Source organism: Lontra canadensis, unplaced genomic scaffold (genome assembly GCF_010015895.1).
Source record: "Lontra canadensis isolate GAN:19392208 unplaced genomic scaffold, GSC_riverotter_1.0 scaffold2, whole genome shotgun sequence".
Taxonomy (NCBI): domain Eukaryota; kingdom Metazoa; phylum Chordata; class Mammalia; order Carnivora; family Mustelidae; genus Lontra; species Lontra canadensis.
In genome coordinates, this window is record NW_022630996.1 from 41,328,839 (window position 1) to 41,467,737 (window position 138,899).

The following is a 138,899-nucleotide window of genomic DNA, read 5'->3' on the forward strand; positions in this document are numbered from 1 at the left end:
ACATTCTGGAGGGCCCAAGGAGAAGGCTGTGAGGTGTCTATGAACTCCTTGAAAATGATGGGTCAAATTGTGGGAATGCCCAGATGTGCATTTTTCACAGGGTAAGAATCAGAGCTTGGCCTTAGCTTTTCCAAGTGGGGCCTTAACTTTCAAAAAGAAAGATAGGTTTAGATCACTAACTTTCATTTTATTTTCTTAGCCTCTAGCATCTCAAGCATTCTCTCCTATGGCCACTGTCCCTTCCTCTCCCAACCTACAGCCTTGGGAAGCCGTTTCTGTTTTTAGTGTGGAGAGAAACCAAATCCTGTCTCAAAGGGTCTGCCGGGTCATTCTTCTCAAGGACCCCTCTCCCGTTTTAGGGACTTACTTCACCCTCTACAGAGCTTTGATGATTGGCACGGACAAGTGCTTTGGGGCAAAGCCCCCTTCTCAGGCAGCCCTCGGTTCTGTGGCATTTCCCAGTAGCACTGTTGAGTTCAACAGTCCCAGTGCGTTTCACCCTCCCGGAGAGCTGGACAAGGACCAAGTCCATCCAGACAGGGGTCCTAGGTTTCCCTGCTCTGAAGCTTTTGCTTATTCAAGTTTGTTGGCCTCTGGGCCTAGCCAGGTTAAAATTTGCCATGGCCTTGTTCGCTAGAAGGAGGTGGGGATTGAAGGACTGTTTTGCATCTCTCCGCACAGACTTGATTTGGCTGCCGCTGCTTCTGCGGCCTCAAGATCTTGTTGAATTGGAGAGAACTGGTTCTCAGAGTCTCTGCCCTTCTCTCCCCCCTTTTTTTCCTCTCCCTCAGCCCTTCTCTCCTTCTGTCTCTCTCCATCTCCCTCCTCTCTACCTCGATGCCCCGTCCCTTCCCGCGGAGCCTGTCTCAGTGAGGCACAGACCAGCTGGGTGGAAGTGGGGGGAGTGCAGCGCAAGCCTTGCCGCGGGGCGCCAGGACGAGCAGCCACAGCAGGCAGAGACCGCAACCGCTTGCATCTTCAGAAGCCAGCGTCAGGGCTCTTCCGCCAGCTCTCCCGAGTACTCTCTCTGGGTCTTCTCAGGCTCGGCTTCCTTCTCAGACTGGGTTCACCATGGGAGGAACAAGACCAGGTGCCCGGCAAATCACCCGGGATGCGAGGGTCTTTCCCTGCTGTATGCAGAGGCCTGAGCAGTCTGCTTCCTGGGATCCCGGCGTTCAGCAGCCCCAGTCAAGGCCTCTGCGGGGGCTGGAGCTGGTGCGGCGGTGGGCAGGCCTGGGGCATCCTGAAGAGCTGTGGCCCACAGCCCTAGGGCACGGCGGCGACCTCCTGGGCTCCACTGGATCCGGCCGGAAAAGGTCGCATTTCCTGAGATAGGTCTGAGGCCCACATGGGGGCTAGCGCCCTGGGCCAGCAGTTTCCAGTTGACTAAGAGCGCGTTCCTACAGCCAGGGAAGAAGGAGGCTCTGGTGTCTGCTGCGCAAAGGGCCTGGCCTCCGAACGCTGCTATAACTGGGCCACGAGCCCAGCCCGGCCTTGCCCGGAATGGATTTCCTCACCGCGGGCCTCGTTAAAATGCGCACACCGCGGGAGAGAGGGCTGCCCCAGCCACGGGTTTGGAGGGGAGGGGGAAGAGAGGAGGGGACCGAGAGGCAGGAGTGTGGTGACGCTGGTTCTTGTCATAACCTCCTAGTGCATGCGAATGCCAAGGTTAAAGGGAGAGCTTGAGGCAGAGGTGTCCATCCATGGCCCCCTCCTCCAAGTTTCCCCCTCCAGGTCTTCGGGTCTCTGGTCAAACCAAAGACCCTGAAGAGCGATGTTTCCTTCACTTCCCTGAAACGGGGTATGAGCTTGGAAGATACCCAGGGGGATGGGGCTGTGGGGTGTCTGGATCTGGCTCTGACCTCTGAATAGGGGTGGGGGGAGTCTTTAGCCAAGGTTACCGGTTGCTTCTACCATCACCCCCCAACTCCTTTCAGCTCACCAGGGTCCACCGACAGGAGCTGCAGAGAAAGCAAGCCAGGTGAGCACACCAGAAGCCAAGATCCTAACTGGATCAACGACTGGCTGAGGAAGAGTGTAGAGGGCTGAGAAGCCAGGGCATTACATTTTGGGGAAAATTCTATGTGGGGTGCAAGAAAGAAGTGGCAATAGCCAGCTTCCACTGCGCGCTGGATCTCGGACACTCTAAAAGGTCTTGGTGGCCTTAGGGCCTGGTCTGTCACTTTTGGGAGACAGTTCCAGGTCCCGAGCTGAAAGGGAAGAGCCTGAGTTCCCAGCAGGTCCTCTTAGTGGTTAGAGTGCCCGGGGGGCTAGTGGCTGATTCTGAAACAAGAATGGGGAGCACCCAAGGCAGGCCGGGGTGCACACCATAAACACCCCACTTGTTAACTGCGCGGGGCCCTAGGGCCCTTCAAACAGACCCCGCAGGAGAGCTCACGTCCAAGCGTGGGCGGGGCTAGCCCAGGGGCCAGGCCCCCACTAGCCACGTTGGGGCAGCCCCCACAGCTCCTGGCCTTTGGGCCGAGGTATCGGGTGTGCGTCTCCCGGCCCATCAATACAGATTACATATTTATATCAATCGTGGGCTCAGAGGGCGCCCTCGGAGAGCGGCCCCGCGACTACGAAACCAAACTGGGAGTGGTCGCGCGGAAACTCTGGCTCAGGATTGGCTGTGGGCACCCGCCGCGGTGCGGGGGGATTGCTAATCGTATTCAGCATGTTTTGCACAAGAAATGTCAGCCAGAAAGGGCTATCTGCTCCCTTCGCCAAATTATCCCACAACAATGTCATGCTCGGAGAGCCCCGCCGCGAACTCTTTTTTGGTCGACTCGCTCATCAGCTCGGGCAGAGGCGAGGCTGGCGGTGGTGGCAGCGGCGCGGGGGGCGGTGGCGGCGGCGGCTACTACGCCCACGGCGGGGTCTACCTGCCGCCGGCCACCGACCTGCCCTACGGGCTGCAGAGCTGCGGGCTCTTCCCGGCTCTGGGAGGCAAGCGCAATGAGGCGGCGTCGCCGGGCGGCGGCGGCGGTAGCGGGGGCCTGGGTCCCGGGGCACACGGCTACGCGCCCGCGCCTATAGACCTGTGGCTGGACGCGCCCCGGTCGTGCCGGATGGAGCCACCCGAGGGGCCGCCGCCACCGCCACCACCTCCCCAGCAGCAGCCACCGCCTCCGCCGCAACCACCCCAACCCCCGCCGCAGGCCACCTCGTGCTCTTTCGCGCAGAACATCAAAGAGGAGAGCTCCTACTGCCTCTACGACTCGGCGGACAAATGCCCCAAAGGCTCCACCGCCACAGCCGAGCTGGCCCCCTTCCCGCGGGGCCCGCCGCCCGACGGCTGCTCCCTGAGCACCTCCAGCGGGGTGCCAGTGCCCGGCTACTTCCGCCTCTCCCAGGCCTATGGCACGGCCAAGGGTTACGGCAGCAGCGGCGGCGCGCAACAGCTCGGCGCCGGCCCGTTCCCCGCTCAACCCCCCGGGCGCGGCTTCGACCCGCCACCCGCGCTCGCCTCCGGCTCAGCGGATGCAGCCCGGAAAGAGCGAGCCCTCGATTCGCCGCCGCCCCCTACGCTGACTTGCGGCGGCGGCGGCGGGGGCTCACAAGGCGACGAGGAGGCGCACGCGTCGTCCTCGGCCGCAGAGGAGTTCTCCCCAGCCCCTTCCGAGAGCAGCAAAGCCTCGCCCGAGAAGGACTCCCTGGGTAAGCAGGGCGCGCCGAAGGGCCGCAGTCAGGCGGGCAGACAGGCAGACCCAGAGAAGGGAAAGAGCAGAGAGCCAGGAGTCCGCGCAGCGCCGGCCGGCCGGCCTTGGCCCAAGCTGCAGGCAGGCTGACCTTGTGAACTTGCTTTTTAATATTTGGGCGTGGGGACGCAGTAAAATTCATGTCCGGCTTAGCGCCCCACACCAAGACGTCTGCCACTCTGGCCTCAGCTCACTCCCATTGGGGGCGAGGGCATGGACGAGCAGCCCCTCTCTTGCGCTTGCCCTTCTCCGTGGCCCAGAGCACCCTAAGCCGTGGTCTGGGCCCAGCCTGCGAGGCGCGGCCCACGCGGGGGGAGGAGGAGGGAGGAAAGTGGCTCGCCCGCAGATAGCGCGGATGTTTGTAAGGCATCCAAAATAAGCAGCCGCCAGCATCAATAAATAAGCCCATTAACCGGCGAAGTTCGAGTTTACGATCCCCCAAGCTTTTTTCAAAGTTGCTGGAGGGGCGGGAATCCTCCTTGCGGGGAGAAGAAAAGGCAAATCCGGCACGGTCGCCGGGGCCCTGAGCTTAGAGTCAGAGAGGGGCCATTTCGCTTCCCCTGGAACTCCAAATCGCCCAGACTGCACGTCTCTGACTCCTGGAAAGACGTGACGGACGGCCCTTGACCTCGAATCAGTTTTTCGTCCCTTCCCCATGTCCCAACTATGTCCTTGTTCCTCTCTTCATTGGGCCTTCGGCAATCAGGGTACGGGAATGGGACAGCGCCACGCTGCCCGCCTCCCTTCCAAGTAAGCACCCATGCCCCCAGCCTGGGGGCTGCAGGAAATGCTTGTCTGCCTTGGGGCGAGAAGCACAGAAAGGCGTTAAGTTCAAGATATACAGCCTGCTCTCCCAGGCCGTTCAGTCTGCGAGCACCGGATAGCTTTGTGCTAAAACAGGTGTTTGGGGAAAAGTGGAAGAAAATGTAAACTGGGAGGGTAGGTACAGATTGGAGGCCCTCTCCATTTTGCACACACCCTTTGGAAGCACTGCTCTTCCTGAGCAAGCTAAAAGAGGTGTGTGTGTGTGTGTGTGTGTGTGTGCAAAACTCTCTCTGTGTGACTTAGGGCATCCCTCTTATCACAGAGAAGTCCCAGATTCACCCCTGCGCACAGCCTGGCCAGACCCTGATGTAACCTTCCCTTCGTTATTCTTTTAAACGCTAGGCAATTCCAAAGGCGAAAACGCAGCCAACTGGCTTACGGCAAAGAGCGGCAGGAAGAAACGCTGCCCCTACACCAAGCACCAGACGCTGGAGCTGGAGAAGGAGTTTCTGTTCAACATGTACCTTACTCGAGAGCGGCGCCTAGAGATCAGCCGCAGCGTCCACCTCACGGACAGACAAGTTAAAATCTGGTTTCAGAATCGCAGGATGAAACTGAAGAAAATGAACCGAGAAAACCGGATCCGGGAGCTCACAGCCAATTTTAATTTTTCCTGATGAAGCTCCAGGCAACGCCGATTTTTCCCGCTGCCAGAGAGCCGTTCTCCTCCCTCTGTCTTCGGCCTCTGCCCAGGAACTCGCACCTGTGCCGGAGTCCCACTCCTCCCTCCCACACTCGCCATCTCGCTGGCCGTCACATCTGTGCAGGGCTGGTTTGTTCTGACTTTTTGTTTCTTTGTCTGTTTGCTTGGTGCTGGTTTACTTGTTTTCTGGGGGAAAAAGCCATATCGTGCTGCATTTCTATAGAGAGAAATATTATCCTCAAGTGTTGAGTGGTGACTGGGCTGGTTTGCTGTCTCGGGGTTCCTCTGCTGGAAATGGCTCCTGTCCTCCCGGTGGAGCTGGTTTCCTGCGGGGGCGGGCAAACCTAGCCGGAAGGCCGAGGTCCCATTGAAGGCGCTGAGGTGTCTGGCCTGAGGTCAATGGTGCAAGGAGCCGCCACCGGGCTCGCCTGCCTGGAGTGCTGGGCTGTGTTTAATCAGGGGACATAGGCCCCTGGGTTTCTTTTTTCTTTCTTTCTTTCTTTCTTCCTTGGCAAAAAGAAGGGCTTGCAAGCATGGACATGCAGGCTGGCAAAAGGGCTTGGCTTTGGCTGATTAGAAAATTGAGAGTCATAACGAGTAATCTTTCCTTCCTCTGTAAGATATCCCAGCTTTAAAAGGGAGGGGAAAAAAAGAAAGAATGACCAAGAGAAGGAAACTTCTCTTCCAGTTTGTGTAGGGTCTTGCATTGTGGGACTAAATTATTTCACTTACCTCTGAATTTTCATATCCTTCTAGCTGTAGATAAATAACCTAATATAGTTTTGTTTATGCGTGCAGATTTAGTGGGGTTTTTTTGGTCATTAAATAATTGTTACCACTGGTAACACGACAAGCACACCACAATTCTCCCTATCTTGTGGAGAGTTTTCTTTCTCATTTTCTTTTTTCTTCTTCCTCTTTTATATTTTCCTTCCTAAAATTCACAGAATCCGAGGAGGGCTGGGCAAGCGGAATAGACTAGAGAAGGGAGACATTGTTTGGGTTTCCTTTATACTGTGAAGTTACATGCATAAAAGGGTCAAACCTGTAGGTGCAGAAAAAGAAAAATTATAAATACAAATCTGTATAAATGTCTATTATTATGAAAAATTGCCAATCTTGTTTTATGCAAATGCATTCTATCGTTATTATAAATGTTAGTTCTAGCTCTATTTACGTCTAATCTTAAATCAGAATAAATTAATATTGTAATGCTGCTGTGCGTGGAAAAAAGACGATGTTTATGTTCTTATAGAAGAATAAAAGCTGTGGAATGAAGCTTTTTAAATTTTACCTCTTTTTTTTACTTCTTATCTTCACCTTCCACTTTATCCCGTTCACCACTTTTACAACAGGAGGACTAGCCCGCGCCCCCTGCAATTACTTTAGGCATCTATTTAAATATTACCTAGACGGTCGTAATTTGTCTGGGCCCTATAGCCCTGGTGCCGTAAGGTTTGTCGGCTTTTGTTCAGTTTTATGACTTGCTAGTATATCTGGATTGTGGCTGTCTTGGACCAGTGGTTTCAGTTGAGAGGGGAGCTGCATAGACAGAGGAAGCCAAACAGGATTTCTTTCGGGAGCCCCAGGGAGGCTCGCAGACGCCGGTTGTTTTGCGGGTCCCCTGGTCTTAGATGACCCCCAGCCTAGGAATCCGGGGAGCAGGCTGGGCCCAGAGAGCGTCAATAGCGTCCGCGGCAGCGGTTAGGTAGACTGCTGCGGGCTGCAAGCCCCCCTCCCCCAGCACGGCCTCCCCCACCTGGTCGCCCTCCGCGGGGCCACGCGTTTCCTGCTCGCGGGAGGTGGGGGGGAGGGCGACGGCAGGGGGAGGGGGCGCGGGAGCGCGCGCCCCGGCTGGCTGGCTGGCTGGGAGGGAGAGAGGGGGAGAGCGAGCCGCGGGGAGCGAGCGCCGGAGGCCGAGACCAGACTGGGAGCCGGGCTCGGGGCCGTCCCTGGCGCTTTCGAGTCACTCAGGGTCGCCGCCGCTTGGCGCCGGCTCGCCGAGAAGCGGGATTTGGGAAACCAGCACGCACACCGCTCGCTCTCCTTTCTTCTCGCTTTTCCCTCTCCTTCCATTTTCCTCTCTCTCCTTTGCCTTCTTTCCCCCTCTCTCCCAGGTTTACCTTACCGGGGTCCGGTGGCTTCTCCCGCCGCGATGCCTTAGCGGCAGCGGGGAACACACAGTGGCAGCGCGGGCGCAGGTTGGCAAGGGGCCGGGCCGGGCGCGATCGCAGGGTTCTCCCTTGGCTGCGGCGGTGGCGGCGGCGGTGGCGGCGGCGGCGGCGGCGGCGGGCGAGGCAGCCCCGCGCTGGCAGCACGAGAACTGGTCGGTGATTTAGGTAGTTTCCTGTTGTTGGGATCCACCTTTCTCTCGACAGCACGACACTGCCTTCATTACTTCAGTTGAAATCGTCTCCAGGTACCTGTGCGCGCGGGGGCCGGGCCGGGCGGGGCATCCGGGCCCTGGTCGTGCCAGGCCTGCGGTGGCAACCTCGGCTTTTCCCGCGCAGGAGCCTCGTCCCTGCCTCCTTCTCAGCGCTTTGCCAAGCTGTTGGCCGCAATCCCCATCCCCACCTGGCCTCGAGCAGGTATGATCAGGTTAGCTGCTCCCCGGCGGACGCCAGGGGCGTGGTAGGAATTCTGGGCCCGAGCCATTCAAGGTCAGGGGCACACGCTCCCATTCTGGGCCTTCCCCGACTCCAGGCCATTCTCCTGCAAGGCTGGGACACAACCAGCCCTAATCCAGGGTAGAAGATCAGGAAAGATCCCCTTGAGAGACTCAGACTAAACTAGGAGGGACAGGCTGCAAAGGCGCTGGGATACTGGCCTTGTCACTTACCCTTCTCTCTGTAAGCCGCCCTCTGCTCCCAGGAGTCGCTTTTGACTCTTTGCTTCCTTCTTTTCTTCCCTCCGTTCTTCCTCTTTCTTCCTTTTCTTTATCCTTACCTTTACGTCTTCCTTCTTTCTTTCCTTCCGTTCATTTGTCTTTCATCTTGGGTCTCTCTGTGCCCAGTTTTCTATCTCCACTTCCTGTCCTCCCATCTCTTCCTCCGAGAGGGACCCAGGGCTGGCTGGGGAGAGTCTGGGACGGGGGTCTTACTTATTTATTTTTTTTCTGCGTGCTCAAGTTGTGGCCGGAATCTGCCAAGGAAGGGCTCGAGTGGGACAGCTGTCGGGGGCTGTGGATCTGGGCCTTGTGTGCCGCTGCAGAGACAAGGCCTCGGTTATGATCACGACCGGATGGCGGCGGCCTTGCGTTCTTACTCCGCGGGTCGGCAGCCACAGCTTATGAGATCTGATTAGGGGGCATTCGCGCCGTTTTTGTGTGCCCACACAGAGGGCAAGGAGGCCTTTGCTGGCCTCACTGGGCACCTGAGGCTAGGGCCTCGGTTGAGGCCCAGCCAGGTTCTATAGAGCCTGGCCACGCAGGGAATCCCGCCTGGAAGCTACCTCCGCTTTCCTCCAGCCTGCCGGTCCCAACTCTGGCTTTAACCGCGCGGCAGGGGAGCAGCGCTAGGGCAAAGAACGGTTGCTTGTTTGCCTGTAGCCTCTATCAGGTTCAGAGTCTGTTAGAAATGGCATCCTTGTGCCGGTGGGTACTGGAGAAAGGGACCCTTCCAGCTCCAGTCTGTTTCAAATATAATAGGGGAAAGAAATCTTAAATTCCACAACCATTGTATTACAAACTTGAGCCCTCATTCCAAGTTGTAGTCCACCGTTGGAAGCCAGATGAACCATTCTTGCTACCAAACTGAAAACAACTTTCATCCCTCCCTGTCTCCCAAACACGCACACACGCACACGCTGACTTCAGACTCATGCCCACCAAGCTGGGCTTCCCTTCCCAGCTCTGTCTCCAGCCCTGGAACTGTTTCCATCGCTCTGTTATCTGAAAGGCCAGCACACGGCTCTCCCCTAAACTCCTCTGTGCCATTTTCCAGACCAGAGAATTGGATTTATTTTGGAGGCCAAGGTTTTAGAACTCTCAGGCGAAAAGAGGCAGTTTTTGTAATTACATCTATTTATTTTTTAAAATATACACACACAGTCCCTTTCATTTCCAAAATAAAATCTGACTCAAAAGCTTGACTCCTTTCTCCCCAAATCTTTGGGCAGAAGATGGGTCCAATTAGGTTTTTCTGATTTTTCTCCCCTCTTAGGCACCAGTAAGGCCTGCTTAACATTCAGGGCCTGCTAATTATGTGGTGACTGTCCTATTCTGGGGGGCTAAGGTTATTTAAACAGACTTTTCATTAAAAAAATACTAATACTAATTTAAGGCTTCTCTGAGCAAAAAAGTTGAATTGCAAATAGGTCAGTCCAGCCTGTTCTCAGACAATTACAATGAGGAGCGAGGTCTCCTCCTGAGTTAGTACTTCTTAATGAAAATCTCAGAGGCACCGCGAACTGCCCAATATTTGGGACAGGCCGGGATGCGATGGGGGTGGGGATAAGGCAGAGGAATTTACTGGGAAAGGAAAATATTATGGGGGAGGAGGCTAAGGCCACCAGGACCAGCCACGTCGTCGGGAGTTCACTGTGTCGGCCACTTCCCTCTTCCGGCGAGAGCGGATAAAGGGGAACCCGGCTGGTCTCCGCCAGGCTTCGCAGCCTCGCTCTCGGGGAGAGCCCGGCATTTGAGGGTCCCCGTCCGGGATAGGGATGTATCAGGGTTTGGGGGAGGATTACTGGAACTGCTGGGTAGGATGAAGCCAGAAAAAGAGATGGAAGCGCCCTCGTCGCCCGCCCTCGCCGCCAGGGGAGTGGGCTAATGAGAAACACACTCTTGCAGGAACAGTGTTCACACGTGAATTTAATTACCCCGTTTTTAGGAGTCGCTGCTTTCCGTTCGGATTTGGGGTAGGTTTTTTCTTCCAACTAACAGAGGCCGCGAGGCCTTTTCATTTAACCCAGAAAGACTCGAAAATGGGTAAGAAATACCTTCCCCCATGTGGCCAAGCCAAGGAATGGGATTAAAGTCAAAGCCCCCGTGCCCTGTGCCCCTCCCCGTTTTAATTTCTAGCCCTGGACTTGAGCGGCGGTCGCCTAGCTTTGGGCCTTGTAACCTTGTTGAGCCGTCCGGCCTGGTGAAAACCGAGGCGGGGCCCGGGGCGGTGGCCGGAAAGAAAGGAAGGAAGGAGCCCTGAAGAACTCATACTGGGCCCCGAGGCCAGCGGCTCTTGCGCGGGCCTCCGAGCTCCTGGAGCCGCGCGGTCTCTTGGGCGGGACTGTTCTCGCGAGCCGATCTCGTCTTCCACGGAGGCCGCCTCGTGTTTTTTTCGCAGCTCTGGTTTGGGGAGTGCGACAAAGCTCGCAGAGCTCAGCGTGAGGGCCTCCGAGGTCGGGGCACGGTGCTGGGTGGCCCGCTGCGTTCGCCTGGGTGTCGTGATTCCTAGCTGAGGCCCGTAGGGTTGTAGGGCTCGGGGTTGGGGGGGGCGCGTGTGCGCGGGGTCGGAAGCGAACCCGCAGCACAACCAGGACCTCAAGCCGTTCGGCTCAGGGACAGCCGGCTGCTCCCCGGTGGGGCGCTCGCTGGAGGTTCAGCGGCGACGCTGGGAGCTAGCTTCCCGGGCGCCCTGGAATCCAAAGGGGGCAGATCTCGGGCCCCACAATAGGCGGTGCCCTCTGGGAATCCTGTCCGTGCCCAGCGCGCTCGGACAGGGGCGGGTGGTGGCTCCCTTTGGGAAGGATGCTGCGTTGAATTTGACTTTTCGCGGCCGGCCCGGGGTAAACTCTCATCTCCGGGGACGGCAGGAATTATTTACAGGGAGCTCGCCAACCGAACACAACAGTCTAATTTAACCTTTCCAAGTCCTCGTAAATTTTTACAGCCGGGAACCACGGCGAAGCAAACGAATCTGTTGGTCGTTCCCGACTTCCCACCAGCCCGTGTGGCTTCTGAAACAATAACTCCTTATGAAATATCATAAATATAGATTTAAGTACAGTAGAGCGAGAATGCGATTTGGCTGCTTTTTTATGGCTTCAATTATTGTCTAATTTTATGTGAGGGGCTCCACCGGCCGCACTCGCACGCGGGACCCGCGCCTCGCTGATGGCGTGATTAATTGTGATATAAAATAGTCCGCTTAAGAAGTGTGTGTCTGGTGGCGGCGGTGGGAGGGGAGGGAGTACAGAGGCAAGGCCAGATTTGATCTTTTAATCTTCGTTGGCCACAATTAAAACAAACCCGATCGTGGAGCGCCGCGATCCCTTTGCATAAAAACATATGGCTTTTGCTATAAAAATTATGACTGCAAAACACCGGGCCATTAATAGCGTGCGGAGTGATTTACGCGTTATTGTTCTGCCGGGCGGGCACGTGACGCGCGCGGCCAATGGGGGCGCGGGCGCCGGCAACTTATTAGGAGACTGTACTTCTCCCCCCCCCTGGTGCCACCAAGTTGTTACATGAAATCTGCAGTTTCATAATTTCCGCGGGTCGGGCCGACCGGCCAGGCACGGGGCACAGCGATGGCCACCACCGGGGCCTTGGGCAACTACTACGTGGACTCGTTCCTGCTGGGCGCCGAGGCCGCGGACGAGCTGGGCGCGAGCCGCTACGCGCCGGGGGCCCTGGGTCAGCCTCCGCGGCAGGCCACAGCGCTGGCGGAACACCCCGACTTCAGCCCGTGCAGCTTCCAGTCCAAGGCGGCGGTGTTCGGCGCCTCATGGAACCCGGTGCACGCGGCGGGCGCCAATGCGGTGCCCGCCGCGGTGTATCACCACCATCACCACCCTTACGTTCACCCCCAGGCGCCCGTGGCGGCGGCGGCCCCGGACGGCAGGTACATGCGCTCCTGGCTGGAGCCCACGCCCGGCGCGCTCTCCTTCGCGGGCTTGCCCTCCAGCCGGCCTTATGGCATTAAACCTGAACCACTGTCCGCCAGAAGGGGTGACTGTCCCACGCTTGACACTCACACTTTGTCCCTGACTGACTATGCTTGTGGTTCTCCTCCAGTTGATAGAGAAAAACAGCCCAGTGAAGGCGCCTTCTCCGAAAACAATGCTGAGAATGAGAGCGGCGGAGACAAGCCCCCCATCGATCCCAGTAAGTGTCTCCTCCCTTCAGACCGGCCGCCGCCTCCACGCCGGCCACCAGGATCTGCCAGCCCTTCAGCTTTCTCTTGAACCTGCTTCGCCTGCGCTGCGAGCCTCTTGAGCAGGGGCCGGGAACCAGAAGTTGCTGTTTAGGATGCCTCGGATGGGGCCCCAACTCCAGAGAGCAGTGACAAGCTGGCTGCCGGGTTCAGGGGGAGGGGAGGTGGCTGCAGCCGGGAGAGAGGGGGCGGGGCGGGCGCTGCCGGCCAAGCCAAGACCAGCCGCCCCTCTCCCTGGCTGTCCGGTACCAGGACAGCAGTACTTTGGACCGTTCTTCGAAAGCAGCTCGGCAGAGAGAATCTTTTGTGCGGCTAGACTGTCCTGGAGCCTGGAGCGGTGGCAGCAACTGCAGCCTAGACACTGAAGAAGACAGCGATCCCCTCCACTTCTTGCCTTCAGCCAGTGGCGGCGTATGTCCTGCCCAAGATGAGGCTGTAGGCGACCGGGCCACGGCGGTCCCCATGCCAGATTATTCACATAAACTGGAGAAGTGATCAACATCCTTGGGGCGCCTAGGGGCGCCATCCAGGGAGTCAAAGAAGGAAAGGGGAAAGTAGAAGGAAAGGTGGGAAAGGGAGGATACAGAGAGAGAATGTGTGTTAGTGCGGGGGAGAAGAGAATATTAATGTTACAGGAACACAGGGCAGCGTGCTGTCCCCCTGCCTGGCAAGAAGAGGATCTATTTCTAAATTTCCATCCTTGTACAGTGTACAGAGAGTGGAAAGAAGGAGAGGAAAAGGACAGGAGGACAGAGGAGAGAGGAGGGTCTCGTAAGGGAGGGGGAAGCCAAGATTTTACTGCGTGCAATTGTGAGTGACCGTTCCTCCGTCTGTCTGCCACGATTCCATTGTGTACGGGTTCTGCAGCCTTTCCCTCACCGATTCAGCAGCGTCCCATACTTTGGCCGAAGACCCTAGGAGGTTCCCCCGCCCCCAGTGGAGGGGGGACGTAGGTGCTTCTCCTCTTTCTAAATCCCCTGTCTGTCTCCTTCGCAGGCAACCCGGCAGCCAACTGGCTCCACGCACGCTCCACGAGGAAGAAGCGCTGTCCCTACACCAAGCATCAAACCCTGGAGCTGGAGAAGGAGTTTCTGTTCAACATGTACCTCACCAGGGACCGCAGGTACGAGGTGGCCCGGCTGCTCAACCTCACCGAGCGGCAGGTCAAGATCTGGTTCCAGAACCGCAGGATGAAAATGAAGAAAATCAACAAGGACCGGGCAAAAGACGAGTGATTCAACTGAGTTCATTTAGAAAAGAGAGAGTGAGCCAGGGAGAAAGAGAAAGGACTGCCCGATCCCTCTCCCGCCCTTATTCAACCCCAGCGTCCACCACCCCGACCATCCGGCACAAAGCAGCTCTAAACTCCAGGCCTCATCTCCCCCTCGAAAGCTGGGCTAAGGCTGGCTTCCCCCTGCCCCCCAGCCTGCTGCTTTGATGGAGGAGGTATTGTAAGCTTTCCATTTTCTATAAGACGGAAACAAACAAACAAACAAACAAACAAAAAATGGTGGGGGGGGGATATTTTCGCTGATGCCTGTGTGTGCTAGCTTGTATATATTTAAAAAAAAAATCTACCTGTTCCTGACTTCAAAGAAATAAACAACAACAACAACAAAAAAATACTACCTTTTTCTAATGCACAACTGTTGATGGCGGGCTGTATAGTTTTTAGACTGTGTAGTTAATTTAATTTGCTCTTTGTGCGGCAGAGCGATCTGCCCAGATACTTGAACACTGTGTTTTATTGTGGTAATTATGTTTTGTGACTCAAACTTCTGTGCTGGGTGACACACCCGTTGTGATTGTGAGCGCTTAGAATTCAATTTCAACTCAGGTTGTTGCTAGGGGAGAAAAATAGTTGCGTAGAGTATAGCTCTGTATGGAACATGTCTTCTGTATGACTAGGCTGTTCACCTTGGATTGTAAACGAGCTGTAAGGATTTCCCAGTGAAATAAAATTTTAAAAGAAAGAAAGTGTTCTCCAGGATGCATAAATTCATGGTTTCCTCCTCTTTGGAAATGTGGGCATTTTCGTCTCTACCCGTTCTATAGACCTGTCTTGTTCATTGTATATATAATCCATATATTAAAGAAAAAAGTTATCAGACAAGCTTGAATATTGTTTTTGCACCGGATGAACATTGAGGAAATTTGGAGCTATACATATGTGCAGAAGGTTACTACCTATGGTTTACATTTAATTTTAATCGGGGGAAAAATGAATGCTTATTGTAATGGAGTTAATTTTATTGATAATAAATTATACACTATGAAACCGCCACTGGGCTACTGTAGATTTGTATCCTTGATGAATCTGGGGTTTCCATCCGGCTGGACATACACTGTATATTTTGCAATAGTTACCTCAAGGCCTACTGACCAAATGTTGTGTTGAGATGATATTTAACTTTTTGGCAAATAAAATATATTGATTCTTTTCTATTTATTGCGGGTCAGCTCTTTGCACCTTTTTCTCTGGGATAGGGGAGCTTGGGTAGTGTCTCTGGGTGGGGGCCGGGCCTGGGGGGAGGAGGCAGAATCTCGATTTTTCCGTTTCACCGCCGGCGGGCTCTCGGATCGGGAACCTGCCGCAGCCAGCCGCGCTCCCACTCCCGCCGGCTGCCTGGCGGCGCAAGCAACGGAGCCAGCCTGGGCAACGAGGGGCGGCGAGGCCTAGCTCCCGGCTTTGACCTGTCCCATTTGCGGGGAGGCCGAGAGGCCTTCGAGGAGCCGCGCTGGGGTCTCCGGTCCCGTTGGCCAGTAGCAGCGAAAGGCCACCCTTTCATCTTGGCGCCCAGAGATATTTCCCGAAGCCCGGTCCACTGAGATCCCCGAGGCCTTCCCCTGGCATGGGGCGGGGAGTGTGAGGGCAGGAGCGACGGGGAGTTGAAGGACCAGCCTCCCGAAGAGCCTCCAAGGAGGGAAACGAGCCCTGCTGCCCCGACGCGGCCGCCAGGAAGGACATCTGGGGACTCTCAGGGACTGAAGTCTTGCACCCCCGCACCTCAGCGTCCTGTCGGGACCCAGGAGATTCTGGGTTCTGTACCGCACTCCCCTCCCGAGCACCCCTCCTGGCAGAGGCAGGGCCTAGGCAGCCGGCGACCTGGAAGCGCCATAAAAGCAAATGAGGGCTGTTGCCGTTTATGGGGTGTAAAGGGCTGCGGGGGGAACGGCCACAACTTCGGAGGCCCAAGCGCCTTATAGATGTGGCCAGAGGGTTCAGCCTAATCTCCCCCCTTTTCTTTTCTCCCTCGCCACGCCCTCTCCCCACCACCCCGAGACTGCTGGAAAGTTATCTGAGTTCCGATGTCTAAAGGGGGAACCAGGACGCCCGGGGATGGGTCTTTCCCTTACCCCTACCCCCACCCCGCCGTCAGGTTGGGACGCCCTCTGTTGTTGCAGACAGAAGGAACTTCAAAGAATGGGCAGTAAGGGTGTGCCATAAAGGCCGGGTCTGCGAACTGTCTGGAATTCGGCCCTTAATGAGTTTACAACTGTCCAGCCCCAATTAAGATTTTCCACCAAAGCCCTTTCATTTGTTTGCTCTGTCTGCACCGATAAAGCGGCTGCGGAAACAACTCTTTTATGGGCACTGCGCTCTCGGCAGCGTAGATTCCGGGCTCCACGCACACCCGCCCCCAGGGACGCGGCTCTGGCCCAGCTTTGGGAGTGGGGCGCGGGGCCCGCCCGGGCGGCTGACGAAGTTCAGGCCGGGGAGCGGGGGCCGCAGTGCAGAGATTCGGCCAGCAGATGGCAGTATGGCTCCACGCAAGTGGCGCCCGGGCCGCCATCTCCCGCCGCCGCTACCCTGGGAAGTTCCTAAGATGTCGACTTGACGCTAGCCTTTCTCGAATGGGAGCCCCAGATTTGAATGAACTGCGGTCGTATATTTTCTTTGCTGCTCAGGCCGGGCCGGAAACCTCGCTGGGAAACAAGCAAGCGGTGTTGCTCGCCCGACCTGCACCGCTCCCACCCCCTTTCCTCTCCCGGGTTCCGGAGGCCTAGCGCGGCGTGGCTGCAGCCGTCCGGCGGCTGCGGGGCTGTAGCTCCAGGCGCGGGCGTGACTCTAGGGTCACCGTTCCCAGGCCGGGACAAGCCTTGGGGCAGCGCGACGCTCGGAGAACTCGGCTGACCAGCGGACAAACAAGGACTAAGGCCTAGAGCCCCGGGACTTGGTGACCCCCCGGAGGGGGTGCAGAGGGCGCCTACGTTGGTCAAGGGTCCTGCGGCAGGCGGGGGAGGGCGTGCTCCCTAACGCTGCGCCCCGGTACGAGGCCCGGTGAGCCAGCACCCGCAGAGGAGCCAGGACCCCAGGACCCGGCCGCCTCGAATAAGCGGCAGTAAAACGAGGTGGTGGAAAATCGGGGGCAAAGGCATTCTTGGTGACTTTCTAGTGTGGGTTTGGCGGCTGAATTGCCCGGGATGGGGAAATCCCTGGGAGCTCACCAGGGGCTGCTTTGATTGTTCTAAAATAAATACAACGTTTAAAATAATTATGATAACATCCTAGCTCCAGGACAGGAATTCGCTTTCCTTGCTTTCTCTCGCCACCGAATTTCCTTGGCAGTGGAGCTGCTCAGGCTGCTCTGGTTTCCCGTGTTCAGGAGGCCAGGAGGAGGGAGGGGACCCCAATTTAGGCCCAGCCTATCCTGGACCCTAAGCGGGGAACACGCCCCGGAACCTTCCAGGAGGCGGCCACGAGTGCGGGTGCGAGGATCAACCCCTGGTGCAAAATGGTTTCAGAGGGAAAACGCAAAGCAAACAGAACCTATGGAAGCACCCCGGAGCCCTGTGAACACGCCATGCGGTGTATTTATTTGGGTTGTAATAGTCTCTGCCAAGCCCACAAAATGTTTACAACCTGCGTCTCCACGCTGTAAACGCTGTAAAACTGGGGACTGGATTTTGGTTGACAGATCTCCTGAGTGTTTTCCCCTCTTGCTCTCTCTCTCTCTTCCTCCCTCCCTCCCTTTCCTTCCCTTTCCTCCCTCTTTCTCCGTTTATATACACAGGTTGGTATTGCAGACACACGTCTTCATTATATATCCCTATATAACACAATATTTCACAGCGTCTGATTGTAAGGGTTTTAGAGCTTCCCCTAGAGCCGCCCTGGTCATGCATCCAAGCTGCAGATAAAAAGCTCAATTTATGTAACTATGAGTAAATGGCGAAGGAGCAGATCGGTGGCGGCCGCTTCTCTCCACCGATTTCGGAGGCTTCAGGTAGGTGCCGGCCGGCTGGGATCTCAGAGGCTTCATGGACTGCCACGCCGGGCCTCCCTTGCCCTTGGCCGGCCGATCGCTGGGGAGGTGGTTCTCCTGACTCGGCTGCCTGGGAAGCGCTTCCCCATTAGCTGCGCAGACAACCCCCGCCCCGCCTTAGCCCCAGCTCCTTTGCACTCGTCGGGCATGGATGTGTTCCCGCGTCGCGACGGGGGACCGCACAGTGACTGAAGAACCGTGCGCCACCCGTGCGAGGGGCGCGGCTGGAAACGTTTAGAGAAGCAAATCGCCAGCGGCCAGACTGGAAACAGGCTCCCTTCGCTTTCCCGGGGCTGGGCTTGTATTCTTATCTGAGTTTAAATATTGAGCACTATTTGGTAACAAGAAGCAAGGGAAACACATTGTGCTTGGTAGGTAGGAAACCCGCTCTGGGAGAGCGGTGAGAAAGATGTCTTTATGTAAAGATAGCTCGGCTGGTTAGAAACCCGGCCGCACGTGCCTGCTCCAGGCTGATCATCAACGAGCATTTCTATGAATATTATCACATATAACCCAGTGCATTTGTGTCTTTTCAGCCAAATAGGTAGGAAACCAATGGCTCGAGAACACGCGATTAAGGAGGCCTTACTGAAAGCCTGGCTCTGTCTGGCCTTTTCGTTTTAAAACCCCGCCAGGAAGGCAGGAGGAAACACAGAAGCCCAGAAACGAACGAAAGGATTCGGCACCCGCGGGACTCGGCCCAGTTGTCTGACTTGGGCATAGAAAGGCTGAGGCCTTGCCGGCAGTATCCGGACTCTCTTTGGCCCAAGCGAAGGGGCAGCGCGCCCCGCTAGAACCGTTTGGACCTGCACCGGACAAAACCCAAGCAGGGATGAGCCTGTGGCTTGGGGTCCCAGCCGCAGTGTTCCTTCCCGCGCTCCCAGAACCCTGTCTCCCACTTGGTCTGGGTCATCTCACTTCGGGACAGGTTTTACTTAAAACGCCATCGCTGTCGGCCGCTCTAGCCGCCGGAGTCTAGACAGACGGCGGCGGCGGCGGCGGCAGGGCCGCGTCTTTCTCTTTGCATCTTGCTCTGTGTCACCCGGGGAACAATTTATTGGTCTAAAGCTAATTCCGCCTCTTTGATCTCCTGGCTTTCTTGCTTGCTTCGTCTTCCTTTAACTTTTTTAGGTTTTTATTTCCTGCCCGAAAGCGATGCTATTTGGAATATTTAGTTTTTCTTCCCTACCCGTGTTACAGCCTCCATTCCCCAACTGAGACATGCTATCATCTTGATCCTCCATAAAGAGCATCCCAGGTTATTGTCCCCCCCCCACACACCTACAGCCCCTGTGTCCCCAGGGGAAACCAGCAGGCTCCCACCTGCCCGGACAGCCCCCCCATCTCTCCACCCACGCCCATGGGCAGTCCACTAGGCAGGAACTGGGGCTCTGTTGCATCAGGGTCTGAACCCTCTTGCTGCCTTTTGTGCTCCTGGGACCCCCTGAGAGGGTGCAGTGAACAGGGGGCGGCCTGGACTTTCTGAAAGTGATGGGAAGTGCTTTGTACACAAGGAACCAAACTCTATAATTTAGAGGAGAATTTCCGGGGCAATTCCATTGTGAGGTCGGGTTTATGGTGTGCAATCGAGCTGAGCAGTAAAAGGCATACTGACCTGGCGGATGGGCTTCCAGCGAGGCCTGAGCAGTTTATGAGGCCTTTAGGGGAAGGGTTCGCCCCACCACACTCCAACAAGCGGTGGGCAGCATGGGCTCCGGCTGGTCCAACCCTGCGCAGGGGTTGGAGGCTTGGAAAGGTAAGCTCCAGGCGCTGGGGGCCTAAATGGGAAGGAGGGAAATTATTGTGTGTTCTGCTCTCTGTGAGCCAGTCTTAGAAATGTGAAGCCGCCAGAACTGGGTGGTCTTACTAGAGGGGGTCCCCCCTATTTGTTTTGGGGATCTCCAAAAAGAAATGGAGATTCATAGTGGGCTGAAGCCGCCAGGCACCTGGGGCTTCTCTCCTCTCAAACTGCCTCTACCATATGTAGTGCTTGCTCCCAAGCACTCAAGACCATGAGGAGCTGACAGAGGCCCATGGGTGGCCCCGGTAAAGGCTTCCAGAAAAGTCCCGGCACTAGGGGTACCTGGAAGGGTGTAGGGCCTGAGGTTCCTCCAGCCTTGGAGGAAAGAGACTTGGTTCCCCTTGAGCGAGGGGAAACCAGAGGTTGCCGGGAGGACAAAAGAGTGTCCAGCTATTTCTTAGGCTGCCAGAGGCCAGCCAGGTGCCCAGGAGCGAATGCACAGAGCCTGCCAGGACAGCGGTGTCCAGGAGGCAGGAGGGGAACCCCACGTTAATAAATCTGTTGGCAAATGAGGCTCATTAATAGATAAATATTTCACTGCTTCCTTTAAGGCGGATAAACAGTGTGCCTCCGATTAAGGAAAGGAAGCTGGGAGACGTTGACTTTATTCGAACCACATGGTTCCAGTTTGCGGTGGCATTCTCGCTGCAGCTGGAAGTGACGCTGCGCCGGCCCCATCTGGATCATAGTCCAACTGGGCCTATTGCCCAGTGGACGTGGCGGAGGGTGGGGAGTGCGGGGGGTACAAGCGGGCAAAGAACCGATTTGCCCGAAGCTGAGACTTGCCCATGGACTGCCGTGGGTCGGGCGGGTGCGCAGAGTGTAGAGACCCTCCCTAGGCTGGGTCAGTAGACAGGACAGGGGTCGGGAGGCCTGCAGGCTTGGTCCAGAGTTCGGTAATAGGCTAAAGGAGGCTGTGCCCGGCCGCCCCGCGCGGCCTCTGCAGGCCAGGCGTCCACGCTGCGGTGAGCTGAGCGCTCGCGCGGAGCCTCGGAGTCCTTTTCCCGCGGGACGCGCCAGGCCAGCCCCGCGCGGGCAGAATCGTTGGCCACATATTTGAGCCTCTTCCCCTTCCATTCTAGGCTGCCGCGGGCCCCGCGGAGCAAGACCACCTGTGAGGGCTGCTGAGATTGGCGGAGGCGGTCATGTGGGCGGTCACGTGCTGCGGCGAGCTCCGTCCAAAAGAAAATGGGGTTTGGTGTAAATCTGGGGGTGTAATGTTATCATATATCACGCTACCTCGTAAAACCGACACTGAAAGCTGCCGGACAACAAATCACAGGTCAAAATTATGAGTTCTTCGTATTATGTGAATGCGCTTTTTAGCAAATATACGGCGGGGGCTTCTCTGTTCCAAAATGCCGAGCCGACTTCTTGCTCCTTTGCGCCCAACTCGCAGAGAAGCGGCTACGGGGCGGGCGCCGGCGCCTTCGCTTCCACCGTACCGGGCTTGTACAATGTCAACAGCCCCCTCTATCAGAGCCCCTTCGCGTCCGGGTACGGCCTGGGTGCCGACGCCTACGGCAACCTGCCCTGCGCCTCCTACGACCAAAACATCCCCGGGCTCTGCGGTGACCTCGCCAAAGGCGCTTGCGACAAGGCGGACGAAGGCGCGCTGCACGGCCCGGCCGAAGCCAATTTCCGCATCTACCCCTGGATGCGGTCTTCAGGTAGGCGAGGCAGCTAGGCTGGCCGGGTGGGTGGGCGAGCGGGCGGACGGGCAGCGGGGAGCGCCCGGCTGGGGAGCGCCGAGCGCGGAGAGAGGCGACTGCGAGCCGACGGCCCCGTGACTCCTGGCGGCGCTGCCTTTCTGGTTTTAATTAGAGTCAAGGCGCCATAGCGTGGAGAGCCCGTAGCATTGTATGTAAATGAGGCTCATAAAACTTTTTATGACCCAATTAATGGGTTCGATCCTCGTAAATTTATTTAACTCCATTTGCCTTGGAATTTTAACATTTTGTTCGCTATTCTGTCTTTCTCCCTCTTTCTCTCTCCCTTTCTTCTCTCCCTCCCTCCTCCTTTTCCTTTCGGCCTGGCTTTTCTTTTTCAAAAGCAAGAAGAGCCAAACCCTTCATCAGGGCCCCTCTTACGCCCCTGTGCCAGGGGCCAGTTAAAGGAGGGGTGGGGAACGAGAGCGGGGACAGGGGGTCGGAGTGCCCAAGGAAGATCCCGCTATGGGGGCGCGGTCTTCTAGGGAGGAAAGGCGCCCCTGGAGTGCGGACCGCCCGAGGGTCACCCACTTGCCTAGCAAGGGGCGGGGGAAGCGACCCAGCTCGCCTTTGAATGGTAAAAGCGCAGCGTCTCCCACTTGCCCACACTCTATATTTACAATTTCCCTTTGTCAGGGGGAAGCAGGACATTGTGGAAGCCTAGCCGGCTGGAAAGGACGGTTGTAAAGTTGGGATTCTGCGCCTTTCCTCCTCACAGAGCTGCCTGCGCGTCTGGCACCGCAGTTGGGGTCTTCCGCTAACACTCCCGCTCCTCCCCCAGCTGCTTTCGGGAGGCGCGGGTGGAGGGGGGACGCGCGCCCGGGTCAGCGCTGGGAGAAAGGTGCGGTCTCTGGGACGGCGGCCTGGCTAATGCACTGTCCTGTCTGTGTCTCTCCTTTGGTTTATCTGTCCATTTGTCCATGTGTCCTGTCTGCTCCCAGGGCCCGACAGGAAGCGGGGCCGCCAGACCTATACGCGCTACCAGACGCTGGAGCTGGAGAAGGAGTTCCACTTCAACCGCTACCTGACGCGGCGCCGCCGCATCGAGATCGCCCACGCGCTCTGCCTCACCGAGCGCCAGATCAAGATCTGGTTCCAGAACCGCCGCATGAAATGGAAGAAAGAGCATAAGGATGAGGGTCCGGCCACCGCAGCCCCCGAGGGCGCCGTGCCCGCCGCTGCCGCCACCGTCGCCGCCGCTGCCGCCACCGACAAGGCCGACGATGAGGAGGAAGACGAAGAAGATGAAGACGAAGAGGAGGAGGAATAAGAGGCCAAGTCGGGGCCGTGGCTGCACCAGACAGTCGGGAAAAGCGTCTTTAGAGACTCATTGATTTTATTTACAAAAGTGGAAAAAATAAAAAGAAAACGTAAAAAAATAAACAAAAACAAAAAACAGTCCCCAACCTGCACCCCTCTGCCCCACGACCCACTCCAGCTCCCATCTTTTCTGGACCGAGCAGCCGCCTAGACTGGGTCCCCTTGGGGCTCTCTCTGCCCCCAAGGATCCCCAGCAGACACCCTCCCTAACCCCAGTCCGACCAGCTCTGCGCTGGAACGGCTAAAATACTACCTAGCACAGGCCTCGGCCAGAGGCACCCCAAACTACCTATGGGCCCATCCCCAGTAGGCCTCCACTCCCAGGAAGCCCAGACATGTCCCAACACTGGCAGACACCCAGCACCTCCCCCATACCGGAAAGGACCTGATTCTCTCAGTACTACCTACTCTCCCAAACTACCTATTTTGTGCTTACTGGCTCGCCTGCTACCTAGTCCCGGCCCCTTCCTCCGCCAGGCCCCTCCTGCTTCTGCCTGGCAGCCTTTGGGGTCCCTGAGGCTGCGTGGAGAAGGGCTGGGGTCCGGGGACCAGGGTATTGGCTTCTATTTAAATTGAAAGATAATATATTTATTCCAAAGCATTCTAAGTGCTGCAACCTAGAATCCCTCCTTCTCTGGCCTGGGCACCCCAAGTTCAGGCCCATTACCCCCACTTCTGGAGGGGAGCATTCCCAAGCTAGCTGCAGATCTCTGGGTTAGCTTCTGCTTAGTAGGACTACAGAGATGCTCCCAGCCTTCCTGCACCTTCCCTGGTCCCTGTGTCCTACTGTCCAGCCATGTTGAATATGTACACCCTGACTTTTCCTACAATAGCAAATATTGTATATTTGAACAAGATTTTTTTTTTGTCATTTATATAGTCTTGGAGCTCCTTTGTAAGGCAATGTCTTGACTTGGGAAGGATGTGTTAATGGGGTGACTTTGTAGCATGGTGTGTTGTCTTGAGCTAACTTTATAGCTGGTGGGGAGGGCTGATGCCCCTCCCAATGCCCTTCATCTCTTGTGTTGTCCTGCGTCCCCCTTGTCCCTGTAGGCTCTAGCTTGGGGTTCCAGGAATGGGCAGGCACACTTCCTGTCTTGCCCAGCTAACCGTGTTTTATGTAACAGAAAAATAAAGATGCTTGGTGACAAAAAAATGTGGACTGCTTTATACAGGGTGCGGATGGGTGGGTGGGGAAGCTGGGAAAGAGAGGTAAGCCTGGCTGGGGTTAGCCTAGCCAGGGTTTGCTATGTCTGGAAGCCCACAGGGGTTTGGGGGAAGCAAAACTGGAAGGACAAATAGGGCCCAAGTGTTGAGTGTCCATATATTGGTGTAAATGTGTGTCAAGTCCCTTTTTGTTTGGATTCTAAAGTGTGGATTTGTATGGTATGTGTGTACCTCTTTTTTAATATGTGTATTTTATGTATGTGTGTATTACTGCACAAGTCAGTGATTTTATGTAATTCTGTGTCCAAAATTGAGTGCATGTGTTTCTGGTGTAAATAGATACACTCATTTGTGCCCATAATTGGGTGTGTGCATTTCTGTGTGTCCATGATTGCATATGTGCATTTCTCAGGACATTTTCATCTTGGTTTTGTGTGTGTGTGTGTGTGTGTGTGTGTGTGTGCAAAACATCTTCCAGATCTCTTGAAAACGGAATCTTCAATGGATACATTATATTCCATGAATCTCGCTTAAAAAAACAAAACAAAACAAAACCCCCCAAAACAAAACACCTCCACAAATTCCATGAGCGAATCCAAAATCCACCCTTCCCTCTAAGGCTGTGGGGTGGGCTTGGAAAGGGGTATTACCCTTGCCAGTGATCCCGAATTTTCCATGAGTCCTGAAAACGGCCCCATGCTAGGAGGGGGGATTCAGGGCCTCTGACGCAGCCCCCCTCCCACCCGCATTCAGGCAAAGCGAGGGCCTCCGTGCGCAGCACTGCAGCTGAGGGGTATGGGAAGGGCAGGGGTCCGCACACGCGGGCTGCCGAGCCTTGGCGGGGGGTGTCCGGGTGCGGGGAAGGTGGAGGGTCTGGGTAGGGGCGAGGGACGATAGCGACAGCGCAGAGTAGTCTGAGCTCTGCAGGCGAAGACCTGGACTCCCCTCTCCTGCCTAGGTTGGGTCCGCTTCTTATTGCTCTTTTAATAAAACCTGGCCCAACTGGGTTTGTAAAACCTTGCGGCCCCAAGTCCGGGCGGCCTCGGTGGTAAGATGGCGCCGGTGTAAGAGCTGCCTCCTCTTAGTGATGGGGAAAGGGTCATAAATCCGTTGTTGTTTATGAAAATTTACAACTTTGCAATACAACTTTATGAGTTGTTCGGCCCTTCCATTGGCCGCTGTCGGTCATGTGGATGGGAACCGTGAACATGAACTTTTTTATAATTTCCCTTGCGAGAATAGAGCCGCATTCTTTTGCTCCGCTCCGTCCTGCCTGCTTCGGAGCTCTGCCTTCCAGCCGGGCTTGGCTGCGCTTTGTCCGGCGATGGCGAGCGAGACGAGGCCCTGGCCCGGCCCGGCCCGGCCGCTCCCGCTGGAGGTGGGGCGCGTCCAGTTCCCCGCGCCGCCGCGGCCGCTTTGCAACTCGCAACCTGGCTAATTTCCTGCGTCCTCTGGCACCAGGAAGGAGGACGATTCGTCTCCCCGGCTGCCCAAGCGACAGCTGTCAGAGGGGTAGGAGCTTCTGGGAGCCGCCATCTGAAGGTGAGACATGTGGGGAGACAGGAGCAAAGGTGGTGAGATGGCAGCCGGCGCCGGCGGCGGTGGATGAGGGCACCCAGGGCGGCTTTGAAGACCCTCGCCCACACTCACCGTTCACACTTGCCCCCTCCATCACGCGCGCATGCATACACACACGCGCGCGCGCGCGCACACACACACACACACACACACACACACTCCCTTTCTCCTCTCCCTGGTTCACCATGGCAGTAAATGCCAGCCTTCCTTCCGTGGCACAGCGTCCTGGCATGGGGCGGGAGCACTGTGGTCTCCCTCTCCTCTTCCCCAGCGACCTTGCCTAGCCCCCAAAAGAAGTGGCCCTGCACTCGGCGTTCCCTACCAGCTTCTCTGGATTGGATTTTTTTTTTTTTTTTAAATTCATGACCCAGTTGGCTCGACTGAATTCCCCAACAACTGGAGACAGCTCCCGATCTGGGGAGGTGGGAAGAGGTGAGGGCAAAGTGAATTAATTAATTGACATGCGTTTTACTGGTATCAACACAACACCTTCTGTTCCAAGGGAATCGGTTTCTGGAGAGAAAGAATGAGGAAAAAAAAGCAAACAAAAACTTACTAATTCAGCCAGGTTCCTCTGCTGATTATCTGCTTGCCTTCACGAGGTATTCCGATGACAGGGGTGTCTGAAGCGCGGGGATAGGGACTAGGTGCGTGGGTGGAACTCTGTGTTGGAGGAGAGGATGGGGTTAATTGGCTGGGTGTTGCTTGGCGGGAAGTTTCGGTGCAGAGAACGTAGTGGTGTTGTTGAGTGTGGCAGGGGCCGCAGCTAAGGTTGAAGGAAGGACGCAAACCTAGTCTGGGCGATAGGGGGACCCCCCACCCACCTCGGCGCAGCCGGCTGGCGACCGCAAGCCCCACTTTCCGTGAGCGGGAAGAGGGACAGTGGAGCCGCCAGGGAGGAGGCACGGAGGGTGCCGTGGGCGTTGGCCTTCTCTGGCGCGGTGGCACAGATCGCAGGTTGGCCTGGGTGCCCCTCGGCCAGATTTGCCCCAGGAGCTTTCCGGGACTGCGACCAGAAACCATCCAGAGGCTCTGGGCTCGAGTTCTTTTTGTTTGTTTTGTGGCTTCGGTTGTTGTTTTCTCACCTTAAGAGAGTACCTTGGTATGCATTAGAAAATTCAGAAGGGGCTGTGGACGTTTGGGACGGCCCCGCGCGCTGTGGGTGCGCTCGGGGCGGATAAAGCGGCGCATTTGCGTCGCAGGGCCGCGGGCTGCCTGACTGCAGCTGCCGCGGGCAGATTATTTATTGCGCCCGCGCCGGGCGCTCGCTGCTGCCACGCTGTGGCCGTCGCCGGGACCGACGCCAGCCGCAGCCCCGCGTCGTGCAGCCTGGCGCGACTGCTGCGCGGGCCCCTCGGAGATTCCCAAGCAGGCGGAGGAGAGGGGGGGCAAGGGAGGACCCGAGGGGCGGCCTCCCAGGGCCTGTCGGGAACCTCCCCCGCCTTGGCCACCTCTGACAAGAGCTGGACGCCCGACTAGACTCGGGTCCTCCCCCACCCCCAGCGCCGTGGAGACTGGTTGCACAGGCGGCCTGGCACGTCATGGCTGCTTCTGTCCAAACTGCGCGTCCCAAAGCGCCCCCCGGGGCGCACGCTGGTGCGGGGAAGGCGCCCGCTTCGGGATTTTTGAAATCGGAGAGACCACTCCTGGTCCTGAGGCCTGCAGGCCTGGCTGGCCCTGAGGAGGACTGACTCTGGCAAGAAAGGCGGGCTTTGGCGTCAGGCAAGGGCCTGTGACAGGCAGAGGCCGCACCTGTGCGCTATGGGCTCTGTCCTGGGCTACAGATCCAGGTGGCCCGGGTGGCCCTCAAGGTCCCCCCCACACACGGGCAGGCCGCCCCCCAGGCTGGCGGAGGTCGAGTGGGCAGCCCAGGGAAAGGGCAGACTGTGGGGCCCTGCACGCCATCCAGTCCCCTTTGAAGAGCAGCTGAAAGGTAAGTGGACTTTCTCTGTGGCTTTGACCTAGAAGAGAGAGTCCTAGTAGCCATTCTCACTATCCCAGGAGAGGCTCCCTCCAGCGTCTGGGGCTCCTATTCTTGCCTGAGTGTGTCTATGTCTCTCGCTCGCTCTGTTTCTCTCTCTCTCTCTCTCTCTCTCTATATATATATATAAGCACCTAATGCTGGTTGGAAAAATAAATTGGGTCATCGCCAACATAAGATGTACCAGCCTTGGCTAACACGTAGAGATTTCTATTTATTTTTTTCTATCTCAGTGCCTGTAGAAGCTAGAAATATAATGTTTTTTGGCTCTTAGCTGAGAAATCAAATTCTGTCATTGTCTGGGGTAATTATTAGATCAAAAATCCAAGTCAAACCATAACAAATAATAACCGTGGTATATGGAATAAACTGCCATCAGTCCCAATACTGTGTGAGACCTGGAGGTATGACACAGAAATTATAAATGTAAGCATTTATCAACATCTCCAAACAGTTATTTTTGTCTAGAACAACAATCATTTGTTTGAAATCACTGTCATCTAATGGTCTTGTTTAAGAAACAATAACTCAAACATGATTTTCTTTGAACATAGCTTTTAAAAAATAGTTCCCTTTAGAATTTTAAACTTGAGTTTTTTATTTTCAGCTATCCTGTCCATTCTCTGAGGAAATTCCAGGAAAATGTTACATTCTATCCTTTCCTGCCAGGCCCTTCTTTATATATATATGCAAAGGGGAAACTTCCCTAGCTTGGATTGGTTGGGGCACAGGCAGAAGGCTTCTGGGTCCAGCCCCCATCGGGTGGGCAGAAGCCATTTTCAGGGGTGCTCGCTAGGTTCTGTGGAAGCCACCAGTAACCCAGTCCTTTCCCAGTTTTCTCCCTTTGAGGAAAGTGAGGGCAGGGGAAAAAATCAAAAAGCAGGGAAGAGATTAAGGAAGTCGTTGGCAGATTCCTAGGAGGGCATTGCTACCCCCCAAGTCCTGAACCCCATGAGCCTGCATTCACCAGAGTTTTACAGATCTTACAAACATCCTCTGGAAATTCAACCAAATTGTATAAATAGTCTTTCTTCAGCCTCCACAGAATTGAGGATTTTAAAGCTAATTCAAGGGTTTTACCAGCCCAACAAATACAGTTGTAAAAATGCCATTGGAAAGATACCACATTTTACAAAATGAGATTGATCAATGTGCTGTAAAAGTCAACTATCTCGAAGGCACACCTATCAAGCAAGGGAAAGCAACCCAGGACAAGCTTTTCACGTCCTGTCTGGGGAAGGCCAGGCCTGGGACCACGGTAAAAAGCAATGCAGGCGGTTCCTGGAGCCGTTGAAACAGCTATTCCTGGTATTAGAGCAACTGCAGGCGGCAGGCCCCCAACAGTCCCAGGAAAGGCATGGTAAAGGGTACACTCCAGCAAAGTGCGGGCTGTGGGGAGGCCCTCGGAACCAAGCACGTCAGTGATCTCACAGCCTTGGGACATCCCAGGTGCCCTCTATGCCTGGCTGGGCAGGGACCTTGGGTCGCTGTGCCTCTGAAATGAGGACAGAGATTCCACATCTGCATCTGTCTCAGCTCTGAGCAGTCCAGGTGTCAGGAGGGAGAGTCCCAAGTGCTGGGAGAGGGGAGCAGGTCCCATGGCTGGCTTCGGAGCTCAGTCTCAAGGTCACTCCTCTGTAGGTCCCTTTCTTGTTGAAACCAGTGGTTTCTGGCCTCTCAGTTCCTGGGTTCAAAGATGGGACCCGGAGGCACAGCTTGTGGGGTGCTTTGAGGCCACGCAATCGCTGGCCATTGGAGGGGAGCCCGTCGGAACTCAAAGGAGACGTGTTGTCTGTGGGAGGATGGGGCCAGTGGGGAAAGACGTTTGGCCCATCCTGGTCAGCTCGAGGTGAGCCTTCCGCACCGGCGGCAGCAAGGCCCAGGCCCTTGGTGGGTGTGGGGAAGGAGAGCAAGAAGGGATGCACCGATTCCTAAGGTGCAGGAGTGAGGAGCAGGGCTTGATGGCCTGGTTTCTCAGACCCCCTTCTCCAACTCCGGATCCCGCACCCACCGGTAGGGGGGTGCAGAGCGAAGGGCAAACTCAGGGCCCTGGCGCGAGGGCAGGGCGACGGGGACCAAAGCCTTCGTTGTCACCGCCCCTCCCGGCGCGGGGCTGTCAGGTTTCCTGTTTGGAAAGAGAAACCGGCAAAATCGGACCAGGCAAGAAGGGGAGGAGGAAGGAGCGCGCCTGGCGGGGGCCTTTCGGCGGCCCGGACTCCCGTGCCCCTACCCCGGCCTGATTCGCACGCCCCTATCCGGGCTGTGCCCGCCGCTGGCCTTCGGGAGGAGAGCCGGGCCGGCTGGCTGTGCGCGCCCATTAATCTGCCGGGCGGGCGGCGGGCGGCGGGCGGGCGGGCTGGGGGCTGTTTGTAACTTTGCTGCCTCGGTCGCCGCGGTCCCCGGGGAGCGGGCTCCTGCGCTCGCTCCCATTGGCCGCCGCCGCGTCAGCTGGTGCGATTTGCTTCTGTCGCTTTTGGCGTTCGGCCATCCAGAAACAAACCAGTTCGATGACTACTAATAGTTATAGCCAGATGTACTAATACACAACAAATCACAGTCCTGCAGAGGGGCGCGCAAATGAGTTCCTATTTTGTGAATCCCACTTTCCCCGGGAGCCTGCCCAGCGGCCAGGACTCCTTTTTGGGCCAGCTGCCCCTCTACCCGGCCGGCTATGACGCGCTGAGGCCCTTCCCGGCCTCGTACGGGGCGTCGAGCCTCCCGGACAAGACGTACACCTCACCTTGTTTCTACCAACAGTCCAACTCGGTCCTGGCCTGCAACCGGGCGTCCTACGAGTACGGGGCCTCGTGCTTCTATTCTGATAAGGACCTCAGTGGCGCCTCGCCCTCGGGCAGTGGCAAGCAGAGGGGCCCCGGGGACTACCTGCACTTTTCTCCCGAGCAGCAGTACAAACCCGACAGCAGCAACGTGCCGGGCAAAGCCCTCCATGACGAAGGCACCGACCGGAAGTACACGAGTCCTGTTTACCCCTGGATGCAGCGGATGAACTCCTGCGCGGGTAAGGCATTTCCCTGCAGCCCCCCCCAAGAGCGTGGAGGCAGAGGGGGAAAGGGGCAGGGAAAGGAGGAAGGAAGGAGGAGACAGGGAAAGGAGGAAGGAAGGAGGAGACAGGGAAAGCAGAAAGAGGAAATAGAAGGAAAGGAGGAAAGGGTGAACTAAGTTTCCTGGCTTTTTAAAAAAGAGATTAAAACAACAACAACAACAACAACAACAACAACAAAAAACCCAACCCATTTCCAGGGAGGCAGTCAAGCTGTGGCAGAGTGAAGGCACTGCACTAGTAGCCATGTAAGGTGACACCTTAGGGGATGGAGAGGGGTCACTGCCATTCTAGGTGAGACTCTGTGACAGGGGCAACCTGAACAGAGAGCTAGGCTGGATGGGATGGAGTGCCTGTCCACACTTCCCCCTGGTAACACCCTGCTCAGATCCCCAAGCAGAGATGGCCTTCTGCACCCAGCACTAATAACTCCCCTTCACCCCCCAACCCTTCTCCTTTCTGACTTTCAGAAACCCATATAGATAGAGGCTCTCACTTGGCTTCTTCTAGTGTCTCCCTAAAGCCTTGGAGGGCCACATCCCCAGCCTCAGGATTTTTTCTTTCTCCTCCCTCCCCTCCTCCCCCTTCCACTCAACTGCTCACTCTTTGCCAACTTCTGCCTCCTTTTGAGGGCCTGCCTGAGTCTCATACACCCAGCTTGGGGGGAGCCCCCCACCCATGGGCTCCTTTGGCTTCAGAACAGATAGCCCATCACAGTCCTACATTTCCAGAAACCCCAGATGGCCCATAGCTCCATCCTTTTGCCTCTGTTTTCCAAAAATTCGACAGAGAATCCTTGGAGCAGGGCAGAACCTAATGCAGAATTTTAAACTGATAGTGTTTTGCTTTAAGATCCACTTGTTTTTTATTGGTGTTGTTGTTTTTCCAAGGGAGCTCTGCATTTCTCAGAAGGGCCATACAATTTGGGGGGAGTTTGCAAAGATTTGAGAGGGCTGACCATTTTTCATCTTAAAAAAAAAACAAAAAAACAAAAATACAAAACAAAAAACCCCCAAGTTGAGTCCTGACACATCTGGCCACAGTAACACTTTCACAGGGATCAGTGTGTGAATTCCGAGTGTCCATCCTATTCACAGGGTTCCACACCCATCACTTCCAGACACAAACCCTACACTCCCACAAAAACACGACTCAGGTACCCTGAATTAAGAATGCTCATTCTGTTCTTCTGCTTGTAATGATTTTCTTACAGAGCAGATTTTCCCCAAAACAATAACTTCTCACTCCAGACTGTTTTAGGTGGAAAACATCTCGCTTGGAATGAAATAATCTTCTCCCATCCTACCGGCTTTTGGCCTTAGACATAGCGAAAAGAGGCTGGAGGGGAGGCGGGTGGTTTCCAGTTTAGAGACCGGGGGCGCGGGGCGCGGGTCTGCTTGGTTCGGCTGGGATCCTGGCTTACCGGCGCCTGGCCTTTTCTGCCCGCAGGTGCTGTGTATGGGAGTCACGGGCGCCGAGGCCGCCAGACCTATACGCGCTACCAGACGCTGGAGCTGGAGAAGGAGTTCCACTTCAACCGCTACCTGACGCGGCGCCGCCGCATCGAGATCGCCAACGCGCTCTGCCTCACCGAGCGCCAGATCAAGATCTGGTTCCAGAACCGCCGCATGAAGTGGAAAAAGGAAAATAAACTCATCAATTCCACACAGCCCAGCGGGGAGGACGCTGAGGCAAAGGCGGGCGAGTAAACGCCTGGGCAGGGACCAGGCCAGCGCCGCAACCTCCCTCGGCTTTGCCCCTTTGCCTTCGCCTGCTCCCCAACTTTTCTCCCCCGCCTGCTCCCATCCGGGGGGCTTCTGCAGCTTCAGGGAAGAGGGAGCTTTGCAAACGCCTGAGCATTTATTTCTTACAAAAAAAAAAAAAAAAATCTACGCACAGCCAATCCCAGCGGTGGAGCGGGGCGCACTGCACATACAGCCCCGCTCTCCAAGGCTGCCCTAGTCGGCTCCGGGTCCCATGGCGCACCCCGAATTCGTCCCCGGCTCTTGTGCCAGCGCCTTTGCGTGCCCCTGAGCTCGCGACGAGGGGTTGCTGGAGAGGAAAGAACCTGGGCCGAGCCTCTTTTGGTGTCTGGGCGTTTCCGCCTCGGTCCCTCGCCACCGAGTCGCGGAGGTCACCACCGAATCGACTCAGCCCACTGGGAAGAGGGCGCCTAAAGGCTGGGGCCCCAGCACTGCGGTGGCATCCCAGGCCGCTCCTAGACAGGAAGAAGCGTGAGGAACAAAGGGGACCCTGAGACAGCCTAGTCTCTCGGCACCGCGCGCAACCGTCCGTGGAAGAGAAGCAGCCTCAGTCGAGCCGGCCTAACCTGGGCGCGAGCGGAACTTTACAGCCCCCGGAGAGACTGGGCTCCCGAAGGCTCCAGCTCCGGAGCCAGCTCCGGATCCCCGCCTCCGATAGTGCCTGCGCTTCTATCGCAATGGCTTTCAGGACCTAAGGAGGCGGCTCAGGACCCTGGGAACAGCAAGAGTCCTGGTTTCCAAATGTGCCAAGGGTGCCTGCGACGCTCAGCCTCCAGCGGGAAGTACTCCCCAGGCTTTTCGGCTGTGTTTGTGATTTACTTTCGTCTTTCAGGACCCAGGAAAATATCTACGAAGATACTAGGCACTGCCACGAAATGTTTCCATTAGCATCCTCATCTTACTCCTGGAGGTGTAAGCCAGACCCTAATAATTCGGCCCAAGGATCCCCAGCCTCCCAGCAGCTCCTGTGGCTGCGGGGAGTCCGGGCCCACTCGGCGGGTTCAGCGAGAACCCTCCGACTTGGGGCCCGGCTGCCTGGAGGAAAGGGACCTGGTGGGGAAGATTCTCCAGATTGGATACTTAAAGCAAATCAAATAGCGAACTAATGACACGAAAACCGTATTTACACGAAAGAAAAATCGACTCCGGTTATAAAAGTGTATGGAATTTGACCTCGCCTCGGAGAAACACTACACAAAAGCTATCTTTAATAGACGCCTGTCATTTAAGAGCGGCAGGGACGCTGTCCCTCATGCACTCACAGAAAAACAGAGCCGTAATTGTAGCTGCTGCTGCGGGCAGGATTTATTTCTCCAATTGGCTAAATGGCCTCCCCCCTTCCCCGAAGGTGATATCTGTATTTTCAAATTTCAGAGCTGCCGGCACGACGGGCAGAACCGACCCCAACCTCGACACAAAAATAAGAGGGGCTGCACAGCGGGGAAATAAAGTTGTTGTAAATAAAATACAAGTCACCATCTCCCCCCCCCCATCCTCTGCATCCTCGCCGGGCGCGCGATCGGCAGCTGACGGCCTCACAATTGGTACATCCTAATGGAACTGCGAGGGAAATGCAATAATTTTGCCATAATGGGCTGTAACCTCAATTCGACCCCGGCCCTTGCAGCCCTGGGTCGGAAGCGGAGCGATGCGCCCTGCCTCCAGCGGGTGGCGCTCGAGTCCGACTGAACGGCGGCGGCGGGTGGCGGGCACGCGCCTGGGGCGCGCGCGCCACCCCTCTCGCCTCCACCCAACTCCCCCATTAGTGCACGAGTTTACCTCTAGAGGTCATCAGGCAGGATTTACGACTGGACAACAAAAGCACGTGATTCGAAGTCGTACCCCATATTTGGGTGCCTACGTAGGAGGGAACCAAGTACATGTCCCAGTCATTTCCATAATTCATCATAAATTGTGCAAGGGTGCTATAGACGCACAAACGACCGCGAGCCACAAATCAAGCACACATATCAAAAAACAAATGAGCTCTTATTTTGTAAACTCATTTTGCGGTCGCTATCCAAATGGCCCGGACTACCAGTTGCATAATTATGGAGATCATAGTTCCGTGAGCGAGCAATTCAGGGACTCGGCGAGCATGCACTCCGGCAGGTACGGCTACGGCTACAATGGCATGGATCTCAGCGTCGGCCGCTCAGGCTCCGGCCACTTTGGCTCCGGGGAGCGCGCCCGCAGCTACGCGGCCGGCGCCAGCGCGGCGCCAGCCGAGCCCAGGTACAGCCAGCCGGCCACGTCCACGCACTCGCCTCCGCCCGACCCGCTGCCCTGCTCCGCCGTGGCCCCCTCGCCCGGCAGCGACAGCCACCACGGCGGGAAAAACTCCCTGGGCAACTCCAGCGGCGCCTCGGCCAACGCCGGCAGCACCCACATCAGCAGCAGAGAGGGGGTTGGCACGGCGTCCGGAGCCGAGGAGGACGCCCCAGCCAGCAGCGAGCAGGCTGGCGCGCAGAGCGAGCCGAGCCCGGCGCCGCCCGCCCAACCCCAGATCTACCCCTGGATGCGCAAGCTGCACATAAGTCATGGTAAAGCCAGCCTTTTTCTAAATCCACGCGGCCGCGGGGGCGCGGCTCTCGGTCCCCCTTCTCTCCTTTACCGCCTTCTCTCCCCATCTCTCTCCTGATCTTGCCTCTCCCAGCCCTGTGGAGTCTCTCCCCGCCGTTCTCCTTCCTCTGCCTTCCTCCTTCCACCTTCTCTTCTCTGCAGTGCCCAACGCTCGCAAGCGGGGCCGGGGGGGGGGGGGGGGGGGGAGAAGGGCCGTTGGCCAGGCAAGTCTAGATGTTGAAACCGGGGGGAAAGGAAAAATCCCATATCGAACCCCAGCGCCTTGGAACGCGCTCCCGGGTCAGGCCAGCCGAGCAGGGCGCAGAGAGGTAGAGGATGGCAGTAGGAGCCGTGAATCAGGCTTGTCAGGGTGGATAATTTATGAGGAGGGCTACGCTGGGGAAACAGCGTTACTAATTAGAGTCCCCGAAAAGGGGCTTGGGGGGGTGAATAATCGAGGCGAGAGCCGGCGGGATTCTGAAGTTTGGGAGCAGAAGGGACAGCAGGAAAGGGGAAGAAAAAGAAAGACGCGCCCCAAGCGTGCAGGCTGGAACAGAAGGTGGCTCGCGGGGCTGGAACTTTAAGGAAGGGTGACCTGGAGGCCACTTGGGCGCTCAGGGAAGGGCCTTGCTTCCGTGGGTTCTGAGAGGTGGGCTGCCTGGGAGGGCTGTGCCCCGCCTTGGGACTCCAGGGGCAGGGCCAGAGGGCAGGAGAGGGGTGAAGGAAAGCCGGGCGATCCTCCGGGACGCGGCTCCAGCCTCAGATGGGCCGATTGTTCCCAGAGTCCAAATTGTATTGTTTTCTCTCTAGAAAGGAAGAGGGAAGGAAATTCGGGAGGGGTGGGCGGGCGAGGAGAGAGGACTTGTTGAGCTTTCCCCCCTGTTCCTGCTCAGGACCCTGGCTCGACTTGGGTAACCGGGGGCTGAGGAGTTCGTGGCTAAATCGCTGACTTTTCTGTTGCAGACAACATAGGCGGCCCGGAAGGCAAAAGGGCCCGGACGGCCTACACGCGCTACCAGACCCTGGAGCTGGAGAAGGAGTTCCATTTCAACCGCTACCTGACCCGCCGAAGAAGGATTGAAATAGCACATGCTCTTTGCCTCTCTGAGAGACAAATTAAAATCTGGTTCCAAAACCGGAGAATGAAGTGGAAAAAAGATAATAAGCTGAAAAGCATGAGCATGGCGGCGGCGGGAGGGGCCTTCCGCCCCTGAGTATTTGAGCGTTTAAAGTACTGAGCAGTATTAGCGGATCCCGCGTAGTGTCAGTACTAAGGTGACTTTCTGAAACTCCCTTGTGTTCCTTCTGTGAAGAAGCCCTGTTCTCGTTGCCCTAATTCATCTTTTAATCATGAGCCTGTTTATTGCCATTATAGCGCTTGTATAAGTAGATCTGCTTTCTGTTCATCTCTTTGTCCTGAATGGCTTTGTCTTGAAAAAAAAAATAGATGTTTTAACTTATTTATATGAAGCAAGCTGTGTTACTTGAAGTAACTATAACAAAAAAGATAAAAAAAACACACAAAAAAGTCCCCCTTCAACCTCGTTTAGTGCCAATGTTGTGTGTTGCACTCCAGTTGTTTAACTGTGCATGTGAGTGGAAGTGTTCCTGTCTCAACAGCTCCAAGCTGTTAAAGATATTTTTATTCAAACTACCTATATTCCTTGTGTAATTAATGCTGTTGTAGAGGTGACTTGATGAGACACAACTTAACTTGTTTGACGTGTAGTGACTAGTGGCTCTGTGACGAAAACTGTGACTCCGAGCGGTGTGTCCCTGCGTGCCTTTGTAGGACCCTTTGCACGAACTCTGGAAGTGGCTCTCATAAGCGCAGCTTCAGTGATGTATGTTTTTTGTGAACAAAGTTACAAATATTGTCCGAGTCTGGCTGTTTAAGCAAACTGTGATCAGCTTTTTTTTTTTTTTGTATTTGTTTTTAAGGAAAAAATACTGACTGGAAACAAAAAAAAAAATAAACTTTCTATTGTAAGTTCTCTTGGTCTGGTTTGTGCCAAAACAGCAAGCGGCTCTTTCTGCTCTTGTGTTTGTCCAGTGCTGGAAGGCACTGAGTCTGAGGCTACCTGAGCAGCCTGCCTGTGCAAGGAGACCTCAGACCAACACCCTGACCCGCGACCTTACTAACTCTGACCCATCAGAGTTCAGGGCAGAAGGTGGAAAAGCTGTAGGGGGTTCCAAAGCCTGAGTCCAACCTACCCATCTCTGAGGAAACCAAGCTAACTTGCTGGGTACCAGGAAAAAAAAAAAGAAAGAAAGAGAAGAAAAAGAAAGAAAGAAAGAAAGAAAGAAAGAAAGAAAGAAAGAAAGAAAGAAAGAAAGAAAAAGAAAGGAAAGAAAAAGGAAAGAAAAGAGGAAGAGAGAGAAAGGAGCACAAGCACAGGGCTTTGTTAGCTGCCCTCAGGGCCCACACAGAGGCTGACTCTTTCCTAAGGTCATCCTAGGCCTCCACTTGCTGAAGAGGCTGCTGCGCCGGACTGTGGCTCCCAGACCCTCTGCCCCTAACCCACCCAGGCACCCCTTCCCCTTCCTCACCCTGAGCCCAGTTGGCTTCTTTGCTACAATTAATTTGCTACAAATGGAAGGTACTTACCCCATCCTAGCTCGATTGGGAAACTCCTCAGAGCAGCTAAAGTGCAACTAGAGATTTGCACATTTACCGACTGCTTACACTGATGCCGTCTTTCCTTTTAAAAGTTATAAAACAGTAAACTTTATAAGCCCCAGTTCCGGCTATATGACATTTGGGTGCCAAATGAATAGGGTTTTGTCTATGAATTAGATCGTAAAATCATCCATAGCACAGACAGATCGGCTCACTGGCTATAAAACGTCACGTGGGGCCATTAAAGTAAGTTTTATGGTTTTGGGGAGTTGACATCCAACATTATATACCACATAACATATAATCTCACTGACGCTGGACTCCATTTGACTCTTTTGCAGGCTACGTGTGCCGCCTGGTCATTCAAATTGTCAATTTTAGGTCCAGAAGTGTCCAAACCACAAGTTCTCAAAACTCTCTGAAAAATGACTCCCTCCGAGTTAAGGTAAGCTCGCCTCCTGAGCGCTTTCAAGTTTATTTGTACTCTGAAAACTTTCTTCCTCGATCTCTCTCTCTCTCTCTCTCTGGTTCAGTAACTCTGAGGTTGCCTCTGAATTCAAAAGGGCAGAGCCCACTTCTCCTCTGCCCACATTAGCAGCGCCGGGAGCCAGCTCTGCGGAGGCACCCCGGTGAAAAGCGCCTGTGGCCGCCGCGTCCCCAGGCCTAACTTTAATTGCTGCACAACCGCGAATGTTAATGACTTCCGCTGCTCTCGCCGGCGTGCAAAAGATGATTTTTGTGTGCGAATGGGCCTGTGTGCGGAGCCTTGGCAAGGCCAAGCCCCCCATCCCGGGGGCTGGCGGGGCTGGCTCGTCGGGGGGCAGCGGGGCCCTAGGGTGGGGGCTGGGAGACAGTGGGGCGCCGGCCACGGGCGCCGAGGGCCGCGCTGCGCTGAGGAGTGCTCGGAGTTTGAAAGAAAGGCCTAGGCAGGGCTGAGGCGGACTCTGGCGGGATTCCTTACGGGGCTGTGGCAATATGTCTTCGCGGGCCGGGGTCATTTGGCAGCCCTGAATTGAGGCGGCTGCCTTCGGGGCCGAGTTTCACGCCGGCTCTTAGAGAGCGGGAGGGTGGCAGAGGCCGGCGAGGCGCGGGCCGCGCCTCCAGGCTGGGCCCCTGGGTGGCCAGGCCGAGCCCAGGACTGTGGGGAGTGCGGGTCCCCACCTGGGGGGGGAGGGGGAGAGCTCACGAACCCCTCCCCGCCCCCGCCCCCCCAACCCGGGACCAGGCCCTGAACCTTGTTTGCCTGCACGTTCTTTTTATTTCGGTGGGACTGTTCTCACCCGCCTGTGAGTCTGAAGCAATAAACTTTATGGCCGGATTTAACTTTAGTCTTTGAATCCCCAGGCTAAATGAAAGGAGTTAAAGCTCTTTCTTTTCTTCCGCCTTCCCTTTCTTCTCCCTCTCTTCTTTCCTTTTCCTCTCCTCCTTTGTAGAATTAAGACCTTCAGGCACAGGGTGCTCAAAAGGCAACTTAGGCGTCCCCCTAGGTAACACTAAAGATTAGAGAAATTTACTTCCCCTCAACATACAGACAAATTCTGTCTTCCAAACTGCGCCCTAAAGTTTGGGGGGAAGTCTAGGTGTCTTCAATGCCCAACTTAAAAGTCCCCAGAGCCATTAGGTTGTTTTTCCTGACACCTCATAAAGGATAGTTTAGGGAAGAAATTGGTCGTTTGTCAGTAGGAGATTTCCGCCTTTCTTTTGTTAGCTGCTCTTTCTGTTTGATCCCAGGAAATTTACATAATCTATGATTTCCAAAACAGTTCCCAATATTGCACCAACAGTGAAGTAAGGTGAAATAAATTTTTCCTGGGTACAATTCCAACTTGGCCTCAGCCACCACCCCCTCTGGCCCAAACTCTCACATTCTTCAGTGGCAAAGTGACTGGGGATGCTGTGGCCTGTGCAGGGGTCTTTCTCTGGATGGGTACCCACCAGAGACCTAGCAGATTCCCCCCACTCAGTCTGAAGAAATAAGCCAAATTCTCCAGCTCAGAAGTGAAATTTAAAAATAGGACCTTCTGTCTCCAAATGCTTTTCTCCTTAGGAGCTGGATACTTTTCTGCAAGTGCTAATTGGTAATGATATTTGTTAATGGCTTACAGTGAAAAAAAATTAAGGTATAGTTTGGGAATTTCAACAAACTTTATTGTGCAGAGGCCACTTAAACTCAGCATAAGTCCCACAGTTGTGTCCCCAAAGTCAGAGGTCCAAAAAACAAAACTAGGAAGTTTTTTTAAAAAATCAAAACCCTCCCACAAGTCCCAGTTCTCTGACATAGTGGCAAGGCAAATCCCTGAAGTCATCCTGCGTGACCTGTTTAAGTACTGGTATTTCAGCACTCAGGAAGATATGTCCGCATCTTTGTGGGAACCAGAATATAAACTCTCTTTGGGTTTTCTTTTGTCATTTTGGTGTCTGTGAGAATTCTGGAGTTTTTGACTTTTGAGTTCTTTACTGGAAAATACTGGGTTAAGGTTTTGTTTTAGTTACTCATTTGGTGATCTTGCTTGAGTGATTTCTTGGTGACTAAATTTAGTAGCAGAAAAAAAGAGCAATAGGGCTCTGGCAGGTTCATTTGAATTACTTGCCCAAAAGGAAGCGTCCACATCACCTCCGTGGCCACATCCCACCCTGGGTGTGGGAATGGGCAGAAAGGCTGTTAGACCGATATCCAGCATTACCTACTGTAGAGAATCTTTCCTGTGAATTGAAAAAAAAAAATGCAGGCTATATATACTGTCAACTTGCTTATTTCTGTCTGTTGTAATCTTCATAAAAGTTCAGAGTTCCTAAGAGGGCAGATTAAGTCACGAGGAGTTAAATGACTTTTTAAAAATACAGCATTCAGTCAGACCTATGTGAGCGTTATTGGAGAAATTTTGTTCTTCCTATTTTCATAGAAGCATAATAGAGAGGATGGCTGGTTATCTGCTCATTTTGTAGATAAGTTATTTCTTCTTGTGCCTTCTTTGGTGTTGTTTTGCAGAGGAACTTACTTAGGAAAAAAAATCTCTGTCATTAAGGGCTTTATGAAGACATCCAGCCTCAGCCGGTGGCAGAAGTGTCTGTCTGTGCTCCTCATCTGGTAAAAGGAGAAGATGTCCTGTATGTGCAGGGCCTTGTTTGTTTCTACAAGCCGCAGAGGCAATATTTCCTGAACTATAAATATAATAGGAAGCTTCTGGTCACACTTACTTAGGGGTTTGTTAGGGTTTCCATGGTCTAATTTCACAACATTATGCCGAGATTCCTTTTCTCCAGCTCTTTCGCCTGCTTCATTGTTGGCGGCTTTGGGAGAGCGGGACAGAATTTTCTACCAGAAATAGAGTCATGTTCATTTGTTGAGATGTGAAGAGTATTATATCCAAACAATTAGTGAGGGGGAGAGCAAATTACATCCTGAAAGATGGGATATTAAAGAAGAAAACAATCCTTTTAGCTTAAAAGATGCCCTTCAAAGCCTCTCCCCTGCCTTAGCACGGGAGTCTGAGGTTTGCCCACCATGGAGAGTGCAGAACGTTGTGGGCTCCATCCCCTTGGCTTCTAAGCAGAATTTCTTTCTAGTCAATGACAAAACTATAAACGGGGCTTCCAGACAAGGCTGAGGGGGTCAGCCGAGGTTCCCACCCACAGAGGAGAGGGGAACCACAGTCCTGGACATTCTAAACCTCAGAACTGGAAGATCTGCCTAGGTCTGTTTTGTTTGGTGTTTTTCACAAAGAAAGCTGTCCTTCTTCCACCGGGTCCCCTCCCCACAAACCAGTCTTTTCAATAATAATATTTGTTATGAAGGTTATTGGGTAATTATTGCGATTTTGTGAAGCAGCCCTTGCTGGAGGTGAAGTCTGTCATCGCCTAACAAATGACGCCCGTGCAGTTCACTGCCGGGTTAAGTAAATGCAGAGAAGATAAATCTGCACACCCTAGGAATCGCCAGCAGAGCACGCTTTAGTACAAGTTCACAGTCAACTCGCCTGCCTGGGCCAGCTCTCCCAACAATTAAGGCTGCATCTTTATTTTTAAATAAAGAAAAAAAAAAAAAGGCTCCAACTCCTACTGCCTGCTTTCTCCCTGTTTTCTTTTTTCTTTCACTTTTTTTTGAGGTTTCACCCTCCTATTCCAAATTCTCCCTGTAAATGTGATGATGAGTGATTTTAAAAATAATCTCCCTCATATTTAAGTGCTGACAAAAAGAGGTAGGAGGCTGATTTGACAGGAAACCCAGTCATAAATACCCCCAAATTTCCAATTCACCCTCTTACTCCCAAGGGCAGTGACAGAAGCAGGGTGTCCCTGAGATCCTGGGGGGCCTCTTCCCTGCTGAAGGAAGAAGCACAGCTTTGTGTATCTTTGTGGCTAGTGCATTGCAACTGCAGGTCAAAAAGTTGAGGGTCAAAAGTTTATGTTGTGCAGCACTCTTAGTCATCTGCCCAGACAGAGTTTGATGTCAATGTTAGAGCTGCGATCTTGACTATCAGCACAAAAGATAAAATGGCTCGGAGTGACGCGTGTATCATGGTATGGACTCCAGGTGAACCCTAGTGGTTGAATGACCTCAATTACGGAGGAAAGGATAGAAAATTCCTCTTTTCAAGAGTAATACATGCTGTATTTCATCTTGAATTATCGCTCCCATTCTGAGGGAATAGCAGCAGGTAAATAGGCATAGATTACTGAAACACCAACACCTTAGATGTTGGAGAACCGGAAGTCTGTGAGTTTGCCACAAAATTTAAAAGCTCAAAACAAAAGTCATCAGTGGACCTTTCAAAACCAATGTAGCAAGTTTTCAAGGTCTCATCATATCTTCAGAGGCAAGAGAACCAGGCAGGACACTTCCTTTATTTGAAAATTGTTATTTTGATTGGACAGTTTCTTTTTCTTTTTCATACATATAATGATCCCTCAAGTGCTTGAGAACAAGGGCAGGCACAGGCACTTCTCGCAAAATATATTCTTTGCAATTTTCAAACACAGAATGGTTTTTCTGAAACCTCCACCCACTAAATGCAAGAGTTCTCAGAGCTGGGAAGGGAAGGAAGGAAGTGGAAATGCTCCCGAAAGGGCAGGATTCTTCCCCCCTCCACCAGGGAGAAAATGCTTATTGGTATCATGAAAATGTTCCTGGTGTTGGAAATTTTTCATTATGTTTCTTGATACCCCTGTACCGTATATAAGAGAAACGCTACAACCTATAAGGGATAACTAAACTGAAAAGAATATGCCATTTGAACAGGAAAATGGAATCCACAAATGCCAGGCAACTTTGTTAAGACCACCGTGAGGGACTTCTCTTCTTCCGAAAATACTCTTTAAAAATACATTTGGAATAAAAACTAAGGAGAGGGGAAGCAAGTTCAGGAGGAAGGGTGGGAGAGTAGAAAAGAAAGGGATAGTGTGTTAAGGAAGCCAACTGGAACCATGCCTCATGTGTGAATTGCAACTGGAGAACTAAATAATATTTTATTTTTCATGCACCTATATTAGCTGTAAATGTTGGTGCCATTAGAATCTGTTTTCCAGAGGGACATATTGTCCTTTTCAATGTATTGATCTTCAAGTAATCAGAGTAGGAAAACAGGAGAGAAAAATGAAGTTTTTTCTACGTTTTCCCTTTTAACTTTAGAGATGAGTTAATTCAACTACTCGGAATGTGGACTCTTGCAGGGATATTTAAGATCATCCCAATATATTCTGGTTGATTGGATTTGCTGGTGCCAGGTACGTTTAATGGTAATGTAAATATTTCCTAAGCACCGCCTTCATGGAAGCCATCAGATTGTTTCCACTGTGCAATGTGTAAAGTTTTCACTCTGGCCAAGAGCTTGAAGCCAGATGGGGGTGTGCCAGATGAAAACAGAAAAAAGGAAACAACCGTGGTGGTTACTGTTATAGCAATGAACACTTCACCACATCTGGGCTAGCGAAATGAAGAAAACTGAAACCCCCTCTATTACTCACCAAGACAATTATGTGTCTCTTCAAGAAGACCTTGTTATTGTGTTATTGGTTAAAAGCGTGCCACACCTTAAAAACATGTCAACTTCAATAAGCATAGACACCCCTTCGCCAGCTTTAAAGGGTTTTTTTTTTTTTTTTAAGTACCTGCAGGAGTTATTGCTTTTGGAGTACCTACCTTTTTTATTTGGAGGAGTTTTATCTTTAGGCCCCTCACACAATTCAGGCTAAAATTCATGTTTAATCCAGATACATCTTTCAATCCTTATGTGTGGGTTGTGTGCACTATTGTAAACTACTACAAGGAAACTGCCCCTTGGTGGAATGGCTGATAGAGTGTTGCTTCTCTAAAATCATATGCCTACTGTAGGTCTCAGGAAGTCCTCAAATGCCACCATCAGGCATTTTGAAATTCAGCTATTACCGTATGCGCTCCAGAGACTTGCTTCAGACAGAGAACAGTCTGGAGAACACTCGCTCTAAAGAACAAAGGACAAATACAGTCAATACATTCCATAACGTTTACATTTCCTTTGCTTTTCCCCTTGGTTTTCCCTGAGAAGGAGTGACCTGGGCAAAGCACCCTGCTCTCTAAAAGACACTGTATAGACCTTTTAGAAGCGCAAAGTCCAAGGCCGAGGTGAACTTCAGGTCAGCGCGTCTAACAAATATGAAAATGTCGGCTAGTGAAGGGCGCGCCTTGTGATTTAACAAAGACTGTCAATGTGTAAGATTAATAAGAAACAAAATGTGCACGGTGTCACTGTTCGGTCACTTTGAAACTTGGGACAGGGTTGCATTCAAGAGGGAAGGCTGTTCCAAATATATTCAAAATGATTCAAATCAGATTCAAACGAGGCTGCAAACACTGCCTCCCTCTTGCCCTCCCTCTCCCTTAGACTCCCTTCGCTCTCCTTTTCCATCTGGGACTCGAGGACATGATGAAAAGTTATTTCACTTAATGGGATTTTAAGAAAGCTTTTGTTGGGAATATATGTTATCTCTGCACGTGGAAATGAGCAAATGCGCTCACCAGTTTCCCAAGAAAAGGATAACGCTTTCACCCTGCTAGGGACTGGAGCCAGTTGGTGTGCGAAGATTAGCACACTCCCTCTCTGCTCAATTTCAGGGCATCCCATCTTTTCTCCGGCGAGACGCTGCTGGTAAACTTCAGTTTATTTATTAATCGAGTTAGTCTCTTCCTGGCTTTGCTTTGGTGTGTTGGATCTTATGTAAAGGCAAGAGGTTTTGTTTTTTTTAAAGCGTTTTTCAGAAGATTATTTGATTCCATGGAATGATGCTATGGCTTGCAAAGAGAGATTGTGGAAGGATCAGAAAAGGTACTGAGATTGTTTATTACAGCCATAAATCTTGCAGTAAAATGTCAAAATGTCGGTGTGTGAGATAACACTTGGTGGTCCTGGCTCCGTTTGTGTTTATGATAGGAACCACAAAGACAAGTTACAGGCCTTGGGGGATTCTGTGTAAGCCCATCTTCCAAAAGTAATAGAACCACATGAAACACAGGCACAGTTAACTCGTTTAGGTTAACCATATACAAAACAGTGCCTGTGTCTCGTTAATACTTTAAAATAGAAACTCAGTAGAAGGTTCTGAGGCTAAACAACATGAATTTTGTGTTTTAGTGTCTGTAAATAATATTAAACAGATGTAGTTAAGACCCTAGTACTCAAGGCTGATAACATGAGGAGGGCAAAATTTCCTTGTCATGTTTTATTTTTCTTCCCCTGAAGCTTAGGAAGCCACGTTTTGTAAATTACATTATGTATGTATATATTGTTCATATAAAATAATATATAAAATATGATGCACATATTTTTTTCTTGTTGTAGAGTAATACTGACATAGTTAGCTGTATCACAGGCTAGATTTCCCCCCAACTCTAGAGAGGATGTCTAAAGATTACGCTCAGTGTTGATTTCTGTCTTTGGCTCAGATTTCATTTAGAAAAAATTTCAGGGTGCCCCTTGTCTATGCACAGCACTTTTCAGAGACACACATCCAATGTGGAAAACCTCTTTGTACCACTTCAGGGTGATTCCAGTTGGAAAGCTAACATGATCCCTTTTTTAACCTCTTTTCCTAAATTAGTTTAAAGATTAGTCCCATATAATAGGCTTTATGTGGCTAAGCATTAAATGGCTATCCATCAAATGGATATATTCCAGCATTTAGTAACTTATACGAGTAAGCGATATAAATGAAGATAGAATTGACATTCCTTCTGAAGTGTCTCCAGGCTTAGGCTATAACTTTCCTTGTCTGCAGTCCAGACTGTTGTGAGAAAGCTGTTTATACTGCTCCTTGAAAATTCAACTAAGATGCACCAGCTGAAAAATTCTTGCTTTGCATGCCAATATGAAATTATTTTTAGCATGGTGACTATGCTAGTTTGCACTGCTTTCATCTAGGCTGACAGGTAGAGGATCCAGGTGTGTCTGTTACTCAGAAAACGAAAGGGAAAGTACACACTATGAGTAAGGTATCAGTATTTACTTAAAGATCAACATTAGGTGGAATTAATATGTAATTTATTTGTTAATAATGGCGTAATTAGTTTACCCATCAAATTTCAATTACCAAATGGCAGGCAATAGTCCTCTCTCCTCCCTTTCCAGAGTTGCTGCTATCGTTAATATGCTAATTTTCAGCAATTCAGAAATTATAGACTATCCTGTAAATATAACTTTAGCCTCGAATACAGCCTGAGAAAGCAGCATCCTGGAGACAAAACATAGAATTCTTAGCGGGAAAAGACCCGTCAGCGATCAGACTGGGCACAGTGCCTATTCCGTCCTTAGCTTGTTTTTGTTTGGGGATTGTACTGAAATAGGAAGTTGTTGGTTTCAAAACTCGATTTTTGTGGAGGCGTCGCTGCTACCTATTCCCCCCTTGGCTATTTTTTCTCTCACAGTCGCACCTAGTAAATGCAAGCGTGTTTAACTCTCAAATCGACACCTCCATCAAATGAGATATTAGAAAGGTTTTGATTTTTCTTAGGAAAAAAAATCAAATAGATTCTGTCTAAAGGGAAGAAAAAATGAAAAGTGCCCATCCGGTTATATTGGAATGGCCTTGCTTTACAACCTCGGGCCCATTTCTCTCAGCTATTCACCCACCCACCCTTGCGGCTCCTGCCGGGCTTCTCGAGGCAAGGGATCTCTGGCGCACGATGTGAGGAAGAGGATCAGCTGGTGAAAAAAATGGGTCTGTTGGCCTTATTCGTTTTATTGAGGGGCCAGGATTAAAACCAGGATACCTCCAAGGTCTCGACGCCATTCCCTCCCCCCACCGGCCTCGAACCCTGGAAGACGCCAGGCCAGTCTAGCCTGGGCCCGAGGTCAGCGCTGGGCCGCTGTCACCCGGCTGCCCCGAGGCCTACGCTAAGGAGTACGGCACGAAAAGGGCCCGGCCTGGGCGTCCAAAGGACCAGAAGCACTGGCGGGTCCCGAATTCCCAGCAGGACTCAAGTTGGGGGGTTGGGGGGGACCTAAGCTCCAGCTCCCTCCCTCCGCCGGAGGCAGGACAGCCGCATCCATCACCGGCCCGCGCGCTTCCTGATCCGGGTCCGCGCGCGCGGCGCGCCCATTGGCGGGGGCTAGTCACGTGGTGGGTACAGGGCGGGGGCGCGCGCGGGACCGAGACGAGCGCGCGCGCGAAGGGGGTCGGGGGAGGAGCGGCGCGAACTTTGGTGGCGTTGGCTGCAGCGGGAGGGGGAGGGGCAGGGGTGGGCGCTTGACAGCGGGGGAGGGGAAGGGAGCAGAGGAAAGGGGGGATGGGAAGCGAGGCAGGAGGGGGAGGGGCCTCGGCGAGCCCAGAAAAACGACAACGCGAGAAAAATTAGTATTTTTGCACTTCACAAATTAATGACCATGAGCTCGTTTTTGATAAACTCCAACTACATCGAGCCCAAGTTCCCTCCCTTTGAGGAGTACGCGCAGCACAGCGGCCCGGGCGGCGGAGACGGCGGCCCAGGCGGGGGCCCCAGCTACCAGCAGCCCCCAGCGCCCGCGGCCCAGCACCTGCCGGCGCAGCAGCCCCAGCTCCCCCACGCGGGCAACAGCCGCGAGCCCCCCGCCTCCTACTACGCGCCACGGGCCGCCCGCGAGCCCTCCTACCCTGCGGCCGCGCTCTACCCCGCGCATGGTACCGCCGACGCTGCCTACCCCTATGGCTACCGCGGTGGCGCCAGCCCGGGGCGGCAGCCACAGCCCGAGCAGCCCCCGGCGCGAGCCAAGGGTCCTGCGCACGGCCTGCACGCGAGCCACGTCCTGCCGCCCGGGCGGCAGCCCCCGCCGCCGCCTCCCCCGCAGCATCGCGCGGCGCCCCCTGCACCCCCGCGGCGTTGCGAGGCGGCTCCAGCCACCCCGGGCGTCCCGGCAGGGGGCAGCGCCCCCGCGTGCCCGCTGCTCCTGGCCGACAAGAGCCCGCCCGGCCTGAAGGGCAAAGAGCCTGTGGTGTACCCCTGGATGAAGAAGATCCATGTCAGCGCCGGTACGTGGCGCCGCTGGGGAGGCGCGGGAGGGTGGGCTGGGGCCGGGCCGGGATTCGGGGATGGGGCGAGGGTCAGAAGAGGAGGCTGAGGGGAAGGGGGGCCTCTGGAGGGGAGCCCCCATCTGGCCCGAGCTACAGTGGGATGTGGGTGTGTGCGCGCCAGCCAGCCGCCTGATCCTAACGTGAGAACCCTTTTGTACCCGGGGTCCCTTTATCGAGAGATTTACGAGACGCCAAACTGTTAGGGCAGTAATTATAGCCCCCATAAATTTAATTGCCCTGGCAGAGGCTTCAGGCCATGTGTCTTTGAAGCTTTTCTTCAGCCCCAATGCCCAGCACCATTCTTTATGGCTCTCGGGTGTTTCCCGTTGTCAATAGCCTGTGAAACATTTTCTTTGCCGTTTTATGTATCTTGCGTGAACTTGGTGTCAGGTTATTATATAATGATGATGTCCAATTGCTCTTCCCCACCCCACCTTCTCTTTCCTCCTCCTTTCCCTCTCTTCCACTCCCTCCTCCTTGGCCTTCTCCTTCGGGGTTATGGGCGTTCAGTCAACCCCAGTTATAACGGAGGGGAGCCCAAGCGCTCTCGAACCGCATACACCCGACAGCAGGTCTTGGAGCTGGAGAAGGAGTTCCACTTTAACCGCTACCTGACCCGGCGGCGCCGCATCGAGATCGCCCACACGCTCTGCTTGTCCGAGCGCCAGGTCAAGATCTGGTTTCAGAACCGGAGGATGAAGTGGAAGAAAGATCACAAATTGCCCAACACTAAGATGCGGTCCTCCAACTCCGCCTCGGCCTCAGCAGGCCCGCCAGGGAAAGCACAAACTCAGAGCCCGCACCTGCCTCCCCACTCCCACCAGGGTGCCTCCACACCCATTCCCTCCTCCATATAATCTTCTAGAGATCTAGACCAGTTTCATTCCCCCACCTGCTTCCCCCCCACCTTCTGCCCTTTTCCCCATACTCCTACCTGTCTGGACCATAACAGACCCCCAAACAAAACCCAACTTGGTGAAAAGGATAATAAAAAAAGGAGACGTTATGTTGGTAAGAGTATGTGCTGGTTGCCACCTAAGAGAAGACAATAGCCAGGATGCTGGCTGATGTCAGCATCAACCTGCTGGCCTGAATAAGGCTGCAGGTTTGGGTACCTGAGAAGGACCACTTGGCAACAGATACTTTTGAGATGGCTAAAGCCAGCTGGACAGCCCATGCTGACTAGGCATACATATATGTATATTTGTTGCAAGCAGAAGAAAACAGACCCTTTTCCCACCTTCCCTACCTCCCCCTTCCACATTAAGGCAGCTCATACAAGCTTGTATTGAACTGAATAAATGAGTAGACATTGTGGACCTCACAAGATTATTTAATTCTCAAAATGTATAGACCTTGATGGTAGATGTGACACATGTTAGTTTCCCTTCCTTGCATTTATTTAAAATATTGTAGAGTTGTTGTTGTCTTACTCTGAGGCACAATCTGGGGGTTTGGGGAGTGCATTTAGACCCATGTGCAACTGTACAAATTGTGGTGTGGCTATATAGAAAAGCCATGTGCTAAGAATAAACTCTGTTTAAAAAAACCATTAAAGTTCTAAGACACATTTTGTGTGTTTCCTACTTTTAATTAAAAAAAAAAAAAGTTCTCTGGATTGAGATGTTTGACCTTGCATGTAAAACTCCTATAGATGGCTCGAGTTATGTTCACTTGGATTCTGACTGCTCACATAATTTGTGTGAGTGTGTTCAACTCGAGCTGAACTCTTGTCAAGTTTGACCCACTGTGGGAAAAGTTCCAAAGAGCAGGGAGGCTCTTGAGCTCTGAGAGGGCTCCTCTTCTTCCCAAACTTGGCCAGGCTTTCAGGCTTCAAGTCTGTGTAAGGCATAGAAACGTGTCCTTCCCTGCAATGAAAGGTGAAACCGCGCAATGCTGAGGGCCCAGGGGTTTCTGCAGCTGTTCTACACGCTGAACTCTGAGCACACTTGGAAAGAAGTGGTCCCTTTGGTATTTATTGCACCTTCACACTTAATCTGCCTGTTTCCCTGGAGATTAAAAAAAAATAGTTTGTGCGGAGAGTTGAGATTGCTTTTTGTTTCTTGGATATTTTTAAGGTTCTCTTTGCTAACTACAGCTTGGGGTTTTTTGTTTTTCTTTTCTTTCTCTCTTTCTTTCAGAAGCAAGAGCTTTCAAAATAAACTGAATTTTTCAGGTAAACCCTCCAAAGTTTCTCTGAGGAAAGAGAAAGCATAATGACACTCCCAAAATTTACCCCAAGCAAGGTAGACCTGGGAGTATTCAGTGCTGGAAAAAAGCCAAACTCTAAGCTAGGGTAACTTTCCTCAAATGCTCCTGGATCTTTCTGCCCAAACTAAAGAGCTAGATTCCAAGGTTGAAAATCAAAACCTACGTCTCAATCTCTGTAACTCTAGTATTTATTTACTGATTTGCAAATCAGTAAAGAGGATTCAGACTTGGTTGTCACTAAAGGGAGGATTTTGCAGCACAATGCAGAAAGCCAACACACGGGCAGTCCCAGACTGTAACTGTCACCTGGCCAAGTGGAATGGGTGCAGTATTTAATTCATGTTATAATTTTAGCAGAGATGGGAGGGGGCGCTCCCCTGCCTTTGCTATACCAGAGGAATTTTAAACCCATTTCCCCATGAGTGTCAAACCCTCAGTCAGTGGTCAGTGCTATTCCTCCTCTTGCCGCTGTTGCCCTGTGTGTGACACAGGCAAGGGTGATCAGTTCCCTACCTATGAACAAATCATATCTAGGAGGAGAGTGGTGGACACCAGTCTCTGAGGGGCCTCCAGCTCTCCCCAAGAAAATTCAGGGGCAAACATACACGCCTTCCCAAGTCAGGCCAAAACTGGCATAAAGTGCATTTTATCCGGTGTGAACGGGTGCCAGGGATTTCTGGAGGGACTGTGACTGCTGCTGAAACTTATTAACCCTCCCCCTACAACACGCACTTGTAAAACGAAATTAAATCACGCTGAAAATAGCAATTTTCCCAGGAATCATTAATCACCTCATACAATAAATACTTCTTTGTAATTCAACAGCAATTCTGAAAGGCATTCTCTGGGAAAAGTCTGTGGAGAAGCGAGGGATCTTCTTGCAAATAATATGGTCTCGGGCAAAGACGCAGCATCTTGGCTGTCTGCTCAAAAAATGCCTAGACTCTTGGTGGAAATTGAGTGTCAAGCTGCAAAACCTCAAATGGCAGATTATCATCATTTAAGGTAAATTCTTATATTTCTCCTTTGTAGGGAAGGAGGGGTATAAGGGCTTCATTAGCTTCATACTGGAGGCAGTTGTATGGGGATGAAAGGGATAACTTTCTTTCACTTGCTCTTATAGCCGATCCAAGAAAGGAAGAGAAAGGATCGAAAGATTGTTTTTCTAATATACCAGGACAAGATGGCATCTTTGTCCAAACTGTCTTGATTATTAAGGTATTGGTAAGTTTTGCAAAGCCAAAATTATCCAAGATGACCCAAGCAATTGTGTCATTTCTTTACAGTGTTTTGCCTGTTTTAGATTCCCTCTTTAAGGGAGCTTGTTATAACAGCTTAGAAAATCCCACTTTGGACTTTAAAATCATGCATTGTCTTCCCTTTGCTAGGGCAACCATAAGAGTTCACCCAGAGGACAAATTTTCTATCTCATTAATTGTTTTTTTTTTTTTTTAAAGCGAACCCTAGTGGCCCTTCAAACCCTTGACCTTTAAAGGCAGTATTTTGTGTAAGCTCTATAATTCTCCTACCAAAATGACCCTTACACATGCGCTTCTCTTCTTTTTCTCTTTCTCCCTCCTTCCCTCTAACACATACTCCTTTGCTTTAGTCACAGAGCCAAGCAAGCTGTGCATGACTCTGGAGATAAAAGTTTTGTCAACATCTGAAATCAACCTAAATCGGATAGGAGACACTTTAATGGTCACAGTTTGAATTAAGTACTTAACACTCTCCCCCCTGAAGAAAAATGGCACTTTGCAGGCTCTCTTTCCTAGTTTTGCTGAAATCTACGATATACCCGGTGTTTTATTACAGCGGGAATTCAACTGTGACAGGCATAGTAGAGTACTTAATACCCAGGATGGAGCTCATGGGAAGATTACCTAGATATATGGGGAGTGGGCCCTCTGCACAGCATCTCTGACTCTATACCCAGCTATCCCAGGGTGCCTACATTCCCCCCACCTCTCAGCTTCCTCCCCATGGGGTGGGGATCACCATCTCTACTCTGTCTCCCTGCTCTCCTAAGCATCCAAACTGTGCTGCTCTTCTCACTGCTGGGTTCCCTCCAGCAGTTTCAACATAGAAACTAATCAGGGACTCTTTAGAATGAAAGGAAAGACCCCAAAGAATCAATGTAGCAAACAGAAACCTGGGGCTTCCCATCTGAATGGGTGGGGCTTCTGTGCAAGCAGTGGGACTGTTCTTTGCACTCCCTTGGTCTGCATCCCTAGCCTGGGTCCTGTATTGAAGAGCAAAGGCTCACCCTTCCCAAGGGCCGCTCCAGTTGCCCCTTCTCTCTATTGTACAGCATGGGCCCAAGAACAACTCTGCTTCCTCTCTCAAAAGACTATGGGCTGGGAAAAATAGGAGGAGGAAAGGATGTGGGTTCTAACTTCTTGATAGCATTAGGGAGGCTGCTCGGGCTGTTATGGAACATTCTAGTCTGATCCTTCTGTCTTGGAATTTTGGCATCTCTTCTTCTCAAGGCCCCAAACTCATGGAGTAACTCCCCCCACCCCTTCAGGGCAGCTCCCCTCTCTCTGGACTTGATTGCTGGGGCTAAAAGAGGTCCCTCTTTGAAAGAATGTCTGATATGAAAGAGACTTGGAGACCATTTTGGTTCAGTCTTCAAAGTTTACCCATGAGGAAGCTAAGGCAGCTGAAAGTCCCCCCATGTGCATGTCAATGAATGTGTAGGTTGGATAGAGACTGGGTCTCACCTTGGAGAGGGGTAAGTGCACAGCCATCTTTGCTCCGTTGGAAGCCTATTCTGCCTGGAACGGACGTGGGCATCTGGGCTTACACTTGACATGGGTGGCCACAGGTGTGCTGCGGCCGGGGAAGAAGGCTGGGTTCTTGCCTGATCCGAGGTCAAAGTACCCAAGGAGGTTATGTAACCAAAATGCCTTAACCAAGACCCCGAAACGAGTGGGCTCTCCTCTGGGCTCAGGAGGGAATAGACGCCAGGGTGCCTGGGAGAGGGGTGGCCACCACACAGTCCACAAGGCTTGTAGTTCCAGATTGACTAATTCTACTCTGCTGGCCCTGGGATTTTCATGGCAGTCGCTGGTCCCGGAGTGGAGCAAGGAGCAAGGGTGTTAGCTTCCGGAGGCCTGGGAACTAAAAATGCCAAACAAGGACGGTGGTTGCTACAGATAAAGGTGTAGCACCAGTTTGAGGGAGATATTGAAATTGTAATCTTTTGAGGTCACGTGACTCATTAAATAATTAATGCGGATCGTCAGGAATGGATCGGAGTCCTCAGGGCCTCACTAGGAATGAATCTCTCAGAAGTGAGACCCCAACTTCCTATTTGATTTTTAAGAAAACACACATCCTCTGATTTATCTCCAAAGGCTTTTAACTCCTTCAGGAGGGCTGAAGAGAGCCCTTTGGCGGGGAGGACCGGAGCTGGCGGGCCCACGCTGGGTCTTGGGGCTTTTTCTTCAGGGTTTCTGCAAGTCCGGGGAGCGCGCCGTGTCCCAGGAAACGTGAGTTTGGGCTGGGTTTTCTGCGGTCACAGCCTGGCTTTAGTGATGGAGTGGGACGGATGCGCAGACAGTTGGTAATGTTCTGATTCACACTGGGGAAGGCTGCAGAGATACCACAGGACCGGCGCGCGGCTTTGTTCAATTTTCCCGGTGTTCATAAATCACCCGTGCCGCACCGGGCGAGCGAGGGAGCAAGCGAGCGCCAAAAACGCTGAGAGAGAGGCCACGCGGCGGTGGCGGCGGTGGCGGTGGCCATTGCAGAGAGAGAGACCTGGGCAGCATCTCTCTGTGACTCATTAGTCTGAACGATTTATGGGGAACAGCAGCCATGAATATTTGACTTGGGGATAAGGAAATAGCAACAACAATGATAACCATAATAATTACAATACTCCTAAGCGTCGTTGGGTGGGGGAGGGGTGCTGGATGGTGGCAGAGCGGATCTTTCTGGAGCAAAGTTGAATGGCACCAAGAAGGGTAGCTAAGCCCCACCTTGCTCGGAGTCACTCCAGGAGCTCCAAGCCCGGGGCACTCCCTTTGGGGATATAGAGGGAGAGAGTTTGAACAGGAGAAAGGGGGGGCCCAGCGTGGCCTCTGAGTCCTAAGTGCCTGATGGAGGGTGGGAGCTGCAGGTCGAGGTGGTGGCAGAGGGCAACTAGTTGCTCGTTTGTGGCCACTTGTTCAATGTGCTGGGGGGTCCTGAAGCCTGAGGGTCGGGGGCTTGCCAGCTATTTGGTAGCCTCTCAGGCTCTCAGCAAGATTGCAGGGGCTGTAGATAGGCATGGAGGGATGGTTTGGGGCAGGCTGGAGTGTGGGGAGGCTACCCCCGCCTGGGTAAAATGGTAGTGGGGGATATGATTGTGGAAGCAACCCGCCCAACAGAGTCCTCCAGCGGGGAACTTCTCCAAGCCCAGGTTTAGCAAGGAGGTGATTCTTTCCTCCCTTGCTCGGCGTCTTCTCCATCCCGGGAAAGTTGACTGACTGACTGCTAGTTAGAGAGCAAGAGAGAGTTGCAGATATCGTGAGGCATGAGTTGGCAGCAGATATAGGGCATTGGTTGGCCTGTTGCTGCTGTGTAAGGCCAGGCTGGATAGGGCCCCCAGACCAGGTATTGTCCGAAGTCTCTGTCCTTGCCATTTACCCCTATTTCCAACAGCCATGGTTGCCCTGCTCTGGCGCTGCCATAGTCCCGCCAGCCCACTGGGACGAGAAGTGACGCACCCAGGGCTTGAATGAACCAGAAGACAAAACCTCTCAAGACTGCCCCCGGCCCAAGGACTGAGCTGGGGTCTAATTTCGCGCCAAACAGAAATGAACACTATTAGTGAGGTTTCAAGAGGGTCCGTGATTGAATGCTCCCAGACAGGGCTTCCCTTTGTTAGCGAAAGAAAATAAAGCGTGCATTCACATTCCCCCAAGTTGAGGTGCGTGGGGAGCTCTCGGAGCAGAGCTGGCACCAACGCAAAGCTTCTTCCACTTTCCCATCTTCCTCCGCTTGTCCATTTCCTTCCCCTACCCCTTTCCCTCACCCCCCCAAAGAAAGAACGGGGAGAATGTGGGTGCGGAGATGGAGAATGTATTTATTTTACAAAAATAAATCACCATCTTCAGGCCATTCTTAGACTAGACCCTTACAAGCAACGAGTGCGCCTCATGGACGAGTGCCCTGGCGACTCCTCCGTGTCCGCGTCACCCTGGGGGCCACCCTGGCGCCCGCGCCGGCGGCACTTCCAACTCCGGTTCTCCAATTCCCTTCCTTCGCAGCCACGGTTTACCCTCTGCTGTTTATCTGTCCGCAGAGCGCCCGGACACCGGAAAAGGCGATTCCCCGAGTGCCCGGGGTCGGAGACAATCACTGCATCAGTCTTAAACATCTTTCGAGGTAAGAGCTGCGCTAACTCTTCACTCCGCGGGGCTTCGCACGGGCCTTTGGAAGGGATTTACCCTTCCAGGGAGAGCAGCCTCCTCTGAAAGAGCTTCTGGTCAATATTTAACTTCGGAGGCATTTTGGAGCTGGGTCCCCTTCAGCTGCACTCCCCGCGAATGCGGGGCTTCAGGCAGACAAAGAGTCTGCTCCGAAAGCCGGCCGGCGTTGTGCAGAAGGGACAGTTGCCGGGACCAAAGATGTGTGTGCGTGGGGGTAGGGGGTGTCAACGGGGTTTGTTTCTTTCTTCCGGTAAGCTCCAAACCAACCGCTGCACGGAGCAGCCGGGCAAAAGCAAGTAGAGGCCACGGGCGCGGCGGCCGCTGCGTGGGCCGTTCTCCTCGTCCACTGTTTGTGGCGCCTGCGGAGACTGTGAGTTCGAGAATGGCCGTCAGGCACAGACTGCGTGGAGGAAACTTGTCTCGCCGCCTTGCAGTTTGTCTTATCCTTCTGCCTTTCCTTGGCGAGAGAAAACTTACTGCCTTTCCAATGCAGGCAACCGGGTCTTCTCTGTTCCTTTAGCCGGGCTGATCCTCTGTTCTTCCAAGGGGAAAAGCACGGGTCTTCCAGGTCTCTGCGTTTTCTTTTCCTACTGGAAACAAGAGAAAACTCTTTAAAATTCTTTTCAAGTTCTGGCTTAATTTGTTCTCTTAGTTTGGGAATGCAGGGAGGTAATTACTGTGGTTTATTACCTTGTAAAAGATCCATAAATTTCGTGCCTATTTGGGGGAGGGGCTGCTGGAATAGCTTTCAGAAGCTTGGTATGAAGGAATGGGTTTGCTTTGTTCTTTCAGGAGTTATTTATTTTAAAACGTTTTCCGAGTTCTCGTTTTCTATTCCCCTAGGCCTCTGTCTTCCCTAAAATTTGCTCCTCAAATAGATAGCAGGTTGTTCATTAATTGCAACATGCTATTCAGCAATACTGGAAGGCTTATGTGGTGTTCTGGATACAATTATTATTTTATCAGATGGAAAGTAAACAGGGTAATAGTAAAGCTGGGTTACTGTCTCAACTACTGTATGCCCATTTATATTAAGTATAGGTAGGTGGAGTATTTCAGGAATTTGCAACTCAGGGTGTGCATATGATTTGCATCTCTGTACACAACAAAACCATTGCATGGATACACAGTTGCAGGAGTTTTAGACCATGTGTATAAAATGATACACAGATCCATATGTATCCAGAGAATTTGGAGCCCATTTGTACTGCAGCTGCACCCACAGAAAATATCTAACGTTAAATAATGATCTCTAACCTCCACCAAAAAGTGGGGGTGCTAAGCAGGCCTTGCCTGATGCTAAGTAACAAAACCACTACAGTTAACTAAAGGGGAAAAAATGTGAAGTGTATTTTTGACAGAGAAATCAGATTGCAGTGTTTGAATACAGATATATCTAATCTGCCAACAGCCTTGCAAATATTGACCAAAGCTCTGTATCCTTGCTCACCTGCTCCTTCCAAGGCAACTTTCCACCTATTTTGGCTCTTGTGAAATGGATCGAGGGCATGTGTCCCCAGCACTGGTCAGATTGGGGCCTGGAGGAGTAAGTGGAAAGAAAGGGACTGGAGCTAGATTTCCCAGCCTGGGCCTACATGCTTGGGCATCCCTATTCTTGTTTTCTGGAAGGGAACTTTAAAAGGCCCATAGCCTCTCTCAAGGAGAGTGGATTTCAGAGTGGTGAGGGAGGACTCTCAGCTGCCTGTTCCCTGGTGGCCTGCCCAGACCCACGTCTCTCTTAGGGAAGCCATTTTCACCTCAAAAGTTACATTTCCTGTGACTCCCTCAGATTTTTCCCTTCACATCCCACCAAATCACCCCATTCCAACCCAAGTCGTTAATGTTAATTGTTAAGCAGCAGTTGGAGCATTAACTGGGCTGTTAATAGCGGCATGGAGGCTCCTGGCTAGAACTGAGATGCCGCTGCTGGGCCTTCCTGGCGTTAAGGCATTTCTCTGAAGCAGTACCAAATACTTCTCCCATTGATTTATGGCCTTGGAGTTTCGATTTGCTCCAGACTGTCCGGAGAGTTCTGAAGGGGGCCCCTTCTCATCTTTGAGTCGAAGTCTCTGCAGAAACTTTGGTTGGGGCAGAGGGTAGTTTGGCAGTGATTTGGCAAAACTTCCAGGTCCTTTCTAGGTTATCAGGAGGGTTCAGTGTGAAATATTTGGCACTGCTGGGATGGGAAAGTATGCATAAGGGGAGCAGAGGACAATGTATTAGCGGTCTGAATCCTTGGGGGAATGGAGAGTGCTTTTTGGGTACCAGCTTTTGGTCCTATCCCCCACCCCCATACCTAAGAGAAGCAGTTTTTTTCACTTTGGGTCTCACTTTCCAGCTTGTGGCTTAGGTCAGAGTTGGGACAGTTGACAGAGAGGTTCTTTCCCAGCCCTACCACAAACAGAACTTTGTTGGAATACTGCCCCTAGCATAGGCCACAGCTCACTTCCAAGGGATTAGGTCTCCTCCTCTTTTATTACCCTTCTGATTTGGCACCCCCAGGACCAGGCCCCCTTACTGAGGGCCTTACGTTCTCACCAGGTCCCTGCAGGGGAGGAGGGGAGGGGCGGGATCATGCACAGCCTCCTGCAGCTACTACAAGTGAGTCCTCACACTTAGAAGGCTCAGGCAGCCGAAGATCCACTCTAGGGAAAGAAAAGAATAAGGCATGAGGATCTCACTGCTTCTGAGAGCACTCCCGAAGTTTGGAAACTCAGACGGGAAAAGAGGAACTTTCTAGAGGGTGAAGTGTTAAAATCAGTGGACAATGTCACCAAGCAGAAGTCAGGAGTAGAACAGGGGGGTTGTTTGTTGGAGCAGAGTTGATCCAGTTTGCTTTCTGCTGGTGGACAGACTTGTCTTAGGGGAGGGTGGACAGACCCATGTGCAAAGAAGGTCCCAGGTTATCTTGTAGGTAATTCCAAGGGATGCCAGTAAAGGGTGTGTGTGTGTGTATGTATTTATCTTACAGAGTCAATTAGATAATTCCCCCTTATATTTTCCATTGTTAGAAGCCTACAATTTCCTGTATCACTCCTGCTATGCACTGAGGACATGTCTAAGGGTAGGTATAACCAGGGCACTGAGTCCTTCCGTATTTTGCAAAACCCTGACCCACCACTCTCCAGCTAAGCACCTCTTTCCTAGAGGGCTCCCACTGAACAAAATCAACTGGATTTGGAGGAGGTGCTTTAGCCTTTTGTCAGGTAATTTGGGGCCTTTTGGGTTTCTCCAGTGGTGTGGTGTACAGCGTGGGTGTTAGCAAACTCCATACAATGGCAGGCCATGAGGGAGTCCACCAACTAAGCCAGTCATTACTGGGTTTTCTTCTGGAAACAAGTCCTGGGCTTTGCCTTTTGATGCACTGGCTGGAGGGCCAGAGGAGACTCGAGTGCTTGGGCGTGCAGTCTTCAGCTTGTCTGTGAGTGGAAGACTACAGAAAGTTACGTGGACTCTAAGAATGAGGACAGCATTGCCGTTTTGTTCCCTTCTGTTTGGATCCTTTGTAAAGAACTGTAAGTGGAGATAAGTGGCCTAGTGTGGCACATGTTGAGGGGGGTATGCCCCCATGGTCGCAGTGCCCTAGACAAAACTCTTCCCCACTACTGGCCAAGCTTCCCCACTTCCCCTACCCCAAAGCTGAATGTTCTGCTTGGAAACCTAGTCCCTTCAGTGATTCCCTATTTCAAATAAAAGGATTTAAGTTGACGTATGACCACGTGAGCACATAATACAGCGCATTATTGTGGCATTTGGAGCGGAGACCCGGGCGGGCTTCGCCTGTGATTACGTTTTCTAGATTCTCTGCCGAGCGAGAGATTTTTCCCCCACCCCCACGCACCCACCTCCTCCTTCTCCTTCCCCTTCTCCGGAGAGCACTCTCCTAGCGGGTTGCAGTTTTCAGCGCTCATGGAGCGGTTCTGGGCGAGCTAGCCGATGGGACTCGAGGCCACACCAGGAGGATGGAATTTATTTTAAGGTATTTCCGCTGATTGTTCATATCTAGAGTGAGTTATGGCTGTGAGAGACAAAGGTCAGGCGAGGAGACCCTGGTTCACCAACAGGACCCTCAGCCCCTCTCTTCCTTTGTTTCTCTCGTAGAACCGAAACTGCTTGAAAGATCCCCAGTAGCGCCTCAGACTGAGTTTAATTCCCTGGAAAGTGTTGGGGGTATAAAGGAAAGGGCACTTGGCGGCTACTAGGTAAGCCCGGTGGCTTCCAGCGCTTAGGCGGCTTTGTCCACTGCTGCGGGCTGGAGTCCCAGGAGCTGAGCCCCAGGCGGAGGGAGGGTCCCGAAGCACCGGATCACGCCGAGGTGGCCCGCGCCGCGCTCGCGGGGCTAGACTGCCAGGAGGGGGTGGGGGCTGGGTGGACGGGTAGGGGAATTGCTCCGGGTCCGAGGCGTTTGTGGGGCCGCCGGGGTTGAAGAGGTAAGGCTGATTTGGGCAACTGGAGCAGTTGGAAGAGGGAAATCAATGAGTGTGCAGATGCGCTGCCATTTTATTGATGATGCTTCGGGCCACTTTGTTCAGTGCTGGGTTGTAGGACGGGCTTTCCCACACGCGGGACCAAAGGTGCCAGACCCCAGAAGATGCACCATTGTTTCCCCAGCACCCTCTCTACCCGGGTAGGCTTGAGGAAGGACAGCTCAGACCTAGTAGACGCTTAGCTTAGGGTGGGGGGGTAAGCCTGAGGAACGCCCGGAAGCTCTATTAGGCTGAATTTTGGAGAGGAGGGAGCTAGACCTGGGTTTGGGCTTCATATTGTGCCTGGCCTGGACACCCCATTGTAACACACCCAGCCAGCTTGCAGAGTTTTAAGGACTGGCTATTGCAACCTGGGCTAGGGAGAATTCCAGAGGCAGAGTCCACAGAAAGCAGAGGCAGACATATCTCGGGCTTCAGACACCAGGAACAGTGCTATAGCCAGGACAGAGGCAGATGAGAGTTAAACTGTGCTTCCAAATTACTGGGAAAGCCTGTGGTAATTGCACTTTGGAGACCCAGTGCTCCTGGGAAGGATAAAAACTCCCTGAAAAGGTGAAGGAAACTTCACTTTCTTCTGCACTTGGAGAGCTTGGAGTAGAGGAAAGGGGTGTCTACAAGGAGTCAGGAATCAGATCTGCCCATGACTTAAAAAAAAAAAGTTATTTCTTTCTGTACTTGGGAAAAAAAATAAAATCAAGCTTCCCCTACTTGAGTGGGATTTACATCCCCAGAACGGAAGGGCCGCTTCTACCCTCCCCCGCTGCCGGCCTCCGCGCTAACCGTGTTTAACTGAGGCCGTTTCAAGTGCTCTAAAACACCCCTTGGAAATAAAATGTAAGCTTTAATTGCTGTTCAATTACTTGTCAGCATTTCGTATGATTTATGACCCAGTTCTGGCGCAGTTTTTGACCCAGTTAAAGACTCATAAATAATATAGTTTCGCTAGAAAGAATGAGAGAGGGAATAGAGGTTTGTTAAAAGCATCTTTTTATTGTCACTTCAGTGCTAGCAAGCGGAATAAATATCTAGGGATGGACTCTCACACTGGTTCTGCATAAAAGTGTGCACAGTGAGAAGAAACCAACAGGCCAGTTTACAGAGCACCCGTTGGTTTTTCCTTCATGGAAAGAGCTAAAGGCACTCCGTTATAGCTGAACTGTAGCGATAAAAAACAGGCTAGTCCCCTGTTACCCTTAAAATACCAGCCGCACCCTCACAGGCAAGTGTATTTCCTCATTAATTTTCCTCCCCATTCCCGGATTCCGATGCCTCTTTTTGCCTCACCTTTCTCCCGGGGCTGCACAGACAGCCTTGAATCGGCCCCAGGCCCTCCCAGACATGTTCTCAAGGAGGCCCCTGTAAAGGGTAGAGAGGCACAAACACACCTTCGCTATTTCAGATATTTCTGTAGTGCTGAGAAAATGTTTTCTTCTAGTCCCCACGGGTAAGACATCAGGGAGCACAGGGACTGGAGCGGGTGGTTTGGAGGAGCCAAGGGGCCCTCTCCACAAAGAAAACCTCAGCGGTTTTGGCCAAGCAGGGTGAATGGCTACGCGATCTGCCTAGAAAGGCACCGCAGAAGCCGCGGTGGGTAATTTCTGACACTGGATATCGACAGGCGGTATTTTTCACTTAAAAAACAATAACAGATAAAAAAAAACCTTCAGCAATCATAAATTGTTATTTTTAATCACCTCGCCTGTCATGCCCCCAAAAGTCAGTCCTGTGGATTTCAGCAGAGAGGCCCAAACTCCGGAGGTCTCCGTGCCAGGGCGGCAGACCCTAGACTTGAGGTCGGAGACCCATTTCTGCCTGCGGCAGCGAGCCACCCAAAAGCCACCTAGTCTGGGACTGGTGGGGACCCTGTCCCGACCTCCCGCCCCAGCTTTCCCTAGGGTCCCGTGGCTCCTCCAGTCCAGTCCCAGCATTTTGCCCGGCACGGTCTTGGCGCCTTTGAAAAGGTATGCTCCCCAGCTGCCCCAGCCCTCACCTCGGCGCCCTCGGCCCTCTTGGCCCAGGAGTTCCCCTCCCCTGGCAGGTTCTCACGGAAAGCTGGCCTTCCCTGCAGCTGGCTTAGCTGAGAAGGCGGTGAGAGTCGTGTCAGCAGTTTGGAGGAGAAAGTGCGGGTTGATTATTGACCCACGCCTTCTTTCTTCAAATGCCACATCCGACCCGGCCGGTTTGAAGAGAAAATGCAGCCGAGTGGATTTTTGCGGCGGCTCTCACCTCCTACGCTGCCCGGCTCCCCCTTTCAAGTTACGGCCGCAATATGCCATGAGGAGCAAGTGTTTGCTGTTTTGTGCTCTGTTTACAGCTTTGGGGCGCCGAGTCATAAATCTTGCCCAGCCATAAATGACAAAAACCATTGGTATGCATGAGGCCACCCTGGCCAGGAGTGCTTTTTGATTTCTCCTTTTTCCCTTGGCTTTGTTTTTGCTCTAAGGTGACACTTTGGCTCCCTGACAGTTTAAACATACTACTTATATTTTTAACACCTTCCTTTGAGAAGGACTGGCCGTTGACACCTTGGAATTGCACGAAAGCTCCATTTCTCTTTATGCCACACACATACCCTTGCAGAGTTCACTTCGGACTCTGGAGAGTTGAGAAGGGCATTAGAAGGCAGGAAGCCCATCCTCCTTAAAGTTGTGGCAATATTGCCGGGCACACTGTGGCCCTTCCTCTGCTTAGGGTCCCTGCATACCACTAATTGAGGGGGAAACATCATAGACACCGTTGGCTTTGGGGTGAGAGTTTTATGTCTTTCCCTGCCATTGAGCTGCCTGTCTGTACTGGGAAATGGGCACCGAAAAGCTGGAGACCCAGTTTTCTAGGCATTCTAGTGTGTACCTGAGCCCAGAGCATCCCCTTTCACTGCCTGGGCTTATGCGCATCTCCCCCAGGCTACTTCCCTCCTGGCTGCCAGAATTTTAAGGGTTTTTGCCTAAAAATATAACCAAAGACAGCCCAGTTGACTCTTGGGGAGGTCTCTTGAGAAAGGAAGCTGTACCTCTGCCCCCCAAAGAGTGCCTTTGAGGTTCTCAGATTGGGGGTGACAGATGTGGTAAAGTGCCCAAAGTCTGGGGAACTCGCCTCCTGATTCTCTTTCCCCTTGCACCCCAACTGGAAGTGTCCAGGGCAGGCGTTATGTGGTTTCTCAAATGGATTCCTAAGAAATAGAGCCCGGCTAGAGAGCCCCTTTGTGAGAGCCCTTTGTCCTCATTAGCATAATTTTCCTGGACTTTAGTGACGCCTAGAAGCGAGGAGAGGGAGGGCGTTGGGGGTTGGGGGTGAGGCTGCCCTCCTCCCGCCGCCGCCGCCGCCGCCGAGTTCCCCCTCTCGCTCCTGTCCCTCCCCTCGCCTTAGCCCCATCCCCCACGCCGCCCCGCGCTTCCCCAGCCGCCTCGGCCTCCCCTCCCGCCCGCCCCCAGCACCCCCCACCGCACCCCCCCCCGACCAGACGCTGCTCCGCGTGTAATATTCATAAGAAACATACCCAAGTCGGTGCCACTAGCCCAGGCAGAGCCCTGCGCCGCGCTAGCGCTTATCTCCGGGCCGCGGCTGCTGCCCTCGGGAAGGGCAGGGGGCGGGGGTGTGGGGGAGGGGTGGGTGGGTGGGGTGGGTGGGAGGGGGGGTCCAAGCCGCCCCAGTCCGCCCTGGGCGAGCCTTGCCGGAGCAGCGAAGCCGCCACGCTCTGCGCCTCGGCGTCCGGGCCTTGGGGTCTCCCTCCCGCCTGCCGTCTCGGCTGATGCTGAGGGTCGGTGCCCATCCCGCGCCTAGGGGACCCGGCCGGGCGGCCGATCCGGGCCGGGGGCCGGAGCCCGAGCCCGAGCCCGAGCCAGCGCTCGCGGCGCTCCTCAGAAGTTAAGGTAAGCAGGGCCACAACCGGCCGCTCTCAGCGCTGAATGGCGGAGTTTACGTCTCGGTGATTTATGGCTGCAGACTTAAATCTCGGTTCAAGAAGAGTTCACAAGCCGGAGCTTCCTTCCCGGCAGTGACTGATACCCTTACACTTCGAGTTCAGGCCGCTTTCCCATCCCCGCCCCCACCTCTTCCCTCTCCCCTAGCCCAGCCCCAACTTTTCTGGGTTGGGGAGGGAGGGAGGGTGGGCAAGGGGACAGGGGGGCTCTTACCCGATATTCCCGCTTAAACTCGGGGTGAGGGCAGGCTGAGGAAGGGGCAGGAGTGAAAACAGGGTGCGGTCTCTGAAGGAAGGAGGTTGAATTTGGGCAGATCTTCCAGAAAGACAATAGGGTTTGCTTTCTGCACTCAATTTAGCCTTCTCAACTCTCAGTTCTTGCACCTGGAGGTTATTGTCCAGAAACAGATCTTTTCGGAGGAATCTCCTCCCGTCCCAGCCCTTGCTTGGGGTGAGGGGCGCGGGTGCAAAGCAAGTTTCCAGACTGGCAGATATCCAACTTCTTTACTAGGTTGCAAACTTTGGGGGCTGGGGTGAGGGCAGGAGGGGGGAAATGTGTGGGCCCCACGGTAGTTGTCTGCTGACCTCAAACAATAGGGAGGACTTTGGTGGGATCTCTGAGGTGAATTCATATTATAGGGACTGTTGTATGCTCTTTGGTTTTTCATGGTATTTTTGTTATTTACAAGACAATGCACAACCTGATGAAAAGACTTAAGCAGCAGGCCAATATAGCTTGTGATAATGGATTAGCAAGTCACTTGAAATGTTACACGTTCAAAATCACCTTCATTTTGTTTTATCTAATATCTTGCTGCTCAAGTGTCTGGAGTAATTTTCTTAACCTGACATTTTATTTTACACAAGCCTAGTATCTTAAGAATTTATAATGGCAGACATTAACACTGCCAAATATAATAAGAACTGTTTTCAGTGAAAGAACAGGAAACTGAGATATTCGATTGCTATTCAGTTTTAAATTTTATTTTATTCTTTATTTATTTTCGATCATGGTATCTGTAGCTTCCTATCTATTCCAAAATAGAAACAATATTCCAGGGCTCAAGATCACGCACAGTAAGTTCGGATAAGGGAAGCTGTAATTTTTAATTGAGGTTCTGGAAAATTAATTGTGCTTGTTTTCCAGATGTTGGTCAGATTGTTGGTTTAATAATAAAATCCAGAGAAGCCCATTATTAAAAACAGAATTGTAATCATCTGTTGGTGGATGGTGTTTTCTAGTTAACAAAGTGTCTGCAATTTCTAGAGAACTTGAATGATTCCAGGACTGAAATATATGTAGTTAGGGTGTGAACTAAGCCATTTTCTTCATGAATTTGTCATTATGTTTTCTTAAATAGTCAGACTATCATCCTCTGTGTGTGTATGTGTGTGTATATGAACTCACATGGAACTTCTCTCAGCTGAGAACCAGAGACTGACCATGCAAAGGCTGAAAACAAAAATAAAACATAGATTTCACTTCCGCAAACTGCTTTCTAAATAATAAATTTTAAAAAAGGGTTGAGGAGGCTTTCAGTTGCTTTTAAGATTTTCAGGGTTGACCTTTGCTTGGTGTTTCTGAAGCAGGTAAATCGGCTAAGTAACAAATATCAACAACAACAGCACACAAAGATCAGGGAACTCTGGCAGGATTTTATGGCTTGCGCTTCCATCCCTTGTCCGGAGCCAAATGACCCCCATACATCAAATTACATAGCAGTTTCTAAGACAGAACCTATTATCGTTAAGTTGGAGGGAGAGTTCAAGCCGTGGTCATGGAGATGAACGCTGGTTTTTCAGGTTCCTGGTGGGTTGGGTTTTTTTTCTCTAATCCATCATGTTTTAACAGGTAGAATTTGATAGTTGCCCTGAATAACAGCACCTCAGAAAGCCCAAGGCAGGAGGGTCTGGGGACCTTCTGTAACAGGGGGAAACAAGTGGGAGTGGCTTGCTGGGTCGTGCCTGAGAAAATAAGGAGAGGAAAGGAGTAAAGAACTGTCCAGGATTTGAGTTTGACTTGCTGAAGCCAGTGTTGTTATTGGTCCCTTCCCATACAGGATGTTCTTTCTAAAGTTTTTTCTCCACCCTCTTGGCCACAAGGGGCTCATTTGGAAGAGGTAGGTCATATCCCTGCACAGGGGTAGATTAACTGCCTAAGAAGCTCAGCTTCTGAAATCCATCGGGGGTTGAGTAGGGCAATTGCCTCAGAGTTTTTTGTGCATACCTCTGTTGGGTGCTGGAAGATCCAAGAAGGGGCTGGATGGGAAGTCCCCCCGCGTCAGGGCTCTTTTTGACAAGTATTAGTCCTAAAGCGACTGGAGAACAAATTGGCAACCTACTCTCCCCTTTGCCCCCTTGCCCCTTCCCCAAGATCCTGAGAGGCAAGGAGCCCCGGGTCTCACCGGACGAGGCCAAGGAGCGGAGATGAAGGGACACCCTAAGTTTCTCCTTCCCTGGAAAGGAAGGATCTCAGCCCTGCTCCTTTCTAGCCCATCAGCCTTTCTTCTTTTGGACTCCAGCTCTGGAGACCGGGCTTCGAGCCCTCGGTGACTCTCCTCCTCTCTCCCCGGAAAACCCCCCAACTCCAGACGCAAGTTAAGCAAATATTTGTAGCTGCCAGTAAATTCCAGCGGCTTTTTATAGCGCGGCTCTCCGCGCCCGGGGCCAAGTCGTGCTGCTAAATATTGCTGACCACTTTTTCTTTTATGGCTTTCATGTCACTTAGCTATTGAGAGTAAGATGGATTTGCGCGGAGCCCTCACCGCGCTGCGATTCTCGCCCCCCCCAGGTCTGCGCGGGGCGGCCATTGGCGGCGGAGCGTCACGTGACCGCGGGGGCGTGCCAATGTGCGCCCTCACGGGTGTCAAGCCCCTGTCAGAGTGTGCGATCAAGATTGTGAAACAACGCGATGCAAAAAGCGACCTACTACGACAGCTCCGCGATCTACGGTGGCTACCCCTACCAGGCAGCCAACGGGTTCGCTTATAATGCCAGTCAGCAGCCGTACCCGGCGTCCGCGGCACTGGGCGCTGATGGCGAGTACCACCGACCCGCCTGTTCCCTCCAGTCGCCCACCAGCGGCGGGGGCCACCCCAAGGCGCACGAGCTGAGCGAGGCGTGTCTGCGCACCCTGAGCGGCCCGCCCAGCCAGCCCCCAGGCCTGGGGGAGCCACCTCTGGCCCCGCCGCCGCCCCAGGCCGCGCCCCCAGCTCCACCGCAGCCGCAACCCCCGCCACAGCCCCCAGCACCGGCTCCTGCCGCGCCCCCTCCCCCCTCTTCAGTTTCCCCACCTCAGAATGCCAGCAGCAACCCCACCCCCGCCAGCGCAGCCAAGAGCCCCCTACTCAACTCACCCACCGTGGCCAAACAAATCTTCCCCTGGATGAAAGAGTCTCGGCAAAACACAAAGCAGAAAACAAGCGGCTCCAGCTCAGGTAAACGGTGGCTTCTGGAGGAGGGTCCTCTGGCCTGGCTCCCGCTTCCCACCCCCTCCGCCCCCCAGCCATCTCCAGCCACAGCCAGTACAGTCTGGGAGCACTGGAACACATTCAAGAGTAAACTGCGCCTTCTCCTTCAACTAGGGGGGGTGACAGGACTCTGACCAGGAAACCCCAGAGAAGACCTGATGGGAGTCTCTCTTGACTTCTGCAAGAGCAAGTGGGGCCTAGGGAGCTTGGAATCCCTTCTTATTCCACTCTTGGAGTTAGGACCTTTAGGCACAACAAACCTGAGCTCCACTCTCTCTTTTTAGCACAAGTCCTCATTTCTTTCTTTCTTTCTTTCTTTCTTTTTTTTTTTGTTTAGATTTTGTTTATTTATGTGACAGAGAGAGACATCACAAGTAGGCAGAGAGGCCTGCAGAGGGAGAGGGGGAAGCAGGCTCTCTGCTGAGCAGAGAGCCCCATGTGGGGGCTCAGTCCCAGGACCTTGAGACCTTGACCTGAGCTGAAGGCAGAGGCTTAACCCACTGAGCCACCCAGGTGCTCCACAAGTCCTCATGTCTAATGAAACAGTAACATCCACTCCACACTGAAATGTGGCAGGATAAAAGCACACCTAGTCACCATCCAAGTGAGAATTCAAGCTTCGGTTATAAACAGAGCCTAAAACAGAGCCTATTTTTAATTTTTGCTCCAGTAGATGGAGTGGCTGCCTTACCTCTGGGAAGGCCCTACTCAGACTTAGTACAATGAAGGCAGCCAGAGATCTCCTGGGGGAGGGGATTTGGACTTGTCATGCTAATGGGAACCACATGGGCCTCCAGGAACTAGACTGAAGGACAGGTCCTGGGTCTTGGGCTTCCCAGCATCTTGGTTACCTTTTTACTGGCAACCTCCAGTTGCCAGTACTCTGCTCTAGGCCTCAGCATCTGGGACCCCCCACCCCCCACCCGCCCCAGAGTCTGAGATTTGGGAGTGGGGGGGAAGATAGGAGGGCACAAGATTAGTGGGTGAAAATGGGGAGGCTGCTTGATGACACCAAGAGCCCTAATTAATAAGACCCAGAGTCAGGGGCCTGGGTCACCCCACCAGAAATTGGTACTTTCAATGGGATCTCTTCCTTTGCACACAGGAGGCCTTTCAGAATAAGGCTTCCACTCCACCCATCTCCAGTGGGTAGACTAAATAAGTGGCCCGTTGAGGCAACTGGCCAATCCTTCAGTCAGACAGTGAATTAGGGAAAGGTTTATTCAGTGTATTAGGTGCCCCACATGTCAGTTACTGTGAAGGGAATGAACATGGGAGACCCGCCCACAGGGAGCCTGTAGTCTGACAGGCCTGAAGGATCAGTAAAGGATTCAGAAAGTGAATAGCTCCAGGAAGGCAAACTGGGGGTTCTGCTTTTCTTTCCTTACCTCTCCTCCCTTAGGGAAGCTTATGACTTGCAACTTGACTGAAGGAGGGGTTAGCTACCAGCTACTGGCACTGTTTCCCCACCAGCACAGAGGAGGGGACCTGGTTCCTCATCCCCTTTTCTGGGCCCTGACAGAGGGGTCTTGGAGCCTGAAGCAACTGAGGGGCCTGGAGGGGTCAGGGGCTAGGCGGGGCTTGAGGCAGGCCCTGATGGCTCTCTTCCTTTCTCCTTTGCTGTCTCCTCTGTCCTCTCAGGGGAGAGCTGCGCTGGCGACAAGAGCCCGCCTGGGCAGGCGTCGTCCAAACGGGCACGCACCGCCTACACGAGCGCGCAGCTGGTGGAGCTGGAGAAGGAGTTCCACTTCAACCGCTACCTCTGCCGGCCACGCCGGGTGGAGATGGCCAACCTGCTGAACCTCACTGAGCGCCAGATCAAGATCTGGTTCCAGAATCGCCGCATGAAGTACAAGAAGGATCAGAAGGGCAAGGGCATGCTGACGTCATCAGGGGGCCAGTCCCCAAGTCGCAGCCCCGTGCCCCCTGGCGCGGGCGGCTATCTGAACTCTATGCATTCGCTGGTCAACAGCGTCCCGTATGAGCCCCAGTCGCCCCCGCCTTTCTCCAAGCCTCCCCAGGGCGCCTATGGGCTGCCCCCCGCCTCCTACCCCGCACCCCTGCCAAGCTGCGCGCCCCCACCGCCCCCACAGAAGCGCTACACCGCGGCGGGGGCAGGGGCGGGGGGTACACCCGACTATGACCCACACGCGCATGGCCTGCAGGGCAACGGCAGCTATGGGACCCCACACTTACAGGGAAGCCCCGTCTTCGTGGGGGGCAGCTATGTGGAGCCCATGAGCAACTCTGGGCCTGCCCTCTTTGGCCTAACTCACCTCCCCCACGCCGCCTCTGCAGCCATAGACTACGGGGGTGCTGGGCCGCTGGGCAGCGGCCACCATCACGGGCCCGGGCCAGGGGAGCCGCACCCCACCTACACGGACCTTACCGCCCACCATCCTTCTCAGGGAAGAATTCAGGAAGCCCCCAAGCTCACCCACCTGTGATGGTGGGCTCGGGGCTGCGCGCCAGGAGAGTCCCTCTGCCCCCACCTTTCTTCTACGTTTACTTTTTTTGGGTTTGGTTTTAAGGTTCTTCCTGCCCTCCCTTTTTTCTCCTCCGCCCCATCTACCCCCCACCCCCACCCCCACCCCGTTTTGTTTTCTTTGGTAACGCGTTTTTATAGTTTATGTGACGTAGCAATCTTGGTTGCTGGAATGGCTGTCAGTATCAGTAGCGATGTTTATCTCCTCCCACCCCTCGCTCGGCCGCGGGCCCTGCACCCTTTACCTTCTCTATTCTTTGATCAGAAACAGGGTATATGAACAAATTTTCTAGCCGAGTTCTTCAATGTGAATTTGTTCGTACATTATGGCTCCCGAGGGGAAGCAGTTACTTTTTTTTTTTTTAATTTTTAGGTGTTTTTTTTTTTTAATTGCACTTCTTGTAAAGAGCGAGAAAAAAATCAAAGGCGCTTTGAAACAGGGGCTCCCTGTGCAAGGATGACTAAGTGTACGTCTTTCCGTGTGTGTATGCTGGTGAACAGTCAGATTTATTTATATTTTTTTTGCAAGCATTGAATAATCTAAGTTTTAAATATTATTTATCCCCATCCGTTCGTATTTATATTAAAGAAATTCTGTACCCTGATTGTTCAGAAGGTTTCTTGGGCCTTTTGTTCAATAGTGTATTGGCGTACATAGAAAAAAAATTTTTATTTGAAAGGGAAATATAATTCCTTTATAAAAACGGTAATGATGCAATAATACCAGAGAGGATCCAGCTTTTGAAAACAGTGATTTAGGATTGTAACATCCGGCGAAACTGAAAAAAAAAAAATCTGTAAACGTGAAAAATGCTAGATTTGTTTCGAGAGTTCTACATTCCTTGCTGCTCACATTCTGAGAAACTAAACAAAAAAATAAATAAATAAAGTTTTTATTCTGAATAATATCCGTGTTCAGAAGGGGTTCTTTGGCCGAAGATGGGGGTCTGCTTGGAATTAAGACAGGCGAAGTGGCTGAGCAGGCCGGGGCAAGCCTTCCAGTTCCCGGAGTGCGGCCTGGCCAGGCGGCTCGCCTCGGAGCACGGCGAATTCTTGGGAAGGCTGCAGGAGCTCCCGGAGGCGGGCAGTTCTGGAAAGGCCGAGCGCCAGCCCGCTGGGCTGCCTGATTCCCAGCTGCCGCGGAGGGGCCTGCTCGGCCGCAGGGGCTGCGAGCCGCTGACTGCGGGACAAACAAAAGGCAGCCGGCCCGAAGCGGGGCGGGGACGCACAGGTGCCTGAGAGGTCCCGCTGGGGAGTAAGGCAGGGATGTCTTCTCCAAGATCTTCCTCCAGGTCAAAGCGGACCAGCCAATGCTTTGACCCTGGGAATCATGAGCCATGCGGAGGATGCAGAGCATTTTCTGGAGCAACCGGACTCTCCGTGGATGCTCTTCGGTCCCTTATCGCTCCAGGAGGAGAGAATGACTCTTAAAATCGCCACTGGGAGCTAGGAGGCTCGAAGGAGACAGAGCTTCACCCAGGTCTCCAGCAGAAGAAAGGCTGAACTCTCAGGAGCCTCCCCAAGCCCCTCCCTGGACTGCTGGCATCCCAGCTGCTTCTTTATCCCGGAATTTAGGATTTGGCATCCCCTGGATTTATTTCCTCTCCTTCATCCCTCCTCACTCTCCTTTTATGGCCCCCGGGGGAGGAGGAGAAAGAAAGGAGATTGGTATCTTTCTAATAAAAATGCAATTTTATAAGTACTTCTTTCATTTGATGCTGCAGGAGCTAAACATTACATTTCTACTCCTGGATTGAAGATAGGGCTGCCAGCTGACTGGCTGGCAGACCAAAAGCAGGCACAGGAAAGGGAAATATTTTTATTTTCATATTGAAGAATTGCTTGGAGAAGGAACCAAATTCAGAAAGTGAAAACCTCAGGACTGTATCCCCATCAACATCCCCTTTCTAAATTGGAAGTGAGAAACCACCTGCGTCTCGGATCAGAAGCATCTGATGTGAGAAATAAATCCTCCTTCTCCCTGGATTGTATCTTTCAGAGACGGAGATGAAAAATGTCGCCATTTTGTTTGCAATCCAAAATATCCATCATCATGGCCTCTATCTTTCCCCTGAGAAGCTCCCTCAGATGATCTTTAGAAATAGGCCCTGGAGCCATTTTGGGGTATCTCCTGGGTCCACAGGAGCTGCTTTTAGGGAAACTTCTCACATTTTAAGAAAAAGAAAAATGCTCGGAGGATGCAAAGCCAGGGAGCTGTAGAGATCTGGGTGTTTCTCTCACAGCTAGAGATGCTTCTCCCGCATCTGTCTGGAGCTCTTGAGACACATATATGTTTTTCTGGATTTTTAAAGAGTTTGGGTTATGGAAGGAATAGATTTGCTCCCCACCCCACCCCAACCTCCCTGCCAAAATATGGTGCACCTCAGAAATGCAAGGCTGGAAATCCAGTCTTTGTGAGGACTGGAGCTTCCGCTGTTTTGGTTGTTCAGATCTGAACTGAACAGGCTAAGCAACCACAGAAGTCTTTCTATGAGTAATAATTTTACAGACATATATACAATTACCTGGCAAAATAAGGAACAGTGGAGATAGAGTGCGAGGGAGAGAGAGAGAGAGAGAGAGAGAGAACGAGTGAGCCAGCGCTATCCGTTCACAGAGGAAAATCTTTTGGAGATACCACTGTTTGAACCCATTTCTAAAATCTACCGTTTAGCTGAGAGGCGACTGGTTTGGAGGCATCCTCCTTCCCTCAGGGCATGGATTTTTAAATGAGATTCCCATATCTTAGCAGTCAAAACATTCATTTTAGGTTTCAAAGAAAAAAATATTGATCTCACCTTCAGCTTCTAAGATATTAAAAATAAGTCCTTATTGAAATATTCCTGAGTTAAAGTAATAGATTTGGGGAAGATTTCAGTGTTGAATGGTCAAAAAAAAAAAGGTTTGCTTCCAGATGGTATTTGAATTAAGGCCGCTGAGGCGAGCAGAAAGCTCTCACCCACGCAGCCCTTGACAAAGCCTCAGCGATATGGGGGCAGCGCTGTTCCCTCTCCTTAACTCCCCCTCCCCTTAACCCCTCAATATTATTTCTGTAAGAACAAATGCCAAAGCCACTATTCCAGAATGTGCAAAAGCACCTTTCCTAAAAGCCGCCTTATACTCTTCCTGCTGCCAAAAAGATCTTTAAAAAGACTAGTTTTCCTTGTTTACTTGCGTTTCCTGCTCTCCTCTTTGCTCGGCCACATTTGATCTTGGAAAAAGCTCGAAGCTGAAATGTGTTCTTAAGGGCCAGAAGCTGTCAAGGCTTTTGGTGAGCAAGATTGATCGCACCCAGACTTCCTTTAGAGCTTTGTTTGGAATAAAAGCAAGAAAACTGAAAAACCTCACATTTTCCAAAATAGCATCTCTATCTGTAAGGCGATGCTCTGGGCTAGTCAATGACGGAGGCCACTTTATATCTAATTTCCACCCAAGCCCCCTTTGATGCCGGCCTCAGAAATGGAGTCCTAGCCTTGTGCCGTGGTTGGCCTTTCTTGTTTTCCGCGTAGATTTCTTTCCCCCACCAACCTCTCTCTCCCTGGCCATCAGAATGATTTATTTTCCTGCCACGGATGCCTGCCGGCCTGGGGGAGTCTGATCACTTGGTCCATTTCAAAGGAAGCAAAAGCGAATCATCATCCTCAGGGTCTGAGGGAAAAGAGATACCTTCAGATTTCTCTCTCAGCCTCTTTCCCTCTTTCTGGCTCAGTGGATTTTTTAAAAGTTATTGTTTGGTACCTAAAGGTGTTATCTTTTGAAACCTCCAGCACAGTCCAAGATGCCCTCAGTCTCAAGTCTCCGAATTGGAAAAAAAGAGAGCGTGAACAGAGAATAGAGAACCTTTATAATTCCTCCTGAGGTTGCCCCCTCTCACCTGCGGTACTGTTTCCCACAGCAGAACCTGAGTGCAAACATCCCAGGTGACCAAGCAGCAGAAAGGTGCAGGAGACAATTTGGGATGCCAGGGAGCACGTTTTGCATCTGAACCCACAAGCCCACAATAAGAACGACAAGGACCAAGAGAAGAAGGAGAGGAAAAGAAAAAGAAAGAAAGAGAGAGAGAGAGAGAAAGGAACAAGCGCCTTCTCCCTCCCTGCTGCTAACTTCCAACAGACTTCCTAGAAATCAGAAATACTCACCGCACCCGAGCCCTACGGGTATGAAACCCAGAATGCCAGGAGCCGCAGGAGCCTGCTCCAGGTGGCACTGCTTTGGGTGGCCGCCGCCCTGGCTACAGGGATTTGGACACATGGACCTGGGGTTGTTGTCTTGCTTGGCACATGCATCTATCTTTCTCGAGCCACTCTTGAAAAGTTGATGGCACAGGAAGGTTGGGAAGCTTCGAGAGCCGCCTCCCGTCTTCCGCTTCCCTCTGGAGCCAGATGCATAGCTGCCGTGGAAAAGCCGGCTAACAATGGGCCAGGGTCCGGGTCCAGGGGCGCGGACTCCGAGCTGGGCTTTGGGAGGGGGGCGAGGGCATGCGGGAGGGGTTTGGGGAAGGAGAGATGGATAGAAGTGAGAGGGAAGGGGAGAGGGGAGAAGAGGGAAAAAGAAGAAAAGAGGGAAAGACGGAGAGGAAGGAAAACAGATCACTTCCGAGATCCAGGAACTGGTTTTAGAAAAGGCGGAGGAGGAAAAGGAAATAAAAGAGGGGAGACCCCAAAATGAACCCTCTCTTTTCTGTGTCTCCTCTCTCTTCTCGCTCTCGCTCTCTCTTCCCTCTCCCTCTCTCCCTCCCTTCCTCCCTCCCTCCTTCCCTCTTCCCTCTCTCTTTTCTTCTCCCGGTCTCATCTCCCCTCTCCCTCTGCTCCTTCCTCCTGCCTTAGCAGAACTTATGTGGCTGGGATGCGGGGCTCTCGGGTGTCAAAACTTTGAAGATTAATGGATTACTTTGTTAATGACTGCAGGCGTCAGACTGAGGTGCTTAAATGATTTGTGAGGTGCGAGGCGTCTTCCCGACAGTCCCAAACAATGCGCGGAGTGTGCGGGGGAGGCAGAGGGCAGCCGCCGGCGGGCCCGGCAGCAAGGCTCACACTCGCACACACTCACACTCCACACACTCCCAGGCGCACACACCCGATCTGTGCTAATCAGGAGGCAGGAAGGCACCCTCGCCCCCACGCACTCCCGGGCATCCCCACCCACACCCACGTATATGTATTTTTGCCCTGAAAAAAGTGTAAATAAAGCCTCGCTGGCCCCCAATGAGGCGTTCCTTCCCGACTTTTTTGGATCAATCAAACAGACAGTGGCTTCTTTTGATTAAAGCCCAAATTGTCATTGGGCAGAAGCAATCATGTGACAGCCAATTCGGTCCAATTTCAACCTTGTCTCCATGAATTCAATAGTTTAATAGTAGCGCGGTCCCCATACGGCTGTAATCAGTGAATTAGAAAAAAAACACCCCAGCAGCGATCTTCTATGATAGATTTTTTTTTCCTCTGCTCTCGCCTTTTTCCTGGGCCTTGCCCCCCCAAAGCCCCTCCAGAAGAGGGAACTTTTTCTCCGAGGGGGCTCCAAGGAGAAGGCCATGAATTACGAATTTGAGCGAGAGATTGGTTTTATCAATAGCCAGCCGTCGCTCGCTGAGTGCCTGACATCTTTTCCCCCTGTCGCTGATACATTTCAAAGTTCATCAATCAAGACCTCGACGCTTTCACACTCGACACTGATTCCTCCTCCTTTTGAGCAGACCATTCCCAGCCTGAACCCGGGCAGTCACCCTCGCCACGGCGCTGGCGGCCGCCCCAAGCCGAGCCCCGCGGGCAGCCGCGGCAGCCCAGTGCCCGCCGGCGCCCTGCAGCCGCCCGAGTACCCCTGGATGAAGGAGAAGAAGGCGGCCAAGAAAACCGCGCTGCCGCCCGCCTCTGCCGCCGCCGCCGCCGCCGCCGCCACCGGCCCTGCCTGCCTCAGCCACAAAGGTCAGTCCAGAGACTTGGCCCCAGGTCCCGGGACCCTTCTCCCCTTCTGCACTGCCCGGGGAGCGGTTATGGGGGAGGGGAGCGTGGGCTGGGAGAGAAGGGGGAGAGAGAGGGAGAGATGCTTGGCTGCCTTCCCTTCCCCTGTGGGCTCAGGAGTGGGTTTGATGGAGAGAAAAGGGATCCTGCGCTGCACAATGAGACATATATATATTTTTAAGAAGGGGGGGGGAACTTTCCCTAACTTGTGTAACGTGGGATGATTTATTTGAGTTGGAACTGACCTCCTCTTGTCTAGTTGTCCTAGAGTTTGGCTTTTTGACAGTAATGAAGAGTGATAGATCGCTCTTGCTCAGCTAAGCAGCTGATGCATTAATTATAAATTGTGGTGTGGCTAATATAAAGTTTGCTCCCGGATGGAGAGGTTGGGGGGAGCCACAGGCAGGAATCTGATGGAGGTGGAAGAGATGGGGTCTCCCCCGGCTGGGCTCCCAGGAAAGGCAGCACAATAGCTCTACTGCATCCAGGGGCGGCCATTTTGTTGCAGTTGATCTTTTCTGCTATATTTATTCTCCAGTGGAATAACCCCGCTCGGACCCCTCCACCTCCAACTGTGCGTGTGTCTCTTGTTGGTTTCCCTTTCCGCAGAATCCCTGGAAATCGCCGATGGCAGCGGCGGGGGCTCGCGGCGCCTGAGAACTGCTTACACCAACACGCAGCTTTTAGAGCTGGAAAAAGAATTTCATTTCAACAAGTACCTTTGCAGACCCCGAAGGGTGGAAATTGCAGCGCTGCTGGATTTGACTGAGAGACAAGTGAAAGTGTGGTTTCAGAACCGGAGGATGAAGCACAAGAGGCAGACCCAGTGCAAGGAGAACCAAAACAGCGAAGGGAAATTTAAAAGCCTGGAAGACTCTGAGAAAGTGGAGGAAGACGAGGAGGAGAAGTCGCTCTTTGAGCAAGCCCTCAGCGTCTCTGGGGCCCTTCTGGAGAGGGAAGGTTACACTTTTCAGCAAAATGCCCTCTCTCAGCAGCAGGCTCCCAACGGACACAATGGCGACTCCCAAAGTTTCCCAGTTTCGCCTTTAACCAGCAATGAGAAAAATCTGAAACATTTTCAGCACCAGTCACCCACTGTTTCTAACTGCTTGTCAACAATGGGCCAGAACTGTGGCTCTGGCCTAAACAATGACAGTCCCGAGGCCCTCGAGGTCCCCTCTTTGCAGGACTTTAACGTTTTTTCCACAGATTCCTGCCTGCAGCTTTCAGATGCTGTCTCGCCCAGTTTGCCAGGTTCCCTGGACAGTCCCGTAGATATTTCAGCTGACAGCTTTGACTTTTTTACAGACACACTCACCACAATCGACTTGCAGCATCTGAATTACTAAAAACATTAAAGCAAAACAAAGCATCACAAAACAAAAACCCCTTTGACCAGGTGGTTTGGCCTTCTTTTATTCCGAGAGAGTTGATTTTTATTTTCTTTTCTTCTTGACCTACCCTGTCTGTCCTCTAAATGTGGAAGATTTTCTGTTTAGTGAGTCTCCTGGTCCGTTTCAGAGCCATCTTTTACAGATTATTTTGGAGTTTTAGTTGTTCTAAATTGAATCCAACGACCCTCTATGTGATTTTCTGAAAGCAATATATGAGGCCTGCAAGAAAGTGATCATATAATTGTATCTTCACTTTCTTTTTATTTTTGTATTACCTTAGGATGCATTGTCATGAGTATTTTTGGTAGAATAAATTCTCCTTTGCTATAAGTAGCTTTCTTATTTTTTTCTCCCTCCCCCCTTTCTCAAGGCTCATAACGGTTTCTTTTTCCTCCTTTAGTCTAACTTGGTAAATAAAATTCTGGTCACAATTCATCTTCTTTTTTCAATTTTAATATATTTATTAAGGGGGCATGTTCAAAGTCTTCAATAGACACCAATGAAAAGAAAGCCAGAAAATGGTTAGGACTTCCAAGAAGTGTTTTTTTTTTTTTTCTTTTTCTTTCTTTCTTTAAAAAGGGAATGGATTTGGTTTTTTAGTGTAGAGGTTCAAGCCATAGATTTAAATTGGTAATAGAAGCGGGATTGGGCAGCCTCAGAGTTGGGCCAAGCCCAAGCCTTTGAAAGTGGAGAAATAAAGTGCCTACAGAAACCCCCAACTCCAGGAAGGAGAAACATGGAGTTTCTTTAACAAGCTACCAGTCTTCAGGTCAATAACTAAGTTATCAACAATTCATTTATTTATACACATTTGTTTCAAACATCTACATTCCAACCCCTCCCCCACAATCCCGGAAACATTTTCAGTGTGGTTGATTAGTCTCCCAGCTGTTGATGGGTCCAGGCAAACAGACCTAAAAGGTAGAGAAAAACAAAAACAAAACAAAACAATGGTTACTAGCTGAAAAATGCACTTCAGAAAGGGTTCTCTCCAATCCTCTGGTTCAGTCATTCTAGGATTCTTTTTTCAGGGATAGAAAAATCAATATTTCATTCTTAAATCTGTTTACATGACAAATAATGGATCATTAAAGCTGTGAAGTCAGGTTACCAAGTTGAGATTTAAAATGGAGAGTTTCTGCGCCCCAGGTTATAAATTAACCCAGTTTCTAGAGAGAGAAAGAGAAAAAGCACTTTAAATGAAATATCAATAAAATGTGATCTAGGGCACGTTACTGGGTTTTTCTGCTTTTTTCCCCCTTCTTACATCTCCACATGCTGTTTTTTTCCCTCCCTGAGCTCTGCTGTGATGGCTACTAACTTACCGTGAGAAAACGCAGCCTGTAAGCAACATGTGCAGGGGGCGGGTTGATTTAGGAACCCGGCTCTTAATAGCAAAGGCTTGGAAGTTACGGTGAAATCGCGGTCTTTCTCCATGGGTTTGCACCCTACCTTTCTCAGCCCCTTGCCCCCTAAATCCTGGCAGCGGCGGAGGCGTGTGAGGGCCCCAGCGGGTCTCCAGCCCCAGTCGCTGAGTTGAACAGGGCGGCGCGGCCGCAGCCAGGGCTGTGCCGCTGCTGTTTGCGATTCGTCCTACGCTCATAAATCAAACGCTTTCTATGAATGAGAATGTCATCAAAGAGATCAATTGCAGGAACACATGCACAAATAAAAATCCTCTTACGTATTTGCCGGGGATCCCCGTCCGAAAGCATTAAGTTAGAAGGCATTTAGTCATAATTCATTTTTATTGCTCTTTTAAAACAACAGCTTGGCTGAGCTGCGGATGCCATGAACAGCTCCGGGCCTCGGCGGCGTTTTGTATCTTTCTTGCTCCTTCCCTTTCTAGTAGAAGAGCCCTGAAAGAGGCACTTTGAGGCCAGAAAGCCGCTTGCAGGCCATCATTTAAATAGTAACTAAGCTCTCCTTTCGCCCACTCTCCCAGGGCATTTAAAGAGACTTTAGCACGAGTCGTGGGGCGCTGGCCTACACGCTCAGAAAACCAGGGTCTTGTACAAGGCGGTATGAATCCCGGGGTTTCGTGGGGGTGGGGAAAGCACGGAGCTACGGAAGCCTCACGGGCTCGAGGCCAGACTAGACTGCCTTTGTAAGCAACACCGGGAGAGCAGCGCTCTGGGCGGCCAGCCGGGGCGGAGCAGGCTCGGCTTCAGGAGTCCGGCCTGCCGGGAGCCGGGAGCAGTTCGCGGAGGTGGGTCGGTCGCCGGCCGAGTCCTTGCGGGCTTACGTGCAAGTGCATGCATGTGGTCCCAAGAAACACACTCCCACCCGTGCTGGCGCGGGAATGAGGCCCGGAGGCAGGAAGAGAAGTGGAAGGAGTGGAGCGCCGAGGCCGAGAACTAGCAGAGGAAGGAGAGCGGTTGAGGCCCCGGGCGGCTTTGTGGCTCAAGTCCTGCGGCGAAGGGGGTTGCGCGAACCCGGGATGAAGAAGCCAACAAAGGGACAAGAATGAGGCCAGGGGAAAGAACGTCCTTTGGTTCGGAAAGCTGATCGTCCGCAATGCCTGCACCGACCCTCTCACGTCCTACCTCCTCCTCGACAGGAGCCCCTTCTCTCCCATCGTTGGAAGTCTGGAGCTCCCAAGGAAGCCGCCTCCAGGAAGGCCGCCTTTCCTTTTCCCTTCCTGAAGATGAACATCCCCAGGTGCTGAAATTGGGGCAGGAATTCCTTTCCTATCCCTGCTCTCTCTTAACCGTGGTTGGGGATGGGTCAAAGGTCACAGAAAAATACCGTTTCGAAAGAAAATGTTTCAGGGGAAATGTTTCTTTGCTACTGAGGGAATTCGTAGTCAAATGTCTGCAAGAGTTCCCTTTATGGGTGGGGGCAGGTTGGGGTGAGGGAGACTTCTATATGTGGAAAACAGAATGCAGAAAGGTTGACTAACACATTTGAAATGTGCATGCCTCAAGCAAAACTTCCTTCTTCTAACTGGGGAGGGAAAGCTAGAGGGGAGTGGGAACCCCATCCTCAGATAAATTTTATCTGTCCGATTCCGATGTGGTAAACATGGTCAGGGAAAAATCTATACTGCATCGCCTGCAAAGCTTCTTGGATGATCTCTGGATTCCTTTTACCTAAGAATGCATCAATTCTCGGTCTCAGTTCGGCATTTTCTCTCTACAAGCCAAGGGTTGACACGAAACCCAATAGTAAACAGCAATTAACGACCCCGTCAGCATCAGGGTAGGATGAAGGTGATGGAGAACAGGACCCCTGGCCTGGGATGACGCTCAGATTTGCACGCGTTTCTCTAGGGAAAGACTTGAAGGTTCGCACAAGGAACTACACAGTTAGTTACAAAGGGGAGGGGGTGTTGTTGGGGAAGAAGAAAATATCCCGTCCACCATCAGCCATCTGTCCACCGCCCCTCCCACCTGCCAGCCCCTACCCACTTCAGACGTGGAGTAGAATGGGGGGGGGGGGCGGCGGCTAGTGGATAAAGGAAACCCTACCACTCCTAACATTCCCCCTCCAGAAAACGAGCACCATTGCGGGGGAGGGGGGGCTGTCCAGCGTATTTTGTTGGACTGTGGTCTCGCCCTTTGAGGCCCTAGCCGGAGCGCGCAGGCTCCTGGGTCCCAGGGAGCCGGCAGATGGCCTGCAGCGCGCCTCCTGGCCCCCACGCTGGCCACGTCCGCCAGCGTCATCTTTCTCCCCCGCCTCCTACCCTTCAAAATCCAGCCGCCGAGCTGCTCCGGATCCCGTAGGGCTCCCGGAGCAAAGCTGAGTGGGGAGGAGAAAGGGGCGGAGAGCGAGGAGAGAGGGAGGGCGAAGAGCACGGCCACCCCCGGCCTTTTCCGGCAAGCTTAACTACTACCAATCCCCCGCTCCCGAGCGTCGAATTACAGAACCTCCTCATTGCCTTGCTAATAATCGGTTGGGGTGGAGGGAGTAGGCTTCGGAGACCCTCCTTGGAGAAGGGAAATTTGTTTTTGTTTGTTTGTTTGTTTGTTTTTTCCCTTCCTTTTCTCTTGTTCCCCGCACGCTCACCCGGGGTTCTCCAGGCCAATCCTCTGCGCACTTCCCTCTCCCTGCGGAGCTTGGACAGCTGGTGGCCTGGCCTCGTCCTACGCCACTGTCCTCTGCGCGCCTTATTGCCCCGGCCCCACAGCAGGGGCTGTGTAGTGAAAGCGCCCGGGGAGCTACCCTTCCTGCTCCGCGCACTGCGGGCTCGGCCCCTGAGCCAGTGGCAGGCCAGCGAGCTCTGGCCCACTGATTCCCGACCCAAGAGAGACGGAGCCCTCTTCCCTTCTCACCTCTTGCCAGTTCAACTCTCAGTGCGCGGTGGAGAGGGGGCGGAGACGAGGATGCCTCCCAGCCCCCACCTCCCGGAGGGCGGGAGAGCGGAGTCGGCGCGCGCAGAGGGTGGCTTCTGCTCCCCTTCGGCCCAGAGCTCCGAAATCTGTCCTTGCAGCCGCCGCAGATGCTGCCGCCGCCTGGGCTGCCTGGGGGGGCGACTGCGCGTCACCTAGACTGAGGAGCGCCGGGGATTTAAATGCCACTGAAACGGTGATCCATCACCGCGGGAGCCAGCAAACTTTCGCAGGAGGCTCCGCCATTGGCTGACTTAGTCACGTGCCCCTCCCCCTGCTCCCTCCCCCCTCGCGCCCCCCCTCTTGCGCACTGTACATTCATATCATTTTTCTTCTCCGGCCCCATGGAGGAAGTGAGAAAGTTGGCACGGTCACCCAGGGCTTCGCAGGACCCCGTCCCTCAGTGACAGATGGACAATGAAAGAATGAGCTCCTTCCTGGAATACCCCATCCTCAGCGGTGGCGACTCAGGGACCTGCTCAGCGCGAGCCTACCCTTCCGACCATGGAATTACAACTTTCCAGTCGTGCGCGGTCAGTGCTAACAGCTGTGGCGGCGACGACCGCTTCCTAGTGGGCAGGGGGGTGCAGATCAGCCCGCCCCACCACCACCACCACCACCACCATCACCACCCCCAACCGGCCACCTACCAGACTCCCGGGAACCTGGGGGTGTCCTACTCCCATTCGAGTTGTGGTCCAAGCTACAGCGCGCAGAACTTCGGCGCGCCTTACAGCCCTTACGCGTTAAATCAGGAAGCAGAAGTAAGTGGTGGGTACCCCTCGTGCGCTCCCGCAGTTTACTCTGGAAATCTCTCATCTCCCATGGTCCAGCATCACCACCACCACCAGGGTTATGCCGGGGGCGCGGTGGGCTCGCCTCAGTACATTCACCACTCATATGGACAAGAGCACCAGAGCCTGGCCCTGGCCACGTATAATAACTCCTTGTCCCCTCTCCACGCCAGCCACCAAGAAGCCTGTCGCTCCCCTACATCAGAGACGTCTTCTCCAGCGCAGACCTTTGACTGGATGAAAGTCAAAAGAAACCCTCCCAAAACAGGTCAGTCTTGCCATTCCTTGCATGTTCCTTGTTGGTTCTGGAAGGAGCCTGTTTGCTTAGTTGCCAAGGAAAATTAATACTTAAAACAACAACAACAACAGACAAAACTTCTTGCTTCCCACTGGTGTTGTTCTGTGCGGAGAGATTGCCCAGGTGTGTGGGGCAGAGGAGCATCTGGGATCGTTGTGTTTCTCAAAGGGCTGAGTTTTTAGAGGTTCTGGAGTAGGAAGTGGGTAGGGGTGTGTGGGTGGTGATGGTGTGTGGTTCCGTTAATATCTCCAGCCTCCATTAATCACGGGTCTGACCATGCTAATGGTTGACTTTGGATTAACACTTTACACCTCATCAGTCACCCAGCCCAGTTTCTATAGCGAAATTCTCTCTTCCCCTTTACCTGAATGTTGCTCTGGAGCGTGTAGGGGATCTTATATGCATTGTAAAAATGTTTACCCTTCTCTCTCATCGCTCCCCACCGTGCCCGCAGGGAAAGTTGGAGAGTATGGCTACGTGGGTCAACCCAATGCAGTGCGCACCAACTTCACCACCAAGCAGCTCACTGAGCTGGAAAAGGAGTTCCACTTCAATAAGTACCTGACCCGGGCCCGTAGGGTGGAGATTGCCGCATCCCTGCAGCTCAATGAGACCCAGGTGAAGATCTGGTTCCAGAACCGCCGGATGAAGCAGAAGAAACGAGAGAAGGAGGGCTTCTTGCCCATCTCTCCTGCCACCCCGCCAGGAAGTGAGGAGAAGGCTGAGGAATCTTCAGAGAAGTCCAGCTCTTCGCCCTGCATTCCTTCCCCGGGATCCTCTACCTCAGACACTCTGACTACCTCCCACTGAGGCCCACCCAGCCCCAGACTCCGCAGCCCAGGCTTCTCTGAGGGCTGGGGACTTCTTACCCAAAGCACATTCTTAGCTTATCTTCCTTTCCATTTACAGTCTCTCTCTTCCTTTCTGATCCTATCTGGGAAGCTCCTGGCCAGGATAATGTGTTTCCAGAGAATTCTAGATTAGAGGCTTGATTGGGTGTGTGTGCTAACTCCTTGATGCAGAGTAGGTGCCATAATTAATTTTTTGACAGCCCCAACACCCCTCCCTACCTTTAGGAGATTTCCACAGAATCCATTCCTTTCAGATGTCCCTTGGAGTATAGTCTCCTTTGCCAGCAGAAACATGTCAGAAGAAGGCCTTTACCTGCCTGTATATTTACAGTTCTCCCCTACTTTGCCCTTAAAGTCGGAGAGAAAGGAGAGTCCAGGAGCTCATAAAGAAGAGCTGCACTATGAGCGTGTTTACACAATTAATTCATCCCTTTATTTAATTCAATTTCATGTGTGTGTTTGCTGGTTGTAAATACTTTGTCCTGAGAGATTTATCTTTATACAGATTTTCTAGAAATGTTTAGATTAAGTGACTAAAACAGGGTGGGTAACTCAAAGCTGGTACAATTTTATATGTGATTATAGGTTAAAGAATAAAATCGCTCACTTAAACTCAGTCAGATGCCTCAGAGGGTAGCCGGCATTTGTTCTTTCAGTGAATTAAGAAGGTCTACAGAACACAAGGTTCAAAAACCTTGCTTCCTGTGCTAAGTCTCTCTCCATCCCCACCCGTTGATTTTTTTTCTGCCCACACTCTATTTAAAATTTGTGCTGGATTATTCAGAACCTAGAGGTATTATTCAAAGCAGCTTCTCCCTTCCACAGTTATCTTAGCTGGATATGATGTATTTTCAGCTCAACTGTTAATGTGATGGATGGCACAATGAATGTATATTTTGTGTGATTCGTGAATAGTCTTTTGCATGTCGCACAATGTTTTGATGTCCCTAAAGTCCCACACTGAGTTATATCAGTTATTCTTTGTGAGCCTATGATATTCCCCCTTTCCTGTACAATCATGAACAGCTCTGAGATCCTGGAGTAATATGATCCAGAGCAGAGTTTACGGGTCTTAAGATGTCTGTAATAAATATATTCAAGTTTCACATATGCTTAAGCATCCCTGTATTTGGCTTGGCTACAATTTGTTGGTTCCAACAACGTTGGCTCATTTCACATGGGGCGGGGGACGGAAGGCTGGCGTGTACTTTCAGAGGTGAGCCTTTTCTTGAAAAAAAGTAAATGCTTTCCATTGTGAAGCTGAAATTTCCCCTATGCGTGTCATAGCACCTAGCTAATGCCTATTTAATAGGTTGATTTTCTTTAAAATAACAATAGTTCCTTTATTAAATAATCCAAGTTCATAATGGAAAAAAATGAATGGTGAAGAAATTTATGAAGCGGATCTATTTTTGAAACAAACATGGATACTTCCTGGGTCAAGTGCTAACCTTTTCACCTCCAACTGAATGTTGACGTATATATAAACAGAACTCCCTTCAAAAGCCCAAACTCTTCAGTCCGTCTTTCCTCACATCAGTGAACCAAGAGCTAAGAGATTCACATTTAATGAGCTCCAGTATAAAGCTGTTTGAGGATGAGGCCTCCACCTCACCCCTTTTCTTTTTCGGCTTGTCAGGCAGTGTTCCAGTATATTCCACCCTTTAAACCAAGTATGTCTATTTTCAGAAGCCTGCTGCATCTCTCCTCCCATCCCTCCTGTCAATGTGCATCCCTTCCTGCCACTCTCTACATGTCCTCCCTCCTGCCCAACCCCTCTGGGTTACACATCTCACTCCCATCAGATTCAGCTTTGATGTTATAGCCAGCATGGCCGTAATGGGTCTGCTCTAACCCATAACCCAGTTCTAATCCCCTAACCCAGAAAAAAAGTTTTTATTTTCTTCTCCGGGCTCAACAGATTCTTCCAGGTGAACTTCTGAAAGCTGCCCTGAAGTCTTTCGATGTTCAAGTAGCTTCCAACTGAGGCAAGTGTCTGCTCTTTAACAGAGGAAGCCAGCAAATTAAAGTTCAAAATGGCTCTCCTCCCAGACCTCTTACCACTTTTCCTTTACCATCACACATTTTCAGAGGCTTTAATTTAGCTCCAAGGGTAGAGGAGAAATACAACATCACAAATACAGGCGTATGACTTCCTTCCTCTCCAAAGCAGGTTTTACAAAGGATGGGCTGGCAGTGGGAGGAGAAAGCCTACAAAAACTTGGAATTTGCAGGCCTCCTAGAGCACCCAGGAGATTTCCTGTACTTCTGTCAAAGGGAGCAAGCCGGGACTTTGCAGGCGCAGTTGCTGCGGCCATATCAAGGGCACCCGCTGCCCTCCCCTTGGCTCTGGGATCCTGGGCTCTGGGGTTGCCTCTAAAAGACTCAAGTGGATGGAGGAGAACTTCAAAGTCGGCCAACTCTTTCTTTCATTTCCCACCCTGGCCTTATACAGTATCTTTTGTTTATTAGTGTAAGGCCACACAGCAAAACAGATGGCTGGTTTCCAAATTCTTTAATGTGTTAAAGTGTCATTTGCATGCCATTGCCGTGATTTCAATATCTAAAAGCAGGGTCCGACCTGCTGGAATCTTGGAGATTCTAGTCTTCAAGGTACTGGTTTTAATGTAGCTGAGAGAGCGGAGAACAATAAATTATGGCTAAACATCCAAAGCCTTCTCTAGGTCGTGGAATAAATCAGTTAACAAGCAATGCATTTAGGAAACATTAATATACCTTTCAACAAGGAAAACATTTGTATCTTTTTAGTTGTCCCAATCGATTAAATCAGAGGCCCTTATCACACCCTATTTCTAGATCTCTCTTTTTCCGTTTTGGTCTCTGAGGAACACGGTTAGCTCCCTGAAAAATGACAGCAATGGTGACCGAAACAACAGATGGAAAACAGAAAATAACATTTTACTGATAAATTTAAAAAGGACAAGAGTGTCAATTAGGGACTTGGGATAATTACAATACAAAATTCCAGTATTCAAACATTTTCTCCTCACTTCCTTCACACTCATTCAAAGTACTCCCGAAATTCAGGGTGTCCCCAACCTAAGGCTGAGTTGAGATCTTGCTCTGAAGTCTGCTCTGGGCTTCACCTTTGAAAGTTTACTTTTGGAGGCTATTCAGATGCCATGGTGTTTTCCTCTGGGGCAATCAGATTCAAACCGATCAATATTTACTCAGTCTGAAAGGGTTGTTGAAAAGGCTGCTAACAACAAACTGCTTAGCTGCTCACCCCTGTTTAATCTCAGGTTCACTGAAAGTTCAAGAAGAGATGAATGCAGTGATGGGTCACTTTAGAATGAGTCCCAGCGGTTTATCTGAGCTCTCTGCTAAAGGCAACAATTATAGTTCCATCCCTCTTTGGGAGAGGGGCGACTTTCCTATTATTCTTTTGCTAAACAGTGTTTACTAGAAACTTAAAACACTTTCCTCTCCCTTCCTGGCTTTTTTTTTTTTTTTTTTTTTTGGTGGTGGGGAGAGAAGCTTCCAGCTGCCCTTCTCCTCCCTCCTTCTCTAGCTTTCTGTCAATCCACTAGGTTTCATTTGACTTAAAATAAATTACATTGAATATTTTTAAAATGTTAAATTAGCCTGACAGAAGAGATCCGATTTATTTCAGATGCCAAGAGCTATGAAATGAGGCTCTTTGGGCCGTGAGAGCTTATCTTCCTTGCGAGAGTGCAGGGCAAGATTGAATTGAAATCCATTTGCATTTGAGTAATATCGACAATCAGAGCCCCAATATCTGTCTGAGATGACTTTTTAGACAGGAGGTGAAAGGAGGAAGGGGTGATTCATTTGTGCAAAAGCAAGTACCTCAGGTAGAAAGTCAACTTTAAAATTTTTTACTCTCCTGGACTATTGAGATGAGAAAGGAAGACCCAAGGAAGCCAGTTGGGAATGGTGAGAGAAGATGTTGGCCACTGAAGCTAATTGCTACAGCTCTTCAGAGGTCAAAGTTCATGTAATCACTGAATAAATGCATACTAAATAGGGATTTATTAAGCTTTTCTGATGGCTGAGCACGTCTGTGGAAAAAAAAAAAAAAACACCCAGAAACGGTCACTGCTGTTTGTGCTTCTTCTCGAAGAATAATCATTCTAGCAGTAGAAGCTCTAGGAGTCTGGGTCTTTAATTTACTGTTTTGAATGACAGGATACCCTTCTGTTCTAAAATTTTGAAAGCAATGCATGGACAACATCTTTATTTTGGGTGGGACTGTAAAGTTCTCTCCCTCTTAGAAGTGTTATGATTTTTTTTTTCAGTACACACAAGAATACAAGTTAGCTCGTCTTTGTCAGAGAAGCTACTCACTAGATAGCTAACTTTGGTGACCTTCTGCTATATAATAAGCCTACTTTTGCCTACATTTCTGGGAGCACACAAAATTTCTGCCTTAGGACTTCTTGTGCCTAGACGATTACAACTGAAAGGGGCTCATCTATCCAACCTCTCATTTTCTGAATTAGAAAGATAAGGCACGAGAGGTGGTTTGATTTGACTTCGTATTACCACCCTTACTTCCTAAATAAAAACCAAGATAGTTTAGAATCTGAGGCCAGTGCACTTCTTGATTCGAAATTCCTGATTTGATTTTGCCCCTTCCCATTTATTCTGTGTGATTTGTTTCAGGCTGGTTATGGTCTACAGTTTTCCACTTCTGGTTTACTAGCCATGCACTAAGTCCTTGATTTGGAAGCCACCAAGATTACTTGAATCTTTGAAACAACTTTCCAGTTGAATGTTTCTGCCAACTGGTTTGAGGAATAAAATATTGGGCTACTTGCTGTTAAAGACACATGTTCTTAAAATATAAAAATAGAACAGGTAAAATTCAACACACACATGTATTTGTTGTCATTGTTTTTGAATCTAGACTAGGGAAGGATAAAGGACAGAAGAGTTGCCTGTGCCCAAGTTCAAGCTCCATTAAATTGTCAGAAGGGCTTAGAGATGCAAGGAACATTCCAGGAGGTGTCTTACCCCTAATCTTTTCCTGTGTTTGTTTCTGTTTGGTTTATGAGATAGTATAGCCTTCGGAGCTGTTCTGGTCCATATTTCTTAGTTTTCTTCACGACTCATTCATGTACCAAATACACATATAGTTTAACATAAAATTTCCTTGCAACACAACTTTCCACATTTCCCTTTCTTGGGGTCCTAGTATCTCAGCAGAACCTGCTGCCCAGAGGGACACTTCTGGCTGTCAGTGGAATCCCCAGCGTTTTAGAGCCTTCAAATACAGCTAAACTTTGATTGCAGAACAGCAAAAAGCAAATATCAATCAATTCTGCTGGTAGAGCCGAGCCTATGAACCTCCCCCCCACCCAATCTCAAACCCCAATTACGTCCTGTAAAATAGTCTGGAAAGATTGCGTTTGGGGCTTATTGGAAACAAATGAAAAGACCGACGTTTCTTTTTCTCAACATTTCCAGACACGACTAAAATATGTGTCTCCATTTTCTCAAACAGCCCATTAAATTTTTTTTCCTATTAAAAAATGTGGAGGAAAACGTCCAGTCACAAACCTAATTTATAGAAATCAGATTGTTTTGCGTTTTCATTTTAGGCTTGGGCGTTCAGGGAAAAAATTCGCGACGGCTCGCACCCGAAAATAAAACAAAAATTTATTGAAAAAATTTTTTTTTGCTTCTAAACTGGGATACTTTTTAGCCGCACTGGACATTTTAGCCCGCTTCCTTTCAGAAGAAAAATCGTTACAGAATCACAGCGAGAATGCAGAAAGCCAGGACTTAAACGTGTAGGGACCCTCCTCTCTCCCCGCCAGATATCAGCAATGTGGTTCCGGGAATCTGCCCATTTTGAGGAACAAATGAGGTCCTCCCTTCGGGACGCGCCGCGGTAGCTGGCGGAGGCTCGGCTCGGGCGATCGCTCGCGGGGCAGCGCTGCGTTGTCCCGGCCGCCCGCGGAGGTTCCTGCCGCCGGGAGAGGCCGCCGGGTCCTCGGAGCCCCGCAGCAGTGGAGTGGAGCCCCGCCACCAAGGTGAAGACCGCCTGCCTTCCTTAGCTTCCCCGCCTTCCGTCTCTGAATTCTTCGGCGAACGCCGCCGCTCCTTTCCCGTCCCGCGCGGGCCCACACGCAGAGCGGGGAGGAAGCAGCATCCGGGCCCTTCGCGGGTGTGCGCGCGGCGCGGCCGGGCCGGCCTGGGTCCTGGGCGCTTCCCCGCCGCCGCCGGGGGCGGGCTGACTGCGAGCCGAACGTGGATGGGGGCACCTCCCCGGAGGCTGCGGAGAGCCCCGTTTTGTCTCAGGGGGCCACTAGGCCTCGGGTTCCCTCATTCTTTCCCCGCCCGTGTTGCCTCGCTTCCAGGTGCTCCGGGACGCGGCGGGAGCAGCGAGGTGCGGCCTCAACTGCCTCAGGCGGCGGCCTGACTCCTCCTGGTGGGGGGGCTCGGGGCTTCCATTCCCAGAACCCCGGATGAGGGGCAGAACACGTCTTCCCCGGGGAGGAGAAACTCAGGTCGGAAGCCTAGTCCCCTAGTTCATCTTTTAAGGTGTGAAAGGGGGAGGGAGATTTTACGGTCTGCTCCCTTCCTCCTCCCAGCTATTACCAAAATATGTTTAATTGAGTAACATACTGATTCTCCTTCTAGTTCAACGTAGATGTTTTGAAGGGTCGAGGTAGGGATTGCAGGGATGATGAGAAGTTTCTAAACACTGGATGTTCCTAGAGAGACTAGTGCTTCTCTAGTCAAGGGAACTCCTTGCTTCTCAAATGTCCTCTCATTTCAGTTGCAGTCCAACGGCGCCTTGCCTCAAGTCTCACTTCTTTCTAGAAGGTTTCCTGTACTGCTTCCCACCCTTTCAGCTGACCCCTCTCGTCAAAACCCCACCTTTTACACAGGATGCTTTGTTACACAGCACCTGAGATTGTGAGCTAGACTATCCATTTGTGTTCATCTCAGTTCCCCAAATGGATCTTAAGCGTCCTGAGGGCAAAGGCCCTCGACTTCCAGCAACCTGAAGAAAGGGTCCCTTTAGAAAGAGCTATGGACGGGAATTCAGGACACCTGTAGTCAGTCTTTTCTCATTCACCATATGGGCTTCGGCACAACTCTTAACCTTTCTATATTTTTAGATCCATAAGTTATAAAAGAAGGTGATAGTTCTTACTGATTTTTAAGTAATTCTCTAAAATTTATATGATTTTTCAACATCCTAAAAATCTGTTATTTATTCAGGATTACTCTGTGTCAAATCCTATGTCAAATACTATACATACACTAACTCATTTAATTCTTACTCAGCCCCAAGAAGGAGATATTTTTATTATTTTGATTTTATAGCTAAGGAAATGGAGGGGTCCAAGATGTGAGTAACTGGTCCACTGAATCCAGAGCCCAGACTCTTGTCCACTCAACTGTACTGCTTCTCCACAGGGCCAGCCACATAAATCCTTTACAGAGAGTCATCAGGGTATCTCTGTTTGACACAGGCACTGTAGTGGGTAATTGCTCATTGGTAAAGAATTAGAGAGCTGGAGAATCTGATTTTAATATCAGACATGTATGCAAACTGTAGCTAGACATTCTTGGGAAAATAAGCAAATGAAAAATACTTGAATGAAAACAAAGTTAAAGAGAGAGATCAAATTTAACAATAAAGTCAATGAGAGGACTAATTTAACAATAAAAGACTTTTTTCCTATCTGACACTAATTGATTAAGAGAATAATCTGCAGGGAGAAGAAAGATACCCTTTATATTCACAAGTTATGTCTATGACATGCCTAACAAGTGGACAAAAGAGGAAATATTCATTATGAAATACGGATGTTTTGTCTCTATGAAAACTAGCATCCATAGGATTGGAAACATTTGAATGCATGGTATTCCATCTCCAGTTTTCATGAGGTCATTTTATATACTGTAAATCCAATCCTAATTCACAAATTTAAGAAAAAGAGAACAATTTACCTGCACTCAAAAGCACTAGTCTTCATAGTTTACAACTTAGCACCTCTTGGGGCACCTGGCTGGCTCTGTTGGAGAAGCGTGTGATTCTTGATCTTGGGGTGGTGAGTTCAAGCCCCATGTTGGGTGTAGAGATTATTTAAATAAATTAAACTTAAAAAAAAATCCCAACAACTTAGCATTTCTTGACTGAAAATAACTAGAGGAACCAGGTTCAACAAGAACTTGAAGGAATATATTATGAGGCCTAAAGAGAGCCAGTTTTTAAAAGCCAATTATTTCCAGTACTCAATTACAGGCAGTCAAATTTAGTTGTATGGAGAAGAACATAATTTGCTCTTTCCTACTTTTCTAACTTTCGTAAGTGAACAAGGAGTTGGCATTATTACAAACAGTATAATGTTACTGATATTATTTAGTTATAGAATCACAGATCATCTAATTTGGTCTTTCTATTTTATAGGTGAAGAAACTGAGGCCCAGAGAGGTGCTAGCAGCAGTGGTGGTAAGAAAAAATATTTGCTTATATCTTTAATATGGACTTAAGTGGATATTAAAAATGGTAGGCAAAATTAATCTCAGGATAGATATATTAATAACATCAATATTTAATTACTATATTAAATATAGTAATTAATTACACTAATAAATACTGAAGATCTAAGTGTTATTAAGAATAAGCAGATTTGAATAACTAGATATATGGCCAGAGGGTTTCTTCCTTCCTACTTACCTACATGAATCCTACAGAAAGGGTGACTGCACATCCCTCTTATCCTGTGGATAAAGAGAAACTGGATGGTCCATTTTATTTCTTCCATTTCAGAAATTCTCTGTATGCTTTGACAGATGAGACAGAGACAAAATCAAGAAGAAAATCAGGCTTCTTAATTGTCCTGCCTAAGCCATTCAGATAGCATGTCAACTCCCTGGTGGCTGCCTAATTCAGGCACCCTGAAACGTGAGGGCATTCTAGCTACACTGATATGTTCCCTATGGACCATAAGAACTTAATTTGCAATTCATTAGATATATAAAAAATAATACCTCTATTAAAGAGATCCAGATTTAATAAGTTGTGACAACTTTTTTATGCTAACATTTTTTGATGGCTTTCTTTGTATCAGATATTGAGCTAGGGGTCTTAGTGTATTATCTCAGTGTTTTTCATGGTAGCCCTATGATGTGGGTTTTATTATCCCCATTTACACTATGGAGATGGAGAAACCGAGGCTTAGGGAAGTTCTCTAAGTTTCCCACCATTACATAATGAGTGGTTAGTAAAGTTAAATTTGCAGCCTGTTACAGTTAATCCTCACATGTTGAAGCCTCGTATGTTAAAACTGTGAGATAAAATATTTTTTCCATCTCAAGCTAAAAAATAAAACGTGAGAGTAATGAAATTCAGACCTACCTTAAACTTAACTTCAGTGTTAAAATGTTTGTATTGGGGCCTGGGTTCCTCCGCCATTAAATGTCTGCCTTCTGCTCAGGTCATGATCACAGGGTCCTGGAACAGAGCCCCACATTGAGTTCCCAGCTCAGTGGGAGGCCTGCTTCTCCCTCTTCTTCTGCTGCTCCCCTGATTGTGTTCCCTCTCTCGTGGTGTCTCTCTCTGTCAAATAAATAAATAAAATCTTTAATAAAAATAAAAAAATAAAAAACCAAAGATGGCCCTGTACACAATAAGAAAATGCAAATTTATCTAATCGAGTTGTAGAACACAGCTTATTTTCTGTTTTATTTCACAGCTTTCCTATCTTATCATCTTGAGTAGTTATTCTTCTGAAGCTGACCCTTTATATATCACAGCGGCTGACACTTGTTGGTAACGTATATTGTGCAAGGCACTATGCTAAGTACTTTATGCAGTTTGGCTCCTTTCAATCCTCTACACTGTGAAGTGTAGGTAGGTACTATTATAACCCCTACTTTAAAGAAGAGGAAACTAAGAAGAGAGGTCACACAGGTAGAAAATGGCAAAGCTCACTCTTAAACCTAGTAGTCTGGCTTCTGAGCACTCATTCTTCAAAACATTGTATATACTCTTCCCCTGAAGTCGTTTGACTGATCCAACTTTTCTTTTTTAAGATTTTATTTATTTATTTGACACAGAGAGAGAGAGAGGGAGGGATTGAGAAAGCACACAAACAAGGGGAGTGGCAAGCAGAGGGAGAGGGAGAGGCACTCTCCGCTGAGGAGGGAGCCCAGCTCAGGGCTCGATTCCAGGACCTTGAGGTCATGAAGGGAGCCGAAGGCAGACACTAACTGACTGAGCCACCCAGGCGCCCCTAACTTTTCTTTCTCTTACCTTTTGTCTTTCTCATTCTCTTTCTCTCCCTGTTTTTTTCTTTCTTAATTGAGAATGGCTTGAAAGCATCCAGTCCAGTCCCTAATTGAGCATCTTTAACTGTGCAAGGTGACTGGTTCCATATCTATCATCAGCAGGTGCAGTTGAGAGACATCTGTAGGTTTACTCTTCTGGCCCTACGAATTCCTTCTGGCTTCACCTTTTATTGACCTCCACTATCCCTCCCTGCCACGTGGAACTTCTGTTTTGATCTCTTATTGTAGTTTTTCTTGGTGTCTTATTATTTGAATTCTGTCTCATGACTTTGCTCCTTCGTTAGTTAAGACATTTATTCAGGGATGATGTAAAATTTTACAGAGAGAAGGTACTACCCCTTTTCAAGGAGTTTATAAAGCATTATGTAGCATATGACCTATTACCTAATTTATGTTATACTACGTTATGTATTAATATTTTTATTAGAATTTAGTTAGGCATTTAAGCTTTTAAGATTTTATTATGAAAATCCTATAAAATGGGGGCACCTGGCTAGCTCAGTCAGAAAAGCATGTGACTCTGGATCTCGGGGTTGTGAGTTTGAGACCCACATTGGGTGGAGAGATTACTTAAAATAAATAGATAAAAATTTTTAAAAAGTCCTATAGAACAATTGGAGGGGACATTCCTTTCTCTCCAAAATGTGTAACTTGAGAATAAGCCTTTAGTTCTGGTTGGGGCAGTGATCAATATGTGATTTGGGTCCAATGCTAAGGTTTTATGATGACATTTGTGGGAGAAGACAAGGTATCTGGTAAATGTTAACATAAATTACATGCTCCCAGTTTGAGTGTGAAAGGCAAGGGAATGGAAAGAGAAGAGAATAAGAATTATAGAAACTTGGGGCTTTTCAAGTATTTGTGTCAGAAAGGCTGAAAAAGAAGGATAAGGTAGATGGAAATGACCCTGGGGAGATTGTATATTCAGGACAAAGGGAATCTAGTTTTGGGTAAATTCTGTAGATGGAGTCTAAGGATGCTACCAAGTCAGAAAGAGTTCTTATGGTTTCAAGTGATCAAGTTTTTTCTAGATCTAGTGCTGGAACATGTGAGAGGTGAAGAAATTAAAACAAACAGACAAACAGACAGACAAACAAAAAACCCCAACTATGGCTTAGTTTTAGAAAGTAAAACAGAAAAAAAAAGTAAAACAGTAAAAGAAAAGATAACTTGCCCATAATTTAATATGTCTGTGCAATTATACATGTACATGCATATATGTCTCTTTAGGAAGAGCCTTTCCTCCTGATGCCACACTGCTCACATTGTTTACCCACCTTCTTGACTTGCCTTCAAAGAACCATACTCTTTCTCCCCAGGGAGTTTGCAACCCCAGACGAATCCCCCGTCTCTGTTTTTTCCCTAAGCCCTTGAGGCCTTAGCTACATGATGCTTCCTCCAGACAGGCCTTAACTTAGTACCTTCTTTGTTTCCTTTACACACTTACCACAGTTTGTAAATGTAGTTTTATATTTTTTGTCTCTCCTTCTCAACCTATATCCTGAGAGCTTTTCTGTCTATTCAAGACTTTTTGCCCACCCCCCCCATACAGTTCTGTTGGTAATTGTTAAATAGACATCGAATGTTTATATTAATGAGGGTCTGGCTAGGCTGCTATAACAAAGAAATCTAAAAATACAGTTGCTTAGTGGTGCCTGGGTGGCTCAGTCACTTAAGCATCCAGCTCTTGATTTCGGTTCAGGTCATGATCTCAGGGTAGTGAGATCTACCCGGGGCTCCACACTATGCACAGAACCTGCTTAAGAGTCTCTCCCTCCCCCTCCCCCCCTTTATAAAAATAAAATAAATAAAATAAAATAAATACAATAAAAATAAAATAAAATAAATACAATGATTTAAATATGGCAGAAGTTTAATTCTCTTGTATGTAAAATTTCAGAGGAAGGTGAGAGCTCAGACTGGTGGGGAGTCTTAGCACCATGACGTCATTCACAATCTGAGTTTCTTCTACTGTGCTGCTCTAGTATTCCTTGGGTCTTGTCTGCATGGGCAAATCTGGGCCACCTCTACATTCCCATTCCGTTCGTAAGAAGAGTATAGAATGAAAGTGGAGGGCAAGCAATTTCCAATAAAGCAAGTGACGTGTAAATAGCACACCTCACTTCCATTCCCATTTTGTTGTGACAGACTTAGTCATATGGACACACCTACCTGTAAAGAATACCAGCAAATGTAGTCTCTGTGTGGGTGGCCATGAGCCATCTGAAATGGAAAAAGGAGACAATGAAAATTGGGGATTAATTAACCATCTGCCCTATCGTTGGGTCCATGCTTGTTGAAAGAATGAATATTCATTCTTGTATTATCAGAGGTTGGAATAATATAGGGATTTGAGGGCTCTATTCCAGAACTTCAGAAAATAGGGATGTGATAAAAAATACTAGACACCGACTAAGATAGCATCAAATATGCTCAATGATACAACCTGTTCACCTGCAAATTTGGGGCAAGGAAGGGTTAAGGATCAAGAAATTGAGCAAAGCAGGCACAGGGCAACTCTGGGTATTGTGACTACACACCTGGCTTTGTTAGAATTTGGGTATAAAATCTCTGCTTTCAGCAAGCTTCCAGAAATAAGCCCTTAGCTAATAAGGCTAGCTTCCCTCCAGTCCTTCAGTGGCAGGGAGGAAGCTATTTTGAGACAAAGATATTACTTGACTACTGCCCTTTTTTCTTTATTATCCCAAATTTGACACTAACAAAGGACTTTGAAATTTTAGGCCAAAACCAGAGCCAAACCAAATAGTAGCTATTTTAAAGGTTGTGGATAAGATTTATTTTCTGCTGGTATACCCTGTGCAAAAATACCATTTTAATGAGTGTAGGCTGAGTATAGAGTTGTATGACAATGTTGGCACCTGCCCTCCCCTCTGAGGAGCTGTGGACATCTTGGCAAGGCTTCTCTGTCATCAGCTGGCCTGACCACATTAGTGCGGCTGAGAGGAGGGGGGGCCCAGCTGCTGCCACAGCCAACGTTGTCCTCATGTCTGTGGCTGCAAGAGACACTGAGCTGGGCATGAGCTCCACCTTCCTTAAATTCCCTCAGCACGAAAAAGCTAACCATTCCCCTCCCATCTCCTCTTATATTTGGCCAAAAGATGAAGAAACTCATTTTGTCCCTCTCTCTGGCTTTTGCCCTCTTAAACTCTGTGAACTGAGCCATGGGTCTGTCCTCTGTGAAACCTGCTACAAGAAAAGTGAATCCCAGCTCTGCTGTTCTCCCATAGCATTTTCTGCTTGTCAGAGTACTTCCACTTTTGGAGCTGAAATTCTTCTGTTGGTGCCTCTTTGTAAACTTCTACAGGATAGACACCACATCTTATTAATCATTGATTCCCTCTGCCTTGTACAATACCTGGCACATGGTAGGCAGTTGATAAATGTTTGTTGAATGCATGAGTGAGTGAGTGAGGGAACAATTCTTTGGGTTCTTTCTGTAGCTTCTCAGCTATTCTGATATGCTCATGATTCCCGAGGCTTAGGAACACAAAGTGTGATTCCAAGTTCTTCCAAAATGTGGGTTTTTTGTTTTTTTGTTCTACTTGCTTGCTGATGTTAAAGTTCAAAATTCTTTAAAGGAGAATTGACCTTTCATTATGGAATGAGGAGTAAAATGGTTTAAATGTAAATGTTGGTTGAATTATCATACTGACTAAAGCTCAGTGAAACTTAAAGGGTAACCAAGCAGTCAATCAAAAAGTGTAAATAACAGATACTTAGAGTCTTTTTTGTTTTGACAGGGGGGTGGAGGTCAGAGAAAAGTTGGCACTTGGGTCTTAGTGGGGGTAGAAGAGGATGGGAGGTCAAAGGGTCATGGAGGTAGAAACAGAGAATAGAAAGGGGAACTAGGGGCCACTGATGTAGCACTTCCTCGATGTCTCCATTTTAGGGAGAAGAATGGCACGATGTGCTCATATTTGCAATTTTGTGAGAAGGGTGTTGAGAACTATATGGTTCACAAGCACTGCTGTAGAGGATTCATTATGATTTGGTGTTATGCATGTGTGCACTTAAAAATCCTTGACTTTGTTGCAGAGGAACTACATTTTCAGAGGAGTTAATTAAGGGTTATATAACCTAGATTGTACCCTAAGATATCTCTGCTGGTAGTTGAACAGTTTGGGTACATTGCATGACTGACTAGGTGATAGTGGAGATGGGCCTGGACAGGAAAGATTAGAAGTTATGCCAAGATTTAATTTTGAGTTGGAGCCTGGAATGGGGACTGCCTGAATCTATGTTTCATGTTATCAGAGGATCTCTGATACCTCAGATTTTACAGATAGAGCTGCTTAAATAGCTCAAGGCACTTTGCAAACTCCCAGTTAGTTCTCTCAGAACCTTTGGAAGCGGAGAGCAAATACGTGCTAACAGAGGTCTAGTGCTACACAATTGTTTTAAAATTTGCTGTTGATGCAATGCCAGATTATCAGTCTGACTCCTCCTCCTCTACCTCCTCTCCTTCTCCATCTCTTTATCTTTCTCCTTCTCCTCCTTCTCCTTCTTCTTCTTCTTTTCCTCCTTCTCCTTCTCCTTTTTAAATCTTCCGTGATCTGGAATTGAACTAAAGTGCTAGAGTATTAGTTTGTGAGTCAGATGTCCTAGGTTTGTTTCTGGCTCCACCCTGAGTAGCTATGTAACATATCACAGATCACTTCTTTCTGGGTGGAGGTGAGACTCTCTGAACCTTAGAATTCATTCTAGACCTAAGGCATTCTCCCTTAGTACGGCATTGCAACAATTAGAGCATTTAGTATAGCAAACCAGTAGCAGAGTTTGGACTGGAACACATGTCTTAAAACCCATTTAACCTCTACTTTTGTTTTATTTTAATTTTTAAACTTCTTTATTGAAATATAGCATACGCATGTTAAGTGCATAAAGTACACTGATCTTAAGCATACAGATTGCTGAGTAGTTTTAAAGTAGGTATTAAGTGGTAATTGAGCTATCATAAGATTCAGCCTTTTTATTTTTTATTTTTTTTAAGATTTTATTTGACAGAGAAAAACACAGCAAGAGAGGGAACACAAGCAGGACAAGTGGGAGATGGAGAAGCTGAGCAGGAAGCCCAATGTGTGGCTCGATCCCAGGACTCTGGGATCATGACCTGAGCCGAAGGCAGACGCTCAACGACTAAGCCACCTAGGAGCCCCCATATGTAGTTTTTTATGTCTGAATTTTTTCCCATAGTCTTCTAAGATTCATCACATACCCATATACTTGCTACCTAGATTGAGATGTAGTACTTTTCTGGAACTTAAAATACTCTTTACTGTCCTTTTCTAGTCAATAAGCTCCTCCCAACCTTCTGACTTCTATGATTGCATTAGTCTTATCTATTTTGTGTTTCAGATAAATAGAATCATACAGTAGGTACTATATGGCTCTTTTCCTCTTTATGCAATATCTAGAATATCATCTAAGATTCCTTCATGTAATAGATAGGAATAAAATTTTGTTCTATTAAAAAATCACTATGAGACATTCCATTGTATGGATATACCACATTTTATTTATCCGTTCTACTGATGGAATTTGGGTTGTTCCTAATATTTGACTATTTTGAGTAAAGCTGTTATGAACATTCTTGTTGATATCTTTTGACAATATGCTTTTTTTTTTTTTAAAGATTTTATTTATTTATTTGACAGAGATAGAGATCACAAGTAGGCAGAGAGGCCAGCAGACAGAGAGGGGGAAGCAGGCTCCCTGCTGAGCGGGGCTTGATCCCAGAACCCTGAGATCATGACCTGAGCAGAGGCTTTAACCCACTGAGCCACCCAGGCGACAATATGCTTTTAAGAATTTGCATTCATATCTCTTGGATATATTACCAAGAGTGGAACTGCTGGACCATAGGCAATATGTACCAAACATATACTTTAGTACCAAAGTATATGTTTAGCTTTAGTCGCCAAATCATTTTTTGAAGTGGTTGTACCAATTTATCCTCTCACCACCAATGCATGAGAGTTCTAGTTACCCTACAGCCTTGTCAATACTTGGTATTGCCAGTCATATTTTAACCTTTATGGATAGTCGTTGAATTACCACTATTTTTTCCATTTTTTTATTGTGGTAAAATACACATACATGAAATTTATTATCATAACTGCTTATAAGTATACAGTTCAGTGGTATTAAATACATTCATAATGTTGTGCAACCATCCATCTCTAGAATTCTTCATCTTTTAAACTGAAACTCTATATTCATTAAACAGTAAGTCCCCTTTCCCCTTTTTTCCAGCCCCTGGCAACCATCATTCTACTTTCTGTCTTTATGGATTTGACTACCCTAAGTACCTCATATAAGTGGAATCATATGGTAGTTGTCTTTTGTGATTGGCTTATTTCACTTAGCATAATGTTCTCAAGGTTCATCCATGTTGTAGCATTGTTGCAGATTTTACTTCCTTTTTAAGGCTAAATAATATTCACATTTTGCTTATCCACTCATTCAATAGCAGACACTTGGGTTCCTTCTGTGTTTTAACTACTATGAATAATGTTGTTATGAACATGGGTCTAAACTATCTCTTTGAGACCCTATTTTCACTTCTTTTGGGTATATACTCAGAAATGGATTCGCTGGATCATATGGTATTTCTATTTTTAATTTTTTGAGGAACCACCTTACTGTTTTCCACGATTGTTGTGCCATTTTATATTCCTACCAATAACACACAAAAGTTCCAGTTTCTCCATATCCTGCCAAAGTTTGTTATTTTTGTTTTGTTTTTGATAGTAGCCATCCTAATGGGTATGAGGTGGTATCCCATTGTAGTTTTGATATGCATTTGCCTGATGATTAATGATATTGAGCATCTTTTCATGTGTTTATTGGCCATTTATTTATCTTTTTTAGAGAAATGTCTATTGAAGTCCTTTGCCTATTTTTAAACTGGGCTCTTTGGTTTTGCTGTTGTTTTTGAGTGTTAGGAGTTCTCTTTATATTCTGGATATTAATAAACACTACTTTTAACTGGAGTAAAATTGCATATGCAACACCAACAGTGCAATTCAGAGGTGTGGGGAATCAGAAGTGATTATTGACAAGACAACCAACGGGGCAAGCAGTGATAGAGCTACCTTTTGTTACCAAAAAGATCCAAGTTTAAAAAAGATATATCATATCTTTATCACTAAGAGTAGTGGTGATGGTGAGCCTTCCCCCCCTGATTCAATCACCCCACCTCTCCTTTAACATTAATGTAATTCCAGTTTCCCTGGAAGGAAATATGTAGGGAGTTAGTTGGTGAGGAACTCCCACTTTGGCCTTATCAAAAGAAACAGGTGAGTTTATTCCTCTTTGTTAGAGATGGCCTTTGGAAACCAGTATCAAACCTGCACTGCAATCTGGGTGATAGATATTCTAGAATGGCAAGTTAGTTGCAGAGCATCCACGAATGGGGTGTGGTCTGTGTTTGTGTGTCTGGAACAAGAATATGCTTCATATTTGCACAGATAGTTTCCAGGAAACACAGTGTGGCTAACGGGTTCATTTAGGATTCAGCTATTATTCTTGATGTTGATAACATCAGGCAGATTTGAGTTGGTGGGCTATGGGTGGGCCTTGCAATGGGGTTGTTCATCTGATAAGCCTATGAAAGTATAGCTAAAACTGTCAGATTTTTTTTGGTATTCTATATAATGTAGACTGTATAATGGAGTTTTATATGTACCTAAGAATCACTGTGCATTTTAGAATATTTCTGGCCACTCTACAAATACATGAATCAGATTAAAGAATAGTCAGTCAGACCTGAATTAAATATATATTCCCATAATGGTGATTATCTTTTTTTCTTGGCTTGACATTATTATAGCAAGCTAAAATAATAGGAGATAAGTAGCTATTATAAATGAACCATTAAAAGCAACAGTGAGCCAAAGTTATCATTGATCTCTCCCTGTCTCTTACTTTATAAAATCTAATGTAGTGAATTGCCTTGGAGTTACCTACTTTAATAATAAATCTGTTGTGTCAGGGCAGTGACCTGATGTTTTCTTTTACTCATAATTTATAGTCTATTGATTTAATCCTCTGAATATCTCACCCTATTTGTATAGCATAAAACCATTTCTTAATTGAAAGACAAAGGAAGCTTGGATGAAACCACATGTCAGAATATTTTTATTGAAGATTTTTACTTGATCAATAGCTAAATAGATATGAACTTATTTCAGTGACAGTTTCAAGTTTAAAAGACAAAAAAAGGAGATGCTTTGATTCATCATCTATGTGGGTAATCGATCTATAGATGTATTTAGAAATCTAGATTTTTTTCCATGGAGAGGAGAGGGAGGCTTCTGGAAACCTTTAAAGGAAATACTAGCTTCTTTTTTTAGTGAATCATAAACAAGAATGTAGAAAATGAACTCAAGTAGCAGACAGTTTAATGTGACTACATAAAGCATTGATGTTGTGCTGCTCAAGTTCTCCCCTCAACTTCTGGAAAAGAAAGCCAATACTTTATGCTCATCTAGCCAATAACTGGCACCTTTCCATTTGGTTCCACATGCGGGGACACTGGGTGCACATTACCACTCTCTCACTTGAATGGAACTAGCTGCCGACTTCCTCTTACTGCCAGTTTTAGATTTCTGGCAAAGAATATTACCGTAGCTCTGCCATACCCCCTGTCCATCCACACAGATCTTGAGCTTACTCTTCTGTTCCTGAGCTTTTTTTTTCACTTGTCTCAAGCAAAAGTGTAATAAGTACCATCAGATGTCACTGAGAAAGGGTGAAGAAATAGCAAATGTAGTAAGAGATGAAACACATTAATTTGGCAGAAGGTTTTTCTCTATTTTTGTCCACTTGCCTAGTTATTTATTTGTTCGTTTTTCTTTAGATGTCATAGATCTTACCCAGGTAAGCTTTAAAAAAAAAAAATGACTATGCATCATTGTCATGTCACCAGCATAACTCAGCTTAGAAGGAAAGGATTTGAGGATGGCTCTCCTATTACCATGCTTTATTTTTTCTTCACCTAATGCAGATAGCTATAGGGAATATGGAAGGGTACCTTAACACTCACCCCTTAAAGAGAAAGCAGTGATTTTTTATGGTGCTCGTAATTCATGCCATCAATTTTATCTGTGGTAGGTCCATGTCAAAATCAGAGTAATTAAATGGAATGGCAGTCCTGTTAAATGTGTTCATGCCATTGCATTGGCAATAAACCATGTGCAATTTTACAATTAAGACTTGTCTTTCTCCTTAGCCACAGAGAATTGTGACAAACATTAAGTTGCACAGGCATAGGGATCCAAAAGGGTATTCATTAAAATAAAAACACCAGGTGGATAGTCTCAGGATTATATTATCTTCTTAAGCAATTACTCTTTTTCACTGCATATTTTTTGACTGAATAATAATTACTTTTGCACTGAGAAAAGGCAGGATCCGCTCGTTTCTTGTTTTATTACAACCCCCTTTTTAAAATTTGCAAGGCAACATAGAGCCATAACTATTTATTCAGATAAAAGTGTATTTGTTCCAGTTCTTAGCTTTCAAAGGGTGACAGACTCTTTCAAATACAACACACTGAGCTTTTAATACAGTCACTTTGGTGCTACACAACACACCATTAAGATGCATATGGATGGTGTGGTTCATTTCCTAACCTATCACTAGGAATCATCAATATAACAGAGATAAAGGAGTTTTGAAACCTAGACCAAGCAGTAAATTGACAGCCATCTTTAACCACCATGACCTAAGAATGACCCTGAGCTCCTCTGGGTACAAGTTAGATATGTTGCAGAGCGCAGGAATCAGATATCTAACAGGCCTAGAGGCCCCCACTGTGTGGCAACTGCAGAACCATTTGCAAGGTCTGATACACAGATAGGTGACAGACTGATGCCAACTCCATGCTCTTTCTCCAAAATCCACAGAATTATGCATGTTTAATGTTTGTTACAGCTGCTTCCTACTTTGTTGACTTGTTAAGATTCATAAAAGAACAATTATCGGGTTTTTATATTATTTAAAATATTCTAATTAGACCATGTATGCCTGCACATATTGGTACTGTGTGTATGTACATTTTGTACATACATTCATTGAGAACTGATTTTATAGCAATGGAACAAAATATTCTAAAGTGCTTAAAATCACCCATGGCATTTTATGATAAAATGTACCCTTTGTTTTCCTTACATTTTCAGTTTCTTGCTTAAATCTTTATAACTTGGTCAGAAATGATAGTTTTGGGGGAAACACACATAGAGAGCTGCAGAATATGGATTTAGGCTCAATTGCCATGTTACAGAAATTGTAATAAAGCCAAATTGTGAATAAGGGGATAGACATTTGGAGGAGCTAAGGAGTAGGAACGCAGACTACTTCACTAGCTTTCAGTGACTACAGTGGAGAGTTTCTCTTCCATAACACTTCTTTTCCTAGAATTCTCATGAATGAAATTAGATACACTTACCTTAAAAAAAAAGAGGGAAATTAAATTATTTGTATTATTAGCATATGCATGATGACTAAAATGTTTACCTATCAATCAGGGAAAATGCAGCTGGGATGATAGATATATATTTTCCTCCACCAGTAAAATGCATTTGAAAAATTATTCACAAACAATAAACAATCATCATAATCCTCTGTTTCCTTAACTTTTTCCAGTTTTCAGTTTTTCAAAGACCACTGCAGCTTATAAGTGGATCCTGCATTTGGAATTTGCCAGAATCACTTTGGAAGTTCCACAGGCAGCATGACCGCAGCTTCACTTTCAGGTCTTTGTGGGTCCCTGACCCTGAGGCAGTGCCAAACACAAGAGCAGAGCTGGAGCTCCCATCCTGACTCCGTTGCCTGGGAGCAGGGTTGAGGTGGGGACCCTCGACCTCCTAATTGCAGTGCTGAAAGATAGAAGTTTGAATCAGATCTTCACAAGTACAGCTAAATCTGTACTTGTACACAATCATCAGCTAAATTTTAGCTGAATCCCCTCCCCTCCAGGGTCATTACAGGATGCCAAATTCAACTGCTGCATTTACTCTCAAACCCTTGCCTTTTCCCAGGATAACATCTCATGGTTATTAGTCCTTGCTGTGCTTTTAATGAGAGAAACAGGTAGTGATGTGCATACTCTAAATGGTAATCCATCCATCCATCCTTCCTTCCTTCCTTCCTTCCTTCCTTTCTTTCTTTTTAAGATTTTATTTATTTATTTGACAGAGAGAGATACAGGGAGAGAGGGAACACAAGCAGGGGGAGTGGGAAAGGGAGAAGCAGGCTTCCTGCCGAGGAGGGAGCCCGATGCAGGGCTCCATCCCAGGACCCTGGGATCATGACCTGGGCTGAAGGCAGACACTTAACGACTGAGCCACCCAGGCATCTCTGGTAATGCTTTCTAATAATATTGTAATCTGGGTTTATATAATAGTTCTGTGAAAAGTATAGAGGAATCTGTGGCTCAGGGAAGAGTATTATTTCCTGGCTCTGTGACAAATGAGGATTTTAATCTGATTCCTAACCTTTTACAAACAGCTCCATCTTGACCAGAGCACTGTATTTGGTGACCTATTCAATTTATAAATGTTTCACATTGGGCCTAAGTGCCTACAGTGGGGAAATGACAACAAGCGAGTACTGGTGACCTCATTAACTTGGCTAATACTGCTAAACGGATGGCTTGGCATTATAGAGGTTTGCCCCATGGAAACCCTTCTACCTGAGGACAAAGATGGTCAGACACCATCTTGCTATTGGCTGCCGCAGAGATTTATATGTTTCAGCAGCTCTGCTCATTTGCATACACCCCAGTGCTGTTATTTTGTAACGACTACCTTTTGTGTCCAGATGACACTTCTCTGTGAATGGGATTCATCTTTGGCTTGACTTGTTTATCATCATGAATCTTTAATGCTTTAGGAAGTAGAATGTTTCATGGTTCAGTTTTAGGAAGCAGAGACCATTCTAGCTCTTTTAAGAAGAGATTTAAATATAGAGAATTTTGTCCTTATGCAGTTGGAGTTGTGAGCTCAATGTTGGGTCTACAGAAAGGATTCCCAGAACTGTACTGCTGAACTAGTCTGAAATTTTAGCTGCTACTTAGTCAGGAAGGTGGGGAATCAGGACGCTGTCATGGAACAGTGGAATTCAAAAGCTTACTGCAATAGCCTCACAAAACTAGAGACTGGATGCTGGAACTTCACTGCAGAAAAATCTGATACCTCCCCTTCCCAGCCCTACTTGCCAGCAGCAAGAGAAAGAACAGCAGGGCAATTGCTCCTACCTCCTTTCCACCTCCCAGATCTCATGTGATAGCATCTACTTAGTGGGTCCTGATTCCAGAACACTTGCTGCCAGGGAATGAAGGGAATTTTTTTTTTTTTTTTTTTTTTTTTTCTTTCTAGACTCTGCAGTACTGGAAGACACACTCAGGAAGGTGCATGACTGTTGATGGTTGAACCATTTCCATCTCGTAGCCTAAACAAGCAAAAATGTGTAACAGGATAGAAAATTCATGGGATCTCTTTCTCTTCCTGATGCCCTTTGATTTTCATTTAGACAAGTGAATTTTTTCCACAAAAAATAATAAAAATAATGATGATTCTACTGTACTTTTTTACAATTTGTCTGAAATAGCTTTGTAACTTCATAACCCTTTCCTAGGTATTGATTGAATATGTAGTAATCTGGGTCTCAGAGATTCTGTCTTCTACTTGTGCTCCAACCAGTTGCTCATGATCTCCGTGTTGGCACCCACTTCTTTTTGTCTCACTCTGTGCCCATTTCCCTCACATTATTGCTTTAGTGGGATGGGTTTTTTGGCCTCAACTTTCTTTCTGAAAGCTGTTATTAGGATCTTCCTTGCTCTAGGCTCAGGGGCCAGAGGAAGCCTTAAGCAAGTGCCCATTTTGGTTCTTCTAACCCCAGTTTGGATGTGTCATTTGGACCCCCAATCATCCAGGAGGGAGTTGGGCCAGTAACAGTTTTGTACTGAAATGCTCTTAATCTTTTTTGTTATAAAAATCTCAAACAGAGCTAAATATGTCATTGAGTAAATAGAAACATTTAGGGACTGCACTTATTTCCTATTGCTGAGCTGCCCTGACCTTGCTGGAATTGGCTCCTAGCATAGTGATAGAGTATGCAATGTTGGTTGAATTAATCATAGAATTTGATGGCCATGATGTCACATTTTTGGAACTCGTTTCTGTATTTTGGTAAGTAAGAATTATGCTTTAAGTTTATGCATCTTCCTTTGGAGTATAGAGTTTACAAGGACCTATGCTGTCAAGTCATCTGATTATACAGTGTGGTTTAATTACAAAAGGGAGGATTATGCTATGTGTTAGTCAGAGCTCTTCAGGTAACTTCTTGACTCACAATTGAAAGGCCAGGGACAGCTGGTCAGAGCTCACATGGTGTCATTAGAACTGTCTTCCTTTTTTTTTTTTTTAAGTCTTAAATATTTTTTTAGAATTTTATTCATTTATTTGAGAGAGAGAGCGAGCATACATGTGCAAGCAGTGTTAGCGATAGGCACAGGGAGAGGGAGAGGCAAACTCCTCGCTGAGCAGGGAGCCGGATGTGGGGCTCAATCCCAGGACCCTGGGATCACGACCTGGGCCAAGGGCAGACGATAACCAACTGAGCCTCTCAGGTGCCCTGAACCTGTCTTCCTTTCACCTCCAATGGATATATGGCTACATTCTACTATATTCAATTCATTGTCAAGCTGTGTAAGATGGCTTCAAGCAACTGCAAGAACACATCAATCCAATTACAAGTTCAGTGGCAAAAAGAGATCACTTTTCCAAAGCACAAACAGAAATCTAAGACCTGAATCTTCTTAGCAGGATTGGCCTGATTTAGGTCATGTGCCTTTTAGGAACCAATCAGTGGCTGGGGGAATTGGATGATCTGATTGATTTAGTCTTGGGCTTAAACTCTATTCTCAAATCCAGAGTTAGAATCTCCTTCTTCAAAATGGGGCTGTAGTGGATCCCTCAATGAGAATGGAAGAGTTGTTATTACAGGAAGCAGAGTAGATGTCAGACAGCAGAAAGCAACACATGTCTACCACAAGCAGAAAGCAAGTTGCCTGTACCAGGAAGATACTATGTTTCTAGAAGATTAAGAGATATGAAATCAAGAGCCATCCTGAAATTTCTGGCTTTTTGTCAGTTTTCTGGGCCATAGGTCCATTTGATAATCTTAAAGCATTTCCCCCCCCTCCATAAAACAAATGAAATAAAAATTGAGAGCCAGCTTGAAGGACGTGAGTCTAGAGTAGAACTGAGAAGGATGGACTATGAGGCACCCTGCAATTATCAAGAATGATTTAAGACTCTGGGAACTATTTGTCTGGATTTCTGTTTTAAATTTGAAATTGTTTTTGCAATAATATAACACTTAGGAAAAAAAACCCTCAAGCATGCACAAATGTAGACAGATGGTATAATGAACCCCCCATCTACTCACTACCCAAATTAAATTGCTAGATTTTGTCATTTTCTTCATCTATTATCTTTTCCCTACTTTGCTGAAATATTCTAAAGTGTATCTCAGATATCATGCCATGTTATCCTTACATTTCCCAGTATGAAATGTAAAATGAAATGTAAAAAATAGCCTTTATTTCCTATATTTACTATAACTGGGAATGATTCAGCCAGAAACCCAAATATTCTGGGGGCATTTGGGAGCTTAAACTCAAAAACCATAAATGCTAAATATACCACTGACTCAGTACGAGGCCTACCAACTATTCACAATACTGAAAAGATTGCAGCATTCCAGACAATATGAAAGCAATTAAAAAGATAGGTGTGTTCTGTACCTATGTGGACAGAACTTTGGCTGGTTCTCTGTTGAAGCAGTTCAGACATTTGTAAGGTACCATGGCTGCCAAGTGGGTGGATCTGATCATTTTTAAGAGTTGTCCTTTTATTAGGGACTTAATATTTTCTTCTTCAAGATTTCAACATGATTGTTTTCTTTTCTGGAAATTAATCTCTCTAGAAAACTACTTAAAAAACGAGTGTGAAGCTCAATGTTTATTTTAAGGTTATTAACACTATCTTGGGTTTTAATGCAAGCACCCCAATCTGGTTAACTTGAGATATTTTCTTTTTCTTTCTTTCTTTTTTTTTTTTAACATTTTATTTATTCATTTGAGATAGAGAGAGTGACTGGGAAGTAGAGGAAAAGAGAATCTGAAGCAGATTTTGAGTGCAGAGCCCAACATGGTGCTCAACCCACAAGCACGAGACCATGACCTAAACTGAAACCAAGAGTTGGGTGCTTAAATGACTGAACTGCTTGGGTGTCCCTTGGGACATCTTTTTTTTTTTTTAAGATATTTATTTATTTATTTTATAGACAGAGATTACAAGTAGTCAGAGAGGCAGGCAAGGAGAGAGAGGAGGAAGCATGTTCCTTGCTGAGCAGAGAGCTCAATGTGGGGCTTGATCCCAGGACCCTGGGATCATAACCTGAGCTGAAGGCAGAGGCTTTAACCCACTGAGCCACCCAGGCGCCCCGGGACATTTTTTTTTTTTTTCAAGATTTTATTAATTTGTCTGACAGAAAGAGAGAGCACAAGCAGGGGGAATGGCAGGCAGAGGCAGAGGGAGAAGCAGGTTCCCCACTCAGAAGAGAGTCCGACATGGGGTTTGATCCCAGGACCCTGGGATTATGACCTGACCTGAAGTCAGAGGCTTAACCGACTGAGCCAGCCAGGCACTTATATAAGAAAATAAACTTTGATATGCAGGGATAACCAAGTTCTAAAAGAAACTTGTGGTTAAGATTTTTACGTTAAAAAATTCGATTGGGATTGTTGTCAGGGAGATTATAAATCAAAGTTTAGGTATGTGGTTTAGCAGTATCTATTTAAGTAAAATACTTGGTATTGTTTTTACAAAGTTTCCAGTGAACCTTGTTCCTTGAACCTATAAGCTAGAAGGTCTCCTGAGATTTTGATCTCTGGCAGCTTTGCCATTACTATTGATCTAGGTGAAACAAGGCAGAGGTGGAAAGAGTAGCTGGAAATAGAGGTTTATTTATTTATTTGACACATATTTATGGAGTTTCTGTTATGTGCTGGGCACTGTCCTAGGTACTGTAGATAAATTAAAGAAGAAATGGCAAGGACCTTGGTTACAAGGCGTTTATAGTCTACTGGAGGTAAGACCTTTACACAAAGTAAAACGTGAAGTATCATAGGATGAGTATGGGAGTTCTGAAGAGGAAGAGATTTGTTCCTTTTAAATTCTGGGATCTGAGATAGCTGCATGGAGAGATGGTAGATGAAATGAGCTGGAGAGTATATTTTTAATCTGGACATGTAGACATGGTCAGTAAAGAAAATAAAGGCTCTCAGACTATTCCAAATCATTGTATCTTGTACAGAAGAGCCTTAGAGGCTACTGCCATCGTCCTTCACGTGTGCAGACAAATAGTATTGCTGTTTGTCACTATATGTCTTATGTATTACTTTCGTATTGTGTACAAGTTATTTATTACTAATTGTAAAAGGGACAAAAGAAATTACTTGTCAAATATTCTAATGCTTCACCTCATCAGTATTCTGTGAACGTGTTGTCGCTTTGCTTCTGTAACCCCTCTAGGAACTGGGGATGAATAGGGAGCAAGCTGTTGCTTCCAGCAGTGTTTAATATGAAATAGCTTTAATTCATAAACCTTGAGCCCCATCCTCATATGTAAAATGCACAAAAAGTGTAAATAAGATATAAGAAATAGCAATGAGTACGTTCTGTTTTACCTCCTTAAGTCTCTCTTGAATCTGTTTTTCCTCATGTTGACTCTCCAGTTCCACACTGATAGTTCTCACTTAGGACTCCCTGCCTTTAGCTCTCTTCTCCTCCATTCCAGTCTTCATCCTGCAGAGTGAAATTTCCACAGCTCCAATATGATAACATTTCTTCTTGCTTAGGTACTTTTCAATGACACTGCATTGCTCCTAGGATAAAATGTGAATTCCAGTGCATAGACCAAAGCCCTCCATAATCATTTTAACAGGATTGAGGTGTGTGATCCAAGAGTATCTAAATGTAATAAGCGACTGAAAAAAAATAGTTGAATCTTATGTTATAGGGTAGTAAACAGTAATAGATATCACATGATAATACATTTACTCTTGAATATATCTTGTTTGATATTTTTCTTATTCTGTTTCTTATATGAGCCATTTAGCTGAACCTTACTTTATGGAATAAATAGATTCTTTTCTCTATAAAATTTATTTCTGAATTTTAAGTATTTTCCACACTAAAATTCTTTACCTAATTAGAAATTGAATCTTCCATAAGGTCTACTGACTTTAAAATTAAAAAAAAAATTTAAACTTTCAAACATCTTATGTTGAAAGGAAATGAAATTAACAAAGTTTTAATATATAAGGTTATGTATACTTAATATATAGTAAATATGTTATATATTATATATAAATTATAAAATTATAAATATATGGTTATATATCATATATAGCATATATTTAATACATAAATTTACAGCAGTTAAGGTTTTTTCTAGTCTTAAGACAATGAAATAAAAGTCATTCTAGAAAGGTGCCAATGACTTGATTGAATATAATACAACAGGATGAATAATCATAATTTATCAATCCCAAATCTCAATAAGCTACAGTAAGGTAGTGTGTGATTTTCACATTCCATTTCTTGGTACATTCAAAAATTGCTGGCATTAGGAAACACAGGTTGATCTGGACAAAAGCAGGAGTAAGTTACAGAAAAAAGCCAGTGCAATGATTTAAAATCAACAGTGGGACGCCTGGGTGGCTCAGCTGGTTAAGTGCTTGCCTTAGGCTCAGGTCATAATCCCGGTGTCCTTGGATCGAGCCCTGCATGGTGCTGAGCCTGCTTCTCCCTCTCCCTCTGCCCCTGCTATCTCTTGATCTCTTTCTCTCTCTCTAATCAAGAATATCTTAAAAAAAAAAATCAACAGTGCCTTCAAAAATGGGACAGTGCATGGGGCGCCTGGGTGGCTCCGTGGGTTAAGCCTCTGCCTTTGGCTCAGGTCATGGTCTTAGGGTCCTAGGATTGAGCCCCACATGGGGCTCTCTGCTCAGCAGGGAGCCTGCTTCCCTTCTTCTCTCTCTGCCTGCCTCTCTGCCTACATGTGATCTCTGTCTGTCAAATAAATAAATAAAATCTTTAAAAAAAAATGGGACAGTGCAGGGGTGCCTAGGTGGCCCAGTTTGTTGAGTATCTGACTCTTGGTTTTGGCTTGGGTTGTAATCTTGGGGTCATGAGATCTAGCCCCACATCAGGCTCCGGGTTCACTTGGAATGGAGTGTGCTTGGGATTCTCTCTCCCTTTCCCTTTGTCCCTTCCGACCACTCTCTCTCTCTCTAAAAAATAAAGAAAATTTTTAAAAAATGGGACAGTGGGGGCACCTGGGTGGCTCAGTGGGTTAAAACCTCTGCCTTCGGCTCAGGTCATGATCCCAGGGTCCTGGGATTGAACCCTGCACCGGGCTCTCTGCTTGGAGGTGAGCCTGCATCCCCCCCTCTCTCTGCCTGCCTCTCTGCCTGCTTGTGATCTCTGTCTGTCAAATAAATAAATAAAAATCTTGAAAAAAAAATGGGACAGTGCATTTAACTGACACTCAAAGGGAAATTAAGTGATAAGAAAGAAACACCAAAAAGATAAAATATAAGCCAAGGGGTCTTAAAATTTTTAACAGTCTGCTGAGGTGATGCATTCATTCATTCATTCATTCATCCATTTATTCAAGTGCTTATTTTGTATTCATTCAAAAATATGAGGCACATTAAATAAGCCCTGGCAATGTAATGGCAAAGAAGCCAAAGTTTTGACTCCCTTAGAATTTTCAATCTAGTGTGAAGGTATGGGGAATGGTTGGGTGGAAACAGACAATAAATAAGTACATAATAAATAAGAATGTTAACTTTTGGGGTATCTGGGTGGCTCAGTTGGTTGAGCTTCTGACTCTCGATTTCAGTTCAGGTCATGATCTCAGGGTTGTGGGACTGAGCCCAAGTTGGGCTCTGTGCTCAGCACGGAATCTGCTTGTCTCTCTCCCTCTGCTTCTCCCTCCGCTCACACACACACACACTCTCTCTCTCTCTCAAGTAAATAAATAAATAAATAAAATCTTTAAAATATAAAAATAAATTAAGAAAATTAACGTTTGATAGAGGAAAATTCCATAAAGGAAATAAGACAATGGGAGGTGATAGAAATTGTCGAGGGAGTGGTTTCTTTATATAGTTGGTCAGGAAAGAATTTCTAAGAACAGAGAATAGAGGGACACCTGGGTAACTCAGTCAGTTAAGCATCTACCTTCAACTCAGGGTATGATCCTGGGTTCCTGGGATCAAGCCCTGTGTAGGGATCCCTGCTTGGTGGGGAGCCTGCTTCTCCCTCTCCCTCTGCCCTTACCAGCCCCCACCCCATGTTCTCATGCTCTCTCTCTCAAATAAATAAATAAAATCTTGAAGAAAAAAAAAAAAAAGGAACACAGAGTAGATTTCTATGATGAGATAAAGAACCAGAGAAATAAAGGACTGGTAGAAGAGTGTATCTAGTGGAGGGCACAGTTAATGTAAAGCCCTGTAGATGGTATAAATCTGGCAGGTTTGCAAGGAACTTAGGAGCAGGAGAAATGTTGAGGTGGACAGTCAGGGAAAAGATCATACCAGGTCACTGAAGCCAGGGTAAAGAGTTTGGGTTTTCATTTTAAATGAAATTTTTGGGGTGCCTGGGTGGCTCAGTGGGTTAAAGCCTCTGCCTTTGGCTCAGATCATGATCTCAGGGTCCTGGGATCAGTCCCGCATTGGGCTCTCTGCTCAGCAGGGAACCTGCTTCCCCCTCTCTCTGCCTGCCTCTCTGCCTACTTGTGATCTCTCTCTCTCTCTGTCAAATAAATAAATAAAATTAAAAAAAATAAATGAAATTTTTGAAAAGCTGGTTTGCAAAATGCTGTCTTCAAGGAGGTCACAGTCTAGTCATGGAGACAAACATATTAAAAAATAGTGACAAGTCAATGAGAAATAGTTGATTTCCATCTCCTATGAGTGGTTCTCAGATCTGATTGCGAAGTGGAGAAAGTTAAGAACCATATATGCCTGGGTGCCATCCTCCAAATTTCTGATTTTAACTGAACTGAGCTGACATTGGGCCTCTATATGTTTAAGAAGCTGATTAAGGTGATTCTAATGCCATCGAGGTTCTGTACAACAGTGAGAACAAAGGCTTAATTCCAAAGGACAGGTGTTGGTAGTTTCCAGGCAGGTTCATTCAAGAAACCACAAGTACAGAATTGGAAAGTTTCCTTGAAGATCAAGGCTGGAATCAAATAGCTTATATCACATCCAGAAGTTCATATTGTAAAGAAATGTGTTCAAGGGATAATCACAAAGCCCAGAGCAGGTAGCTTGATGAGTCTTGTATAAAGAACAAAATTAAAATAGCAGTTTTTCAGTAGAAAAATGATACAAGAGGAAAGTCAGAGGTAACATACATATTTTAGAGGAGAAATAAAAATGAAGCTATCAATTTGACACTCAAATTACTGAGTCCTGATGGTTAGCCACTATTTGATGTTCTAAACTGTGTGAGACATCTGCCCTACAGCAAGGGAGGAACAAAGGGAGCTATAGAAATGCTGGCTTTTAAAAATGCTTGGCAGATGCTGTCTTCTGCAATCCAGTGATTCGTTCCATGCTTTGTAGAACTGTTCTTGGTACACACACATGAAATATATTACAGGGTTTATTCTTCTTTACTTTTTCTCTTATTGTATACTCTGAGAAAGCCAGGGTAGTGACAAATAGTATTTGGGTCAGTGTCACAATCCAGAATTAAAACTGGGGTACTACTAACTCTGTTTACAAATATGTTAAATAAATAATAATATATCTTAATGTCTTGGAAAAAGTAGAGGCAACACTTCAAAACTTACTCTTTTCCTTAAGTTTTGTGAAAAATAGAGTTGAACAGGATGGGCATAATTTGTTGTTGATCCTGATATCTCAGTCTGGTGCACATACACTAACTTCATTGTTGATGAGTTGTAGGTGTGTGTGTGTGTGTGTGTGTGTGTGTGTGTGTTTGTGTTTGGAGATAGTTTGGACCATTTTAACATATAACCTTCTTGTTCTATTTGTATTTATAGTTTCTGATGAAATTACTCTGTGTAATAGTTTCTCCTTTTTATGTACTTTGAATTTTTTATATTTTACTAAATTACTTTTGCTAAAATCTATCAAGGAGATGTCAACAAATAATGAGCCTCTAATCTGTCACCATTAAACTGCTTCAATCTTACTATTCTATTACTTAGAGACCATTCAATTGCCTATGGAATTAAACATACACTTTTCGCTAGCTGACTTCTAGGACAGTGGTTTCTAGACTTTTGGATCTCATGTACTGGTAAAATTTTAAAATAAAGTAGGGAAATTCATATGTGGTTGCAAATGTTTTATTTTCCCAAGTAAGGTCATTAAGGAAAATATAGTCTAACAGAATTATCAGTTCATAAAAATGTTAAATCCAAAAAAATAAGAAATGACTGCTGTAATATCCTTTCTAATTTTTAAGTTCTATTTTAAATGCTGATTGTTGAGAGGTGATAATTACTTCTCCATATTCCTTTATAATAATTGTCACCATACTTAGCATAGTGCTAAATATGTGAGTGATGTCCAGGAAATATATATATATATATATTTTTTTCTAGGAAATATTTTATTTTTTGAAAGATTTTATTTTTAAGTAACCTCTATACCCAATGTGGGGCTCAGACTTACAACCCCAAGATCAAGAGTCACAGGCTCCATCAACTAAGCCAGCCAGGCAACTCCATGAACTATTTTAAAACTGATATTATGGGGGAACCTGAGTGGCTCAGTGGGTTAAAGCCTCTGCATTCAGCTCAGGTAATGATTCCAGGGTCCTGGGGTCAAGCCCCACATTGGGCTCTCTGCTTAGTGGGGAGTCTGCTTCCTCCTCTCTCTCTCTCTCTGCCTGCCTCTCTGCCTACTTGTGATGTCTATCTTTCAAATAAACAAAATATTAAAAAAAAAAACAAAAAAAGACCCCAAAACTGATGTTTTGGTTGTTTCATGTATTTATTTATTTTTATAATTTTTTAAAAAGATTTTATTTCTAGGTAGTTCCTACATCCAATGTAGGGCTTGAACTCACAACCTCGAGATCAAGAGTCTCATACTCTACCAATTCAGCGAGCCAGCTGGCTGTCCCATTCTGGTTGTTGTAGATGCCCATGTTATTTGGCACAGCAATAGCTGCTCAGTAAAGGTTTGTTGAAGAAATGAGTGAATAAATGAATGAATGTTCTTTGTTGGTATTTCCAGAGTACAGACAGTGATTCTCATCATTTTGAGCAGGTAGGTATGACCACCAAGCCTGATGCATGGATTCTTCTCTACATCTGTCTAAGTGTTGCTATGAGTAATATAGCCATACTCAGTGGAAATATACATTTTGGTTACAAATGGTTATATTTCTGCTATTGATTAATTAGTTCATTTTAGGTAGGTAATTTTAATAAGTACTTAAGATGTTTCCAATTTCGTTTTTATTCTTTTTAAAAAAGATTTACTTATTTATTTTAGAGAGAGAATGGAGGGAGGGGCAGGAGAGAATCTTCAAGCCCACTCCCCACTGAGTACAGAACCTGACCCAGGACTCTCAGGACCCATGAAATCATGACCTGAGATGAAACCAAGAGTTGGGTGCTCAACTGACTGAGCTACCAAGGCACCCCTATTTTTTTTTTTTTTTAAGATTTTATTCGTTTGACACAGAGAGAGAGAGATTACAAGCAGGCAGAGAGGCAGGCAGAGAGAGGGGGCAAGCAGGCTCCCTGCCGAACAGAGAGCCCGATGTAGGGCTCGATCCCGGAGATCATGACTTGAGCAGAAGGCAGAGGCTTAACCCACTGAGCCACTCAGGAGCCCCTAATTTTTTTTCTCAAATAAAGGTAACTTTGTAAGCAGTTTTGATATCTTTTGTTTACTCCATTCTATCTTCTAAGTACAATAATCTTTTCTTTAACTGCCTAACATATTGACATTAAAAAGTTGATGTGCAAGTTCAGGTAACTTCTTAGGGAAATGATACATGTGTTTAAATGTTTTTCAATTCTGCTTTGATCGGTAGCCTGCATGCTTCTATTGACTGTTGAATTGGATACAAGTGACTTGGCTCATTACTCTCTCATTGAAAGTTATAGCAGTTAGGTTCAAGAAACCACAAATGGTATAGGTCCCACCACAAAAAAAGAAAAAAAAAAAAGGATATAAAAGTAATATTAGCTCGCTGAAGATATTTAAATTATACAGAAGTATTTAAAGTAAAAAAAGTTCCCGAGGCACCTGGGTGGCTCTGTCGTTAAGTGTCTGATTTCGGCTCAGGTCATGATCCCATGGTCCTGGGATCCAGCCCCGCATGGGGTTCCCTGCTTAGCGGGAAGCCTGCTTTTTTTTTTTCCACTCCCCCTGCTTGTATTCCCTCTCTTGCTGTGTCTCTCCCTGTCAAATAAGTAAATAAAAATATTTAAAAAGAATTTAGAAAAAGTCCTTCCTGACCATCCTCATTCCCTACTTCTAAGAAAACTCTTGATAACAATGTATTTTATTCTGATACACACCACATACATACAAATTTTTACATAATTATATATTTTTAAAAATTATGGTAAAAAACATAAAACTTACTACATAAATACTATACTTCAGTAGTATTAAGTATATTCACCTTGTTATGCTGCAAATTCCCAGACCTTTCACCTTGCAAAACAGAAACTCTATATACTTATTAAACAACAACTCATTTGTCCCTCCACTCTGCCCCCAGTAACTACCATTCTACTTTCTGTATCTTTGAATTTGACTACTTCATATACTTAAAAAAAAATAGAATCAATCTACATCTACTTTTTAAGTAATATGCTTTAAAAACATTTTTTTCTGAGTGACAAGCCCTTTATTTACATTGTTACTTATTTTATCAAAATTGATGAACATAAAATCAAAACAGGACAAGAAAATGTGCAGTAAAATATAAGTTCCTCTCCCGCCTATCTTTGTTCCCTTCCTTAGAAGCAAACATTGTTTCTTATATGTTAGGTCTAGAAATTTTTAAATCCAGGAGCAACCATGCCTGGGCACGCCCTTCAAATAACAAAAAATGGTTGCATCTCATACATTTCATAGTGTTCCTTGCTTTTTGCATGTAACAATATATCTTTTTAAAAATTAATTATATTTATTAACATGTAATGTATTAGTTGCTTCAGGGGTATAGGTCTATAAATCGTCAGTCTTACATACTTCACAGCACTCACCGTATCACATACCCTCCCCAATGTCCATAACCCAACCACCCTCTCCATTCCCCCTCTCCCCCAAGCAACCCTCAGTTGCTTTTAAAAATTTTTACCATGTATGAAGAATTTTCTTCCATGTCCCCATCTTTTTAAAAAGTAAAATTTATTTGCTTTCAGTTCCTAACCCATTAATTTGTTATTACTATAAAAATACCACATTCTCTGGGAGCCTGGGTGGCTCAGTTGGTTGAGCATCTGACTTCAGCTCAGGTCATGACCTCAAGGTCCTGGTACTGAGCCCTGTTTCGGGTTCTGTGATCAGTGGGGAGTCTGCTTTTCCCTCTCCATCTCCTTCTACCCCTCTCACTGCTTGTGCTCTCTCTCTTTTTCTCAAACAAATAAATAAAATCTTTAAAAAATTTGCATACATAATTTTTAATAGCTGTAAAATAGTCCATTCTTTCTTTCTTTTTTTTTTTTTTTTTTTACCATAATTTGCTTTAAACATTCCCTTTGTTGGACTTTTAGATTGTTTCCCGAGTTTTGCTCTTATAAACAATTCTGGCATATCTTTGGGGTAAGTCAACATTTTGCATTACTTCTCAAGGATGGGCTCCTAAAGGTATTAATGCTGGGTCAAAGGGTGAGATGATTTGTAAGGCTTTTCATTCATATAACCAGATTGATTTCCAGCAGAAAGGACCACTGTATTTCCTAAAATGAAGTTAACATAAATGTCCATTTCATTGCACCCTAACCAGTATTGGGAATGAAAATAAATTACAGTACTTTCTTATTTGTTTTTGGAGATGGTAGTTTACCATTTCCAATGTTTTAAAATATAGAGGTTATTCTCTTCTCCTCACTTGTTCTTTTTATATTGACAAAATTTTATGTTTTATCAAATTCCCTATATAGAATCTAGTGCATATGGTAAGAAAACTAACAAATTTAGGATCTATGATTCTTGAATGTAAATAATTTGTCAAAACTTGAAGTAGCTGAATAATAGTGTAATTTTAGGAGTAATAATGTTTGTAGCTGGAATAGAGGCCTCATGTATCAGATTGCAAATATTGTTAAATTATATTAATACCTCTTTACTACTATCTCTATAGAAAAGAAATCTGAAATGGAACTACTAGGAAAATTCTGCATAAATTCCTACAATAAAGAAGATAGCAAAAGCAAGTTTTATTGTGAAGTAAAGAATAAGAGTTTTATTTAAATGAGTAAAACATTTCCATTTAATTTTAATGTCTTTAAATGATACATTTCCCACTGTTAATAGCAGTAATCCCCATGGAGAGTAACGTTCCTGTTAAAGTCATAATAGATCTCTGTTCACTCATTTAACAGCTTGAAGGTACACTTTTTAGACAGTAGAATGGTAATTAATCTTTCCTGCAGTATTTCTTCAATGATTTGTGAAAAAAAAAAGGATTTTTGTTAGAGTATCATAACAATTGGTGAACCTGTGGAATTACTATTATACATTTTAAAGGAACTTTAAAATTTTTACTTAGAGATTACCATTTACATGGGGCATCTGGGTGGCTCAGTCATTAAGCATCGCCTTCAGCTCAGGTCATGATCCTAGGGTCCTCGGATAGAGCTCTGCATCTGGCTCCCTGCTCAGCGGGAGGCCTGCTTCTCACTCTCCCACTCCCCCACTTGTGTTCCCTCTCTCACTATGTCTCTCTCTCTCTCTCTGTCAAATAAATAAATAAAATCTTTAAAAAAAGAGAGAGATTACCATTTACAAATTGACAGTCATATTTACAAATTAACAATTTTTTTCTTTACAATTATAAATCCTAATTTGTGGCTACAGAAAGAATTACATGCCTTTACATGTGCACACTATGTTTCTTATTGAAAATGTAGGTCAAAATGTTGTTTGATATTTAGTGTTTTAATAGTGTTTTAATATACTAATAGTCTAATTTATATTCCATGACCAATAATCTTAGTTATAATCCAATAATACATTTCTATTAAATTAGAATTTCACATAGTATATTAGAAAAATAGGCTTGCTGAACTGGGTCTTTATAATATTTTAGTTTACATTCATTTTTCATTTTTCACTAAAAGCTCTTAATATATTTTATAGTTATTTTCCTAATTCAGCAATTATAATTATTCGTTTTGAAAGAGAAACCAAGGTGTTAGATGTTAAGTAGCTTTCCAGGGTCATAGAGCTAAGAGGAAGATACTAAGATTGCTGACTCAGTCCTTATCCATTATACCAAACTGTTAGTATATAATGATGTATAACAGTTGTTAACCTTTTGGGGCCTCTGGAAAACACACATGTGCATATGAAAGGGGGTGTGTTCTAAATCAATACACAGCTAGACCAGGATTTGATTAAGGAAGAACTCATTAAAAAGGAAGCATTGATGATAACTACAGTAGTTTTCATTGACTTATCTCAGCATACTTAGAAAGCATTATGATAAATAAATACTGCAATTTCCTTTTCCTTATCAAAATGCAAGAATGGATATATTTTTAAAAAGAAAACACTCCGTAATTACATTACTCTGACATTACATTATTCTCACTTGTGTATAAAGTGCATTGCTGTTTGTGGATTGTTTTTCAGGCTTTTCTCACATCCATGATTTTTTTTTTTTTTAAGATCTTATTTAGGGGTGCCTGGGTGGCTCAGTGGGTTAAAGCCTCTGCCTTCAGCTCAGGTCATGATCCCAGGGTCCTGGGATCGGGCCCCACATTGGGCTCTCTGCTTGGTGGGGAGCCTGCTTCCCCCTCTCTCTCTCTGCCTGCCTCTCTGCCTACTTGTGATCTCTCTCTGTCAAATAAATATATAAAATCTAAAAAAAAAAAATCTTATTTATTTATTTGACAGAGAGAGAGTCAGTGAGAGAGGGAGAACAAGCAGGGGAAGTTGGAGAAGGAGAAGCAGGCTTCCTGCTGAGCATGAACCCGATATGGGACTTGATCCCAGGAACCTGGGATCATGACCTCAGCCAAAGGCAGATGCTTAGATACTGAGCCACCCAGGTGCCCCACATCTATGATTTCTTTTTTAAACACAGTTGTGATAATATACATACAAGTTTTATTATTTTTATAATTTTGCATTACATTGAAGTTTAGGTAATTTCCTAAGGACCCATATGAATATTCAATTCTAGGCATTCTAATAATCCATTGCATACTGAAGCTATTTTGCTATACAGACTATTTTGTTAAACATGTTTGACTTCATACTGATAACCTGCTGGAATCATGTAATTAATTCTTTAGGTATAGTTGTAAAAGGAGAACAGTAATACAGAAGTTCATATATATATATATGCATATATATGTATATTATATATATGTGTATATATATGTATATTATATATATATATATATATATTTTTTTTTTTTTTAAGAGAAATAGAGAGGGGAGAGCATGGAGCCTGATATGGGGCTTCATCTCACGACCCTGAAATCATGACCTGAGTTGAAATCCAACAGTTAACCAACTGAGCCTCCCAGGTACCCCTCAATGATGTGTCAGAATAGAGTCAGGTATGAACCAGTCACCTCGGGAAGAAATGGCAAAGTGAGAAGGAATAAGACTGATCATACTGAAGTTTTTGAAAGTCATTATTGTGAGACTCTGGGTGTGTCTAGAGAGGAAGTCCAGGCTGGTGAGCACTCCATGGCAAATGAAGTTGAGCCAGTAAAATTATGTGTATCTTGAAAATCCCATGTGGGAATATTATTCTTTAACAGCCATGCAAAACCTAGGTACAGAGAATCCAGGAGCTTGTGGTATTTGAAAACTGGCATGGTCAGTTTGATATGACAAAACCCTTGCCTCAGGATTTAGGATCTGCTGCAAGATCCTCTTCCCTGAGAGGGGCCTCACAGGAGCCTGACAGGGTTACAGCCCCCAGGAACTGATACACCAGTTCAGATTCAGAGATTAAGACCATCAAGGATTCACTTACCACCAATGGAGATCTGGATACACACCCGATCTATTAAGTAAGACCAAAGTGCACTTGACAAAAGTGGGGCAGTTGGGCCGGTCAGAAGGGGTAAATTGAACTTGGTTCTATAGTATTGAGCTAAAACTCATTAAATCATTATTGTCTAGGTTAGGATTGATTGTAGAGACAAGGGTCAGAATTGAGCGCAAGGATGGGAGAGTAGGGGAAGGGGATGAGGACGAGAGTGGAAAGAAGTCAGTTTAAGCTATCTGGAAGGGGGAGAGAGGATGGGGAACCTGTCCGGGTGGATTGAGTGGATGCAGCTGAAGCACACTGGATGTTTTTAATATTCTTTACAACTCAAAATGGGAAGTCAGACATTTACTTCTTAGTTTTGGGAATACTTGGGGTAAAAATTATCTGAGATTTTTCCATAAAGATGCACAAGTATTTAGGGAAAATGATATAATTATTATACCAGCTATGTGAAAGCTGCAGTTGCCATTTTTAATGGCTTGTCTCTACACCCAGTATGGGACTCAAACTTACGAACCTGAGACCAAGAGTTGCACATTTTTCTGACTGAGCCATTCAGCCACCCCTTTTAATGGCTTATCTTAATGACCAAACCAGCTTTTAATTTTTCCTGAGATAATCTCTTTCTTTCTAGATAAGTACCTAAAGTCCCTTTTATTTAGTATTAGAATGATGCCCATGATTTGACTTTCCCTCTTTTGTCTTCCATCCTTTTATTTTATTTATTTTTTTTAAGATTTTATTTATTTATTTGACAGACAGAGATCACAAGTAGGCAGAGAGAGAGGAGGAAGCAGGCTCCCTGCTGAGCAGAGAGCCCGATGTGGGGCTCGATCCCAGGATCCTGGGATCATGACCTGAGCTGAAGGCAGAGGCTTTAACCCACTGAGCCACCCAGGCGCCTCCATTCTTTTTTTTTTTTTTAAACTGAGATATAATTGATGTATAACATTACATTAGTTCAGGTGTACAACATAATGATTTGATATTTGTATGTATTGTGAGATGATCACCACAAAACTCTAGTTAACTTCCATACAAAATAGTTAAAATTCTTTTTTAGTTGTGATGAGAACATTTAAGATTTACTCTCTTAGCAACTTTCAAATATACAATACAGTATTATTAATTATAGTCACCCTGCTGTACATTACATCCCCAGGACTTATTTTATAACTGGAAGTTTGTATCTTTTGACCCCCTTCGCCCATTTCCCCTATCTCCCACTCTCCACCTCTGGCACCACCAATTTGTTTTCTGTATTTATGATTTTTTTTTGTAAGTGACATAATAGGGTATTTGTCTTTCTCTGCCTTATTTTGTTTAGCATAATACTCTTAAGGTCCATCCATGTTGCCACAAATGGCAAGATTTTCTTCCTTATGGCTGAGTAGTATTCCATTATATAGATATATATTAATGTATATGGATTTATATATCTTTTTTTAAACTAACATCTTTAAAAATATTTTTAAAATCAATAAATTAACACCTCATGTATTGTTAGTTTCAGAGGTAGCTTAGTGATTCATTAGTTGCATGTAACACCGAGTCCTCATCACATCATGTGCCCACCTTAATGTCCATCACTCAGTTATCCCATCCCCCTACCCACATCTCTTCCAGCAACCCTCAATTTTTTCCTTATAGTTAAGAGTCTCTTTTGGTTTGTCTCCTTCTTTCATTTCATCTTATTTTATTTTTTTCCCTCCCTTCCCTTATGTTTATCTGTTTTTGTATCACATCTTCTTTTTTTTTTTTCATTTTTTAAAAATTTATTTTCAGCATAACAGTATTCATTGTTTTTGTACCACACCCAGTGCTCCATGCAGTGTATCATATCTTCTTTATCTGTATGTCCATCAGTGGACACTTGGGCTGCTTCCATAATTTAGCTATTGTAAATAATGCTGCTATAATCATAGGGGTGCATGTAAAAAAAATTAAAAATAAAAAAAACACAAAAAAAATTTGTGTTTTTGTATATTTAGGTAAATATCCAGTAGCACAATTATTAGATTGTACGGTGTTCTATTTTTAATTTTTTGAGGAACCTCCATGCTATTTTCCATAGTGGCTGCACCATTTTGCATTTCTACCAACAGTTCATAAGGGCTCCTTTTTCTCCACATCCTCACCAACACTTGTTTCTTGTGTTTTTGCTTTTAGCCATTCTGATAAGTGTGAGGTGATATGTCATTTGGTTTGCATTTCCCTGATGAGTGATGTTGAGTGTTTTTAATTTTTAATTTCCTACTTATTACCTGTATTGATTGCATCAATTTACATCCCCACCAATAGTGCACATGGGTTCCCTTTTCCCTCCACGTCTTCACCAACTCTTGTTATTTCTTATCTTTTTTATTAACTAGCTGTTCTAACAAGTGTGGGGGTGATACTTCATTGTGGTTTTCATTTGCATTTCCCTCATGATTAATGATGCTGAGCACCTTTTCATGTACCTATCGGCCATTAGGGCATCTTCTTTGGAAAAATGTTTATTTAGATCCTCTGTCCATTTTTAATTGGATTGTTGTTTTACTGCAACTGAATTGTAATGAGTTCCTTATATATTTTGGATATTAACCCCTTATCAGATATATGGTTTGTAAATATCTTTTCCCATTCATTAGGTTGCCTTTTCATTTTGTTGATGGTTTCCTTTGCTGTGCAGAATTTAGTTAGTTGGATGTAGTTTTGCTTATTCTTCCTTTTGTGGCTTTGCTTTTTGGTGTCATACCCAAAAAATCATTGCCAAAACCAGTGCTAAGGAACTTTCCACCTATCTTATCTTCTAGGAGTGTTATGGTTTCAGGTCTTACATTCAAGTCTTTAATCCATTTTGAAGTAATTTTTGTGTGTGGTATTGACCTCCATTCTTGTCTGGTTGACCTAAACCTTAACTGTTGAAATCATTCCTGATTTTACCAGGCAGAGGAATTTCTCAAGAATTATAAATGTAGGGGCACCTGGGTGGCTCAGTGGGTTGAGCCTCTGCCTTTAGCTCAGGTCATGATCTCAGGGTACTGGGATCGAGCCCCGCATTGGGCTCTCTGCTCAGCAGGGAGCCTGCTTCCTCCTCTCTCTCTGCCTGCCTCTCTGCCTACTTGTGATCTCTGTCTGTCAAATACATAAATAAAATCTTATTAAAAAAAAGAATTATAAATGTATAATTTCTTGTCCAAATTAGGATATTTGTGAGAGTGAAAGGGGGTGCTATTGATTATTAAACTTGGACAATAGGTAATAGCTTGGGCTGTCCAAAGCAAACCAAGATATATGGTCACCTTAGTGTGAGAATATAATTCTCCTTGGTTCTCTGAAGTTCTGCATGTCTTATGAACATTGCCATTGCGAGTCTTTTGTGCAGGAAAGCTGTTTCAAGATTGTCAGTATGGCAAACAACCTCAGAAGAGGGTATCTCTCTCTGGAGTAGAAAGAAAAGATTGAGAGTTCTAAATTTGGAGTTCCTCTTCTTTAGCACATTCTACTCTGTGTGCAGGTGTCTCCTGGCCCTTCTTGTGTCATCTTGTGGGAATTGGGACTTGAAGAACTGGCTCAAGAAAATGATCCTCTTGTTACTGCTTTTTCTGTGTAATAAACTGTCCTTTGTCTCTAATCGAGGAGTCTTGTGTCTACCGCTAACCTCCATGAAATTGTGGCATGCTGACTTGTTTGTTTGCTAATGGGGTAAGTTTCAAACCCTTAACATTTATTGCCATCTGATACAATTATAAATAACTATACAAATGTGTCACTACTAAAAAAACAAAAAACCAAAAACCAAACATGTCACTACTATTACAACTACTACTACTATGAATTCAGTTGAAATTTCATTTGTGCATTTGAGAATTTCTTTCCCAAAGAATATTCTAGGATTAAAATCAGCAAAAACAAAGGTATGCATTACTAGATCTGGTCTCACTGATTTCAAGATAGACTGTTTCAAGATAGATTAACTATATAATTACTATAATGAATAATTAAGTTATTAAAAGTAAATTATAATTTTATCTCAATGTACCATTTATTTAGTTTTATTGTAAATTGATTTCTTAAAACTATATAGCCTATTTTGAACTAAAAATGTGTGTGGATAGAATTCTTTTTCCTAGCATAATGATCTACACTTTTAGGGAATATATGTTTTTTTTTTTCTGGTGTGAACATGGTTAGATTTATTACTATTTTTATAAACAGCTGTGTTGAGATTTAATTCATATACCATGCAATTCACCTATTTAAAATGTAAAGTTCAGTAGTGTTTAGTCTAAGAAGCATATAACTTGGTGTAATAAGAAGCATGTGCCAAATTCCAAATTTCCCTTTCTTCTATCCTAACTTAGCCCATGTGCTTTTTTTTTTTTTTTTTTTTGACCTTTTGAATGTTCCTTAACCTTTTTAAAGTATTTCAGGAGTGAGACACTCTTACAAGCCATAGAATTTTAAGGTGGCAGATAATTGGAAAGAGATATACAATGAACCCTAACGATAACATTTAGCACTTAGGGAATGCTTTAAGAACACCAATTGATTTGCACAGTACCCCCCGTGAAGCAGTAAGTAGCACTTTCTCTACTTTCACAGTGAGAAAATATACCGACAGAAGCTAGTTGATTTTCCTGAGCTATTAAAGGTAGTGAGATCTTAACACAAATTAATCTCTCCTGTATTCAAACTTCTGAAACAGGCCCATTCATGATATTTTATTTGAGGGTCCTTGGAAAAGGGATGTTTTTTAGACTATGTGTCTTGCATGTATTCATAATATGTATTTGTTTTACAAAGCATATTATTGAAATTCCCTTATCTACAAGATAGAAGTCCTTTTATTAACCAAATGCTTTGAATTAAATAATCTTTCATAGCAATCACAAGATTATTGTCCTAAGCAGTAGACCAGTGTGACAAACTATTTTAATCATAATAAAATGAGTTGGGATCAACATGGACTCCAGTGCAGGGCTTGAACTCATGACCCTGAAATCAAGAATCAGATGCTTAACCAACTGAGCCACCCAGGTACCCCTATTTTACTTATAGCTAAGTTTAATATGCTGAAATATTGGAACTTTCCATATCAAAATGAGGCAAAGCTCATTTACTATCTGATTTCTAAATAAATAATTTCTGAATTGTCTGTTTTGGAGTGGTAATGAATTGTGCTAAACTATTTCTCTCTCTATCTGATTCTCCTTGCATTCATGAGAATGTCTTATTGGAAGAAGATATGAAATTGTGACTAGAACAAGGCCAAAGGACTTTGAAGAGTGTGCCCTTGACCTTAAGTCCTTACACATATAAACTGAGCTAATTAGCTGCAGTGCTATTGCAGTATGGTACAACTTGGCAATTGCTTCTCAGTAAGTCAATTATGTTATTGTGTCACTGGTTTAACTTTATTGTGCATTTATTATATGCAGGCAATGTGTTAGATACTGAAAGTAGGAAGTAAAAGAAGCATACTTCATGTTCTTGGGGCACCTGGGTGGCTCAGTGGGTTAAGCCTCTGCCTTCGGCCCAGGTCATGATCTCAGGGTCCTAGAATCGGGCCCCGCATCGGCCTCTCTGCTTCTGCCTCTCTCTCTGCCTCCCTCTCTGCCTACTTGTGATCTCTTTCTCTGTGTCAAATAAATAAACAAAATCTTAAAAAAAAAAAAAAAAGAAACATACTTCTTGTTCTTGAAAGAACTAGATGATTGTCTATAGCTAGCAAGTAATTTCGAAATTCCTTAGTTGTGAATCAAAATATAAGACTTCATCCACTAGCCATATTTTTGTATAAAAGGTTTCAATGCATATCCATGGACCAAATAGCCAAAGTGTTCTCTAGGAATGAGCAACCTTGTCAGCTCATTACTGTTTCTCATATTAGTGCACTGGGACATGTATGTGCCAAGGAAGTGGTGTGTTTTGACAGAAAGGAGCTGGTCTAGCTTCATGGCATTTTGTTTCTTCTTAAAATAACATCACTAGCAGCTCTTATCTTCGACCCAATTTGGGCATTTAATAAGGCATTTGCATCAGTTAGATGTGAGTGGACAAATTCAATGAAAAAGCATATTAATACGCACCTGGGTGGCTCAGTTGGTTGAATGTCTGCCTTCGGCTCAGGTCATGATCCCAGGGTGCTGGGATTGAGCCCCGCAGTGACCTCCCTGCTAGTGTAGAGCCTCCTTCTCCATCTCTTGCTCCCCCTGCTTGTTCGTGCACCTTCTCTCTTGCTCTCAGATAAATAAGTAAAATCTTAAAAAAGAAGAAAAAAAGAAGTACATATTAGATTAACTTGGGAAAGAACAATGACAATGGTCAATAAAACAGTTCTTAATTCAAGTGCTCTAAATGGAAGATTTAGGCTTGGAATAAACTTAAGGTTTTGACCTCTTTTCTTCCTCAGTAAAAACTGCTTTCTGTGTAAGCTAAATCAGTATACATGTTACTAGAAAGAGAATGGGAATTACAAACTTCTCTAAGAGATGTGCTTTAAAAAATACATGAAAAATACCTGAAAATGAGAAATATTTTGAATTTTGTATTTAAGGTAACATAAATTACTTATGTTCAAAGTGTGACTTTATGGATTTCTGACCAAATGAAAGGAAACACTTTCTTTTTCTTCCTTAAAATTTTTTTTCCTGGTAGGAAACGTTCAGTAGCCTGAAGTACAGTTGAAAAATTTGTTAACCTTAGCATATGATGGTGACCTAGAAAAGTACTTAAACTTGCTGAAACATGGGCAAAGATGATTCTCGCAAACAAAACAATTTTATTTAAGAAGGATAAGATTCAGAAGTAAAAGGAAAAGTTAGCTCCAGATTCTGAAATAGGCTAAAGATAACATCAGCATTTATGACTCACCTATAGAGCTAGAAGACAGGTCCTCACAAAAGGGGAAGGAGTGACTTTTTGTATTCACTGGTTAAAGTTATTGGGTTTGTTTTGAGTACAGGCAGAACAGATCTGGTTAATTTTTTCTTGTTTGTCTAATAAACTGTTTACAATATAACATAGCCTAATTTAATTGGTTTATTTACATTTAAAAAATGACCAATCCCAATGCCTATATATACAATAATGAAGTAATAGAATCTAAGAACATATTTATAACTTTTATGTAGCTATTTTATGCAGTTTATATACCTTTTAAACTACTGTTCAAAGTTGATTTTACTTTTTCTTTTCAAAGTGATATGTACTTATGCAATATTTAGAAAATAAAATTTAGAAAATAAAATAAGTAAAAACACTCAGTAAACATATACTCTCAAATAACCATAATTAGTATTTTCGTATACTTCCTTCTAATCAATTTTTTTGGTGAGTAGATGTGTCCTTTTTATATACTTGTCAAATTAGATGTATAATTTTGGTATTAATTTTTTAAAAGAGTCACATATTTTATTATTTTTAAAGATTTTATGTTATTTATTTGAGAGAGAGCGAGCGTGCACACATGAGTGCAGGAGGGGCAGAAGAGGAGGGAGGGAGAAAATCCCAGGCCAATTCCATCCTGTGTTCGAGCCCCATTCAGGGCTCGATACTAGGACCCTGAGATCATGACCTAAGCTGAAACTAAGAGTTTCAGATACTTAACCAACTGAGCTACCCAGACTCCTTATCTATATATTTTTAAAGTAACCTCTACACCCAACATGGGCCTGAAATTCACTACCTCCAGATCAAGAGCCAAATGCTCTACTGGCTGAGCCTGCCAAGTGCCCCTCTTTAATACTACATCTTAAACATTTCTCATGTTGTTGGCTATTATATCATTTTTAAAAATAATTTTCATGATTTAAAAATGGTATATAATGTTTTATTGAGATACTGTGTAGCAGTTTACTCAGACATTTTATTTTATTGGGTATTAAAATTATTTCAAAAATTTTTTTTACCATAGTAAATAATATTTTAACAGTGTTTTAAAAATTATTCTATGTTGGGGCATCTGGGTGGCTCAGTCAGTTAAGCATCTGCCTTCGGCTCAGTCATGATCCCAGGGCCTGGGATAGAGATTCACATCAGGCTGGGCAGGGAGCCTGCTTCTCCCCTGTGGTGGTGGTGGGGGGCGGGTCGCTCTCTTGCTCTCAAATAAATAAATAAAATCTTTTAAAAAATTTTAAATTGTTCTGTGTTCACAGTTTTCCCTTGAGATTTATATCTAAAAGTATAATTAGTGAGTAGGAAAAAAAATGAAAAAAATTAAGGCTCTTGATAAATACTATCAAACTGCTTCCCAAAGAATATGTAGCAGTTAAAAAAATACTTTCACACTTATTAACTAACTTGATGGCATAGCAAACTACAGTTAGGAAGGACAGATATTGTTATGCCCATTTGCTAGATGAGGAAATTGAGGTACATAAAGTGTGAATGTCTCAGCCAAATTCACCTACATGATCATTAACTGAGTTTGAACTGGGTGTTATGGGAAATACAAAATGAAGAAACTCAAAATTGAGTTGAAGAGATAGATGTAGACGCCAATAACTTTAAAACAAAGTGATATGGGAACAGCTGCAGAAGATGTTAGAAGGGCAGTGAATGAATGCCTAGAGTATGGACTTGCACTTGGTTGTGCAAGGCTAGAAAGAATATTCATGAGGCGTGGTGTGGAGATAAACGGGGAGATGGAAAGTTGAGGCAAGGTATTCTAGACAGGGCAACCAAACAGATGAGGAGAGACTGCAAGAGGTGATATTTAAAGAATTATTTTTAGGGGCACATGGGTGGCTCAGTCATTAAGCATCTGCCTTCAGTTCAGGTCATGATCTCAGGGTCCTGGGATCGAGCCCTGCATTGGCTTCCTACTCAGTGGGAAGCTTACTTCACTTTCTCCCCCTCCCCTTGCTTCTGTTCCCTCTCTTGCTGTGTCTATCTCTGTCAAATAAATAAATAAAATCTTAAAAAAAAGGAATAATTTTTAGCAAAATAAGCAATGACATTTTTGTTTTTAATATACTTACTCTCGTGGCACCTGGGTGGCTCAGTGGGTTAAGCCTCTGCCTTCGACTCAGGTCGTGATCTCAGGATCCTGGGATTGAGCCCCGCATCAGGCTGTCTGTTCAGTGGGGAGCCTGCTTCCCCCTCTCTCTCTGCCTGCCTTTCTGCCTGCTTGTGATCTCTCTGTCTGTCAAATGAATAAATAAAATCTTAAAAAAATATATATACGTATTCTCTTCTTAGGCTCTATTAAGAGGATGTTGCTAAAAATATTATTTCATCTTATCCTGTTGTTGGCTTTTAGTAAAGCACAAAGTATTAATATGTGATGATATTTTATTTTTAAAATTTATTTATTTATTATCATAAGATACCTGGGAATAAACCTAACCAAAGAGGTAAAGGATCTGTACTCTGAAAGCTATAGAATAATTATGAAAGAAACTGAGGAGACACAAAGAAATGGAAAAACATTCCATGCTCATGGATTAGAAGAACAAATATTAAAATATTATTAAAATGTCTATGCTACCCAGAGAAATACACACATTCAGTGTAATTCCTATCAAAATACACCAACAGAGCTGGAATAAATAATCTTAAAATTTGTGTGGAACTATGAAAGACCCTGAATAGCCAGAGGAAAGATGAAAAGGAAAACCAAAGCTGGCGACATCACAATTCTGGACTTCAAGGTATATTACAAACCTATAATCATCAAGATAGTATGGTACTGGCAGAAAAACAGACACACAGATCAATGGAACAGAATAGAGAACCCAGGAATGGACCCTCAACTCTATGGTCAACTAATCTTCAATAAAGCAGGAAAGAATATCCAATGGAAAAAAGTTTCTTCAACAAATGATGTTGGGAAAGTTGGATAGCCGTGTGTAGAAGAATGAAACTGGATCATTTTCTTTCACTATATATAAAGATAAACTCAAAATAAATGAAGTACCTAAATGAGAGACAGGAATCCATCAAAATCTTTGAGGAGAACATAGGTAGCCACCTTTGACCTTGGCTGCAGCAAGTTCTTGCTAGACATGTCTCCAAAGGCAAGGGAAACAAAAGCAAAAATGAACTATTGGGACTTCATCAAGATAAAAAGCTTTTGTACAGCAAAGGAAACAATAGACAAAACCAAAAGAAAACCTACAAAATGGGAGAAGATATTTGCAAATGTCTTAACAGATAAAGGGCTAGTGTCCAAGATTTATAAAAAACTTCTCAAACTCAACACCCAAAAAACAAACAATCAAATCAGGAAATGGGCAGAAGACATGAACAGACATTTCTCCAAAGAAGTCATACAAATGTCCAATAGACACATGAAAAAATGCTCAACATCACTTGGCATCAGGGAAATACAAATCAAAACCACAGTGAGATACCATCTCACACCTGTCAGAATGGCTAAAATTAACAAGTCAGGAAACAACAAACATTGGAGAGGATGCAGAGAGAGGGGAACCCTTTTACACTTACAGCCACTTTTGAAAACACTGTGGAGGTTCCTCAAGAAGTTGAAAATAGAGCTACCCTATGACCCAGGAATTGTACTACTAGGTATTTCCCCTAAAGATAACAGATGTAGTGATCCGAAGGAGCACCTGTACCCCAGGGTTTATAGCAGCAGTGTCCACAACAGCCAAACAATGGGAAGAGCCCAGATGTCCATTGACAGATAAATGGATAAAGATGATGTGGTATATATACACAACGGTATATTATTTGGCCATCAAAAATTGAAATCTTACCAATTACAATGACCCAGATGGAACTAGAGGGTATTATGCTAAGTGAATTAAGTTAATCAGAGAAAGACAATTATCATATGATTTCACTCATATGTAGAATTTAAGAAAACAGATGATCATAGGGGAAGTGAGGGAAAATAAAAAAAGATGAAGTCAGAGAGGGAGATAGACCATAAGAGACTCTTAATCTCAAGAAACAAACTGAGGGTTGCTGGAGGGAACGGGAGTGAGGGGGTGGGGTGGCTGGGTGATGGACACTGTGGGGGGCCCATGACATGTTGAGTGCTGGGTGTTATATGCAACTAAAGAATAACTGAACTCTACCTCCGAAACTAATGATATTCTGTATGTTAATTCCATTAAATTTAAATAAATAAAAACTTGAAAGTTATTTATTATTGAAGTATAATTGGAATACAATGCTATTTTAGTTTCAGGTGTAGAACATACTGATTTGACAATTCTCTACAATACTTGGTGTTCCCCATGATAAGTATAGTCACCATCTTGCACTATGCAACACCATTATACTATTATTGACATATTCCCTATGCCACACCTTTCATCTCTGTGACATTTATTTCATAACTGGAAGTTTGTATCTCTTAATCTCCTTCTCATCCTCCCACTAACCTTCTCCTGACAACCATCAGTTTGTTCTCTGTAGTTAAGTGTCTGTTTTTTGTTTGTTTGTTTGTTCTGTCTCTTATATGGAATATGTCTTTCTCTGACTTATTTCACTTAGCATAATACCTTCTGGGTCCATCCATGTTGTCATAAATGGCCAGATCTTGTCCTTTTTGCGGTTGAGTAATATTCCATCGTGTTTATATACCACATCCTCTTTATCCATTCATCCATTGATGGACATTGTTGCTTCCCTATCTTGGCTCTTTTTTCCCCCTTGTTTTTTGAGAGAGTGAGAGAGAGAGAGCTGGGAGAGGGGCAGAGAGTGAATCTTTTTTTTTCTTTAGTTTAATAACATTTTTTAATATTTCTTTTTAATTTCTTGATTTTTAAATTTTTTTCTTTTAAGTTTTTAAATTTCTTTTCAGTGTTCCAAAGAAAGTGAATCTTAAGCAGACTCCAAGCTCAGCACAGAGCCTGACACAGGGCTTGACCTCATGACCCTGAGATCATGACCCAAGCCGAAGTGGGGAATGGGTGCCCAACCAACTGAGCAACCCAGTCGCCCCTATCTGGGCTCTTATAAACAGGGCTGCAGTAAGCATAGGAGTGCATATATCTTTTCAAATTAGTGTTTTTGTTTTCTTGGGTAAAGACCCAGTATTAGAATTATTGGATCATGTGGCAATATCATTTGCAAATACCTTCTCCCATTCACAAGGTTGCCTTTTTGTTTTGTTGATGGTTTCCTTTGCACTGCAAAAGCTTTTTATTTTGATGTAGTCCCAATAGTTTATTTTTGTTTTTGTTTTCCTTGCCTGAGGAGACATATCTATAAATACATTGCTAAGGCCAATGTCCAAGAGATTGCTGCATGTGTTTTCCTTCAGGGGTTTTATGGTTTCATGGATTAAAGATACATTTAAGTCTTTAATCTATTTTAAGTTTATTGTTGTACATGGTGTAAGAAAGTGCTCCTGTTTCATTCTTTGCATGTAGCTGTCCAGTTTTCCTAATACCATTTATTGAAAAAACTATCTTTTCTCCATTGTATATTTTTGCCTCCTTTGTCATTGAATAATTGAGCATGTAAGCATGGGCTTATTTCTGGGAGATACTTTTCTTTAAAAATAAATATCTCAAGATTGCTTTTATCATGTTTATTAATTGACACCTAAGCATGGTGCTCAAATACTGGGCTATTTTGGCTAGTGGATGGCCAACTCATATGTTTTGAGCCACTTAAAGATTTTTCTGGAGGGACCTGAAAGGCAGACAATCACTAGTACAGTGTATGTTCACAGCAGCTCCAGGCCTAACAAGCACTGTCAGGCGGCAGGGTCTCTTAGCTGTTCGTTTTGCTGAAGGCAGATAATTTATGCTGTATCCCACAGCACAGATCAAGCACGTAAAAAACCAGAGAGGAATGTTAATGGAAAATGTTACAAATTCTTAAAGTAACAGAGTTTTATTTTTTATTTTTATTTTTTTAAAGATTTTATTTATTTATTTGACAGGCAGAGATCACAAGTAGGCAGAGAGGCAGGCAGAGAGAGAGAGAGAGAGAGGAGGAAGCAGGCTCCCCGCTGAGCAGAGAGCCCAATGCGGGGCTCGATCCCAGGACCCTGGGATCATGACCTGAGCTGAAGGCAGAGGCTTAACCCACTGAGACACCCAGGCGCCCCAGTGACAGAGTTTTAAATATTTAACTGATTCAAAGAGGTTGTAATATTATCAGATAATGTGAAAATTTAAAAGTATTTAAAGATAAATGAAAGAACTTTGTAAGAGCGAATGAATGCAGTGTATTTGATTTAAAACATAAGGCAGAGTCTGCCACATAGTAGGCATTCAGAAATGTTTCTTGACTTAATAAAGGAATGGGTATGTTTATGTTTATGTTTTTTGATGTGCTTAATATACATTTTTATTTTTATTTATTTTTTAAAATTACAGTTTAACATACAATGTTATGTTAGTTTCAGATATACAATATAGTGATTCAGCACTTCCATATATCACTCGGTGCTCATCACAACAGCTTAATATACATTTTAAAATTTTGCTACTACTGAATTTTACTGAACCGGCAAACTTTTAGAATATGTAGAGTTGAGTTATTATTAAGGCTGATACACCTAAGAGCAAATGTGTTGCTTTATTTTTGCTAGAATTTTTGAGACATTTGCCTTATTGCTTTTATGACAATGAGTTAATATAATGCATAAATATGGCAGAATATTAACCATAGCTCTCAAGGACAATTCAAATTTTTCAATTATCTCAGATAAATTTTCTGCTTACTTTAGTTAAACCACAATAATGAGAACCAGATTATATGGTAGACCAGTCTAAAAGTATTCTGATCCCTGGGTAACTTACTTCCTAGGAACCATTAATACATTGTCTTAGAAGAGAAAGTTCTTTCTGATGAGAGCAAGAACTGAGACCAATATTTTGCAGTGCCTGGATGACTCAGTTGGTTAAGTGTCCTACTCTTGATCTCAGCTCAGGTCTTGATCTCAGGGTTGTGGGTTCAAGTTCCATGTTGGGCATGGAGCCTACCTAAGAAAAACAAACAAAACAAAAAAACAATGGAGATATCCGATAGACAGTATATTTTGCTTTCTCTACTCAGAGGTGGATTCTAAATGTAATCAACAAACAACCCTCTGTTTCTTTTTTTGGAGTGAAGAAAACAATAATAGCTATCAATTATTAAGCACTTTTCATGGGTCAGGGATCGTACCAAGAGCTGTAATAAGATATGTGCAGCCTCATTTTATCCTCCCTCCAACATTATGAGGTAGACACTATCATTATCACCCTCATTTTACAAATGTGGAACAGAAGCATAAAGTTTACGTCACTTGTGTGAGGTCACAGAGCTAGGGAGAGGTGAAGCGGGGATCCAAATCTAGTTCTGATTCCAGGTATTTAGTGACTGGGGTTTGCTGCCTTTTCAAACAGGTGTTCAAGGTGTTATCTACAATAGTTCATGAAGCAGAGACACTTGAAACTTTCCTCTGTTGCCAGTGAGCATGCAAGTTCTGTTCTTACATTTGATGCTGCAGGAAAGTTTTCACTCTTTTACTCTGACTTCCTAGGCCTGTGGAATGAAGGTAGGCTAATAAACTTGCCTTTTGAAACAATGCCATGATAGTGAACATTTACTGGCTGCCTACTGTGTGCTTTTTAAAAAAGATTTTATTTATTTATTTATTTATTTATTTATTTATCAGAGAGATTGAGAGAGAGAGAGAGAGAAAGAACACAAGCAGGGGGAGCAGCACAGGGAGAAGCAGGCTCCCCGCTGAACAAGGAGCCCCATGCGGGGCTTGATCCTAGGACCCAATCCCAGGACCCTGGGATCATGACCTGAGCTGTGGGCAGATGCTTATCCAACTGACAATGCACTTTTTTTTTTTTTTTTTTTTTAGATTTTATTTATTTATTTGACAGACAGAGATCACAAGTAGGCAGAGAGGCAGGCAGAGAGGGAGGGGGAATCAGGCTCCCTGCTGGACTGAGAGCCCGATGAGGGGCTGGATCCAGAACCCTGAGACCATGACCTGAGCTGAAGGCAGGCGCTTAACCCAATGAGCCACCCAGGCGCCCCGACAAGGCACTTTCTAATCCCTGTATAAACGTTATTTTATTTAATCATTGCAGCAGTATCCTAAGGAGGGTACTATCACTGGCCCCCATTTTATAGATCAGGAAACTGAAGCCTAGCAAAGTTAAGCCCATTACGGATGGTGAGCAGCTCACAATCACAGGAGTTAAGTCCAGAAGCAGAGGAGTTGGGATTTGAACCCATGCGGTTTGACCAACAACCAGCTTTTACTTACCTGCGTCACTTCACTGCTTTCCTACATCACAAGCAGGGCCCGTCTTGGAACAGGTTCAGACGCGCTTCCCTCTCCGGTGAAGCACGCCTCCCGCTGACGTTCCCGCTCCAAGAGAGAAGGTTGCCAGCGGCAGGAGCCCATAGAACATCGCTCTGAGCTCCATCAGGCCTCCACGTGTTGGAATGTTCTATATGGACTTTTTATTTTCTCATGGCTAGAACATTGACACCCTTCACAGTTCCCCTGAGGGAGGACAAACTTTTTTCTGACATGTGAGCCTCTCTGTCTTTGCAGTTGGAGGGTGTGGACCGCATCTGTCTTGGGCAGCTTCTCCTCTCTCTCTCAGCTTACCAGCTGAAACGCCCCAAGCGCTGGCCTGCTTCTTTCGTTTTCCCCACTATTTCCCTTAGGTGTTTTTTTTTTTTTTTCTTCCAAAGGTAAAACATAGATCTTTCTGTTTTGTGTTACACCAGCTGTCTGGCTTGCCCCCTTCACCTCCTACCACCAATTGGAGCAAATGGAAAGGAACACATTTGCTAAAATGGGACTGACCCAGGCAGCCCACCCCTGATGGCTCAGTGGGTACCCTCTGCAGGGGAGACAGTGTGAGTTTTTGTAATCTTGCTACTCACCCTGGGAGGTCTTTTAAGAGCTGGGGACCTAGGGATGTTTTTCTATGAGGCCTTCTTTTTTTTCTTTTCCCCCCACCTAGGTTTGATCTTGCATTCCGCTGCTAAATAAGATAACAACACTAATATCCGCTATGGAACTTTACAGTTTACAAACTTCTTTTTTATTCAGTCTCTCATTTAACCTTTACAACCACCCGGTGGTAAGTATTATTCACACACTGAGGAATGAGAAAACTGGTTGGAGAGATTAAGTTGTTTGTCCAGGATCATGAAGCCCAAGATCTTTTGCCAGGAATCCCTGGTCCTTTGTACTATATGATGTCACAGTAGCCCTTTTTTTTTTTTTTTTTTTGGTCACAGTAACTTTTAAGAAGCATGATCATCAAGTTGAGTGAAACCCTGAGAGATGCTTTGTACCATGGTAAGTCTTTGTAGTGGAGAGCATTTTGGAATGTGGAGGTCAGCACAGTGCCCAGGCCTTAGCAGGTGTTCAGAAAATTGTTGCACTAAGCTAGTCAGACATTGTCACTAACTTGCAGGATGCAGTTTAGCTTCAGGCAACCCTTTTAACCTCCTTTGCCCTTTATTCTTTATCTGCCCTGACGGTCTCAGAGGGTTATTGTCAGCATCAAATAAGATGAATATACAGCTTTACAGAGAGATATAGAAATGTTAAGAATTACCTTTATGCCACTATTTAAAATCTGAATTTCTCTGGCAAACTCCATACTTTGCATTTCCTTTATGAGTACCTTTCTTTGGGATGATCTTGTCTCAAAAGCTCTGTGGGAGTATTTTAGTGACTAATTGCATATTTCTTTCAAAAAGAAATAAAGAGGGAAAGGAGAAAAAAAAAAAAAAGAACAAGGCTAAATGGGAAGGGTAAGTATTAGTCCAGGGAGGCAGCACTTTTAAATAAAGATAAACAACAAGACAGTTAAGAGCAGGTAAAATAGCAAACATTACACAGTTCTTAGTGTGAGCCGGGCCGTGTTTTCCATGCTTCTTGGGTATTAATTAATCCTCACTGTGACCTTTTGAGAACTGTCCAGATGATGAAATAAGGACTTAAATAATGTACGCAGACTGTGCATCCACTCAGTGGTAGGGTAGGTGTTGGGGCTGGTCAGTTGGTCAGGGCTGAGGCCCTCACGCTTCACCTTCTGCCTTCGGAATCAGAGGTGTGGAAACAACACGTGGGATGT

General features: G+C 47.0%; 9 protein-coding genes and 2 long non-coding RNA genes across 19 annotated transcripts; 9 read left to right on the forward strand and 2 right to left on the reverse strand.

The window, feature by feature from the left end:
• Positions 1 to 2,650: 2,650 nt before the first annotated feature.
• Positions 2,651 to 6,447, forward strand: HOXA10 (homeobox A10). The gene is made up of 2 exons (XM_032872674.1): positions 2,651 to 3,660; positions 4,869 to 6,447. Exons 1-2 carry the CDS (start codon positions 2,694 to 2,696, stop codon positions 5,141 to 5,143), a joined length of 1,242 nt encoding a protein of 413 aa, XP_032728565.1. The 5' UTR covers positions 2,651 to 2,693; the 3' UTR covers positions 5,144 to 6,447.
• On the reverse strand, positions 5,109 to 7,894 carry LOC116876491. Of its 2 annotated transcripts, none has more exons than XR_004384397.1 (2): positions 7,298 to 7,894; positions 5,109 to 6,214 (listed from the first exon to the last, which is right to left on the reverse strand). It is a non-coding gene; the product is annotated as an uncharacterized LOC116876491 (long non-coding RNA). The 2 variants fall into 2 exon arrangements; XR_004384396.1 differs by lacking the exon at positions 7,298 to 7,894 and adding an exon at positions 6,578 to 6,887.
• A 2,868-nt stretch (positions 7,895 to 10,762) lies between these two features.
• On the forward strand, positions 10,763 to 13,756 carry HOXA9 (homeobox A9). Its single transcript, XM_032872687.1, has 2 exons — positions 10,763 to 12,220; positions 13,266 to 13,756. The coding sequence occupies exons 1-2, from the start codon at positions 11,644 to 11,646 to the stop codon at positions 13,502 to 13,504; spliced, it is 816 nt and encodes a 271-aa protein (XP_032728578.1). The 5' UTR covers positions 10,763 to 11,643; the 3' UTR covers positions 13,505 to 13,756.
• Positions 13,757 to 20,289: 6,533 nt separating this feature from the next.
• HOXA7 (homeobox A7) lies at positions 20,290 to 23,522 on the forward strand. The gene is made up of 2 exons (XM_032872800.1): positions 20,290 to 21,007; positions 21,988 to 23,522. Exons 1-2 carry the CDS (start codon positions 20,629 to 20,631, stop codon positions 22,314 to 22,316), a joined length of 708 nt encoding a protein of 235 aa, XP_032728691.1. The 5' UTR covers positions 20,290 to 20,628; the 3' UTR covers positions 22,317 to 23,522.
• Positions 23,523 to 25,000: 1,478 nt separating this feature from the next.
• On the forward strand, positions 25,001 to 69,699 carry HOXA3 (homeobox A3). 7 transcript variants are annotated; one of them, XM_032872722.1, is made up of 6 exons: positions 25,001 to 25,075; positions 37,440 to 37,543; positions 50,653 to 50,832; positions 55,121 to 55,203; positions 66,445 to 67,090; positions 68,765 to 69,699. In XM_032872722.1, the coding sequence occupies exons 5-6, from the start codon at positions 66,565 to 66,567 to the stop codon at positions 69,568 to 69,570; spliced, it is 1,332 nt and encodes a 443-aa protein (XP_032728613.1). In that variant the 5' UTR covers positions 25,001 to 25,075; positions 37,440 to 37,543; positions 50,653 to 50,832; positions 55,121 to 55,203; positions 66,445 to 66,564; the 3' UTR covers positions 69,571 to 69,699. The 7 variants fall into 7 exon arrangements, with proteins under 7 accessions (XP_032728613.1, XP_032728603.1, XP_032728622.1 ...); XM_032872712.1 differs by lacking the exon at positions 25,001 to 25,075 and adding an exon at positions 25,890 to 27,044; XM_032872731.1 differs by lacking the exons at positions 25,001 to 25,075; positions 37,440 to 37,543; positions 50,653 to 50,832 and adding an exon at positions 51,029 to 51,045.
• On the forward strand, positions 29,430 to 33,382 carry HOXA6 (homeobox A6). The gene is made up of 2 exons (XM_032872813.1): positions 29,430 to 30,111; positions 31,603 to 33,382. The coding sequence occupies exons 1-2, from the start codon at positions 29,670 to 29,672 to the stop codon at positions 31,860 to 31,862; spliced, it is 702 nt and encodes a 233-aa protein (XP_032728704.1). The 5' UTR covers positions 29,430 to 29,669; the 3' UTR covers positions 31,863 to 33,382.
• On the forward strand, positions 33,512 to 36,423 carry HOXA5 (homeobox A5). The gene is made up of 2 exons (XM_032872774.1): positions 33,512 to 34,459; positions 35,442 to 36,423. Exons 1-2 carry the CDS (start codon positions 33,565 to 33,567, stop codon positions 35,690 to 35,692), a joined length of 1,146 nt encoding a protein of 381 aa, XP_032728665.1. The 5' UTR covers positions 33,512 to 33,564; the 3' UTR covers positions 35,693 to 36,423.
• On the forward strand, positions 46,815 to 49,186 carry HOXA4 (homeobox A4). The gene is made up of 2 exons (XM_032872787.1): positions 46,815 to 47,574; positions 48,127 to 49,186. The coding sequence occupies exons 1-2, from the start codon at positions 46,947 to 46,949 to the stop codon at positions 48,471 to 48,473; spliced, it is 975 nt and encodes a 324-aa protein (XP_032728678.1). The 5' UTR covers positions 46,815 to 46,946; the 3' UTR covers positions 48,474 to 49,186.
• A 5,134-nt stretch (positions 69,700 to 74,833) lies between the features above and the next one.
• On the forward strand, positions 74,834 to 77,285 carry HOXA2 (homeobox A2). Its single transcript, XM_032872826.1, has 2 exons — positions 74,834 to 75,529; positions 76,175 to 77,285. Exons 1-2 carry the CDS (start codon positions 75,139 to 75,141, stop codon positions 76,912 to 76,914), a joined length of 1,131 nt encoding a protein of 376 aa, XP_032728717.1. The 5' UTR covers positions 74,834 to 75,138; the 3' UTR covers positions 76,915 to 77,285.
• A 266-nt stretch (positions 77,286 to 77,551) lies between these two features.
• LOC116876572 lies at positions 77,552 to 81,494 on the reverse strand. Its single transcript, XR_004384408.1, has 2 exons — positions 81,234 to 81,494; positions 77,552 to 77,873 (listed from the first exon to the last, which is right to left on the reverse strand). It is a non-coding gene; the product is annotated as an uncharacterized LOC116876572 (long non-coding RNA).
• A 20-nt stretch (positions 81,495 to 81,514) lies between these two features.
• HOXA1 (homeobox A1) lies at positions 81,515 to 84,343 on the forward strand. 2 transcript variants are annotated; one of them, XM_032872847.1, is made up of 3 exons: positions 81,515 to 82,054; positions 82,258 to 82,352; positions 82,837 to 83,003. In XM_032872847.1, the coding sequence occupies exons 1-2, from the start codon at positions 81,701 to 81,703 to the stop codon at positions 82,315 to 82,317; spliced, it is 414 nt and encodes a 137-aa protein (XP_032728738.1). In that variant the 5' UTR covers positions 81,515 to 81,700; the 3' UTR covers positions 82,318 to 82,352; positions 82,837 to 83,003. The 2 variants fall into 2 exon arrangements, with proteins under 2 accessions (XP_032728738.1, XP_032728728.1); XM_032872837.1 differs by having other exon boundaries at positions 81,515 to 82,352; positions 82,837 to 84,343.
• The last annotated feature ends 54,556 nt before the right edge of the window (positions 84,344 to 138,899 follow it).

What these genes read in the sequence shown, in the direction of transcription:
- HOXA10 (XM_032872674.1), top strand. Translation starts at nt 2,694, where the DNA reads ATGTCAGCCAGAAAGGGCTATCTGCTCCCTTCGCCAAATTATCCCACA. An exon ending in GCCCGAGAAGGACTCCCTGG is followed by an intron (nt 3,661 to 4,868) that starts GTAAGCAGGGCG and finishes TTTAAACGCTAG; the next exon opens with GCAATTCCAAAGGCGAAAAC.
- HOXA9 (XM_032872687.1), top strand. Translation starts at nt 11,644, where the DNA reads ATGGCCACCACCGGGGCCTTGGGCAACTACTACGTGGACTCGTTCCTG. An exon ending in CAAGCCCCCCATCGATCCCA is followed by an intron (nt 12,221 to 13,265) that starts GTAAGTGTCTCC and finishes TCTCCTTCGCAG; the next exon opens with GCAACCCGGCAGCCAACTGG.
- HOXA7 (XM_032872800.1), top strand. Translation starts at nt 20,629, where the DNA reads ATGAGTTCTTCGTATTATGTGAATGCGCTTTTTAGCAAATATACGGCG. An exon ending in CCCCTGGATGCGGTCTTCAG is followed by an intron (nt 21,008 to 21,987) that starts GTAGGCGAGGCA and finishes GTCTGCTCCCAG; the next exon opens with GGCCCGACAGGAAGCGGGGC.
- HOXA6 (XM_032872813.1), top strand. Translation starts at nt 29,670, where the DNA reads ATGAGTTCCTATTTTGTGAATCCCACTTTCCCCGGGAGCCTGCCCAGC. An exon ending in GCGGATGAACTCCTGCGCGG is followed by an intron (nt 30,112 to 31,602) that starts GTAAGGCATTTC and finishes TTCTGCCCGCAG; the next exon opens with GTGCTGTGTATGGGAGTCAC.
- HOXA5 (XM_032872774.1), top strand. Translation starts at nt 33,565, where the DNA reads ATGCGCCCTGCCTCCAGCGGGTGGCGCTCGAGTCCGACTGAACGGCGG. An exon ending in CAAGCTGCACATAAGTCATG is followed by an intron (nt 34,460 to 35,441) that starts GTAAAGCCAGCC and finishes TTTCTGTTGCAG; the next exon opens with ACAACATAGGCGGCCCGGAA.
- HOXA4 (XM_032872787.1), top strand. Translation starts at nt 46,947, where the DNA reads ATGACCATGAGCTCGTTTTTGATAAACTCCAACTACATCGAGCCCAAG. An exon ending in GAAGATCCATGTCAGCGCCG is followed by an intron (nt 47,575 to 48,126) that starts GTACGTGGCGCC and finishes ATGGGCGTTCAG; the next exon opens with TCAACCCCAGTTATAACGGA.
- HOXA3 (XM_032872722.1), top strand. Translation starts at nt 66,565, where the DNA reads ATGCAAAAAGCGACCTACTACGACAGCTCCGCGATCTACGGTGGCTAC. An exon ending in AACAAGCGGCTCCAGCTCAG is followed by an intron (nt 67,091 to 68,764) that starts GTAAACGGTGGC and finishes CTGTCCTCTCAG; the next exon opens with GGGAGAGCTGCGCTGGCGAC.
- HOXA2 (XM_032872826.1), top strand. Translation starts at nt 75,139, where the DNA reads ATGAATTACGAATTTGAGCGAGAGATTGGTTTTATCAATAGCCAGCCG. An exon ending in TGCCTGCCTCAGCCACAAAG is followed by an intron (nt 75,530 to 76,174) that starts GTCAGTCCAGAG and finishes CCCTTTCCGCAG; the next exon opens with AATCCCTGGAAATCGCCGAT.
- HOXA1 (XM_032872837.1), top strand. Translation starts at nt 81,701, where the DNA reads ATGGACAATGAAAGAATGAGCTCCTTCCTGGAATACCCCATCCTCAGC. An exon ending in AAGAAACCCTCCCAAAACAG is followed by an intron (nt 82,353 to 82,836) that starts GTCAGTCTTGCC and finishes CCGTGCCCGCAG; the next exon opens with GGAAAGTTGGAGAGTATGGC.